General features: G+C 50.6%; 1 protein-coding gene across 3 annotated transcripts; it reads left to right on the top strand.

The window, feature by feature from the left end:
• The first annotated feature begins 23,597 nt into the window (after window positions 1–23,597).
• FBXO41 (F-box protein 41) lies at window positions 23,598–125,632 on the top strand. Of its 3 annotated transcripts, none has more exons than XM_075345953.1 (13): window positions 23,598–23,969; window positions 83,508–84,479; window positions 102,238–102,463; window positions 102,567–102,646; window positions 108,698–109,044; window positions 109,139–109,371; window positions 109,617–109,732; window positions 114,541–114,693; window positions 114,786–114,881; window positions 118,074–118,192; window positions 118,301–118,459; window positions 118,530–118,645; window positions 119,030–125,632. In XM_075345953.1, the coding sequence occupies exons 2-13, from the start codon at window positions 83,746–83,748 to the stop codon at window positions 119,090–119,092; spliced, it is 2,442 nt and encodes an 813-aa protein (XP_075202068.1). In that variant the 5' UTR covers window positions 23,598–23,969; window positions 83,508–83,745; the 3' UTR covers window positions 119,093–125,632. The 3 variants fall into 3 exon arrangements, with proteins under 3 accessions (XP_075202068.1, XP_075202077.1, XP_075202085.1); XM_075345962.1 differs by lacking the exon at window positions 23,598–23,969 and adding an exon at window positions 24,865–25,055; XM_075345970.1 differs by lacking the exon at window positions 23,598–23,969 and adding an exon at window positions 70,040–70,229.
• The last annotated feature ends 13,876 nt before the right edge of the window (window positions 125,633–139,508 follow it).

The raw sequence follows: 139,508 nt of genomic DNA, 5'->3' as shown, positions 1-139,508 counted from the left end.
TGACACCCTGCAGTGCAGGCAGCCGCGAGGCCGGAGCAGGACACACACTGCACAGACACCTGGAGGTCGCACGGAAGTGCTTCTGTGCGGCGTCCAGGGAGTGTGACGTGTGTTTACTCTGCTCCTCTTCCTGGCATAATGACATCGCTTCCGGCAAAACCGCAGGCAGCGATGGGCATTACCGCAGGTAAATCGCGGCTATTCCGGTGGTATACCGCACATCATTGCTACCTGCGGAATACCCCCGGAATACCGCAGATACCTGCGGAAATTAATGGACATGCACATTTTCTCAAGAAAGTTTCTCGAGAAAATTTTCTCAAGAAATTTTCTAGAGAAAAATCCGCACAGTGCGCACAACTATTTTTTTTTCTCATTGAATTTCATGGGAAATGTCTGCACAAAGATTGCAGACATTTCTCAAGTAATTTCCGGGGCAAATCCGCGGGTAAATCCGCGGGAAAAACGGTCTAGTGCGCATATAGCCTTAAAGTGGAAAAGGCGTCTTGGGCAGAGTCTGACCATTTAGAAAAATCCGTCCCCTTGCTTGTCATGTCAGTGAGGGGTTTTACAATTACCGAATACTTCTGAATAAATTTCCGGTAAAAATTGGTAAATCCTAGAAAGTGTTGTAACGCTTTCAGGTTTTCCGAATGATCCTAGTCAAGTATAGCATGGACCTTCTCGGGATCCATCCGAAAACCTGAAGATGACAATAGTACCCCAAAAATTGTACTTCTTGGACAGCAAAAACACACTTCTTCAGTTTGGCATACAGTTTGTTATCTCTTAACCCTAGAACGCATACCTGGGGCCTCGCAGGCCTGCTAGGTCATTTGTTTTCTATGGTAGATTGAATTGCTTGCGCGTTCTAGGGTTAAAATCTGTAATACCTGTTTCACATGAATGTCATGTGTTTCCATATTGGGTGGGTAGATCAAGATATCATCCAAATAAACCACCACAAACCTGCCCACCAAATGGTGAAAAATATAATTTACAAAATGCTGGAAAACGGCAGGGGAATTAGTGAGACCAAACGGCATGACCAGACTTTCACAATGTCCTTCAGGTGTTCTGAAAGATGTCTTCTATTCCCCTTCTCTGATTCTAACCAGATTGTAGACCCCCTTAAATCCAACTTGGAGAACCATTTACCTGCCACAATCTGGTTGATAAATCCGGAATCAGAGGGAAAGGTTAAGGATCTCGGACGGTAATCTGATTCAATTCCCATAAATCCAAACAAGGGCGGACACCCCCATCTTTCTTCTTAACGAAGAAGAACCCTGCCACTGCGGGTGAAGAGGAGGGTCTGATATGTCCTTTCTCCAGACTCTCATCAATGTAATCTTTCATGGCTTGTCTCTTTGGGACCAAAAGATTATACAGTCTGGATTTGGTAAGTTTTGCTGCAGGAAGCAGAGTAATGGGACAGTCACATACACGATGGGAAGGGAAATCCTGACACCTCCTCTCCGAAAATACATCTTCAAACTCAGACAAAAATGCAGGTAAGGTCTCCGTAGAGACCGGAGAGAGAGAAGTGTTCAAACAATTAGTGTGACGCCATGGACTAGCCAGGTAGTCACAGAGATAACAACATACACACCCCATCCCCTAGACAGTTACACCAGTCAGACACAAAACCCTTGTTGCCTCCCTCCAGGGTCTGATGTCCACACCAAGTGGGGCGGAGCCAGGCGATTGGCCCCACCCACCGAGGAGTTCACAGGTCTGGAGGCAGGAAAACAGACAGATTAGTTTTGGAGGTGAAAGTGAGAGGACAGAAACTGTCGGTGTCTTGGTAGGGGCCCAGACACAAACAGCAAGGTTGGCAGACGGTGGTGGCCGTCTGCAGGAGTTAGTGAATCTCTGCAGAGCCGTAGGACCAGGGTTGGGCGTTGGCCCGCCGGTACCGAACCGGGGAGCGGAGTGAAGCTAAGCACACAGGCAGGGTCATCGGACCCCGACCAGGCTTGGAGCCGCCGACAACGGTCAAATCCGAGTGTGACAGGAACCCCAGGGGTTTCCCAACAACCAAGACCCGACAGAAGGCAACAGTGCACACCGAGAGGATATACAGCCACCGCCACAGGCTAGAGATCCAAGGGCCAGCGCCTGCGGGCAAAACAGCCTCCTACGGCACCTGTACGCCGGGGAACGGACTACCGGTGGGCAACCACAGGAGTCAGAACATTCTAACAGGTGCAGGGAAAGACAGCCACCATCAGCCGTCCGGGGAGAGCACAAAAACACTGCAGCCGGCTGCGGGACCCGTCCATCCAGCCATTTAGTTTACCAGAGACTCTGTCATTGACTGCCTGAGTGAGTACACCAGTGCCATCCGGCACCGCGCCGCGCTGCCCCTGCAACCCTGCATCCCAGCCATCCAGCCTCCCCGTTACACCACCGGGCCCCGGGATCACCAACCCCTACCCACGGAGGGGACAACATTCTAGCTGCTCCCTACCATCCTTCCCGGGATCCCCGTCACCAGCAGCGGTGGTGCTAATAATCACCACGACCCGTGGGTGGCGTCACGAACTATCTCCCTAAACAAACCACCCCCTTTTCACTCGTGGACGAGGAGCGCTGCTCGAGTCCCCCGGTCCGGTCCACCGCTTGAGCCACCGAGCAGCAGCAGAAGCCCGGACCCGAGCGTAGCGAGCGCGTCCCCTCCGCCCGCGACATTAGCAATACAGTAGTTTCCCCACGCCACAATTTCCCTGGATTCTTAATCCACTACAGGATTATGTTTCACCAACCAGGGTAGACCCAGTAAAATGGCAGTGGGAAGGTCCTCCAGGACATAACAGGAAATTACTTCATAATTCAGGGGTCCTCCCCTCTGTTTTATACAACGCACCATCTGTGTCAGGCATGCCTGAGGAAGCGGTGCTGAGTCAATGGCATAGATGGAGATGTGGTTAGATGACATACTTCAGGTGAGTGCATGAGTTCATACAGACAGGGCATCCACCAAGCTGACTCCTGCTCTACTGTCCACAAACACAGAAACTCAGCCCTGCTCTCTAGCACCACCTCTGCTGGCAGGACAAAGCAAGAATTACATGTGAAAGACAAATGTGGCGCCCCTGACCTGGTCAGGCACCACAGAGTATTGCACCCATGCGGGGACAATGCTTCCAGGTAATTTCCAAAGGCCAGGATGAGGTGCACACACAAACATATAGTGATCAGGCCTCCCACATCACCAGAGGGGACCCTTGAGTAGCCAGAAGGAGTTAACTTTCAATTCCCAGCTAGGGGTGTGTTCAGGGGCTGGTTGCTAGGAAGCAGGGCAGAGAGAGAGAGGAAGAAGGGAGTCTGGAGGAAGAAGTTGAAGTGTGAGGAAGCAGGGCAGAGGAGCTCTAGAGTGTGAGACAGGTCCTGAGGAGTGCAGTAGCTGAAAGCGGGGGAGAAAGGAGTACCGTGGGTCGGCCTGAAAATCATCCAGAGAGAAGGGTGGCTGAGTACGGAGATCCCGGTATCCGAGCACACAAGGGGAACTAGGTCCCCAGTACAGGCAGCAGATCATCCAGAGCTGCTTAACCTACAGGTGGAGGGGGTACTTCATGCCCTCACCACGACTACACAGAGCTTGAGCCAAGCAGCAATCACCAGGCCCATAAGGGGACAGGGCCAGAAGCCATCCCACCAAGGCCACGCTGCCGGCAGACGAGCCAGAGAGAGGGGAGCAGGGTGGTAACAGCTTCCCTGGAGGGGTCCTACCACGCTTCAAGCAAAGGATCCTCCTAAAACAGAAAGAGTGCAAGGAAGGCGAGTGGACAGCTACCCTCAGAACGGCCTCCTGGAATTCCTGGTTCAACCTGGTTATCACAGTGTCGCCCGGGCATCTCACCGTGACCTCCAAACAGTGAGTAAACACGTTGAAAGACTTCTTGGACTGTGTTTGAGTCATTCTGCGACCTGTGGTCCCACACACATACACCGGGGCCTGGGGCTTGCCTCACTCTCAGGGGGCTAATATACTGACTGCACCCACCATCAGCCCCAGGCATCCCTTAATCTGCAGTGGCGGTCCCCGCTGACCGCAATACTGAGAGTGGCGTCACGACAATCCTAAAAGAAGGTTCCCTACCTGTGACCAGACTGTTCCATCCACGTGGAGTCCCTGAAGGTACTGCACCGACACATACTAGCGGGGCTTCACAACTTCTGGCGTCACGAACAGGATAAGGACTAGACCTGTTCAGACAGGTGACCGTGTGCCTCAGAGGTCCGACCGCAAAAATTGAACCGCCGCCATATTGCCATCTTCAAAAGCGCGCGCTGCAGCCCGCGCGAGGGAGAAGAGCACCGCCCACGAAGAGGTGTGGCCGCCCCAGAATCCCCACAATTCGGAGAGCGTACTGACCCCGGAAGTGGAGAGGGACCGCGCAGATTTTTGAAGAAAAATGGACGCTGCAGGAGGTAATGCCCCTGGTCAGGGCGACGCAGCCCAAGCGATGCCAGCCCCCGTCGCGCTGGACGCAGCAGCGCCTGGTGCCGGTGCCGCGGTCGCAGCCGCGCCGGCTGAAATCTCCCCCATAATGCCAGTTTCCTTGCTGTATGTCCCAGGAGCGCAATGGCTGCCCCAATACGCCGGTAAAATAGACACGCTGACCGGGTTTAAGAAGAAGATCAGCACCCTGCTAGACATGCACGCGATGACTGGTAAGCAGAGGGCCGCTGTGGTGCTGGGACAATTGACTGAGGCAGCAGAATTGGAAGCTGAGTCCTGGACCAATGATGACCGGAGCTCTGTTGAGACCATCTTTGCCAAACTAGCAGCTGCTTTTGAACACCGCACCGAGGGAGAGCTGAGAACGGACTTCTATAACTGCCGGCAGAAGCCCCAAGATAGCATAAGAGCCTATGCCCTCAGGCTGCAGGCTGCACTACGGGCTCTCAAGCTGGTGGACCCTGTCAGTGATCAGGAAGGAAACCGGATGATGAAGGAACAATTCTTGCGGGGCCTGCGCTCTCCTGAGGATGGGAAGCAGATGAAGCTGTGGTCCCTGGAACACCCTGACGTGGACTTTGCCATTCTGAAAGACAGGGCAGTGAAAGCACTCCAACCTCCTGTGGACACAGACCCCGTCGCACCAGCATGGCCTGCCAGTTCCACGGCTGCAGGAGCGGAATCCTCCTCGCAGGCCCTGGTAACTGCAAAAGGACTCAACACGCCAGCAGAGACCATAAATACGCTATCCTCCCAGGTGCAACAGCTCACTAAGGACGTCGCACAAATCCTGAAAGCAATGCAGTTGCCCTCAGAGACCAAAGTCCCTCATCGGATCCTGCTAGCTGACAACCCAGAGGACGTCCCTTGGATGCGGAGGAGAAGAGGTCCCCCAACCCGAGGCAGGAGCAGTGATCGCTATGACTCATCTGGACAACCCATCTGTCGTCGTTGCCAGGAGGCAGGACACTATGCAAGGGCCTGTCCTTTAAACGAGCCAAACCTGGGGCCGGGGGCCAGTCCTCAGGATTAAGAAGATCAGGCCCAAGTCGCTGCTGTGATCAGTACGTGGGTGGACGTCCTGTCCTGTCCATCGTCCTGGACGGGATCCCTACCCCGGCGTTATTGGACACCGGCTCTCAGGTCACCACGATCCCGTATGTCCTTTATCGGAGGTTTTGGTCGGACGACGATCTCCGACCACCGGACCCCTCCCTCACCATCTATGCTGCCAACGGACAACCTATAGACCAGATCGGGGTCAAAGAGGTAACCATAAAGGTGGGAAGGCAGGAAATGAAGGGACAAGGACTGATTGTTGTGGACACTGATATTAGAGAAAGGAACCCGCAAATGATTTTAGGCACTAATGTCATAGAAAATTGCCTAGGGGAAGTGTTGTTGTTGCTTCACCAGATTGCTGAAGGTGCTGAGGGCAGGTCGCAAAGAGCCTTGCAAAAGGAGATCCGAATCATTCTGAGGAAGCAACAGGTAAAACAGACTGGCGGTGAGATTGGTAGTGTACGGGTGATGGATGCAAACCCCATTGTGATACCCCCACGGAGTGAAATGATGATGTGGTGTAGAGCAGCGGTAGGTCTCAGAGGACAAGATTACCAGGCTGTACTAGAGCCCACTCATTCAGACCACTGGCCCACGATTCTGACAGCCAGGGGGGTAGTTGATGTACACAAGGGACGAGTGCCTGTACGAGTGTTGAACTGTGGGGAGGAGGAAGCCAGACTACCAAGGTACGCCACCATAGCCAAACTGTTTACATGCTCAGATGACGCCATAACACCTGTAGGTCCCCTGACACAAGCTGACTCAACAGAGGATGAGACCTCCCAAAAGCAGTTAGAGGACTGGTGCCAGAAACTACACGTGGGGACTGACTCTACACCCGACTACCAGAAACATGGGGTTTACAGGGTCGTGCAGGAATACGAGCAGGTCTTTAGTAAGAACCCACTAGACTTTGGTAGGATCAAAGGGGTGCAACATCACATACCCACAGGCAGTCATCCTCCCATTAAGGAAAGACATAGGCCTATTCCACCAGCCCATTACCAGCGCACAAAGGACATGCTGAAGGACATGAAGGAGGCAGGCGTCATAAGGGACAGTTGTAGCCCCTGGGCGGCTCCCCTGGTCCTGGTAAGAAAGAAGGATGGCACGATGAGGATGTGTGTGGATTACAGACGGATAAATCAGATAACACACAAGGATGCCTACCCTTTGCCAAGGATAGAGGAATCCCTCGCTGCCTTGAAAGCCTCTAACTACTTTTCTACCCTAGATCTTACTAGTGGCTACTGGCAAGTATCTGTAGCAGAAGAAGATCGGGAGAAGACGGCCTTCACCACCCCAATGGGCCTCTGTGAGTTCAACAGCATGCCATTTGGACTCTGCAATGCCCCCGGGACCTTCCAGAGGCTTATGGAATGCTGCCTAGGGCACCTCAACTTTGAAACCGTCCTGCTCTACCTGGATGATGTCATCGTGTACTCCAAGACCTACGAGGACCACCTGAAACACCTGGCTGAAGTCTTTGAAGCACTATCCCGATATGGAATGAAGCTGAAACCATCCAAGTGCCATTTACTGAAGCCAAAGGTCCAGTACCTAGGTCACGTGGTCAGTGCAGAAGGAGTAGCACCGGACCCAGAGAAGGTCACAGTCATCCAGGAATGGCCCACACCTACTACCGTCCGGGAGGTACGTCAGTTCCTTGGCTTGGTAGGCTACTACAGAAGGTTCATCAAGGGCTACACGAAAATGGCAGCGCCTTTGCAAGAGCTCCTGGTAGGCCACCCAAAGAAGAGAGGAAAGATCTCCGGCCCGCCATTTCACTGGGGAGAAGCAGAAGAACACTCCTTCAGACAAATGAAAGGGGCCTTGACGGGTGAAGAGATCCTAGCCTACCCTGACTACGGTCTGCCATTCGTACTGTACACAGATGCCAGTAATGTGGGACTGGGAGCAGTGCTTTCACAGGTGCAGGGAGGCAAAGAGCGTGTGATTGCTTACGCCAGCAGGAAGCTCAGGCCTACTGAAAGAAACCCGGAGAATTATAGCTCATTCAAGCTAGAGTTCCTGGCCATGGTATGGGCTATCACAGAGCGGTTCAAGCACTACCTGGCAGCCACCAAATTCACTGTCTTCACGGACAACAACCCCCTGACCCACTTGGATACTGCTAAATTGGGTGCCATGGAGCAGCGTTGGGTAGCCCGACTGGCGAATTATGACTTTACTGTCAAGTATCGAGCTGGCCGCAAGAACGGCAACGCAGATGCTCTGTCCAGGATGCCTCACCTAGCAGACGAGGGTGAAGATGAAGATGATCTTGAAGAGATTGAGCTGCCAGCGTTCCATCGCCATGGAGCAAAACAGTGTCGGCAGTCGCGTGCCAACCGCCAAGAGGTGACCCTGAACCCACTACCTCACTACAACTGGAAGGAGACCCAGGAAAATGATCCAGCGGTAGGCTTGGTAAAGAAACTGATCAGCCAGCCGGGCGCCAGCCTTGACAAAGGAGCCCCACCTGAGGCACAGTACCTATGGAAGGAGAGGGGTCGATTATTCATCTATCAAGACAAACTTTACAGGAGCATCATTGACCCGAGGACGCATGAGAAGGTGTGGCAAGTGATTGTACCACAGAAGGATACGAGGATGGTGCTAGAAGCCTATCACAATGGTGCAGGCCACTTTGGTTGGAAGAAACTGGAGGCCCTACTTAAAGTAAGATTCTACTGGGTGGGTATGAGATCTGCCCTAGAGAAGTGGTGTCGAAACTGCGGGCCCTGCAATCTTAGAAGAAAAGACCAGCACAGCCAGAGAGCACCACTCCAGCCAATCCAAACTAAACGGCCTCTGGAGATCGTGGCCCTGGACCATGTAAAGTTGACACCCAGCAGACAAGGCTACAACTACGCTCTCACTATGGTTGACCACTACTCCAGATTCCTGGTGGTAGTACCAGTCAAGGACTTGACAGGTCAAACTGCAGCCAAAGCTTTCCAGACACACTTCTGTCGACCACATGGCTATCCAGATCAAGTGCTCACTGACCAAGGACCAGCCTTTGAAGCTGAAGTGTTTAAGGAGTTTTGTAACCTATACGGCTGCCAGAAGATCCGTACTACGCCTTACCATCCTCAGACCAATGGCATGTGTGAGAAGATGAACCACATCATTCTCGACCTTCTGAAGACGCTCCCACTAGAAGAACGAAGTCAGTGGCCGGAAAAACTGCCCGATCTAGTGGACATGTATAACAACATCCCTGTGAGTTCCACGAACTGCACACCGGCATACCTGATGAGGGCCAGACCAGGGAGATTGCCAGTAGATCTGGAAATGGGAGTTGAGACCCCTGAAGACCATCTACAAGGTGCTGATTGGGATTCCAACCGCCAAGCCCAATACAAGAAAGTACAAGAGTGTGTGGAGCGAAGCCTGACTCAGCAGCGTGAGAAACAAGAAAAGGCCTACAATCGAAAAGCACCTGCTGTTCCTTTGATGCCAGGAGATATAGTTCTCAAAAGAAAGAGAAGACGTCATAAACTTGACAATCACTGGGAAGAAGAACCCTATACTGTGTTACCATCGACGCTTAGCAATGAAAAGACATGCCTTATCAGCAAAGATGGAGGAAAAACAACAGCTGTCGTTTCTAGAGATCGCTTAAAGAAATGTCCTGAACAACTAAGAACCCCTGAAGAAATTCCCAACCCTTTGCCAGTTCAAGAACCAAAAGAAAAGATGATCCATACTGTACTTGGAGATTTTCCAGCATGTTGGCCTCAATACAATGGAGCAGTAGTTATTCCGGTTATTACATTCCCTCAATCTGGAGAAGTAAGAGACCCAGAAGAACCTGTTCAGAACCTGGAAGAGCCAAATGTAGCTGAAGCAGAAGACCATGCACTGGTATCAATACCTAGCACACCTATTATTCACATTGAGACACATACATCGGGTGGGAGGACACAACCTCAGACAGATGACAGTATAGTACTGCGTAGATCAACCCGCAGCAACTTTGGTCAGCTCCCATTACGCTATAGAGAAAGTACAGTTTAGTTCAAAGTGACGGTATGAAAGGTAATGTTTAACCTGTTTATAGTTAAGTAACGTTTAAGCGAAATGTGCCCACAAGGACTATTGTGAGACCTCCTTAAAATGTTAGACCACTGGTTATGAACTGGCTTTAACCACAAACTTTGCATTGTAAAAAGTTACCTCCTTGGTATCAACCACAGAGTCTGCCTGTTGAGGGGCATGGCTCTGCACCAACAAGGGGGCACGCCTGTTTATGGGGCCTGCCCTCCAACACTCGGAAGCGGGTACGCCTGTTTATGGGGCCTACCTTACACCACTCCCCTCAGGAGAGGAAGATTGGAGGAAAGGTCTGGGGAATGTGATGGCCCAGCCCTGGTCACCGAAAGGACCGGCGACCTACCTCCTGGAGGTTTTTGGGTGGGGTTCGGACATGTGGGTGGTTGGTGGTGGAATGGTACCTGGCATGTTTAAATGTAAATAATTGCCCCTGCGTGGGAAAAGTTTGTATTTACCTTTTTCTCTTGTCTTTGCAGCCCGAGGACGTGCTGATGATAACTAAGGGGGAATGTGGCGCCCCTGACCTGGTCAGGCACCACAGAGTATTGCACCCATGCGGGGACAATGCTTCCAGGTAATTTCCAAAGGCCAGGATGAGGTGCACACACAAACACATAGTGACCAGGCCTCCCACATCACCAGAGGGGACCCTTGAGTAGCCAGAAGGAGTTAACTTTCAATTCCCAGCTAGGGGTGTGTTCAGGGGCTGGTTGCTAGGAAGCAGGGCAGAGAGAGAGAGGAAGAAGGGAGTCTGGAGGAAGAAGTTGAAGTGTGAGGAAGCAGGGCAGAGGAGCTCTAGAGTGTGAGACAGGTCCTGAGGAGTGCAGTAGCTGAAAGCGGGGGAGAAAGGAGTACCGTGGGTCGGCCTGAAAATCATCCAGAGAGAAGGGTGGCTGAGTACGGAGATCCCGGTATCCGAGCACACAAGGGGAACTAGGTCCCCAGTACAGGCAGCAGATCATCCAGAGCTGCTTAACCTACAGGTGGAGGGGGTACTTCATGCCCTCACCACGACTACACAGAGCTTGAGCCAAGCAGCAATCACCAGGCCCATAAGGGGACAGGGCCAGAAGCCATCCCACCAAGACCACGCTGCCGGCAGACGAGCCAGAGAGAGGGGAGCAGGGTGGTAACAGCTTCCCTGGAGGGGTCCTACCACGCTTCAAGCAAAGGATCCTCCTAAAACAGAAAGAGTGCAAGGAAGGCGAGTGGACAGCTACCCTCAGAACGGCCTCCTGGAATTCCTGGTTCAACCTGGTTATCACAGTGTCGCCCGGGCATCTCACCGTGACCTCCAAACAGTGAGTAAACACGTTGAAAGACTTCTTGGACTGTGTTTGAGTCATTCTGCGACCTGTGGTCCCACACACATACACCGGGGCCTGGGGCTTGCCTCACTCTCAGGGGGCTAATATACTGACTGCACCCACCATCAGCCCCAGGCATCCCTTAATCTGCAGTGGCGGTCCCCGCTGACCGCAATACTGAGAGTGGCGTCACGACAATCCTAAAAGAAGGTTCCCTACCTGTGACCAGACTGTTCCATCCACGTGGAGTCCCTGAAGGTACTGCACCAACACATACTAGCGGGGCTTCACACAAACATACACCCAGATTGTCCATCCCCACACCACCAAGAGTAACCTGGGTTCCAGATGTTCCTTTTTACTTAGGAATTGAGGGACAGACTTTATCACAAAAAAAAAAACCTGCCTTCTTTTTGCGGATTTTATTGGGAACATGCGAGGTAGTGGTTCCACAAACACATGAGTGATGGTTCACCCCTAGATCTCCCCCCCAACAATGGATCCCAAGAGGGTCCCAAGGGAGAATGGTCTAACCAGTTCATAAGTTCATATTGGGGGGTAAGACATGGAGGCAGGCAGTGTTGCTCATATTAGGGAGTAGGATATGGAGGCAGGCAGAGTTGCTCATACTGTGGGGTAGGATATGGAGGCAGGCAGTGCAGCTCATATTTGGGGGTAAGATATGGAGGCAGGCAGTGTTGTTCTTGTTGGGGGTTAGAATATGGAGGCAGTATTGCTCATATTTGGAGGTAGGATATAGAGGCAAGCAGCACTGCTGATATTGGGGGGTAGGATATGGAGGCAGGCAGCGCTGCTCATGTTGGAGGATAGGATTTGGAGGCAGGTAGTGTTGCATATGGGTGGTAGGATAGCAGTGATGAATATGACTGGTAGGCTATGGACTCATGTTGGGGGTTAGGATATTATTATTATTTATTATTATAGCGCCATCAATTCCATGGCGCTTTACATGTGAAAGGGGTATACATAATAGGGACAAGTACAATAATTATAAACAACACAAGACACAGACAGGTACAGGAGGATAGAGGTCCCTGCCCGCGAGGGCTCACAGTCTACAAGGGATAGGTGAGGATACAGTAGGTGAGAGTAGAGCTGATAGTGCGGCGCTGTATCAGACTGAGGGTTACGGCAGGTTGTAGGCTTGTCGGAAGAGGTGGGTCTTCAGGTTCCTTTTGAAGCTTGCCAAGGTAGGCAAAAGTCTGATGTGTTGTGGCAGAGCATTCCAGAGTATGGGGGAGGCACGGGAGAAATCTTGGATGCGATGGTGGGAAGAGGAGATGAGAGGGGAGTAGAGAAGGAGATCTTGTGAGGATCGAAGGTTACGTGCAGGTAAGTACCAGGAGACTAGGTCAGAGATGTAAGGAGGAGACAGGTTGTGGATGGCTTTGTAGGTCATGGCTAGTGTTTTGAACTTGAGTCGTTGAGCAATGGGAAGCCAGTGAAGGGATTGGCAGAGAGGAGAGGTCGGGGAGTAGCGGGGGGACAGGTGGATTAGCCGGGCAAAATAGTTTAGAATAGATTGTAGGGGTGCGAGACTGTTAGAAGGGAGGCCACAGAACAGGAGGTTGCAATAATCCAGATGGGAGATAATAAGGGCATGTACTAGGGTTTTTGCAGCTTCTTGGGAAAGGAATGTACGGATCCGGGAAATATTTTTGAGTTGGAGGCGGCAGGAGGTGAAGAGGGCTTGGATGTGTGGCTTGAAAGAGAGATCAGAGTCTAGGATTACTCCCAGGCAGCGAGCGCGTGGCACCGGGGAAAGTGAGCAGCCATTGACATTGATTGATATGTCAGGTGGGGGGGGTTTAGTGAAGAGGAGGAAAGACAATGAATTCTGTTTTGTCCATGTTCAGTTTTAGGAATCGAGCAGAAAAAAAGGATGAAATAATAGACAGACATTGTGGAATTCTGGTTAGCAGGGAGGTGATGTCAGGTCCAGAGAGGTAGATCTGCGTATCATCAGCGTAGAGATGATACTGAAAGCCGTGAGACTCTAAGAGCTGTCCCAGGCCGAAGGTGTAAATAGAGAACAGCAGGGGTCCAAGAACTGAACCTTGGGGGACCCCGACAGATAGGGGGCGAGATGAGAAAGTGGTGTGAGAGTGGGAGATGCTGAAAGTTTGGTTGGTTAAGTATGAGGAGATCCAAGATAGCGCCAAGTCTGTGATGCCCAGAAACAAGAGAATTTGTAGTAGAAGGGAGTGGTCTACTGTGTCAAAGGCAGATGACAGGTCCAGGAGGAGGAGGATAGAGTAGTGTAGAAGGCAGAGGAGAGGTCCAGGAGGAGGAGGACAGAGTAGTGTCGCTTGGCTTTTGCGGTGAGAAGGTCGTTAGTGACTTCGGTCAGGGCAGTTTCAGTGGAATGTTGGGGTAGGAAGCCAGATTGTAACCGGTCAAAGAGAGAGCAGGAAGAGAGGTGTGAGGAGAGTTCAAGATGGACATGCTGTTCCAGTAGTTTTGAGGTATAGGGGAGAAGTGATATGGGGCGATAGTTTGACACAGAGCAAGGGTCAAGGGAGGTCTTTTTGAGGATGGGTGTGATGGAGGCATGTTTAAAGCATGAAGGGAATACACCAGTTGTTAGTGATAGGTTGAAGAGATGGGTTAGGGGTGGGATGAAGACTGTGCTGAGATTGAGGATGAGGTGGGATGGGAGTGGATCAAGTAGGCAGGTTGTGAGATGCGATCTTGAGAGTAGATTGGAAAGATGATCTTCTGTCATGGTGGAGAAGCTGGATTTGAGGAAGAAGGCTGAGTAGTTGTGAGGAGTGGCTGTGGTGATTGTGGGCCAAAGCTTGCTCTGATGTTGTCAATCTTCTGCTTGAAGAAAGAGGCAAAGTCTTCAGCTGAGAGGAGAGGGAGGTGGTGCCAGGGGATGGAGGAGAGAGTTGAAAATGTGGAATAGCTGTTTAGGGTTGTGGGATAGAGAGGATATGAGGGATGAGAAGTAGGTTTGTTTTGCAGCAGTGAGTGCAGACTTGAAAGTGGTGAGAGCTTGTTTGTATGTAACAAAGTGCTCATTGGAATGAGACCTCTTCCATCTGCGCTCAGCAATTCTGGAAGCCCGTCTCAATTCTTTTGTCTGACTCGTGTGCCAGGGTTGCCTGTTGATTGTGCGGGTTTTGGTGTGTGTGAGAGGTGCAGCTGATTCAAGAGCTGCAGAGATGGTGGTGTTGTATAAAGTGGCAGCAGCATCTGCATCGTGTGAAGAAGCAATGTCTGCAAGAGGGAAAAGAGACTGAGAAAGTGAGTGTAAGTCAAGGTGATTGAGAAATGGTCAAAAAAGGCAGTGGCTGGCCCTGGAGGGCGATAAATGACAGCCAGTTGGAGGTTAAAGGGGAGTAGAGTCGTACGGAGTGCACCTCAAAAGAGGGGAGAGTAACAGAGGGTGGTAGTGGAATTGGTGTAAAGGAGCATTGGTCGGACAGGAGCAAACGAACTCCTCCACCATGCTTGTTACTGGGGCGGGGTGTGTGAGAAAGTTGGAGACCACCATAAGAAAGTGCAGCAGGAGAGGCAGTATCAGAGGGGGTGAGCCAGGTTTCTGTGATGGCGAGGAAGGAAAGTTTATTAGTAATGAAAAGATCATGGCTGTATGAAAGTTTATTGCAGACAGAGCGAGCGTTCCATAGAGCCCCTGTTAGTGGGACTGGGGGAGCGGGGGCTGGGTGAATGGGTATAAGGTTAGAAGGGTTGCGGAAATTAGTATTAGAGTGTGGATGGAAGTTAGATGTGACAATGGGGATGTGGTGAGAAGGGCCAGGATTTGGAGAGATATCCCCAGCAGTGAGGAGAAGCAGAGAGAGTGTTAGTAGGTGGGAGCAGGAAAAGCCATGAGGTGGTCGTGTGTGTCTGGGGACACAAGGTGTAAAGTGGAGGAACAGATTTGAGGAGAGGGAGAGATGGGTGGGGAGCATGGAGGGCGAGATGGGTGGGGAGGATGGAGGGAGATATGGGTGGGGAGGATGGAGGGAGATATAGGTGGGGAGGATGGAGGGAGATATGAATAGCTCATTACTGGGTGTAGGGATTAGAGGGGAAAGTAGAAAGTGAAGTATTATAGGGGTGAAAGTAAAAACACACACACAAACATTGTTTACTGTGACTATGTATCCAGTTACCCTCCAGTCCCTTCCTGACCAATTCTGGCCTAATTCATTTTCTGCACACTTATAGATCCACACTTAGTGATCCACACGCCGATAATGATATGGAGGCAGCCAGCACTGCTCATGTTAGGGATAGGTTATAGAGGCAGGCAGTATTGCTCATGTTGGAGGGTAGGATATGGAAGCAGTCAGTGTTGCTCACATTTGGGGGTAGGATATAGAGGCAGGCAGCAAACTTGATATTGGGGTTAGGATATTGAGGCAGGCAGTGTTGCTTGTTTTGGAAGGTGGGGTATGGAGGGAGGCAGCGCTGCTCATATTGGGGGGTAGGATATGGAGGGAGGCAGTGTTTCTCATAGGGGGTATAATATGGATACAGGCCACACTGCTCTTGTTGGGGGTTAGGATATAGAGGTAAGGCCGCTTTACACGCTGCGATCTCGCTAGCGAGATCGCTAGCGAGCGTACCCACCCCCATCGTTTGTGTGTCATGGGCAAATCGCTGCCCGTGGCGCACAAAATCGCTCAGACCCGTCACACTACTTACCTGCCTAGCGACGTCGCTGTGACTGGCAAACCGCCTCCTTTCTAAGGGGGCGGTTCAATCAGGCGTCATAGCGACACCACTAAGCGGCCGCCCAATGGAAGCGGAGGGGCGGAGATGAGCGGGACGTAACATCCAGCCCACCTCCTTCCTTCCTCATTGCCGCCGGCCGCATGTAAGGTGAGGTTCCTCGTTCCTACGGTGTCACATGTAGCGATGTGTGCTGCCGAATTAACGAGGAACAACATCGTACCTGCAGCAGCAACGATAATTGGTAATAGGGGAGCATGTCAAGGATTAACGATTTTGAACGATTTTGCTACCTTTTTCGATCGCACGTGTCACACGTAATGACATCACTAAAGCGGCCGAATGTGCATCACGAATTCCGTGACCCCAACGACATCGCTTTAGCGATTTCGCTGCGTGTAAAGCGGCCTGTAGTCAGTGTTACTCATGATGGGGGTAGAGTATAGAAGCAGGCAGTGTTGCTCATTTTGAGGGGTAGGATATGTAGGTGTGACGCCCTGGTAAAACCAGGTAGTCACAGAAAGAGTTAATCCTCCTTGGCAGCTACACAATCACCACACAGATGTACAGCAGCAATCAGGCCCTACTCACCCCCTCCCAAGGAAAAGGGAGGGGGCGAGGGGAGTTAAGGAAGTGACAGAGCAGAATTTAGTTCAGTTGTGCTGTAGTCAGTGGAAAGCTGACAGGGGAGGCTTGCAGCTCCCTGGAGAAAGAGGTAGCCGGGATTGGAGCCCTGGACTACCGGGCTAGGTGGCTGTGAGGGCCACAGGCGACGGAGATCCGGCATCGGGGAACCTGAGGCGACCGGGACAGGGTCCGGTGCCGGGAGAGGGACCCAATCCGGAGGCGGTTCAAACGGACTAGTCCAGACAAGAGAGAGACAGACAGAGAGTGTGGAAGGAAGGGCCCCTGGCTGTACATCTGGGTGTGGGACCCGAAGACACCCGCCAACGGTGACCGGCCATTTGGCAAGTTGGTTTACAAAGGACTCTGTGTTTTCTGACCACACACATCAGCCTAGCTTCATCCAACACCAAGACAACCAAACTGTGAGTTTCCTGCTTCCTGCAATCCCTGCCACCACCACAACTCCCAATTGGGCCCCGGGACTACAACTCCCCTACCCAAGGAGGGGATCCCACCTTGCTGCCCCACACCATCAGTCACGGGCACGGTCCCCAGAGGCATCGGCGGTGCCACCATCTCATCACCGCAACCCACGGGTGGCGTCACAGACAATCCCCCTTTACATATTCCCCTTTTGTTGTGGAGCCTGGGATCACAGACCGGGTCACGCCACCATGATACCTCTAGAAGCGACCCCATTGGCCCGGCTCTGAGTATCCCCTATCCCTGGGCGACACATAGGCAGACAGTGCTCCCCTGAAGTGGCAGCGGACCCTGAGACTTGGTTTACCTTTGTGTCAGAGTCTGCTTTGCGGCCGCATCACTACCAACACTGCCTGAGTGAGTACGCTGTCCTCCCTCTGCTTCCAACCTGCACCACGCTCCCCTACACCCCACCATCCAGAGTCCCGGGGCTTCCCCTAACCCTGGAGGGAGCGTCATCTGGCTGCCCCACTCCATCGCCCCCGGGTACTCCCATCGGAAACAGAGGTACTCCCCTTACCGCAAACCACGGGTGGCATCACGAACTCTTAAGCGGGCTTTACACACTGCGATATCGGTCCCGATATCGCTAGTGTGGGTACCCGCCCTCATCTGTTGCGCGACACGGGCAAATCGCTGCCCGTGCCGCACAACATCGCCGAGACCCGTCACACATACTTACCTGCCCGGCGATGTCGCTGTGACCGGCGAACCGCCTCCTTTCTAAGGGGGCGGTCCGTGCGGCGTCACAGCAGCGTCACTGAACCGCCGCCCAATAGCAGCGGAGGGGCGGAGATGAGCGGGACGTAACATGCCGCCCACCTCCTTCCTTCCTCATTGCGGCCGGGAGGCAGGTAAGGAGAGCTTCCTCGTTCCTACGGCGTCACACGTACCGATGTGTGCTGCCGCAGGAACGAGGAGCAACTTCGTTACTGCTGCAGTAACGATAATCGAGAATGGACCCCCATGTCACCGATGAGCGATTTTGCACGTATTTGTAACGATGCAAAATCGCTCATCGGTGTCACACGCAACGGCATCGCTAATGCAATTCCGTGACCCCAATGAGTTTGCATTAGCGATGTCGTAGCGTGTAAAGCCCCCTTTATCCCCTGTAAATACCCCCTTTTGAAGTGGCCATGAGCCCTTGGGTCCGGACACCCTCGAGCCACAACAGCACCAACCCCCGGATCCGAGCGGTTCGACCGCTGCAGGGGCGGCACACCTGAAATGTCTGGCGTCACAAACAGGATTCGGACTGGGCCCACTAACCTGGGTGACGTGCGCCTTAAAATTACAAGCTGCGGTGTCAAAATACCGTTCCCGCCATTTGCCACTATCTTTGGCGCCTACAACGCCATCTTCCCAACCAAAAGAGTGCAAAACTGAAGCTCCGCCCCTTGCCTAGAGATCGCAGCCGGAAGCTGGAGAGCTGGCTGTCGAAAACCAAGGGGGCGTAATGGGATGTAGCAGCGGAAGAGGTGCAGGGACGCCAGGACTCTGTCCATAAAGTTCCTGGACACCGCAGAGGCAAGATGGCGGCAGCAAGGGACTGGTCCCGGAGCGCGCTGCTTCCGGGACCGCGACCTGGATTGAACAAGAGACCGAGCAACTCTGCAGGAGGATGCGGACGCAGTTCCTCTACATCCTGGACCATTGGAGGGAAGAGATGAGGAGTCTGGCTATGGTGAGATGGAGGTCCCACGCGTGGAGCGGGTAAGCAGCTACCCAGTCTCAGTTGACCCGGCCTACTCAGCCGCGGGATCCGGTCTGCCCCCGGCCACCGCAAGCACTCAGCTACCGCCACCCTCGCCCTCGGTGGATGCCAAGCTGTTACCTCCAACACCGGCAGCGGAACCTCCAGTCCCAGTCTACGGAGCGCAGGCTGCAACGTCTCCAGTTTTACCACCAGCCATGAATAGTATACAACCCCAGCACTCAAAATGAAGGCAAGAGAATTTTTTTGATGCAAGTACTATTCATTGCTTTTTTTCCCCTTAAGCACCTATATTAAGTGGTTGAGCCTGAAATTCCCATTGATTTATATTACCACCAGCCAGACCAGACTAGGCCACGACGCAGCTAGCCCCAGCATCGGCCCGACCAGACCCGGCCGCATCACCGGGCCCATACCTCGGTACAGAGAACACGGACTCTGCAACCCCGGCTACGGAACAGCCGGTTTCTTTACCCACCACAGCGGAGGCAGAACCTGTGGAGATGCCAGCTCCACTGCCACCCAGCAGCTGCGGGGGCCGCAGGAGCCCACTTGCAGCCGGTACCCATAAGGGAGGTGAAGCCCAACGTCAGCGCTCATGATTGGGAAAGGAATTGGTGACGGCTGATGCGGCTGCGTGCAAAAGTGCTTGCTCGAGAGCGGCGCAGGAGGGGAATCACCGCTCACCTCAACAGAGAAGAGGAGCATGCAGGCGAGAGTACCATTTGGGTCCGGGGCCCGCAGGACTGTGGCCCGATACAGTGCTGAACCCTGGAGGGGGCGCTGGTACCGGCTGTCCCCAATTGTCTACTGCAGTAATGGTAGCGGAACCTGGCTACCCCATGTATAAAGTTAAAGTTTAAGTTTCTATGCTGCTAATGTTGATGTGCAATGTTGAAAACGTGATTGCTTACTAATGTTTGAAAAATAATACCAATTACCCAAGTAACTCATCTAATTTACAGTTTGCACCTGGTGCATGGACCTTGTTTTATCTTTTTGTTATTCAATATGGACCATGGCTGCGGGACAGGCAGCAGCCAGCACGAACGTGTGCTATTGTACATAGTTGCGCCTCGTGCGCCCACCAGAGTCGTCTTTTACACCTCCAGGATTTCAACGCCGCCACAAGAAACCGGGGGACACAGGTTGTTTGGGTGGCGGGTTGAAGGGAGAGGCACAATGGGAATGGACTGTTGCAGGAAGGGGCTGCAGCAGAGTAGGCTGAGCCACCAGCTACCGCTACAACCGGTAGAGGTCACATGGTTCTTATAAAATGTGAACTCTGAGAGTTTTTGTTATCCAACGTTTAAGTGATGTGCCTCCCCTGTGTGGGATGAGAAATTGTTCCATTAAAAATGTTACTTCTTTGTCTTTTTCAGTTAAAACAAAAATAAACCTCTGGGTGTCTTGTAGCTCGGGGACGAGCTACGTTTAACCAAGGGGGAATGTGACGCCCCTGAACTAGACAGGGTGTCACAGGGTACTGCACCCCCTTTATCTTTTGGTGCAGGACTCAACCCTCATAGTTCTGGGATCCTAACTTTTGGTATTGCTCCATCAGCATCCAAATCCTAGTCACACCTCACACCACACCCTGTCAGACACACCAGTGGGTGGTCTAGCTGGAACAGGGCCACTCGCCTAGGGGTCAGGCAGACTGGTGGGAGGGAGGAAGTGAGAGAGAGGAAGTGGAGAGCAAAGCGCAACTCTGCAGGAGGATGCAGATGCAGTTCCTCTATATCCTGGACCATTGGAGGGAAGAGATGAGGAGTCTGGCTATGGTGGTGCGGGCCCATTAGATGGAGGTCCCACGCGTGGAGCGGATAAGCAGCTACCCAGTCCCGGTTGACCTGGTCTACCCGGCCGCGGGATCTGATCTGCCCCCGGCCACCGCAAGCACTCAGCTACCGCCACCCTCGCCCTCGGCAGACGCCGAGCCGCTACCCCCAACACCGGCAACGGAACATCCAGGCCCAGTCTACAGGGCGCAGGTTGCAACGTCTCCAGCTTCACCACCGGCCAGACCAGACCCGGCCGCGACGCAGCTAGTCCCAGTGTGCCGCCCCTGCAGCGGTCGAACTGCTTGGATCCGGGGGTTGCTGTGACTCGAGGATCTCCGGACCCGAGGGTTCACGGCCACTTCAAAAGTAAAGAGGGTATATACAGGGGATAAGAGTTCGTGATGCCACTCGTGGTTCGCGGTAAGGGGAGTACCGCCGCTGCTGATGGGAGTATCCGGGGGTGATGGAGTGGGGCAGCTAGATGACATTCCCTCCACGGGTAGGGGAGGCCCCGGGACTCTGGATGATGGAGGTGTAGGGGAATGTGGTTCAGGTTGGAAGAAGGGGGAGGACAGCGTACTCACTCAGTCAGTATTGGTAGTGATGCGGCCACTAAGCAGACTCTGACACAAAGGTAAACCAAGTCTCTGGGTGCCGCTGCCCTCTTGGGGGAGCTCGTCCGGGTGTCCGTCTCCTGTGGTACTGCCGGATGGTCCGGAGCCTGCCTCCATGCACAATTTTTGGAATGTTCTGGTGGCCCGTTGGCTTAAAGCTGTCCGGGTCCCACTCCTTACTTGTTGGTATTGGAGCTGTGCACTCAGGGGCTGACGCTTGCGATTTTTGCAGGCTGCATGGATTGGAAAGCCCTATCCCCCTCATTGCGCTAGTGCCCCCGATCTCTGAGCTTCTTGGGGACAATACGTGAAGACACTATCCTCCACAGGCTAATTGCCGAGTTGCCTGAAGCTACTCCCCGACCTATAGTCCTGTACCCCACCGTGCTTTCGGTCCCAAACCGGTTATTAGGCTTGAGATACTGTCCGTCCTCCAAGACTGGGTCTAGGCACTCAGCCTCAATACCCTGCGACCGGGTCTCCGACTACTCCGGGCCCAGACCACCGTCTGTGACCCAACCAACTACATACAGTGAGCCACCACTCCATCAGCCCCTCACTTCTTGAGGGCTAACACTCTTCTGCTCACTTTCCTCCCATTAGCCTACCTGACCCCCAGGTGGGTGGCCCTATTCCAGCTAGGCAGCCCACTGCTGTGTCTGACAGGGTGTGATGTGAGGTGTGGTTGGGATTTGGATGCAGATAGAGGCAGTACCATAGGTTGGGAACCCCGAACCATAGGGGTTGAGTCCTGCACCAAAAGATAAAGAGGGTGCAGTACCCTGTGACACCCTGACTAGTTCAGGGGCGTCACAGAGGCAGGTAGTGTTGCTCATATTGGGGGGTAGGATATAGAGGCAGGCAGTGCTGCTGATATTGGGGGATAGGATATGGATGCAAGCAGTATTGGTGATATTTGGGGGGGTAGGATATGGAGGCAGGTAGTGTTGCTCATATTGGGGGGTAGGATATGGAGTCAGGTAGTGTTGCTCATATTGGGGGGTAGGATATGAAGGCAGGCAGCGCTGCTGATATTGGGGGATAGGATATGGATGCAAGCAGTATTGGTGATATTGGGGGCGGTAGGATATGGAGGCAGGCAGCGCTGCTGATATTGGGGGGTAGGATATGGAGGCAGGCAGCGCTGCTGATATTGGGGGGGTAGGATATGGAGGCAGGCAGCGCTGCTGATATTGGGGGGGTAGGATATGGAGACAGGCAGCGCTGCTCATATTGGGGGGTAGGATATGGAGGCAGGCAGCGCTGCTGATATTGGGGGGTAGGATATGGAGGCAAGCAGTGCTGCTGATATTGGGGTAGGATATGGAGGCAGGCAGTGCTGCTGATATTGGGGGGGTAGGATATGGAGACAGGCAGCGCTGCTGATATTGGGGAGTAGGATATGGAGGCAGGCAGCGCTGCTGATATTTGGGGGTAGGATATGGAGGCAGGCAGCGCTGCTGATATTGGGGGGTAGGATATGGAGGCAGGCAGTGCTGCTGATATTGGGGGGTAGGATATGGAGGCAGGCAGTGCTGCTGATATTGGGGGGTAGGATATGGAGGCAGGCAGTGCTGCTGATATTGGGGGTAGGATATGGAGGCAGGCAGCGCTGCTGATATTGGGGTGTAGGATATGGAGGCAGGCAGTGCTGCTGATATTGGGGGTAGGATATGGAGGCAGGCAGCGCTGCTGATATTGGGGGGTAGGATATGGAGGCAAGCAGTGCTGCTGATATTGGGGTAGGATATGGAGGCAGGCAGTGCTGCTGATATTGGGGGGTAGGATATGGAGGCAGGCAGCGCTGCTGATATTGGGGGGTAGGATATGGAGGCAGGCAGCGCTGCTGATATTGGGGGGTAGGATATGGAGGCAGGCAGTGCTGCTGATATTGGGGGGTAGGATATGGAGGCAGGCAGTGCTGCTGATATTGGGGGGTAGGATATGGAGGCAGGCAGTGCTGCTGATATTGGGGGGTAGGATATGGAGGCAGGCAGTGCTGCTGATATTGGGGGTAGGATATGGAGGCAGGCAGCGCTGCTGATATTGGGGGGTAGGATATGGAGGCAGGCAGTGCTGCTGATATTGGGGGGTAGGATATGGAGGCAGGCAGTGCTGCTGATATTGGGGGTAGGATATGGAGGCAGGCAGCGCTGCTGATATTGGGGGGTAGGATATGGAGGCAGGCAGTGCTGCTGATATTGGGGGGTAGGATATGGAGGCAGGCAGCGCTGCTGATATTGGGGGGTAGGATATGGAGGCAGGCAGCGCTGCTGATATTGGGGGGTAGGATATGGAGGCAGGCAGCGCTGCTGATATTGGGGGGTAGGATATGGAGGCAGGCAGTGCTGCTGATATTGGGGGGTAGGATATGGAGGCAGGCAGTGCTGCTGATATTGGGGGTAGGATATGGAGGCAGGCAGTGCTGCTGATATTGGGGGGTAGGATATGGAGGCAGGCAGTGCTGCTGATATTGGGGGGTAGGATATGGAGGCAGGCAGTGCTGCTGATATTGGGGGGGTAGGATATGGAGGCAGGCAGCGCTGCTGATATTGGGGGGTAGGATATGGAGGCAGGCAGTGCTGCTGATATTGGGGGTAGGATATGGAGGCAGGCAGTGCTGCTGATATTGGGGGTAGGATATGGAGGCAGGCAGTGCTGCTGATATTGGGGGGTAGGATATGGAGGCAGGCAGTGCTGCTGATATTGGGGGTAGGATATGGAGGCAGGCAGTGCTGCTGTATTGCTGATTTATGGGTAGATATAGAGTTGCATTCTATATCAGAATCATGAGATATAGGCAGCAGAAGAAGCATCAGTTTTAGGGATCGTCTACAAATATCCCAGTGCTGCAGTGCACGATCCCTCGTCCTCTCCCCGGCAGGTGCTTGTGATCACCGGGCCGGTATGCCGGGGGCTGCTGTCGGTGATTATGAGGCTTTTGTAATGCACTGCACTCTCTGCACCTGCGGGAATGGTCGCTTCTGCCGCTGATAGGGGAGGGTCTTTGTAGACGGTGCCTTGGTGTGCAGCACATCTGGGCAGCTCAGGAGGTCCCCACGTAAGTGGAGAAGACACTGCGGGCATCTGCAGCGAGGAGGGGACCCCGAGAATATCTGGGGGCTGCCAGAGAAGGTAAGCGGGCCTGCTGTACAGAGGAGCTGCCGGGGCTGCGGCCAGCCTGCACTGGAGAGGAGGCAGGGAGCTGCAGACATGGAGGAGCGGCATGGCACCATGTATCCTTGTGTCTCCTCTGCACTGCATTCAGTGAGGGCACCGGCCCGGCCGCACTGCTTCATGTAGGGCTGCAGCGGGCACAGGGAATGTGACACCTCCCGGTACCTGTGCACCAGGGGGATCGGTGCCTCCCGGTACCTGTGCACCAGGGGGATCGGTGCCTCCCGGTACCTGTGCACCAGGGGGATCGGTGCCTCCCGGTACCTGTGCACCAGGGGATCGGTGCCTCCCGGTACCTGTGCACCAGGGGGATCGGTGCCTCCCGGTACCTGTGCACCAGGGGGATCGGTGCCTCCCGGTACCTGTGCACCAGGGAGATCGGTGCCTCCCGGTACCTGTGCACCAGGGGGATCGGTGCCTCCCGGTACCTGTGCACCAGGCTGCTCCCTCCTCACTGCCGGGCGGGGGTCGGTGCCTCCCGGTACCTGTGCACCAGGCTTCTCCCTCCTCACTGTCGGGCGGGGGTCGGTGCCTCCCGGTACCTGTGCACCAGGCTGCTCCCTCCTCACTGCCGGGCGGGGATCGGTGCCTCCCGGTACCTGTGCACCAGGGGGATCGGTGCCTCCCGGTACCTGTGCACCAGGGAGATCGGTGCCTCCCGGTACCTGTGCACCAGGGGGATCGGTGCCTCCCGGTACCTGTGCACCAGGCTGCTCCCTCCTCACTGCCGGGCGGGGATCGGTGCCTCCCGGTACCTGTGCACCAGGGGGATCGGTGCCTCCCGGTACCTGTGCACCAGGGAGATCGGTGCCTCCCGGTACCTGTGCACCAGGGGGATCGGTGCCTCCCGGTACCTGTGCACCAGGCTGCTCCCTCCTCACTGCCGGGCGGGGGTCGGTGCCTCCCGGTACCTGTGCACCAGGCTGCTCCCTCCTCACTGTCGGGCGGGGGTCGGTGCCTCCCGGTACCTGTGCACCAAGCCGAGGTCAGCGGCGCCGATCAGTCAGCACAGGCGCCGGCACACTGCAGCATCTCATGGAAGAGGTAGGTGGCGGTGCCGGGGGGAAGGCTGCTGCAGATACCGGCAGGGAACCTGGGGCAGGAGGCATGATGGAGGCGACACATGGGGATATTTAGTGTGTACTGTGTATGTCCTGTGGGAGAGGAGGCCACACATCCATCACCACGACCCCTGTGTATATGTAATTGTATCTATGCACAGCAGCATCTCATCCTGGTCCTCCGCACCCGAGCATCACTGACCCATCGTCCACTATCACTGCTATCTACCCAGCTATCATTTTAGATGCATGGATAGAGCAGGTGACATAAGTATTGAACACGGCATCAATTCTCTAAGTAAATATATTTCTAAAGCTGCAATTGACATGGATTTCTCACCAGATGACTGTAACAACCCATCCAAGCCACACAGGCAAAGAAACCAGAGCTGTCCATAAATTATGTGTACTATGGAGAAATGACACAGGGAAAAAGTATTGAATACAAAAGGAAACAGAGGTGCAAAAAGCCCTGAAAAGTGCTGAAACCTAGCAGTAATCAGAAGGCAATCCTGCCACTTAGTGAGCAATAATATCAGCTGTATGAACTGATTAGGATCAGTGCATGATGGTCTATAAAAAGGTCTCTCATTACCAAGGTGCCACACAAGAAACATCTCATAATGGGTAGAACAAGTGAGCTGTCTGAAGACATTCACAACTTTATTGTTGCAAAACAGAGTGATGCATTGGTTTCAAAAGAATTTCTCATCTACCCAAGGATTAAGTGAGCAGTGTTGGGGCCATAATCTAGGAGTGGAAAGAACATCATTTCACCATAAACCGGCCACAAGCAGGTGCTTCCCGCACTAGACAGACAGAGGAGTGAAAAAATTACCAGAAGAGTTGTCCAAGTGCCAAGGACACCTGTAGAGAGCTATAGAAAGGCTTGGAAAACAGTAAGTAATGCACTCCCCCTCCTTGGCCTGTATGCACGCTCCTGTATGCACGCTCACCACGCAAGACTCCATGACTGAACAAAAAGCAGGTTCAAGAGCGTTTCAAGTTTGCTCAATATTATTTAGACAAGCTGGTGAAATGCTGGAGAATATAGTCTGGTCAGACGAGACCAAAATTCGACTCTTTGGATGCCATAATACAAAATTATGTTTGGAGTCCAAAGGTCAAATCACTCCATTGGAGGTGGGGACATTATGTGGGGGGATGTTATTCAGCAAATTACACTGCAAACGTCATATAATTGAAGAAAGGATGAATGGAAAAATGTACCAAGACATTCTTAATAAAATTCTGCTGCCATCTACCAGGATGATGAAGATGATGAAGATGAAAAAAGGGTGGACATTTCAGCAGACAATGATCCCAAACACACAGCCAAGGAAACTCTCAACTGTTATCAGAAAAAGAAAATAAATCTGCTGGAATGGCCGAGCCGATCACCGGAGTTTAATCCAAAGAAAATGTATGGAAGGAACAAATGCTCAGAGTTCATAGAAGGAGCTGGGACCTGCAGGATGTGAGGAGTGTGTGTGGAAGGATGGGCCAAAACCCATCTGAGCAATGCAGGCGACTAGTGTCTCCATACAGGATGTGAGGAGTGTGTGTGGAAGGATGGGGCAAAATCCACCTGAGCAATGCAGGCGACTAGTGTCTCCATACAGGATGTGAGGAGTGTGTGCGGAAGAATGGCCCAAACCCACCTGAGCAATGCAGGTGACTAGTGTCTCCATACAGGATGTGAGGAGTGTGTGCGGGGGAAGAATGAGCCAAAATCCACCTGAGCAATGCAGGCGACTAGTGTCTCCATACAGGATGTGAGGAGTGTGTGCGGAAGAATGGGCCAAAATCCACCTGAGCAATGCAGGTGACTAGTGTCTCCATACAGCATGTGAGGAGTGTGTGCGGAGGAATGGCCAAAATCCACCTGAGCAATGCAGGCGACTAGTGTCTCCATACAGGATGTGAGGAGTGTGTGCGGAAGAATGGACCAAAATCCACCTGAGCAATGCAGGTGACTAGTGTCTCCATACAGGATGTGAGGAGTGTGTGCAGAAGAATGGGGCAAAATCCACCTGAGCAATGCAGGCGACTAGTGTCTCCATACAGGATGTGAGGAGTGTGTGCGGAAGAATGGACCAAAATCCACCTGAGCAATGCAGGTGACTAGTGTCTCCATACAGGATGTGAGGAGTGTGTGCAGAAGAATGGGGCAAAATCCACCTGAGCAATGCAGGCGACTAGTGTCTCCATACAGGATGTGAGGAGTGTGTGCGGAAGAATGACCCAAACCCACCTGAGCAATGCAGATGACTAGTGTCTCCATACAGGATGTGAGGAGTGTGTGCGGAAGAATGGGCCGAAATCCACCTGAGCAATGCAGGCGACTAGTGTCTCCATACAGGATGTGAGGAGTGTGTGCGGAAGAATGGGCCAAAATCCACCTGAGCAATGCAGGCGACTAGTGTCTCCATACAGGATGTGAGGAGTGTGTGCGGAAGAATGGGCCAAAATCCACCTGAGCAATGCAGGCGACTAGTGTCTCCATACAGGATGTGAGGAGTGTGTGCGGAAGAATGGACCAAAATCCACCTGAGCAATGCAGGTGACTAGTGTCTCCATACAGGAGGTGTCTAGAAGATTCATCACCAACACAGGCTTTTGTACGAAGTATTAAACAAATGTCAGCAACGTGTTCAACACTTTTCCCCTGTGTCATTGCTCATTGTTACAGCTAACTTAATTTATGTATAATTTGATTTCCTTGTGTGGATTGGATAGGTTGTTATTGACATCTGGTGAAAAATGTACACTACAGTTCAAATGTTTGGGGGTCACCAGACAATTTTGTCTTTTCCATGAAGAATCCTACTTTTATTTATCAGATGAGCTGCATAATGAATAGAGAATATCGTCCAGACAGTGACGAGGTTAGGAATGATGATCTTTACTTGTAATTAGTGTTGAGTGGATCCGAACTGTAAAAATACGGATCCGCGCGGTTTCAGAGTCCGATCCGGGTCCGACCCGGTCGCGGGAATCCGGCTGCACGATCCGAATCCGGGATTTTTTTTTTCATCTCCCTCTCCCTCTCCCCATATCCGCTCCCCATTGACTTACATTGGCCCGCATTCCGGATCGGATTCGGACTTCTGTGACAACCCGCGACGGATCCGCCGGACCCGGATTATTAGCAATCCGCTCAACTCTACTTGTAATAATAATTTTCTCTTCACACTTGGCTGTCGGCACAGAATGCTCCTTTGCACAATTCCAGCTTTGCAGACCTTTGGCTTCTAGCTGTTAATTTGCGGAGGTAATCTGGAGATATTTCGCCCCATGCTTCCCCCCCCCCACAAGTTGGATTGGTTGATGGGCACTTTTTGGTACCATACGGTCAAGCTGCTCCCACAACAGCTCTATAGGGTTGGGATCTGGTGACTGGGCTGGCCACTCCATTACAGATAGAATACCAGCTGCCGGCTTCTTCCCTAAATAGTTCATGCATAATTTGGAGGTGGCATTGGGTCATTGTCCTGTTGTAGGATGAAATTGGCTCCAATCAAGCGCCGTCCACAGGGTATGGCATGGCGTTGTAAAATGGAGTCAAAGCCTTCTTTATTCAAAATCTCTTTTACCTTGTACAAATCTCCCAGTTTAACAGCACCAAAGCAACCCCAGACCATCACATGACCACCACCATGCTTGACAGATGGCGTAGTCTTCCAGCATCTTTTCAGTTGTTCTGCGTCTCACAAATGTTCTTCTGTTTGATCCAAACACCTCACACTTCGATTCGTCTGTCCATAACACTTTTTTCCAATCTTCCTCTGTCCAATGTCTGTGTTCTTTTGCCCATATTAATCTTTTCCTTTTATTAGCCAGTCTCAGATATGGCTTTTTCTTTGCCACTCTGCCCTGAAGGCCGCCATCCCGGAGTCACCTCTTCACTGCAGATGGTGACACTGGCGTGTTGCGGGTAGTATTTAAGGAAGCTACTAGTTGATGACCTGTGAGGCGTCGATTTCTCACACTACATACTGTAATGAACATCTATTGTTGCTCAGTTGTGCAGCGCGGCCTCCCACTTCTTTCTACTCTAGTTAGAGCCTGTTTGTGCTCTCCTCTGAAGGGAGTAGTACACACCGTTTACACACAGTTTTTTGCAATTTCTCGCATGGAATATCCTTCATTTCTAAGAACGAGAAAAGACTGTCGAGTTTCATATGAAAGTTCTCTTTTTCTGGCCGTTTTGAGAGTTTAATGGAACCAACAAATGTAATGCTCCAGATTCTCAACTAGCTCAAAGGAAGGTCAGTTTTATAGCTTCTCTAATCAGCAAAACTGTTTTCAGCTGTGCTAACATACTTGCACAGGGATTTGCAAGGGATTTCTAAAGATCCATTAGCCTTCTAACAGAGTTAGCAAACACAATGTACCATTAGACACTGGAGTGGTGGTTGTTGGAAATGGGCCTCTATAACCTATGTAGATATTGCATTCAAAACCAGAAGTTTGAAGCTGGAATAGTCATTTACCACATAACAATGTATAGAGGGGATTTCTGTTTAATTAATGTTAGCTTCATTAAAAATAAAAAAGTGCTTATATTTAAAAAATAAGGAAATATATAAGTGACCCTAAATTTTTGAACTGTAGCGTGTGTCTTACCTCCCTTTAATGTGCCTGCAGTTGTGTGACATTTATCATCAAGTTCTGAAGGGAATTTTTCACAATGAAGGGGGCATGACTCATGAGTGTGGGATGTGGCCAGAGGATGTCCACTTCTCTGCCTTTCCGTGACTCTTCCAGTCTCTCTGTGTCTCTGTACAACCTGCTGGTGACACTTTGTGATGCTCTAAGCTCAGTGATCACTTCCGTCTGAGCACCAATCTGCTTGAAGCCTTGCAATGGCGCAAAGCTGCTAATCAATTTTTAGGTGTTGTCTTGGTCTCATGATGTCAAAATGTGAACAGCATCATGAGGAGGACTGTTTAATGAAATTTATTGGGCGATTCATGGATCAAATACCTGTTGTAAATTTTGTTATTAAGGTCCTTGTTTTAGAACAGCAAGTTGTGCAAAAAGTAGTGAAACATTGAACAGTTGAACATGACCATCGAAAAGTGTAGAGAAGGTCACATTAAGTTCATCCGAAAAGGTTAGAGGGCATTGTAGGATCAACCTGAAATTTCTGATGAAAGCCGAATAACCCTAACTTTTCGTGATTAGCGTTTCGGGTGTTGCTTTGTATCCTTCATTGCACACTGTGGTGTTGATATAATGCACTAGGTATTGATTACACAGGTGTTATTATTGTGCTTTCTACTATATTTTAATGAAACGATTTTATGAAGTGACGCTCTGATCACCCGGCATCTGTCCGCCAGCAGTGAGCCCCCCGCACCGTACAGGTCCACACAGAACATGTTATATAATGTACTATACATTATATTCTGCTGAGTTCACACTTTCCATTGTGCCATGGTCTTATACTCTAAACTGTGGGGGGACAGAAGGAGGCTCTGGAGACGGTTATAGCCTCTCCTGATATGGGTGGTACTCTCAGCCGGTGCTCACATGGGGGACGGACAAGTTGTGGACTTTTTGTCCCAATTTCCCAGCTGAAAATCAGCAGCGGAATATAAATGTAGCTATTTAACAAATCTCATCCAACTGCTGCAGAGAATTGTCCAGGTGAGAACTGAGCGCGGCCTCACGATCCTCTCATATGTCCAGGTGAGAACTGAGCGCAGCCTCACCATCCTCTCACATGTCCAGGTGAGAACTGAGCGCAGCTTCACCATCCTCTCACATGTCCAGGTGAGAACTGAGCGCAGCCTCACCATCCTCTCACATGTCCAGGTGAGAACTGAGCGCAGCCTCACTATCCTCTCACATGTCCAGGTGAGAACTGAGCGCAGCTTCACCATCCTCTCACATGTCCAGGTGAGAACTGAGCGCAGTCTCACCATCCTCTCACATGTCCAGGTGAGAACTGAGCGCAGCCTCACTATCCTCTCACATGTCCAGGTGAGAACTGAGCGCAGCCTCACTATCCTCTCACATGTCCAGGTGAGAACTGAGCGCAGCCTCACCATCCTCTCACATGTCCAGGTGATAACTAAGCGCAGCCTCACGATCCTCTCATGTACAGCAGATGGAATGGTTTACACAGCAGAGAATAAAATCTGCATTAAATCAGCGAGTAACAGGCAGAGGAGCAGATCAGCGCGGAATCTGCTGTGAGATATTCAGGACTTTTTTTCTGGCTGTGGATGCAGAAATATCAGCAATAATCCATAACAATGAGGTTATAACAGGGGAACAGCGATATAATACTAACATGAGGTAATGATGTAATAAGCTTGTAGCAATGTCATAATAAGGTAGTTGTGAGGTAATAATGAGGCATTAGTAATATAATGAGGTAATAGTGAGGTATTAGTAATATAATGAGGTAATAGTGAGGTAATAATGAAGTATTAGGAATATAATTAGGTAATTAGTAAGGTATTAATAAGGTATTAGTGATATAATGAGGTAATAGTGAGGTATTAGTAATATAATGAGGTAATAATGAGGTAATAATGAAGTATTAGCAATATAATTAGGTAATAGTAAGGTATTAATAAGGTATTAGTGATATACTGAGGTAATAGTGAGGTAATAGTAATATAATGATGTAATAATGAGGCATTAGTAATATAATGAGGTAATAGTGAGGCATTAGTAATATAATGATGTAATAATGAGGTATTAGTAATATAATGAGGTAATAGTGAGGTATTAGTAATATAATGATGTAATAATGAGGTATTAGTAATATAATGAGGTAATAGTGAGGTATTAGTAATATAATGAGGTAATAGTGAGGCATTAGTAATATAATGAGGTAATAGTGAGGTAATAGTAATATAATGAGTAATATAATGAGGAAATAATGAGGTATTCATAATATAATAAGGTAATAATGAGGTAATATTAATATAATGATGTAATAATGAGGCATTAGTAATATAATGAGGTAATAATGAGGTATTAGTAATATAATGAGGTAATAATGAGGTATTAGTAATATAAATGAGGTAACAAATAAGGTATTAGTAATATAATGAGGTAATAATGAGGTAATATTAATATAATGTAATAATGAGGCATTAGTAATATAATGAGGTAATAATGAGGTATTAGTAATATAATGAGGTAATAGTGAGGTAGTAATGAGGTAATAATGAGGTATTAGTAATATAATGAGGTAATAGTGAGGTATTAGTAATATAATGAGGTAATAGTGAGGTATTAGTAATATAATGAGGTAATAGTGAGGTATTAGTAATATAATGAGGTAATAATGAGGTATTAGTAATATAATGAGGTAATAGTGAGGTATTAGTAATATAATGAGGTAATAGTGAGGTAGTAATGAGGTATTAGTAATATAATTAGGTAATACTGAGGTAATAGTGAGGTAATAATGAGGTATTAGTAATATAATGAGGTAATAGTGAGGTATTAGTAATATAATGAGGTAATAATGAGGTATTAGTAATATAATGAGGTAATAGTGAGGTAGTAATGAGGTAATAATGAGGTATTAGTAATATAATGAGGTAATAGTGAGGTATTAGTAATATAATGAGGTAATAGTGAGGTATTAGTAATATAATGAGGTAATAGTGAGGTATTAGTAATATAATGAGGTAATAGTGAGGTGTACGGCCGGAGCAGTGGTTAAGTTCGTGACGCCACCCAAGGTGAAGGTAGACACCACCTCTGCAGTTACGGGGCACCCGGGGGAGATGTTTATGTAGCAAGATGTTAACCCCTCCGTGGGCAGGGATGATGGTCCCGGGACCCGTTGGGTGTTGTGTGGTTGGGCGGTGCAGCGAGGTGCGCGGCCGGAGGGCACTGTTGTACTCACGATTAGTAACACACACAAGTCTCTGGTGAAACAAGTTGATGGTGGTCGGTGCCCGCAGCCGGCTGAGTCAAGTCCCCCACCCGGTTGGTAGTCTCCGCCTTTCTCCTGCACCGTGTTGTGTATTTGGGCTGCCTGCTCTTCAGCGACGGGAGTCCGCTCCCCGGCTTTGTGTATGTCGGGAGAGCCCTTTTGCCCGCAGACGCTGGCCCGTGGGATCTCTCTGCCTGTACGGTGGCTTTCTATCCCTCTCGTTGGGCTGTTGTCTTCAGTCGGGACTTTGGGTGGGAAAGGACCTATAGTTCAGACCGCAATCAGTTAATTAACTCGGTCCAGTGGCTTCTGGACCTTGTTTCAGGGTCTGAGTACCCCTCTTTGTGCTCCAGTTTCCGAGTCGGTTCGCCGGGTCGGTACCGGCGGGCCACTACCCTGTCCCAGTCCAACCCGGTTCCACCGAGCCGTCTTCCCGGCTCCTGCAGGCTGAGGCCACCGCTTGCCTCCTAGCCAAAGGTGCCCGGGGTCCAACCCTGGCACCTGTCAGATTTCTGCAAACCTGACACACAGGCCTGCTTCCATCTAACTTCACCTCCTGAACTAATCGGCAACTCAACTAAACTTTCTCCCGCCTCAGGCTCTCTGAACTCCTTGGTGGGCGTGACCAACCGCCTGGCTCCGCCCCCTGGTGTGAACATCAAGCCCTGAGAGAGCTGACTAGGGTTTTACTGGTTGGCTGCTGACACCTTATTAGGGGACAGGTGTTATGCGGGGCCTATCTGTGACTACCTGGCTAGTTCAGGGTGTCACATAATAATGATGTAGCAGTGATATAATGAGGTGGTAGAGAGGTAAAATGAGGTAATGAGGTTATAGTAATATAATCATGTAGAACTGATATACTGAGGTATAGTGAGGTATTAATGAGGCAGTTGTGATGTAATGCTGAGGTATGAATGAGGTAGTAGTGAGGTAATAATGAGGTAGTAGTGATGTAGTAATGAGGTAGTTGTGAGGTGATTAGATAATGTAGTAGTGAGGTAATGATAAGGTAGTGATGTAATAATGAGGGCTTGAGATAATAATGAGGTAGTGGTAATATAATAAGGTAGCAGTGAGATAATTATGATTAATAATGAGGTAGCAGTAATAATAAGAGTCTGTGCTCATGTAGCCGTTTTTCCGCATTTATGCCACGTTTTTTTTTTTGCGCAGATTTTTCACAATACCTGAAGGATTTCTTAGTGCCAGCAGAATGTCTGTGATCCCTGAAGCCTCGTGCATGTGATTCCTGCAGCCTCGTGCATGTGATCCCTGCAGCCTCGTGCATGTGATTCCTGCAGCCTCGTGCATGTGATTCCTGCAGCCTCATGCATGTGATTCCTGCAGCCTCGTGCATGTGATTCCTGCAGCCTCGTGCATGTGATTCATGCAGCCTCGCGCTTCTGATTAGTGCAGCCTCGTGCATGTGATCCCTGCAGCCTCATGCATGTGATCCCTGCAGCCTCGTGCATGTGATTCCTGCAGCCTCGTGCATGTGATCCCTGCAGCCTCATGCATGTGATCCCTGCAGCCTCGTGCATGTGATTCCTGCAGCCTCGTGCATGTGATTCCTGCAGCCTCGTGCATGTGATTCCTGCAGCCTCGTGCATGTGATCCCTGCAGCCTCGTGCATGTGATCCATGCAGCCTCGTGCATGTGATCCCTGCAGCCTCGTGCATGTGATTCCTGCAGCCTCGTGCATGTGATTCCTGCAGCCTCGTGCATGTGATTCCTGCAGCCTCGTGCATGTGATCCCTGCAGCCTCGTGCATGTGATTCCTGCAGCCTCGTGCATGTGATCCCTGCAGCCTCGTGCATGTGATCCCTGCAACCTCGTGCATGTGATCCCTGCAACCTCGTGCATGTGATTCCTGCAGCCTCGTGCATGTGATCCCCGCAGCCTCGTGCATGTGATCCCCGCAGCCTCGAACATGTGATTCCTGCAGCCTCGTGCATGTGATTCCTGCAGCCTCGAACATGTGATTCCTGCAGCCTCGTGCATGTGATCCCTGCAGCCTCGTGCATGTGATCCATGCAGCCTCGTGCATGTGATTCCTGCAGCCTCGTGCATGTGATTCCTGCAGCCTCGTGCATGTGATTCCTGCAGCCTCGTGCATGTGATCCCTGCAGCCTCGTGCATGTGATCCCTGCAGCCTCGTGCATGTGATTCCTGCAGCCTCGTGCATGTGATCCCTGCAGCCTCGTGCATGTGATCCCTGCAACCTCGTGCATGTGATTCCTGCAGCCTCGTGCATGTGATCCCCGCAGCCTCGAACATGTGATTCCTGCAGCCTCGTGCATGTGATTCCTGCAGCCTCGAACATGTGATTCCTGCAGCCTCGTGCATGTGATTCCTGCAGCCTCGAACATGTGATTCCTGCAGCCTCGTGCACATGTTGCTTCTTATTTCCTTGCAGATTTGTAGCAGATTTAGCAGCACGTCAGCTCTTTCCACATTGTTACTGCAGATTTCACCCGTTCTAATGACTGGTTAAGAATGTGCGCCAAACACACAAGTAATAATGCATCAAACACGCTCCTGTTTTAGGCCTTGTTCACACCTCTGTGTCTCCAGTTCACGTGTACCTGAGACACGTTCGCATGTATACTAATTACAATCATTGGGGATCTTCACACCTCCGTGTTTGCACATGGACAATGTGTTGTGTGATTCACACGGAGACGTGTCCGTTTTTTTCCAGCAGCACAGGTCAAATATGGACGACATACGGATAGTATTTGTGTGACACGTACCAAAAAAAACAGAAGATACTGAAATGAATGGTTATGTCTAAAAGATGTACAGAAATAGATAAATGGTAGATAGAGAGAGAGATTGCATGTACAGCTATTTGGCAGATTTTATAACTAATTTAGAAAAGAAAATGATTTAGGGTCCCCCCTAATTTTCATAAGCAGCACAGGTAAAGCAGCAGCTGCGGACGGCAACCCCCAAATGTCTGCTTTACCTTGGCTGGTTGTGAAAATTAGAGGGGATCCCACACTGTTTTTTTTTTTAAATTATTTAAATAAATAATCTTAAAAATGGGCTCGGGGACCCCCTCATTTTTAATATCCAGCCAAGGTACAGCTAACAGCTAGGGGCTGGTATTATCAGGCTGGGAAGGTTCTTAGATAGTGGCCCTTCCTAACCTAAAAATAGCAGTCCGCAGCCGCCCCAGAAGTGGTGTATCTATTAGATGCACCAATTCTGGTGCTGTACTCTTCTTGTTTATGGGGTTGAAAGCAGCTGTGAATTAACAGCTGACATCGAGCCCTGGTGTTAGTAATGGGTGGACATCTATCAGACACCCCCATTACTATCCCAGTAGATATAAATAGAAAATAGAAAATATATTTTATTTCAACAAACACCCCCAGACTTGAGCCCTCATTCACCAATTTATTTAAAAAGTCTTGAAGTTCAGCCATAGCCATGTCTCACAATGTTCCATAAAAGTGAACTTGAAAGACATACAAGAATTAGTAAAGAAATAAAGACAAGACACACCCTCATTCACCAATATATTCCCCATCAAAATCCCCAGCAGGACCATCGTAATCTATATGGAGGTCCCACAACGTTCCCAGGCTCAGTGGCCCCAGCCTATGAAGAACATTCAGAGAATGAACCCCATAGTTTGGGACAGCAGCCACTGCCAACTCTCATGCAGTGCTATGCGAGAACCGGTGTTGGTAGTGACCTGTGGTAACCATATAAGGTCACCGCAGGTCACAGCAAGTGGGTGACACAGTAGCGTGTGTACCGCTGGTGGCTGTGACGAGTGGTGACATCATGATTTCACTAGAGTTCAGTGCCATGGTTCTCACACAAAGTATCTCAAGAGCCACCGACACTGATCTGCATGACCTTATGACGTCACATCAAGTTGGTCACACAGTAGCGTGAAAAGCACGACGGCTGTGAAGAGCGGTGACGCCATGAGTATACTGCAGTTCAGTGTTGTCATCTCCCGCGATACTTTGTGTAAGAACCCATGATGGCACTGTTCATCACAGCTGCTGGCGGTTCTCACGTTACTGTGTCATCCACTTGCTGTGACCTGCGATGACCTCATGAGGTGACCGCAGCTCACTCCCGGGTCCGTTTCTCACATAGCGCAGCGTGAAAGTTGACAGTGGCTGCTGTCCCAGCCTATGGGGTTCATTCTATGAATATTCTTCTAAGGCTTGAGCAGTGAGTCTGTGAACGTTATGGGCCCTCCAAGTGGAGTACGATGACCTACTGGGGATTTTGATGGGGAATAAATTGGTGAATGAGAGTGTCTCTTGTCTTTTTTTCTTTAATAATTCTCTATGTCTTTCAGGGGCACTTTTGTGGAATGTCGTGAGACCTCCTTGTGGATTATGGCGGAACATCAAAGTTTTTTTTATTTTTTATAGTAAATTGGTGAATGGGGGTTGGTATCGGGGGGGTGTTTTTATAAATAAAATATTTTTGTGTGTTTTCTTTTCTATTTACATCTACTGGGTTAGTAATAGGGGTGTCTGTTAGACATCCACCCATTACTACTACCATGGCTTGATGCTAGCTGTCATTTACAGCTGGCATCAAGCCCATATATTTTCCTTGTTTGTCACTTCACCAGGGCAACGGGAAGAGTTGCGCGACGTGCCCAAATTGGTGCATCTAATGAATGCGCCACTTCTAGGGCGGCTCCAGACGCTATATTAATTCTGGGAAGGGACCAATAAACATGGCCCTTCCCACCCTGAAAGTAACAGACCCCAGCTGTCAGTTTCACCTTGGCCGTGCACAACATGTGCGTTTTTTACACGGATGTGTGAATGAGGCCTTTCGCAGTGTTTTTTATGATTACAGATTCAGAAAAGGTGCAAAAATTTGTGCAGGAATTTATTAACATACCCCAAGGTAGCAGTGATGTAATAATGAGGTAGCAGTGATGTCATAACAAGGTAGTAATGAGGTAATAACGAGGTAATAATGAGGTAGTAGTGATGTCATAACAAGGTAGTAATGAGGTAATAACGAGGTAATAATGAGGTAGTAGTGATGTCATAACAAGGTAGTAATGAGGTAATAACGAGGTAATAATGAGGTAGTAGTGATGTCATAACAAGGTAGTAATGAGGTAATAATGAGGTAGTAGTGATAGGGCCGATTCATCACAGCTTTTATGGCAGTATTCTGTCGTAAAATGCTTTAAAAAGTGGCAAAATTACGAGACTCGAGGCTACACTAACATTTTGCGCCTTTTCCCATTTTCGGCAAAACAGATGAGCTGATGGGAAATGGGGCATAACACTCACCAAATTCATGGCTAGCCGCAGTGTTTATACTCCAGCAGGGCCCCGGAATGAATTTTATTTATTTTCCTCACTTATATGGCACCATTAATTCCGCCAGTGTACAGACGTCATCATTACTGTCCCCATTGAAGGGAATGTGTCTCCAGGTTTTTGCTTCCTCATCTGAGAGCAGCATAATGTAGGGACAGAGACCCTGATTCCAGCGGTGTCACTTACTGAGCTATTTGCTGTCATTTTGATAAAATCAGTGTTTTCCCTGCTACAGATCTAGCAGTTATACAGAGCGCATGATTATACTGCAGCACGCCAAGTAGTCCTGTACTGATAATCTACTGCTGATTAAACAGCGATTTTATCAAAACTACATTAAGCAGCCCAGTAAGTGACACATCGCTGGAATCAGGGTTTCTGCCCCTACATTATGGTGTGCTCTCAGATTAGGTGGTAAAAACCTGGTGATAGATTCCCTTTCAGGCTCACAATCTACAATCCCTATCTGTACGGAGTGTGGGAGGAAAGTAAAGAACCATGAGAAAACCCACGCAAACACGGGGAGAACAGACAAACTCCTCGCCAATGTTGTCCTTGGTGGGATTTGTACCTAAGGCCTTCAGCACTGAAAGCAAACATTGCTAACCACTGAGCCACCACGCCAACTGAATCAGGCTTGTGTGAGTCCAGCACGCCTCCTCATCAAGACCAGCGTGTACAATGCCAGTCTTGAAGAATGAGGGCTTGTGCACAAACCCTGATGGAAAAACAAATTGCTTTGCATGTTTATTCTTCTGAGATTCTTTTACCCACTTTGGTCCTTGTAAGAGGTGAAGCGGTTAAAGAAGCGACCTGACAGCTCTTCAGGCGGTTTGCTCACTGTTTTATACATGAATAAAAAAAACCCTGGCGACAAAGCTGCCACAAAGACGGCCTCCAAGACACCAAAAAAGACACCAGAAAAACACCATCTTTTGCTTGAAATACAAGGTGTATGAAGGGGCGTCATGTGCACATACCCTTGTCTTCATAGCTCTCATCTACTCCTTTGGTTCTGCTCCTTCTTTGCCTGCTTGGTTATTGTTCTGACCTCGGCTCGATTACTGATGATTCCTCTGACTTGCGATTTTGCCTCTTGTTTATCCTTCTGGTTACCTGACCATTCCTGCCAGCCCGCCTCGCTGGCCAGCGGCTGCTCTGATAACTCAACATAGTGTCCTTGTGAAAGTTCACATCCCCTATTCAGGGGTTAAAAGCTGAAGGTCAGGGCTCTCCTGGGAGCTGATAGTGAGGTAATAGGAAGTAATGATTTAGTAGTGAGGTAATAATTAGACACAAATTATGTAATGGTAAGGTAGTGAGATAATAATCAGGTAATAGTGTGATAATGAGGTTGTAAGAGGGCAGTAGTGGTGTGATAGTCAGATAATAGCAACAATATAAAAATGAAGCAGTGTTATTACTATTAAACAGCCTTCAGCTCGCTCTCGAGACATGGATACTTAATGGATGATCTGTAGGAAGATCTATTTTGTGCAGCCTAGATAGGTCCACCAAGGTCTTCTCAGCCTAGATAGGTCCACCAGGGTCTTCTCAGCCTAGATATGTCCACCAGGGTCCTCTCCACCTAGATAGATCCACCAAGGTCTTCTCTACCTAGATAAGTCCACCATCATCTTGTCTGCCCAGATAGGTCCACCAGGGTCTTCTCAGCCCAGATAGGTCCACCAGGGTCTTCTCTGCCTAGATAGGTCCACCAGCGTCTTGTCTGCCCAGATATGTCCGCCAGGGCCTTCTCCGCCTAGATAGGTCCACCAGGGTCTTCTCAGCCTAGATAGGTCCACTAGCGTCTTCTCAGCCTAGATAGGTCCACCAGGGTTTTTTCAGCGTAGATAGGTCCACCAAGGTCTTCTCCACCTAGATAAGTCCACCAGGGTCTTCTCCGCAGTTATCTTGATAGTATCAATCTATTGTGTTGCTGGTTTTCCTCTTCGACTTGTTCCTTCTATTCTTCCAACCATGATGTCCTTCTCCATTGTTTGCTCTCTTCGTGTGATGTGTTCATAGTAGGCAAGTCATTGCTTGGTGTTTCTTTGATTTGAGTGACATGTCTGGCTGGATTTGTTCCAGAATTGATTTGTTTGTTCTTCTTGCCGTCCATATTATTGACAACTTCCTTCTCTATTTCGAAGGCTTTGATACTTGTTCCTTTATCGTCCAGGTTTCGCATCTATATGTTACTACAGAAATGACCAGACTGTGTACGAGAAGTGTCTTCATTGTCAGCGAAATGTTCCTCGGATTTGAGGATCTTGTCCAGTTAAGCAGTAATGAGGCAATAAGGAGGCAGCGAGGTGATAATCGGGCACTACTGATGTCATAGTGAGATATTAGATCATATACACTGGATCTAAAAAGTCTACACGCCCCTGTTAAAATGCCAGGTTTTTGTCGTGTAAAGTAAATCCTACCATGAAGAATCATTTCAGAACTTATTCCACCTTTTCGAGATTTTCCAGGACGATTTTTTTGTAACTATTGGCTTAAAAACCAACAGGCAGGTAGTTGCTATCTACCCGGCGGTGGCTCAGAAGTCACTGGAACGGCCGAGGCTGAGTCCAATGGAAAATGTGTGGTGGCCTGAAGAGGGCGCTGTACACAGGAGACGCCCCCACAATCTGACAGGGAGGTGCGGGCACAGATGGCCAATTCAAGGTGTGATAGACCCGACCCAAAAAGACTGAACGTGCCAGTCACCCGACACTTCACCAAAATACTAACGTAACAGCCTGTGCACACGTTGCGGTTTTGTTGCGTTTTTTTCTGCATGCCCATACTATTGAGGGGCAAAAATCTGCACCAAAAATGCAAAGCAAATGAGGCAAAAAAGTGTGTATTTTCCGCTGATTTTTTTTTTCCCTCCAAGAGATGCAGAAATGTTGCCGGAATTTCTGTACCAAACACTTAATGTCCGGACATACGGTGTGCAGATTTATGCAACAACATTATTTTGGTTCTTTCATTTTCTTTTTCCATCTAAATCAATGTCAGGTTATATTTCATGCACTTGTACAGATTATGGGCGACAGTAAAGGGAGAAAAAAAATTACCAAATGCTTCTTCTTGGTATCATTTATTTTTACATTAGAAAAACCTGGCATTAAAACAGGGGTGTGTAAACTTTCTTTATCCACTGTATCTATGAGGCATGCTGTCCTAATGCTGTGATCAATAGTTAAATGGAATTGTCTGGAAGTAATGAGACATTGTCACGCAGTAGTGAGGAGTGGTTGTCAGGAGGAAGTGAGGCATTGTCAGGAGGAAGTGAGGCGTTGTCAGGAGGAAGTGAGGCGTTGTCAGGAGGAAGTGAGGCGTTGTCAGAAGGAAGTGAGGCGTTGTCAGGAGGAAGTGAGGCATTGTCAGGAGGAAGTGAGGCGTTGTCAGGAGGAAGTGAGGCATTGTCAGGAGGAAGTGAGGCGTTGTCAGAAGGAAGTGAGGCGTTGTCAGGAGGAAGTGAGGCATTGTCAGGAGGAAGTGAGGCGTTGTCAGAAGGAAGTGAGGCGTTGTCAGGAGGAAGTGAGGCATTGTCAGGAGGAAGTGAGACGTAAGGAGGAAGTGAGGCGTTGTCAGGAGGAAGTAAGGCATTGTCAGGAGGAAGTGAGACGTAAGGAGGAAGTGAGGTGTTGTAAGGAGGAAGTGAAGCTGTGTAAGGAAGAAGTGAGGCATTCTCAGAAGGAAGTGAGGCATTGTCAGGAGGAAGTGAGGCGTTGTCAGGAGGAAGTGAGGCATTCTCAGGAAGAAGTGAGGCATTGTCAGGAGGAAGTGAGACGTTGTAAGGAGGAAGTGAAGCGATGTAAGGAGGAAGTGAGGCATTCTCAGAAGGAAGTGAGGCATTGTCAGGAGGAAGTGAGGCGTTGTCAGGAGGAAGTGAGGCATTCTCAGGAAGAAGTGAAGCATTGTCAGGAGGAAGTGAGACGTTGTAAGGAGGAAGTGAAGCGTTGTAAGGAGGAAGTGAGGCATTCTCAGAAGGAAGTGAAGCGTTGTCAGGAGGAAGTGAGACGTTGTAAGGAGGGCGTGAGGCGTTGTAACGAGGAAGTGAAGCGTTGTGAGGAAGAAGTGAAGCGTTGTGAGGAAGAAGTGAGGCATTCTCAGAAGGAAGTGAGGCATTGTCAGGAGGAAGTTAGACGTTGTAAGGAGGGTGTGAGGCGTTGTAACGAGGCAGTGAGGCATTCTCAGAAGGAAGTGAGGCGTTGTCAGGAGGAAGTTATACGTTGTAAGGAGGTCGTGAGGCGTTGTAACGAGGCAGTGAGGCATTCTCAGGGGGAAGTGAGGTGTTGTCAGGAGGAAGTGAGGCGTTGTAAGGCGGAAGTGAAGCGTTGTAAGGAAGAATTGAGACATTCTCAGAAGGAAGTGAGGCGTTGTCAGGAGGAAATGAGACGTTGTAACGAGGAAGTGAGGCATTGTCAGGAAGAAGTGAGGCCTTGTATGGAGGAAGTGAGACTTTTTTTAGGAGGAAGTGAGTGAGGCATTGTCAGGGGGAAGTGAGGCCTTGTATGGAGATAATAAAGTATTGTCACGGTAATAATTTGTTGTCACAAGGAAATATTGTGTTGTGGGGAGGTAATGTGTCATGATAATGATGTATTGTCAGAAGGTAATATGGATTTGTCAGGAGAGAGGTGTTGTCAGAAGGTAGTGATGTGTTGTTGGGTAGTACTGAGGTGTTGTCACGAGGTAACAATGTTTTGTCAGTAGATAAAAAGGTGTTGTCAGGAAGTAATGAAGTGTTGTATGGAGGTAATGAGGTGTTGTATGAAGGTAATGAGGTGTTGCATGAAGGTAATGAGGTATCTGAAGGTAATGGGTTGTCTGTAAGTAATGATATGTTGTCAGGAAGTAATGAAGCATTGTGTACAGGTAATGAGGTGTTGTATAGAGAGAGATAGTGAGGTGTTGTCATTAGATAGTGAGGAGTTGTCAGTAAGTATTAAAGTGTTATCAGAAGGTACAGAGGTGTTGTCAGTAAGTAGTAAGATATTGTCGGATGGTAGGGAGGTGTTGTCAGGAGGTGGAGAGGTGTTGTCAGTAAGTATTGAGGAGTTAGGACATAGTGAGGTGTTGTCGGTAATTTTTGGGGTGTTGTCAAGAGATACTAAGGTGTTGTCAGGCGATAGTGAGGAGTTGTCAGTAACTAGTAAGGTGTTATCAGAAGGTATGGAGGAGTTGTCAGTAATTAGTGAGATGTTGTCAGGTAAGGAGTTGTCAGGAGATCGTGAGGAGTTGACAGTAAGTAGTGAGGTGTTGTCAAGAGGTAGTGAGGGGTTGTCAGTAAGTAGGAAGGTGTTGTCAGGAGATGGTGAGGGATTGTCAGGAGATAGTGAGGGATTGTCAGGAGGTGGTGAGGGATTGTCAGGAGGTGGTGAGGGATTGTCAGGAGGTGGTGAGGGATTGTCAGGAGATAGCGAGGGATTGTCAGGAGGTAGCGAGGGATTGTCAGGAGGTAGCGAGGGATTGTCAGGAGGTAGCGAGGGATTGTCAGGAGGTGGCGAGGGATTGTCAGGAGGTGGCGAGGGATTGTCATGAGGTGGCGAGGGATTGTCATGAGGTGGCGAGGGATTGTCATGAGGTGGCGAGGGATTGTCAGGAGGTGGCGAGGGATTGTCAGGAGGTGGCGAGGGATTGTCAGGAGGTGGCGAGGGATTGTCAGGAGGTGGCGAGGGATTGTCAGGAGGTGGCGAGGGATTGTCAGGAGGTGGTGAGGGATTGTCAGGAGGTGGTGAGGGATTGTCAGGAAGTGGTAAGAGATTGTCAGGAGGTGGTAAGAGATTATCAGGAGGTGGTGAGGTGTTGTCAAGCCATAGTGAGGGGTAGTCAGGAGATAAGGAGGGGTTGTAAGGAGGTGGCAATAAACTTATCGAGTCAGTGGCTGTTCACACTGGAGTGGTGGTCTTTGGCATTACTAGTCGGTTTTGCCTCCTTTGTGCTGTTGGTACATTTCTTTTGCACATGGTGCCACCCTGTGGTGAGAGGTGCCGAGAGCTCAATATCCCCATAGTAGATGACACAGTGGGGCCCCAGCTTTGATGCTGTCCCCCCACATGTGCTGTCAGGAGCAGCATTGTCTCCACACATTGCGGGTCTTTACCACAAATTCCTAAAATCAGACAGATATGTGAATTCTGGGGGTCTATAGAGTATTTGGCCGAGGCCTGAGCTGCGGTCCTGGTGCTTTTTACTGGCCACGCTTCAGGTACCACCACAGCAATGATCCCAACAGAGGCCGACCACATAACTGCCAGTGTGACAGCTCGTAAGCCCTGATCTTATGCACAAATCCCAGTCACGAGCCTCAATGATCACATACTAAAAATATCCGTTCTGCTGCTGACTGCACACAACAGACAACATGATCAAGTGATCAAGAGGTGTCTGACAGCCGGCAAGATGGCGGATCACCAGTCACGGGGGGATGACGGCTCCCACACCCCCGTATTCTGTATGATGCCTCACACTGAGGACACAGGGCTATGGTCCCACATACGGGATTTCTTCTGTTCTCCAGGGTTGTTATTTGGGGTTGGTTATATTTGAAGTGATGTGATGTCATCATGAGGTCATGACATCACAAAAACTGAATCAGGAGAGGACGGCCATGCGCAGTGTACAGGACCCCTAGACTTCACCCATCAGGAAGGGTAGATTAGCCGCTGACTGAGGAGTGTGGAGGAGAACGCTCTCTGGGCGTTCATGTATATGGGGGAGTCAGGAGAGATGGTGGTCCGCTAAAGGACAGTTCAGCCAACAGTTATCTCATGTATATGGACGGGAGACTGAGAGCCGGGATCGGCCGAGCACTCCCCCCGCCATTCTAGTGATTGGGGTCTCACTGAAGTGTGAGGAGTGGAGGTTCCTCCCGGGTGATATATACAGTACATTACCTGCCAGGTCTACACAATGCCAGGTGTCACCCGGAGTGATGTAAAGCTGCAGTTTCAGTTGGGATACTGTTCGTGGTTGGGTTCCTGTAAAGGAACATGTCTCTATTACCCCAGCAGCCTCTCCAGAGGAGTGCAGGCGGCTCAGCTCCATATTAATACCCATAGTGTATGATTTCCGCACATCTGGCAGCGACACTCGGGGCTGCACAGACTTTTGGCAGTGACATTTTTTATATCAGAAAGGTTCTTTCCTCCTGGGAGTATTGAGGAGCAGCGACAGCGAGCCGCAGGCAGAGAACTCCGAGGCACAGGTGGACACCAGAGCGAGCCGCAGGCAGAGAACTCAGAGGCACAGGTGGACAGCAGAGCGAGCCGCAGGCAGAGAACTCAGAGGCACAGGTGGACAGCAGAGCGAGCCGCAGGCAGAGAACTCAGAGGCACAGGTGGACAGCAGAGTGAGCCGCAGGCAGAGAACTCAGAGGCACAGGTGGACAGCAGAGCGAGCCGCAGGCAGAGAACTCAGAGGCACAGGTGGACAGCAGAGCGAGCCGCAGGCAGAGAACTCAGAGGCACAGGTGGACAGCAGAGCAAGCCGCAGGCAGAGAACTCAGAGGCACAGGTGGACACCAGAGCGAGCCGCAGGCAGAGAACTCCGAGGCACAGGTGGACAGCAGAGCGAGCCGCAGGCAGAGAACTCCGAGGCACAGGTGGACACCAGAGCGAGCCGCAGGCAGAGAACTCCGAGGCACAGGTGGACAGCAGAGCGAGCCGCAGGCAGAGAACTCCGAGGCACAGGTGGACACCAGAGCGAGCCGCAGGCAGAGAACTCAGAGGCACAGGTGGACACCAGAGCGAGCCGCAGGCAGAGAACTCCGAGGCACAGGTGGACACCAGAGCGAGCCGCAGGCAGAGAACTCAGAGGCACAGGTGGACAGCAGAGCGAGCCGCAGGCAGAGAACTCCGAGGCACAGGTGGACACCAGAGCGAGCCGCAGGCAGAGAACTCAGAGGCACAGGTGGACAGCAGAGCGAGCCGCAGGCAGAGAACTCCGAGGCACAGGTGGACACCAGAGCGAGCCGCAGGCAGAGAACTCAGAGGCACAGGTGGACAGCAGAGCGAGCCGCAGGCAGAGAACTCAGAGGCACAGGTGGACAGCAGAGCGAGCCGCAGGCAGAGAACTCAGAGGCACAGGTGGACACCAGAGCGAGCCGCAGGCAGAGAACTCCGAGGCACAGGTGGACAGCAGAGCGAGCCGCAGGCAGAGAACTCCGAGGCACAGGTGGACACCAGAGCGAGCCGCAGGCAGAGAACTCCGAGGCACAGGTGGACAGCAGAGCAAGCCGCAGGCAGAGAACTCAGAGGCACAGGTGGACACCAGAGCGAGCCGCAGGCAGAGAACTCCGAGGCACAGGTGGACAGCAGAGTGAGCCGCAGGCAGTGAACTCCGAGGCACAGGTGGACACCAGAGCGAGCCGCAGGCAGAGAATTCAGAGGCACAGGTGGACAGCAGAGTGAGCCGCAGGCAGAGAACTCAGAGGCACAGGTGGACACCAGAGCGAGCCGCAGGCAGAGAACTCAGAGGCACAGGTGGACAGCAGAGCGAGCCGCAGGCAGAGAACTCCGAGGCACAGGTGGACACCAGAGCGAGCCGCAGGCAGAGAACTCAGAGGCACAGGTGGACAGCAGAGTGAGCCGCAGGCAGAGAACTCAGAGGCACAGGTGGACAGCAGAGCGAGCCGCAGGCAGAGAACTCAGAGGCACAGGTGGACAGCAGAGCGAGCCGCAGGCAGAGAACTCCGAGGCACAGGTGGACAGCAGAGCGAGCCGCAGGCAGAGAACTCAGAGGCACAGGTGGACAGCAGAGCGAGCCGCAGGCAGAGAACTCAGAGGCACAGGTGGACAGCAGAGCGAGCCGCAGGCAGAGAACTCAGAGGCACAGGTGGACAGCAGAGCGAGCCGCAGGCAGAGAACTCAGAGGCACAGGTGGACAGCAGAGCGAGCCGCAGGCAGAGAACTCAGAGGCACAGGTGGACAGCAGAGCGAGCCGCAGGCAGAGAACTCAGAGGCACAGGTGGACACCAGAGCGAGCGCTCGCTGCATCTAGTGCGGAGCTCGTGTGTGTGCTGACAGCTGTCTCATCCGCCACTTGCCGCTCCATGTAACTATGCCTGACAGAGACTTCTCCTCTATGTGAGATGTGCACGGGAAGTGCGGGGTCCTCCTGCAGCTCCTATCTGCACCCTATACACACAGTGACTGCACCAGCAGCAGAATGAGGCCTGTGGAGTCGGAGTCGTGGAGTCGGTCTTCATTTTGGTGGAGTCGGAGTCGGTATAAAATGAACCGACTCCTAAAATCTATAATAAATTGGGTCCAGCCTGTGCTGAATATGTTTTCATAGGAATTTGGGAAAGTTATGAAATGTCCTATAAATGGCTGTTCTATTCCTGATCTAAGGCTACAGTCACACACAGTGTTTTTGCTGCATTTTTTGAGGATACGTTTTTCAGCTGCAAAAGCAGATCAGCTTTTTAAAAAAAACCGTATCACCGGAAAGGTTTTTGATCTCAGATAAAGTTTTCAATAGCCAAAGCAGATTAGAAAAACGCCACAAACTTGTGAGGATCCGTTTTTGTGCCCAAAAATGGATTCTCACAAAACAATGCTTCAGGCCTGAAACACACTTCCGTTAAAAACACGCACACACGACACATATTTACCCTGCGTGTTGCGTGTGGTAAGTACGAGTCTCGGGTACGTGCGGTCCACGTGTGTTCTACGTGTGCTATCTGCGATAGCACACGTAGAACCGGTAATTTGCATACTCACGTGGTCCTTCCTGCTGTCCGCGCTGCTGTCCGTGGTGCTGATCTTCGGTCTCCAGCCCTGCCGTCTCCCCGCTGCTGCTGCTGCCGGCCGCAGTGAAGTGAATATTAAATGAGCATAATGAGTGGCGGTCGGCAGCAAGTGGCAGCAGCGGCAGACACAGGAGGGCTGGAGAAGATGAGTAAATGTTTTGTTTTTTTTCCACTGACACATGTGTTTTCTCCGGCGCGTGTCACACGGGACCGCATCCACACTACATCCGTATGGTACGGGTGCGGGCCGTGTAACACCCGTGCTGCCGGAGAAAACGTGGACATGTCAGTGTGTAGAAAAACGCACACACGTACAAACGCACACGGACACACGTTCCGTGTGGTTTTACGTGTGTGTGCCTGCTACAATAGGGTAGCATTGCTGAACGTGTCTCCGTGCCGCCGGTACGTGCAAAAAATGACAAACACGTGCCGGCGGCACGGATGTGTGTCGGAGGCCTCAGACATAATAAGTAGAATTAAACTGATGAATGAGAGTAATGAACAACAGCTAGAAGAAAGTTTAGGATTCAGTATGTTTGAGATGGAGCCATAGCGCTGTTAATGTAACTGAGGAACAAGCAGATATTACAACAGAAGAACAGCAAAATGATACTTTAGAATTAGATGATCTTGTTGAAGCTGCTTCAAAACACTTTCATATTCATGACATGCGCTGTGTTGTGCACACGCTGCAACTGGCAATAAGAGACTGCAAGAGGGACATGCTGGAAATCTGATTGGAAAAGTGAGGAAATTGGTTATTGCCGCCAGAACCCCTAAAATTGGTTCCGTCTTGAAGAGACATGCTGGGAAAGGGGCAATTGTCGATCCAGCCACTCGGTGAGGCAGCACTTATTTAACGATTGAGCAATTGCTTGAACTAAAACCATTTATTTTAGATATGGCGAACCCTCAGGTAACCCTAAATGAAGGTCAATGGACACAGGTGGCTGAATTGAAGGCATTGCTTAATCACTAGTGATGAGCGAGTACTAAAAAGCTCGGGTGCTCGAGGCTCGGGCCGAGCATCCCAAGATACTCGTGTACTCGGCCCGAGCACCGAGCCCAATGTTATCCTATGGGAGACCCGAGTATTATTCTGAAATGACCACCGGCAGCATGTAGAAACCATAAAACTGTAAATTAAAAAAAAAAATGTGCGTGTGTGTGTAAGCGTGCATATATATATACACGCGGAGTGGAGTGCGGGAGGGGCCGTAGCCGAGCGGGGAAGTGTCGGGCTAAAGGCACGGTCATGCTGTGAGTGCCAGCCAATCCCTGCATAAGGGCTGGCTCTAAAAAGAGCGCCAACATGAAGACCACGAGTACAGCACGAGTATTGCGAGATTACTCGGTCCCCGCCGAGTAGCCCGAGTACAGTGATACTCGTGCGAGTACCGAGTAGTAACAAGCATACTCGCTCATCACTATTAATCACCCATTTACCGTGACTAAAAAATTCTAAGCTGAGGATTTAACTCCTAAACAATAGGATAAAGAGTTGCCCACCAGTCACAATGTATAGGGGAATAATGAAAAGCAGAACTGCTATGTGAATACTAGACTGAAAAATACAATGGACTATCTGAAAAAAGTGAAAAACATGAAAATTGAATGTGCATAATTGCTATGAATAATAGGAATGAGAGATGTTTAGCCATTGTATTGATCAATGCAAAGGAGCCCCAAACCCAAACGCCAAGGTAATCTCTATTTTTGGGGTCCCTAACCTACGTGTAACCTCACCAGCAGTTAAAAAACTTGCTCTGTATGGGAAGCAAAGGACCAAGCTATATATGTGAAATAAGACACATGGTAATGGGTGGGGCAGGTGAGGTTACACGTAGGTTAGGGACCCCAAAAATAGAGATTACCTTGGTGTTTGGTTATGCACATACCATTTTCATGTTTTTCACTTTTTTCAGATAGTCATTGTATTTTTCAGTCTAGTGTTCCCATAGCAGTTCTGCTTTTCTTTATTCCCCTATACATTGTGACTGGTGTGCAACTCTTTCTCCTATTGTTTAGTTGTATATTTTTGAGTCTTGCACCTTGTTCACACCATGGTGTTCCAGACGTACATTCTTTAATGAGGATTTAACTCCTGGCATTTCATAAAGGAGTGGAAGAACTTGCTATTTTGCCTGTCCCAAAGAGGAGCTTTAATCGCAGATGGCATTTCTGCTTCAATGAAATGGAGAGAGACACAGCTACTGGAAAATAAAATTCTTCTGGCAGCTGTTTATGTGGACCCAAGTCAGCGTATACTGCTTGATGATCAACAGCTTACTAAAGGAAAAGAAGTTTTGAGTGAGGTAGCAGTTAGGATGAGTGGCTACAGGACTGCCAGGGGCAAGACGACTTGGGGCCTGACAGTGCTACTGCTGCCATATCTTCATCCTCATCAGATGAGGAGTATAACTTTGACAAGTATTTGGATGACATGGAGCAGCAAAGTGTTGCCGCAAGGAAAAAGATTTCACTCCGTCTCCTATAGCAGAAGATTGACCAGATTTCAGCAAAACCTTTCACTTGCTCTCAAATAAAAGAAAAATTCTACCGTTCATCAAAACTGACTGTGCATGAGGCAATTCCTTTATACCCGGAAATTGTTAAAGATGTTCCCACGTGGTTACAGCTTTGCCTCCAACCCAAGTTACTGTAGAGAGGTGTTCTCTAGCCTTAACATTATTAGGTTAGATTTGAGGTCATCTGCGAAGGAGGATCTGATGGAGGCAATTATACGGTAGTTCTTAGATGTCTGATGGTCACATTGTACTGCAATAAATTTTTCACTTAAATATAAGCAATATATGTGAGAGTCGTGGAGTCGTGGAGTCGGAGTCGATGCAAGAGAAATTGTGGAGTTGGAGTCACAGATTTGGCTTACCGCGCCTCAGCCCTGAGCAGAATAGTGAGTGCAGCTCTGGAGTATAATACAGGATGTAACTCAGGATCAGTAATGTAATGTATATGTGTCGCCCAGGGTTATGGGGTACTCGGTCTAGGGCTGTGCATAACTGTGGAATGTCACTTGCCAATTGCGGGATGTTCCTTGCGCATGCGCAGGACGTCTTCCGGGATGCCTGCGGAAGTGGATGATGCGGCCTCCGCCGTGTGGCGCGCGCCGCAAAATGGACATCAGGTGGGCCCCTTGGTATATATGAGTGACCCCACGGCTACCCCAGCACCTCCTGACGAAGCGAGAGGCGCTGGGCGCTGTGGTCAGCCGTCTGGGTCTGCATTATAACGGTCCCTGATACCTACTAGCTATAACGGAAGCCTTTTCTTCCTGACATTAGGTTGATATACATATCCTATGCATGCTGTGATAATCTCTATAAATGATGTATTGCCTTAGATGTTAAAATATTGTTAATTTTATGACTGCTGTCTCATATGCTTATTGGGCTGTATATCTGGCTGTTATTTGAGATGTGTGTTTCAGGTGGAATGTACACCCGCTGAGTTGTACTTGCACTTTACCCTAGCTGTGTTAGGTTATCAGGTCTGCGTATATTTACTGATACCCAGGAATTTATACATGTGTATGAAATTCGATACTTTGGCTGTTCCACATTGCACCAGTTTGTTTTTTGCATGATTTTATGGGGTAGGGTTCTTTTAATCTTTTGTGAGTACCAGCATTAAATAAATTTGTAATGTAAATATGATGAAATAAAATATGATATATTTTCTAACCACAATGGACGCTCTACTAATTATTGATTGGTTATACCTGCAGAATACCCCTCTTTTCGGTTATATTTATGGGGTACTCGGTCTAGGGCGGTGTATAACTGGGGAATGTCACTTTGGTGGCCGTTGCCCGGTCCCTGGGTGCTTTTTGAAAAGGGGATATATTTACAGGGGATTGTTGAATAAAGTTTATACGTGACGCCACTTGCGGTGTTGCGGCTAAGTGTAGGGAGCCGCCGCTGCACAATGTTCACTACTGGGGCTGGTGTTAGTGGCAGCCTGGATGTTAGGCCCTCCGCAAGCAGGGCCAGGCCCCAGAGGATAGGTGTTGCAGGTGGGTGTTGAAAGAAGGTAGTCCACAACGGGACTTTGGTGTAACTGGTTCTTTTTACTCACTGCAAGCTAGTAGCTGGTCACCTGAGGCTGGCTGGTCGTAATCGCAGGTCTCCTTTCTTCCAGTCCCGGTTTAGTGATCTGGTGGCTTCTTCCCCTGCACCTGTCTTTGGTTGGTGAGTCCCCCTCGCGTAGAGCAGCTGGGGGTCCCCTCCTGGTTGTCTTCTTCAGCAGTCCATATGACGGTAGCATGAACCCTGTGGGGATGGAGTCTCTGGTCCTGTCCCCGATTCTCCCTTTGCTACTGAGTCCCAAACTTCAAGGTCAGTGAGGTCCTTGATGGTCCCCTCACTGTGCAGATTTTTTTAGGTCTGGCTGGAGCTTTTGCCTGACCTAGGGTTCTGTACCCCGTTGGTGCGTAGTTCCAGGAGTACTCCACAGTACCCCACCGGCAACCAACCGCCTGGGCCCTCAGGTCACTGTTCACTCCGGTCAGTCCGTCTGCTCACTTTCACTGTCTCTCCTCCACTTCCACCATGAGGCTATGTGCACACGTGTGCGTAATTCATGCAGTTACGCTGCGCTTTGTAGCGCAGCGTAACTGCATGCGTCCTGCGTCCCCTGCACAGTCTATGGAGATTGTGCAGGGGCCGTGCGCACGTGGCGTCTTAGAGCGCAGCGCTTCGGCTGCTGCCCGAAGCGCTGCGTTCAAGAAGTGACATGTCACTTCTTCCGTGCACTTTGCCGGCAGCTCCCGCTCTGTCTATGGCAGGAGCTGCAGGCAGAGCCCATGGAATCGGCTTTTTTTTTTTTTTTCTACGGACATTTTCTGCAGCGATTTGAAATGCACGTGTGCTCTTCAGATTGCTGCAGAAATTTCTGCAGTGACAGTACGCAACGTGCGCACATAGCCTTACTGTGTCTCTCCTCTCCACTGTCTCTTCTGTCTCTTCACATTGTCTGCCCCTCCCACCTGGTCATCTAGTGGACTGGAGTGGCTCCACCTCTAGGCGGCCATCCTTTGGTCTGACCCTAGCCTTGTACCATTCTATGGGGGATGATTGGGGAAAACAGGGATTACCTGGAGTGTTTGTGTGTTACCGACACTGGTCTTCTGGGTCCCTAGGGGGTAGGCCCTGCACACTGGTGAGGATGCAGTACCTTGTAGCTCCCTGATGGCTTCAGAGGTGCTACATATGTACATACTGACTGCACCAGCAGAATAGTGAGTGCAGCTCTGGAGTATAATCCAGGAGGTAACTCAGGATCAGTAATGTAATGTATGTGACTCGCCCACCCCAGGGCTATGGGACACCCGGTGCCGGGCCGGACTAGTCCGGTGGTAGTCAGTGGTGGCTGGGCCCGGCTCCGTGGCCCTGGTGGGTGTCAGTAGAATATGTGGCTTGATGAATAAAGTTTGTGTTCGTGACGCCACCTGTGGTCTGCGGCTATTAAGCCGCCGCTGCTGTGTGAGGCCTCCGGGGTGATGATATAGCAGCAATGGTGGTACTGCTCCCCACAGGTGGAGCGGAGCCCCGGGGACACTGTTAGTGCTCGTGAAAGTCTATGGTGTTGTGTGGCTAACACGGTGCAGGGCCGACAGGCAATGAAAGAACCAGGCACAAACAACAGTCTCTTTACCTTTTCCTCTTTTACTTTGGGAACAGTCCAGTCCTGGGAGACCGTTACAGGTGGTGATGGGGACCTGGTCGGCCTGGAAGTACTTGGGGGGATCTTTCTGGCCAGCTGAGTATGAGGCTTACTCCTGTGCTTTTCTTTGTTATGATAGGACCCTGCTTCTCTGAATCCAGCAATGGCCCTCTTTGCTGCGGGGACCGATGGTACGTCCCTTTCCCTCTGTAGCAGGCTGCGCAGGCCCTCTCTGGTGCTTCTCTGCTGGAGTCCACACCGGGCCCTGATTCTGCAGCTGTACCTTCGGGCTGTTTATGGGCCATGTGCTTGCAGCTCTCCTGCCCTTCGGATTCGGCTACCAGGGAGTATGTTAAGCCCTGGTGGCCACAGACTCCGATGTCCGAGTCTCTTCTCTGCCTCTCTGCTACTCCTGCTTCTCTGGGCCAAGCTACTCTAGCTCTAGGCCCCAGATCCACAGGACAGCACACTCTACGTCTGTTCACTGTCACTTCTCTCTACAGACTGAACACTACTTCCTCCCTCAGGTCAGACTTGAGGAAGGCTCCCTGGAATTCCAGGTTCAGAGCTCCCCCTGCTGGCCGGAGGGAGAACTGCGGTGGATGTTAAACTTGCTGGCCAATGGACCTCCCCATTACCTCCAGGCTCAGCATTAACACTTTGGAAGGGCAATGCTGTTGTGGCGACCAGGTCCTGGGGCGCCACACTCCCCCTTAGTTGAATTCAGTACTCCCGGACTGTAGAAAACAAAACAAGACATACATGTTACAACCTTAAACAACTTTAAGAGTCCAGTGTGGCTCCCAGCCGGGTGTCCATTACACTGCTCCATGGGGGACCTGCCGCGATAAAACCCCCAACGTAGGCTCTGGGCGTGCGTCAGAGCATTGATGATCCCACTCTATGCACGCCGGACGGGTTTTTCTTCAGGGGTGCTGAGCACACTGGTGCTAACTATGTACAGCTAGGTGTTGGCCACCCATAGTCCAGTGGCCCAATTGTCCATTTTCTCAATCAAAAAAGAAAAACATTTTGTACACAACATTACAGACATTTCACATAACTATTTACATTCTAATAAGTACTCTTTCTTTTTACTCTCTATACCTTGGAGGGGGCTGTCCCCGAGTGCTGCGTTGAGACCTGCGTAGCTCTGGTGTTTGTCCCTGACTACTTGGTGTGTCTTCTACCTCAGCACTACAGGTAGGCCTAACCCCGATAGGTAAGCGTGATGATTGCCTATGTGGTCTAAGAGTCGCCAAGGGTATGACAGGTTCACCACTGACAGGGGGTTGATTCTCCTGTTCCACTGCTGGCGTGTCATCTCGTGTTGGAGCGGACGGTTCTTTAGGTGGATCTGGAACCTCTTCTGTTTCTGGCTCGACCAACTGCGGGAACGTCAACACTGGTACCACTATGGCATTGTTTATTCGGGTCCAAGTTTTGGGGAATTTTCCAAGGATTGTTTGGATCATCTCTTCCTCTTTTTCTGGACTTTGGGGACTTTCTTGTACTTCTTCTACTTCTTTTTGGATTCTGCACCTGTTTAACTGCTTTCAGGGCCTCCTGCAAGTTTAAGGCATAGTCCCGTATGCTGTCTGCCGCCCGTTGTTTGCACCCAAAGAATCTCATCTTTATTTCTGCTGCGGTGCGGGTGTCAAAAACTCTTTAGCTTGGCCAGTATCTGGGTTGCTGTCCCTTTATCTGTATCAGGCCAGGACTTTACTTCATGCTGGGCCGCGCCGGCTAGCTGCCCCATTAATATGCCCACCTTCTGGCTCTCAGTCAGCGGATACACCCGGAACAAGCTGTGCAGACTTTCTCTGAAGTCGCCCAAGGTATGGGACTCCCCGGAGTACTGCGGCAGCCATTCCGCTCCCGGGATGTACGGCATTGTGATCGGCATTACCGGCGCTACAGCGGGGGCTGGGGCGACGGCGACTGGGATTGCTTCGGCTGGTGCCGCGGCGTCTCGGGCTATGGCAGCCACCTGCCCTTCCTCCGAGTCGGACATCTTCCTCCCCCTTAGTGAACCTTACCAGGCTCCGCTTTCTTGTTACAATCTCTTCCGGGTAGCGTGGGGTTAACGGCGCTCTGCTCTGATGGCGCGCTCCCTTCGCGCTTTTTGTCAGGCACGCCCCCCTTCTTCCTGCGCTCGGCGAGGCTAATGGCGGCGGCAGTTTGCAAACAGTAACACAGTCTTTTAGGCACAGTTTCTGCAGGCGCACAGTACCCGGTGGGACCGGGCACTTATCCTGTTCGTGACGCCAAGGTTGACTCGCCCACCCCAGGGCTATGGGACACCCGGTGCCGGGCCGGACTAGTCCGGTGGTAGTCAGTGGTGGCTGGGCCCGGCTCCGTGGCCCTGGTGGGTGTCAGTAGAGTATGTGGCTTGATGAATACAGTTTGTGTTCGTGACGCCACCTGTGGTTTGCGGCTATTAAGCCGCCGCTGCTGTGGGAGGCCTCCGGGGTGATGATATAGCAGCAATGGTGGTACTGCTCCCCACAGGTGGAGCGGAGCCCCGGGGACACTGTTAGTGCTCGTGAAAGTCTATGGTGTTGTGTGGCTAACACGGTGCAGGGCCGACAGGCAATGAAAGAACCAGGCACAAACAACAGTCTCTTTACCTTTTCCTCTTTTACTTTGGGAACAGTCCAGTCCTGGGAGACCGTTACAGGTGGTGATGGGGACCCGGTCGGCCTGGAAGTACTTGGGGGGATCTTTCTGGCCAGCTGAGTATGAGGCCTACTCCTGTGCTTTTCTTTGTTATGATAGGACCCTGCTTCTCTGAATCCAGCAATGGCCCTCTTTGCTGCGGGGACCGATGGTACGTCCCTTTCCCTCTGTAGCAGGCTGCGCAGGTCCTCTCTGGTGCTTCTCTGCTGGAGTCCACACCGGGCCCTGATGATGCAGCTGTACCTTCGGGCTGTTTATGGGCCAGGTGCTTGCAGCTCTCCTGCGCTTCGGATTCGGCTACCAGGGAGTATGTTAAGCTCTGGTGGCCACAGACTCCGATGTCCGAGTCTCTTCTCTGCCTCTCTGCTACTCCTGCTTCTCTGGGCCAAGCTACTCTAGCTCTAGGCCCCAGATCCACAGGACAGCACACTCTACGTCTGTTCACTGTCACTTCTCTCTACAGACTGAACACTACTTCCTCCCTCAGGTCAGACTTGAGGAAGGCTCCCTGGAATTCCAGGTTCAGAGCTTCCCCTGCTGGCCGAAGGGAGAACTGCGGTGGATGTTAAACTTGCTGGCCAATGGACCTCCCCATTACCTCTAGGCTCAGCATTAACCCTTTGGAAGGGCAATGCTGTTGTGGCGACCAGGTCCTGGGGCGCTACATATGTTCACAGTGACTGCACCAGCAGAATAGTGAGTGCAGCTCTGGAGTATAATACAGGATGTAACTCAGGATCAGTAATGTAATGTATGTTCACAGTGACTGCACCAGCAGAATAGTGAGAGCAGCTCTGGAGTATAATCCAGGAGGTAACTCAGGATCAGTAATGTAATGTATGTTCACAGTGACTGCACCAGCAGAATAGTGAGAGCAGCTCTGGAGTATAATACAGGAGGTAACTCAGGATCAATAATGTATGTACACAGTGACTGCAAAAGCAGAATAGTGAGTGCAGCTCTAGAGTATAATACAGGAGGTAACTCAGGATCAGTAATGTATGTACACAGTGACTGCACCAGCAGAATAGCGAGTGCAGCTCTGGAGTATAATACAGGAGGGAACTCAGGATCAGTAATGTAATGTATGTGTGCCACCCCCGCGATAGCCAACGGGCTGCTTGGACCCGGATCCGCAGTGGCTCGAGGGGTCTCCGGACCCGAGGCGGGGTCGCGCGGCCTCTTGAAATAAAAAGGGGGTGTTTTTGGTGTTTTGGATAGTGTTCGTGATGCCACCCACGGTGTGTGGTAACGTGAGGGACCACTGCTGCCGGTTTGGTGAGCCCGGGGATGCTGGTGCGTGGCAGCTGAAGTTGTTAACCCCTCCGTGGGCAGGGGAGTGGTGTCCCGGGCCCGGTGATGGATGGCGTGGGGAACCGTCCGGTGCAAGGGGGGTGATGTGCACACAGTCCAAAGTCACTGACACCAGGTAAACCAAACTCTTAAGCACTCTGTGGTCCTTAGACGGGCACGCTGGGTCCGTGTCCTCTTGGTGTTGCAAGTTGACCTTAAGCCTTGTCCCTTGGCACTGTGTGTCCTACGTGTGGATCCCTTACACGTTTCGGGTCCCGCTCACCTGCTAGCAGGGTGAGCTTGCTCTCAGGGTTCACACTTAGTAATTTCTGGATGGTTGTGGGAAGTCCTATCCCCCTCGTTGCGCTAGTACCCCGATTCTGGAGCGGGTGGGGAATGGTTCCTGAAGATTCCGTTCCCGTTGGGGGAATTACTGGGCTGCGTGAAGCTACTTCCCAGCCTAGGGTCCGCGCACCCCGTCGTGCCCTTGTCCCTGCCCGGTTGTAGCACAGGGCAGCCGGCCTGCTCTCTGAAGTGGCACCGTGCTCCCTGCCACTACCCCCTGCGACTGGGGTTCCAGCTCCTTCTGGCCAGGCCAACGTCTGGCACCTGAGACGGGTACAGAAGCCCAGCTCCACAGCGTGACCTGCACTGTCACCACTGTCTCTCCTTCCACCTCCACTCTCAACAACTCGCTAACTGCACTGACACTTCTCCCCTCCTTCTACCAGCCCTCCATCTGGGTGGCCCTATTCAGGCTGCCCAATGGGTGTCTGGTGGGTGGGGTGCAGAGTGTTCCCCAGGATTTGTGTGCACCTGCTGGTGGCAACACCAAAGTGACAGGACCCGTAACCAAGGAGGAGCGGGTACCATGCAGAAGGGCAGATTGCACAGCACCCTGTGACGACCTGATAGGCCAGGGCGTCACATATGTACACAGTGCAGCTGTTACATGTAGTGTATGTGTGGCGTCTTGGCCTAGCCAGGTCGTCACAGATAACCTACAAACACCCCCACCCCCATTAGACAGTGACACCAGCCAAACAAAAACCCTTGTTGCCTCCCTCCAGTGTCTGATGTCCATACCACGTGGGGCGGAGCCAAGCGGTTGGCCCCACCCACCGAGGAGTTCACAGGCCTGGAGGCGGGAAAAGTGACAGTTTAGTCCAGGAGGTGGAAGAGAGAGGAGTGAGCACTTGGGTGTCTGGGTTTGTGGCCCAGGCACTGACAGCAAGGTTGGCAGACGGTGGTGGCCGTCTGCAGGAGTGGTGGAGCAACGCGGAACCGTAGGACCGGGGACGGGCGACGGCCCGCCGGTACCGACCGGGGAGCGAAGTGAAGCCAGCACACACAGGCAGGGCCATTGGACCCCGACCAGGTTTGGAGCCGCCGACAATAGTCAGATCCGAATGTGACTGGAACCCCAGGGGTTTCATAACAGCAAAAGTCCCGATTGAAGGCAACCACCCACACCGTGAGAGTATACAGCTACCGCCTAAGGCTAGAGACCCAAGGGCCAGCGTCTGCGGGCAAACGGGCTCCTCCGGTACCCATACACCGGGGAGCGGGTTACCGTTGGGAATCCATAGTAGTCAGAAGGAGAACATCAAGGTGCAGGGAAAGACAGCCGCCATCACCTGTCCGGGGAGAGGCACTGCAGCCGGCTGCGGGTCCCGTCCATCCAGCCGTTTGGTTTACCGAGGACTTTGTACCTTTCTTGCTGAGTGAGTACACCTGTGCCATCCGGCACCGCGCCGTGCTGTCCCTGCAACCCTGCACCTCACCAACCCTGCCTCCCTGTCACATCACCGGGCCCCGGGACCACCGACCCCTACCCACGGAGGGGGAAAACAACATCCCAGCTGCTCCCCACCATCGCTCCCGGGATCCCCGTCACCAGCAGCGGTGGTGCCCATCTTCACCACGACCCGTGGGTGGCGTCACGGACTAAATCCCCCAAACCAACCACCCCTTTCACTCACCGGCGAGGAGCGCCGCTCGAGTCCCCGGATCCGGCCCACCGCTCGAGCCACCGAGCAGCAGCAGCGCCGGACCCGAGCGTTAGCGAGAGCGCAGCAGCGATGGCGTCCTCCCCGCCCGCGACATATGTGAACCCCATTATGAGTTTTGGAGGTGTTTGGAGCCTGTCAGTGGGTTTCCTCTGTAGTCAGTAGGACACGGGTGTGTAGATTGTGGAGGATAACACTGGGTGGGGTGTTGGTGGCTTTTCTGTGAGATCGGGGCTGTGGAGCTGTAGTGTCTGCGAGTCCTTAGTTTATTTTTATGCACTGGAGAGGAGAGTGTTAATCCGTGTAAATATGGCAGAGTACAATCGTTACCATGGCAGCGGCGGAGCTGGAACCCGGCGAGATCTTAAAAGCTCCCCGAGTTTTCTGGAGTTTGCATTGTGTTGGCAGATGCCGCGGCCGCGGTGCTCTCTACAGGCAGTGCCCTAATGGCAGCACGGAGCCCCCCAACACTGAGCCTCTCCCCCTCTGTATATCCAGACCCCGATACCTCACTGAGCCGGTCTCCCTCTGTATATCCACACCCAGATACCTCACTGAACCGGTCTCCCTCTGTATATCCAGACCCCGATACTTCACTGAACCGGTCTCCCTCTGTATATCCAGACCCCGATACCTCACTGAACCGGTCTCCCTCTGTATATCCACACCCCGATACCTCACTGAACCGGTCGCCCTCTGTTTATCTGGACCCCGGTACTTCACTGAGCCGATCCCCCTCTGTATATCCACACCCAGATACCTCACTGAACCGGTCTCCCTCTGTATATCCAGACCCCGATACCTCACTGAACCGGTCTCCCTCTGTATATCCAGACCCCGATACCTCACTGAACCGGTCGCCCTCTGTTTATCTGGACCCCGATACCTCACTGAACCGGTCTGCCTCTGTATATCCGCACCCCGATACCTCACTGAGCCGATCCCCCTCTGTATATCCGCACCCCGATACCTCACTGAGCCGATCCCCCTCTGTATATCCGCACCCCTATACTTCACTGAGCCGATCCCCCTCTGTATATCCGCACCCTGATACCTCACTGAGCCGATCCCCCTCTGTATATCCGCACCCCTATACTTCACTGAGCCGGTCCCCCTCTGTATATCCGCACCCCTATACCTCACTGAACTGATCCCCCTCTGTATATCCGGACCCCGATACCTCACTGAGCCGATCCCCCTCTGTATATCCGCACCCCGATACCTCACTGAGCCGATCCCCCTCTGTATATCCGCACCCTGATACCTCACTAAGCCGATCCCCCTCTGTATATCCGCACCCCTATACTTCACTGAGCCGGTCCCCCTTTGTATATCCGCACCCCGATACCTCACTGAACCGGTCTGCCTCTGTATATCCGCACCCCGATACCTCACTGAGCCGATCCCCCTCTGTATATCCGCACCCCTATACCTCACTGAACTGATCCCCCTCTGTATATCCGGACCCCGATACCTCACTGAGCCGATCCCCCTCTGTATATCCGCACCCTGATACCTCACTGAGCCGATCCCCCTCTGTATATCCGCACCCCTATACTTCACTGAGCCGGTCCCCCTCTGCATATCCGCACCCCTATACCTCACTGAACTGATCCCCCTCTGTATATCCGGACCCCGATACCTCACTGAGCCGATCCCCCTCTGTATATCCGCACCCCGATACCTCACTGAGCCGATCCCCCTCTGTATATCCGCACCCTGATACCTCACTGAGCCGATCCCCCTCTGTATATCCGCACCCCGATACCTCACTGAACCGGTCGCCCTCTGTTTATCCGAACCCCGATACCTTACTGAGCCGGTCTCCCTCTGTATATCCGCACCCCTATACTTCACTGAGCCGGTCCCCCTCTGTATATCTGCACCCTGATACCTCACTAAGCCGGTCCACTTCTGTATATCCAGACCCTGATACCTCACTGAGCCGATACCCCTTTGTATATCCGCATCCCGATACCTCACTGAGCCGATCCCCCTCTGCATATCCGCACCCCGATACCTCACTGAGCCGGTTCCCCTCTGTATATCCAGACCCTGATACCTCACTGAGCCGATCCCCCTCTGCATATCCGCACCCCGATACCTCACTGAGCCGGTTCCCCTCTGTATATCCAGACCCTGATACCTCACTGAGCCGATCCCCCTCTGTATATCCGCACCCCGATACCTCACTGAGCCGATCCCCCTCTGTATATCCAGACCCTGATACCTCACTGAGCCGATCCCCCTCTGTATATCTGCACCCCTATACCTCACTGAACTGATCCCCCTCTGTATATCCGGACCCCGATACCTCACTGAGCCGATCCCCCTCTGTATATCCGCACCCCTATACTTCACTGAGCCGGTCCCCCTCTGTATATCCGCACCCCTATACCTCACTGAACTGATCCCCCTCTGTATATCCGGACCCCGATACCTGACTGAGCCGATCCCCCTCTGTATATCCGCACCCCGATACCTCACTGAGCTGATCCCCCTCTGTATATCCGCACCCTGATACCTCACTGAGCCGATCCCCCTCTGTATATCCGCACCCCGATACCTCACTGAACCGGTCGCCCTCTGTTTATCCGAACCCCCGATACCTTACTGAGCCGGTCTCCCTCTGTATATCCGCACCCCTATACTTCACTGAGCCGGTCCCCCTCTGTATATCCGCACCCCTATACTTCACTGAGCCGGTCCCCCTCTGTATATCCGCACCCCGATACCTCACTGAGCCGGTCCACTTCTGTATATCCGCACCCCGATACCTCACTGAGCCGATCCCCCTCTGCATATCCGCACCCCGATACCTCACTGAGCCGGTTGCCCTCTGTATATCTAGACCCTGATACCTCACTGAGCCGATCCCCCTCTGTATATCCGCACCCCGATACCTCACTGAGCCGATCCCCCTCTGTATATCCAGACCCTGATACCTCACTGAGCCGATTCCCCCTCTGTATATCCGCACCCCGATACCTCACTGAACCGATCCCCCTCTGTATATCTGGACCCCGATACCTCACTGAGCCGGTTCCCCTCTGTATATCCGCACCCCGATACCTCACTGAGCCGATCCCCCTCTGTATATCCGCACCCCGATACCTCACTGAGCCGATTCCCCCTCTGTATATCCGCACCCCGATACCTCACTGAACCGATCCCCCTCTGTATATCTGGACCCCGATACCTCACTGAGCCGGTTCCCCTCTGTATATCCGGACTCCGATACCTTCCATATAGTGGCAGTAGGACCATACAGATTACTGCCTCCACCATATCCCATATTGGCTTCATGACCCTGCGTGGTGCACTGGCCGCCCCTATGATGGAACAAGACCTCTCCGCTTCCCCAGGTGACCCCACCATACCCCATATTGGCTTCATGACCCTGTATGGTCCACAGGCCACCCCTATAATGGGGCATGACTTCTCCGTTTCCCCAGGTGACCCCACCATACCCCATATTGGCTTCATGACCCTGTATGGTGCACTGGCCACCCCTATAATGGGGCATGACTTCTCGGTTTCCCCAGGTGACCTCCGTATCAGGGCACTGAGCATATACAGAGCGTGCTTGTCATATACCGTGCTCCGCACACATCACATGAGGGTGCAGCTTGTATAATCATCACATTGAGCCCACACATTCCTCTTGTATAAGATTAGGCCGTGCCATTACGCTGTATGGAGTGTATTGATTCCTGGATGGATGAATGGATGACGCAGCTACACCACTGACCCCCGAGAAGATGTCGCCGGATTCTTCATAGTGTGCATTAGAAAGACTTCCAGGGCTGATCACTGCCATCTTATTACAGCAGAGCGCCGCTTATCTCCGGAGGAAATCATCGCTCCAAGGCAAGGAGTCTGTGCGGGTTTCTGCCCCGTTTGTGCCGGTGCGGGTTTCTGCCCCGTTTGGGCTGGTGCTAGTGTCTTCCCCGTTTGTGCCGGTGCTGGTGTCTTCCCCGTTTGTGCCGGTGTCTTCCCCGTTTGTGCCGGTGCCGGTGTCTGCCTTGTATGTGTCGTGCCGGTGTCTTCCCCGTTTGTGTCGGTGCCGGTGTCTTCCCCGTTTGTGTCGGTGTCTTCCCCGTTTGTGTCGGTGCCGGTGTCTTCCCCGTTTGTGTCGGTGCCGGTGTCTTCCCCGTTTGTGTCGGTGCCGGTGTCTTCCCCGTTTGTGTCGGTGCCGGTGTCTTCCCTGTTTGTGTCGGTGCCGGTGTCTTCCCCGTTTGTGCCGGTGCCGGTGTCTTCCCCGTTTGTGCCGGTGCCGGTGTCTTCCCCGTTTGTGCCGGTGCCGGTGTCTTCCCCGTTTGTGCCGGTGCCGGTGTCTGCCTTGTATGTGTCAGTGCCGGTGTCTTCCCCGTTTACGCCGGAGAGTTTGATTCCTTATTTACATAAAGTTTCCTCATCAGACCAGGCTCAGCAGTCAGGATCACGGAGCGTTCCCGGTGCGGGGGGTTGTGGAGATTTTAGAGTTTTTAATTAGAAGGTAGAAATGCAGAACATATTCACACACCGCCGTCCTCCTTCTGAGACCTCAAGAACCTATAGGCACACCATGTGGCGCCTACATGCAGCATTGAAACATAGAGCTAACTCCTGTCGTTGGTGGGATTTGAACCTGGGACCCCAGCACTGCAAGAGTTAACCACTGAGCCACTATGCTGCCCCATATATAGTACAGATCTAACCACTGAGCCACCGTGCTGCCCCATATATAGTACAGATCTAACCACTGAGCCACCGTGCTGCCCTACAGTGGGTATGGAAAGTATTCAGACCCCTTTAAATTTTTCACTGGTGTCCAGTGTTAGTACATGTATGTGTGGTGACTCGTAGTATAATATGTGTATCCCTGGTGTGTAGTGGTGAGTAGATCACATCCCTGGTGTGTAGTGGTGAGTAGATCACATCCCTGGTGTCTAGTGGTTTATTACTTGTATCCCTGGTGTGTAGTGGTTAGTAGATCACATCCCTGGTGTCCAGTGGGTTATTACTTGTATCCCTGGTGTGTAGTGGTTATTACGTGTATCCCTGGTGTGTAGTGGTTAGCAGATCACATCCCTGGTGTGTAGTGGTGAGTAGATCACATCCCTGGTGTGTAGTGGGGAGTAGATCACATCCCTGGTGTGTAGTGGTGAGTAGATCACATCCCTGGTGTGTAGTGGTGAGTAGATCACATCTCTGGTGTCTAGTGGTTTATTACTTGTATTCCTGGTGTGTAGTGGTTAGCAGATCACATCCCTGGTGCCTAGTGGGTTATTCCTTGTATCCCTGGTGTGTAGTGGTTAGCAGATCACATCCCTGGTGTCTAGTGGGTTATTACGTGTATCCCTGGTGTGTAGTAGTTAGTAAATCACATCCCTGGTGTCCAGTGGGTTATTACTTGTATCCCTGGTGTGTAGTGGTTATTACTTGTATCCCTGGTGTGTAGTGGTTATTCCTTGTATTCCTGGTGTGTAGTGGTCAGCAGATCACATCCCTGGGGTCTAGTGGGTTATTCCTTGTATCCCTGGTGTGTAGTAGTTAGTAGATCACATCCCTGGTGTCCAGTGGGTTATTACTTGTATCCCTGGTGTGTAGTGGTTATTACTTGTATCCCTGGTGTGTAGTGGTTATTCCTTGTATTCCTGGTGTGTAGTGGTTAGCAGATCCCATCCCTGGTGTCTAGTGGTTTATTACTTGTATCCCTGGTGTGTAGTGGTTATTCCTTGTATTCCTGGTGCGTAGTGGTTAGCAGATCACATCCCTGGTGTCTAGTGGTTATTACTTGTATCCCTGGTGTGTAGTGGTTATTCCTTGTATTCCTGGTGCGTAGTGGTTAGCAGATCACATCCCTGGTGTCTAGTGGTTTATTACTTGTATCCCTGGTGTGTAGTGGTTAGCAGATCACATCCCTGGTGTCTAGTGGTTATTACTTGTATCCCTGGTGTGTAGTGGTTATTACTTGTATCCCTGGTGTGTAGTGGTTATTCCTTGTATTCCTGGTGCGTAGTGGTTAGCAGATCACATCCCTGGTGTCTAGTGGTTTATTACTTGTATCCCTGGTGTGTAGTGGTTAGCAGATCACATCCCTGGTGTCTAGTGGTTTATTACTTGTATTCCTGGTGTGTAGTGGTTAGCAGATCACATCCCTGGTGTCTAGTGGTTATTACTTGTATCCCTGGTGTGTAGTGGTTAGCAGATCACATCCCTGGTGTCTAGTGGTTATTACTTGTATCCCTGGTGTGTAGTGGTTAGCAGATCACATCCCTGGTGTCTAGTGGTTTATTACTTATATACAGTTAGGTCCAGAAATCTTTGGCCAGTGACACAATTTTGGCGAGTTGGGCTCTGCATGCCACCACATTGGATTTGAAATGAAACCTCTACAACAGAATTCAAGTGCAGATTGTAACGTTTAATTTGAAGGTTTGAACAAAAATATCTGATAGAAATTGTAGGAATTGTCACATTTCTTTACAAACACTCCACATTTTAGGAGGTCAAAAGTAATTGGACAAATAAACCAAACCCAAACAAAATATTTTTATTTTCAATATTTTGTTGCGAATCCTTTGGAGGCAATCACTGCCTTAAGTCTGGAACCCATGGACATCACCAAACGCTGGTTTTCCTCCTTCTTAATGCTTTGCCAGGCCTTTACAGCCGCAGCCTTCAGGTCTTGCTTGTTTGTGGGTCTTTCCGTCTTAAGTCTGGATTTGAGCAAGTGAAATGCATGCTCAATTGGGTTAAGATCTGGTGATTGACTTGGCCATTGCAGAATGTTCCACTTTTTAGCACTCATGAACTCCTGGGTAGCTTTGGCTGTATGCTTGGGGTCATTGTCCATCTGTACTATGAAGCGCCGTCCGATCAACTTTGCGGCATTTGGCTGAATCTGGGCTGAAAGTATATCCCGGTACACTTCAGAATTCATCCGGCTACTCTTGTCTGCTGTTATGTCATCAATAAACACAAGTGACCCAGTGCCATTGAAAGCCATGCATGCCCATGCCATCACGTTGCCTCCACCATGTTTTACAGAGGATGTGGTGTGCCTTGGATCATGTGCCGTTCCCTTTCTTCTCCAAACTTTTTTCTTCCCATCATTCTGGTACAGGTTGATCTTGGTCTCATCTGTCCATAGAATACTTTTCCAGAACTGAGCTGGCTTCATGAGGTGTTTTTCAGCAAATGTAACTCTGGCCTGTCTATTTTTGGAATTGATGAATGGTTTGCATCTAGATGTGAACCCTTTGTATTTACTTTCATGGAGTCTTCTCTTTACTGGTGACTTAGAGACAGATACACCTACTTCACTGAGAGTGTTCTGGACTTCAGTTGATGTTGTGAACGGGTTCTTCTTCACCAAAGAAAGTATGCGGCGATCATCCACCACTGTTGTCATCCGTGGACGCCCAGGCCTTTTTGAGTTCCCAAGCTCACCAGTCAATTCCTTTTTTCTCAGAATGTACCCGACTGTTGATTTTGCTACTCCAAGCATGTCTGCTATCTCTCTGATGGATTTTTTCTTTTTTTTCAGCCTCAGGATGTTCTGCTTCACCTCAATTGAGAGTTCCTTAGACCGCATGTTGTCTGGTCACAGCAACAGCTTCCAAATGCAAAACCACACACCTGTAATCAACCCCAGACCTTTTAACTACTTCATTGATTACAGGTTAACGAGGGAGACGCCTTCAGAGTTAATTGCAGCCCTTAGAGTCCCTTGTCCAATTACTTTTGGTCCCTTTAAAAAGAGGAGGCTATGCATTACAGAGCTATGATTCCTAAACCCTTTCTCCGATTTGGATGTGAAAACTCTCATATTGCAGCTGGGAGTGTGCACTTTCAGCCCATATTATATATATATATATAATTGTATTTCTGAACATGTTTTTGTAAACAGCTAAAATAACATAACTTGTGTCACTGTCCAAATATTTCTGGACCTAACTGTATCTGGTGTGTAGTGGTTAGCAGATCACATCCCTGGTGTCTAGTGGTTTATTACTTGTAACCCTGGTGTGTAGTGGTTAGCAGATCACATCCCTGGTGTCTAGTGGGTTATTACTTGTATCCCTGGTGTGTAGTGGTTAGCAGATCCCATCCCTGGTGTCTAGTGGTTTATTACGTATATCCCTGGTGCGTAGTGGTTAGCAGATCACATCCCTGGTGTCTAGTGGTTTATTACTTGTATCTCTGGTGTGTAGTGGTCAGCAGATCACATCCCTGGTGTCTAGTGGGTTATTACTTGTATCCCTGGTGTGTAGTGGTTAGCAGATCACATGCCTGGTGTCTAGTGGGTTATTACTTGTATCCCTGGTGTGTAGAGGTTAGCAGATCCCATCCCTGGTGTCTAGTGGTTTATTACGTATATCCCTGGTGCGTAGTGGTTAGCAGATCACATCCCTGGTGTCTAGTGGTTTATTACTTGTATCCCTGGTGTGTAGTGGTTAGCAGATCACATCCCTGGTGTCTAGTGGGTTATTACTTGTATCCCTGGTGTGTAGTGGTTAGCAGATCATATCCCTGGTGTCTAGTGGTTTATTATTTGTATCCCTGGTGTGTAGTGGTTAGCAGATCACATCCCTGGTGTCTAGTGGTTTATTACTTGTATCCCTGGTGTGTAGTGGTTAGCAGATCGTATCCCTGGTGTGTAGTGGGTTATTACTTGTATCCCTGGTGTGTAGTGGTTAGCAGATGACATCCCTGGTGGCTAGTGGGTTATTACTTGTATCCCTGGTGTGTAGTGGTTAGCAGATCACATCCCTGGTGCGTAGTGGTTAGCAGATCACATCCCTGGTGTCTAGTGGTTTATTACTTGTATCTCTGGTGTGTAGTGGTCAGCAGATCACATCCCTGGTGTCTAGTGGGTTATTACTTGTATCCCTGGTGTGTAGTGGTTAGCAGATCATATCCCTGGTGTCTACTGGTTTATTATTTGTATCCCTGGTGTGTAGTGGTGAGTAGATCACATCCCTGGTGTCTAGTGGTAATTACTTGTATCCCTTGTGTGTAGTGGTTAGCAGATCACATCCCTGGTGTCTAGTGGGTTATTTCTTGTATCTCTGGTGTGTAGTGGTTAGCAGATCACATCCCTGGTATCTAGTGGGTTATTATTTGTATCTCTGGTGTGTAGTGGTTAGCAGATCACATCCCTTATTACTTATATCTCTGGTGTGTAGGGGTTAGCAGATCACATCCCTGGTGTCTAGTGGTTATTACTTGTATCCCTGGTGTGTAGTGTTGAGTAGATCACATCCCTGGTGTCTAGTGGTTTATTACTTGTATCCCTGGTGTGTAGTGGTTAGCAGATCACATCCCTGGTGTCTAGTGGGTTATTACTTGTATCCCTGGTGTGTAGTGGTGAGTAGATCACATCCCTGGTGTCTAGTGGGTTATTACTTGTATCCCTGGTGTGTAGTGGTTAGCAGATCACATCCCCGGTGTCTAGTGGTTTATTACTTGTATCCCTGGTGTGTAGTGGTTAGCAGTAACATCCCTGGTGTCTAGTGGGTTATTACTTGTATCCCTGGTGTGTAGTGGTTAGCAGATCTAATCCCTGGTGTCTAGTGGTTTATTACTTGTATCCCTGGTGTGTAGTGGTTAGCAGATCACATCCCTGGTGTCTAGTGGGTTATTACTTGTATCCCTGGTGTGTAGAGGTTAGCAGATCTAATCCCTGGTGTCTAGTGGGTTATTACTTGTATCCCTGGTGTGTAGTGGTTAGCAGATCACATCCCTGGTGTCTAGTGGGTTATTACTTGTATCCCTGGTGTGTAGAGGTTAGCAGATCTAATCCCTGGTGTCTAGTGGGTTATTACTTGTATCCCTGGTGTGTAGTGGTTAGCAGATCACATCCCTGGTGTCTAGTGGGTTATTACTTGTATCCCTGGTGTTTGGTGGTTAGTAGATCACATCCCTGGTGTGTAGTGGTTAGTAGATCACATCCCTGTGGTGTAGTGGTTAGTAGATCACAGTCGGTGCTGATTACAGCTGGAGGTTACTGTGATCGTCCTGGTGGGCTGTGTCAGGGATCTTCACTAATATCCAGGTCTCCTATAAATAAGTAAGACGTGTTAATGGCTGCCATATGTCTTGATTTTGCAGTGATGTGGACACTGACACGGCCGGGCATGTGTGGAGATGATACAGCACAGCTGACCCTTTGTTGCAGTGCTCTGGTGGAGACGGGCACTGTGTGAGTGGCTGCACACACTGACCGCCGCTGTGCACCATGGCGAGCTCTGGCCGAGGCTCCTGACATCTGCTGCGCCAGGGTCCTCCGAGCTCTGCGCTCACATCACACTCCACCTCTATATTTAGCAAATTATTGCAGACACTTTGTGTTCTCTACTTGTGAGCTAAAACAAGTGTGTGCAGCTTGGAGAGGCAGTCTCCTGTACAGCAGATCGGAGTCCTTGTGATCACTTCTGTGTGCGATGGTAGTCAGCCAGATAAGAAGCCACTAGCCCACCCTTCACCATACCATTGGAAGCCTATGCAGGTACAGTTCTATTCTGCTTTTTGGGGTAGCAGTAATGTGAGCCCAGCTGGGCTGGAGTCTGCGAGTGTCATGATCACCTGCAATGACAGCCGGGGTCTTGGTTAATGTCTTGCCTTGGCCGGGGTCTTGTTGTAGTGAGGATGGCAGTCTGGTCAATCGTTGGGTTGGTGGCTTGTCTGGTTGGTTGTAGTCCGTTTTATATCTGGTTGGTTGGCTCTCCACTTAATTGTATGAGTAGTTATCTGGTTGGCTCGGTGGTTGATGGGTTGTAGAAACTCAACTCGGCATCTATGTACATCGCCATGTCTACAACCACCAGCTTCTGTTTAATTACAATCACCAGTGCTCTCTAGTCAGTCATCCATGCTCTCTAGTCACAGTCATCCGAGCTCTCTAGTCACATTAGTCACAGTCGTCCGTGTAATTTAGGCACAGTCATCCGAGCTCTCTAGTCACATTAGTCACAGTCGTCCGTGTAATTTAGTCACAGTCGTCCATGCTCTCTAGGCACAGTCGTCCGTGCTCTCTAGGCACAGTCGTCCGTGCTCTCTAGTCACAGTCATCCGAGCTCTCTAGTCACATTAGTCACAGTCGTCCGTGCTCTCTAGGCACAGTCGTCCGTGCTCTCTAGTCACAGTCGTCCGTGCTCTCTAGTCACAGTCGTCCGTGCTCTCTAGTCACAGTCGTCCGTGCTCTCTAGGCACAGTCGTCCATGCTCTCTAGGCACAGTCGTCCGTGCTCTCTAGGCACAGTCGTCCGTGCTCTCTAGGCACAGTCGTCCATGCTCTCTAGTCACGGTCGTCCATGCTCTCTAGTCACGGTCGTCCGTGCTCTCTAGGCACATCATCCGTGCTCTCTAGGCACAGTCATCCGTGCTCTCTAGGCACATCATCCGTGCTCTCTAGGCACAGTCATCCGTGCTCTCTAGGCACATCATCCGTGCTCTCTAGGCACAGTCATCTGTGCTCTCTAGTCACAGTCGTCCGTGCTGTCTAGTCACAGTCGTCCGTGCTCTCTAGTCACAGTCGTCCGTGCTCTCTAGTCACAGTCGTCCATGCTCTCTAGGCACAGTCGTCCGTGCTCTCTAGGCACAGTCGTCCATGCTCTCTAGTCACGGTCATCCGTGCTCTCTAGTCACGGTCGTCCGTGCTCTCTAGTCACGGTCGTCCGTGCTCTCTAGTCACGGTCATCTGTGCTCTCTAGTCACGGTCGCCCGTGCTCTCTAGGCACAGTCGTCCGTGCTCTCTAGGCACAGTCGTCCGTGCTCTCTAGTCACGGTCGTCCGTGCTCTCTAGTCACGGTCGTCCGTGCTCTCTAGTCACGGTCGTCCGTGCTCTCTAGTCACGGTCGTCCGTGCTCTCTAGTCACGGACGTCCGTGCTGTCTAGTCACGGTCGCCCGTGCTCTCTAGGCACGGTCGTCCGTGCTCTCTAGGCACGGTCGTCCGTGCTCTCTAGGCACGGTCGTCCGTGCTCTCTAGGCACGGTCGTCCGTGCTCTCTAGTCACGGTCGTCCGTGCTCTCTAGGCACGGTCGTCCGTGCTCTCTAGGCACGGTCGTCCGTGCTCTCTAGGCACGGTCGTCCGTGCTCTCTAGTCACGGTCGTCCGTGCTCTCTAGGCACGGTCGTCCGTGCTCTCTAGGCACGGTCGTCCGTGCTCTCTAGTCACGGTCGTCCGTGCTCTCTAGTCACGGTCGTCCGTGCTCTCTAGTCACGGTCGTCCGTGCTGTCAAGTCACGGTCGTCCGTGCTCTCTAGGCACGGTCGTCCGTGCTCTCTAGGCACGGTCGTCCGTGCTCTCTAGGCACGGTCGTCCGTGCTCTCTAGTCACGGTCGTCCGTGCTCTCTAGTCACGGTCGTCCGTGCTCTCTAGTCACGGTCGTCCGTGCTCTCTAGTCACGGTCGTCCGTGCTCTCTAGTCACGGTCGTCCGTGCTCTCTAGTCACGGTCGTCCGTGCTCTCTAGTCACGGTCGTCCGTGCTCTCTAGTCACGGTCGTCCGTGCTCTCTGGGCACAGGCACCAGCCCCCGTGACTTTGTTCCCAGTCTCCTCCATGTTGATGGTTTCCTGCTGCTGTTTTCTGCCTTGTTGTTCTGTTTATTTTTACACTGATGGAAGATGAAACGGAGCCTTAATGAGGAAAGAGCCTGAAAAATACATGTGAAGGAATCACTGAAGACATCATGAAGTATTGATCACCATGGGAACGGGTAATAATAAGAAAAGTGTGTCAGCCCGATCACATCAGCGAATCCGAGGAGCAATGGTCGTCTTCATAACCAGGGACACGTGTTATATAGAGCGGTCACGTCACGTAGTCAGGAGCGGTAACTCCATATACGTGATATTGTATATCTGCGTCATGTGCAGGAGCGCGGATAAGTGTTATCACTCAACAAAATGCAAGATTAAGAAATGTAAATCACCTTGGTCTCCTCCGTCCACAGTATTCAGTCACCGCCCGTCTCCTCCGTCCTCAGTATTCAGTGACCGCCCGTCTCCTCCGTCCTCAGTATTCAGTGACCGCCCGTCTCCTCCGTCCTCAGTATTCAGTGATCGCCCGTCTCCTCCGTCCACAGTATTCAGTCACCGCCCGTCTCCTCCGTCCACAGTATTCAGTCACCGCCCGTCTCCTCCATCCTCAGTATTCAGTCACCGCCCGTCTCCTCCGTCCACAGTATTCAGTCACTGCCCGTCTCCTCCGTCCTCAGTATTCAGTGATCGCCCGTCTCCTCCGTCCACAGTATTCAGTCACCGCCCGTCTCCTCCTTCCTCAGTATTCAGTGACCGCCCGTCTCCTCCGTCCTCAGTATTCAGTCACCGCCCGTCTCCTCCATCCTCAGCATTCAGTCACCGCCCGTGTCCTCCGTCCTCAGTATTCAGTGACCGCCCGTCTCTTCCGTTCTCAGTATTCAGTCACCGCCCGTCTCCTCCGTCCTCAGTATTCAGTGGCCGCCCGTCTCCTCCGTCCTCAGTATTCAGTGACCGCCCGTCACCTCCGTTCTCAGTATTCAGTGACCGCCCGTCACCTCCGTTCTCAGTATTCAGTGACCGCCCGTCACCTCCGTTCTCAGTATTCGGTGATCGCCCGTCTCCTCCATCTTCAGTATTCAGTGATCGCCCGTCTCCTCCATCCTCAGTATTCAGTGACTGCCCGTCTCCTCCATCCTCAGTATTCAGTGACTGCCCGTCTCCTCCATCCTCAGTATTCAGTGACTGCCCGTCTCCTCCATCCTCAGTATTCAGTGACCGCCCGTCTCCTCCGTCTTCAGTATTCAGTGACCGCCCGTCTCCTCCATCCTCAGTATTCAGTGATCGCCCGTCTCCTCCATCCTCAGTATTCAGTGACCGCCCGTCACCTCCGTCTTCAGTATTCAGTGACCGCCCGTCTCCTCCATCCTCAGTATTCAGTGACCGCCCGTCTCCTCCATCCTCAGTATTCAGTTACCGCCCGTCTCCTCCATCCTCAGTATTCAGTGACCGCCCGTCACCTCCGTCTTCAGTATTCAGTGACCGCCCGTCTCCTCCATCCTCAGTATTCAGTGACCGCCCGTCTCCTCCGTCCTCAGTATTCAGTGGACGCCCGTCTCCTCCGTCCTCAGTATTCAGTGACCGCCCGTCACCTCCGTTCTCAGTATTCAGTGACCGCCCGTCACCTCCGTTCTCAGTATTCGGTGATCGCCCGTCTCCTCCATCTTCAGTATTCAGTGACCGCCCGTCACCTCCGTTCTCAGTATTCGGTGATCGCCCATCTCCTCCATCCTCAGTATTCAGTGACCGCCCGTCTCCTCCATCCTCAGTATTCAGTGACTGCCCGTCTCCTCCATCCTCAGTATTCAGTGACCGCCCGTCTCCTCCATCCTCAGTATTCAGTGATCGCCCGTCTCCTCCATCCTCAGTATTCAGTGACCGCCCGTCTCCTCCATCCTCAGTATTCAGTGATCGCCTGTCTCCTCCATCCTCAGTATTCAGTGACCGCCCGTCACCTCCGTCTTCAGTATTCAGTGACCGCCCGTCTCCTCCATCCTCAGTATTCAGTGATCGCCCGTCTCCTCCATCCTCAGTATTCAGTGACCGCCCGTCACCTCCGTCTTCAGTATTCAGTGACCGCCCGTCTCCTCCATCCTCAGTATTCAGTGACCGCCCGTCTCCTCCATCCTCAGTATTCAGTGACCGCCCGTCACCTCCGTCTTCAGTATTCAGTGACCGCCCGTCTCCTCCATCCTCAGTATTCAGTGACCGCCCGTCTCCTCCATCCACATTATTCAGTGACCGCCCGTCTCCTCTGTCCTCTGGTAACTGCCGTCAGTGCCCCTCATGTAACGGATCCAATATGTTTTTTTTTTTCAATGATGGAACAGCAAAAAAAAAAAAAAAGAAAAAAGAACTGATTGCTGCAGATGTTGTGTCTGCAGTTGCTGTGTGGTTTCTGTGGTTGCTTTGTGGTGTCTGCAGTGGCTGTGCGGTTGCTGTGCGGTGGGGGCTGCGGTTGCTGTGCGGTGTGTGCGGTTGCTGTGCGGTGTTTGCGGTTGCTGTGCGGTGTTTGCGGTTGCTGTGCGGTGTTTGCGGTTCCTGTGCGGTGTGTGCGGTTGCTGTGCGGTGTTTGCGGTTGCTGTGCGGTGTTTGCGGTTGCTGTGCGGTGTTTGCGGTTGCTGTGCGGTGTGGGCTGCGGTTGCTGTGCGGTGTGGGCTGCGGTTGCTGTGCGGTGTGGGCTGCGGTTGCTGTGCGGTGTGGACTGCGGTTGCTGTGCGGTGTGGGCTGTGGTTGCTGTGCGGTTGCTGTGCGGTGTGGTCTGCGGTTGCTGTGCGGTGTGGTCTGCGGTTGCTGTGCGGTGTGGGCTGCGGTTGCTGTGCGGTGTGGTCTGCGGTTGCTGTGCGGTGTGGGCTGCGGTTGCTGTGCGGTGTGGGCTGCGGTTGCTGTGCGGTTGCTGTGTGGTCTGCGGTTGCTGTGCGGTGTGGTCTGCGGTTGCTGTGCGGTGTGGGCTGCGGTTGCTGTGCGGTGTGTGTGGTGGCTGCAGTTGCTGTGCGGTGGGGGCTGCGGTTGCTGTGCGGTGTGGTCTGCGGTTGCTGTGCGGTGTGGTCTGCGGTTGCTGTGCGGTGGGGGCTGCGGTTGCTGTGTGGTGTGGTCTGCGGTTGCTGTGCGGTGTGGTCTGCGGTTGCTGTGCGGTGGGGGCTGCGGTTGCTGTGCGGTGGGGGCTGCGGTTGCTGTGCGGTGTGGTCTGCGGTTGCTGTGCGGTGTGGTCTGCGGTTGCTGTGCGGTGGGGGCTGCGGTTGCTGTGCGGTGTGGTCTGCGGTTGCTGTGCGGTGTGGGCTGCGGTTGCTGTGCGGTGTGTGTGGTGGGGGCTGCGCTCGCTGCTCTCCTGCCTCAGTATCTGGGGTAATTTCTGTGAATATGCCGTCACCCTGATGCCTTTGATGGTGTCACCTGTAAATTGGACATTTGCATTAACTATAAATAACATGAAAGCTGCCGCCATCCAGTGCTGAGATCCTCCACAAAGCCGCTCTAATTCCTTCATCATGCCGCTCACACACAGCTGCGGGCGGGGAGCGGAGAAGGGACTTTTTTTTACTTTTTTTCTTGAGTTTACTTCAACTTTTTTTTTTTTACAGCTGTGACCGCAGATGTTTTTGGGGTGTTAAGTGGGTGGGGGGTCACGGTGAATGGTCCGGAAACGAGGCAGGATTTACACCATGCTGGACTCTCCAATAGGAACTGAGACTAATCTGGAGTCGTTCATCACGTCTGTGGCTCAATAGAGCCAGGCTGTGGTGTAAAGCATGGCGGACGGATATGTGTGTGTGTATATATATATATTCGGCCCCCTTGAACATTTCAACCTTTTCCCACATTTCAGGCTTCAAATATAAAGATAAAAGTTTTGTAAAAAATAAATAACTGAAAATTGGTGCGTGCAATATTATTCATCCCCTTTACTTTCAGTGCAGGAAACTCACTCCAGAAGGTGATTGAGGATCTCTGAATGATCCAATGTTGTCCTAAATGACTGATGATGATAAATATAAGCCCCTGTGTGTAATCAAGTCTCCGTATAATGCCCCTGCTCTGTGATAGTCTCAGGGTTCTGTGTAAAGCACAGAGAACATCATGAAGACCAAGGAACACAACAGCCAGGTCCGTGATACTGTTGTGGAGAAGGTTAAAGCCGGATTTGGTTACAAAAAGATTTCCACAACTTTAAACATCCCAAGAAGCCCTGTGCAAGCGATCATATCGTAATGGAAGGATCATACCACTGCAAATCTACCAAGACCCGGCCGTCCATCCAAACTGTCACCTCACACAAGGAGAAGACTGATCAGAGATGCAGCCAAGAGGCCCGTGATCCCTCTGGATGATCTGCAGAGATCTACAGCTGAGGTGGGAGAGTCTGTCCATAGCACAACAATCAGTCTACACTGCACAAATCTGGCCTTTATGGAAGAGTGGCAAGAAGAAAGACATTTCTCAAAGATATCCAGAAAAAGTGTTGTTTAAAGTTTGCCACAAGCCACCTGGAGACACCAAACATGTGGAAGAAGGTGCTCTGCTCAGATGGAACCGAAATCACACTATGTGGGCACAATGCCAAACGATATGTTTGGTGTAAAAGCAACACAGCTCATCACCCTGAACACACCATCCCCACTGTCAAACATGGTGGTGGCAGCATCATAGTTTGGGCCTGCTTTTCTTCAGCAGGGACAGGGAAGATGGTTAAAATTGATGGGAAGATGGATGGAGCCAAATACAGGACCATTCTTGAAGAAAACCTGTTGGAGTCTGCAAAAGACCTGAGACTGGGACGGAGATTTATCTTCCAACAAGACAATGATCCCAAACATAAAGCAATATCTACAATGGAATGGTTCACAAATAACCGTATCCAGGTGTTAGAATGGCCAAGTCACAGTCCAGACCTGAACCCAATCAAGAACCTGTGGAAAGAGCTGAAAACTGCTGTTCACAAACGCCTCCATCCAACCTCACTCAGCTCCAGCTGTTTACAAAGAATGGGCGAGAATTTCACCTCTCCATGTGCAAAACTGATAGACACATCCCCCAAGAGACTGTGCTGTAATCGCAGCAAAAGGGGGCGCTACAACGGATTCACTTACAGGGGATGAATAATATTGCACACCCCAAGTTTCAGGTATTTATTTTTTTATAAAAGTTTAAAATAAGCAATAAATTTCCTTCCTCTTCACAATTGTGTCACTTGTTGTAGATTCTTCACCAGAACATTCACATTTTTATCTTTATGTTTGAAGCCTGAAATGTGGGAAAAGGTTGAAAAATTCAAGGCGCTGAATACTTTCGCAAGGCACATATATGTGTGTGTATATATATATATATATATATATATATATATATATATATATATATATAGTATATATAATTTTTTTTATATATATATATTATTTTTTTTTATATATACAATATATATAAATTTTTTTATATATATATTATTTTTTTATATATATATATATATATATTTTATATATAGATTTATATATTTTTAAAAAAATATATATAAAAAAAAATTATATATATAAAAAATGTTTTTATATATATTAGTTTTTTTTTTTATGTATATATATATATATATATATGTATGTATATATATATATATATATATATATATATATATATTTATGTGTATATATGTATAACTAAAATAAACTACAAAATAAAGTAAACAGGGTGTACATAAATAATGTCTCCAAGGTGTGACAGTGTGGGAGTCTCACGTAGGGAGAACTGAGCCAGTGCAAACAAATGAGTTTTTGACTGATTTCATTGGGTAAAAAAATGCTGCAAAAGCGCAGATAGAATTGACGCTGCGGATTATTTTCTGCGCCAGATCTGCAAGTCACCAATAACGGCGCTGACACTTCGGGATCCTCACTGACTGCTGGCGTCAGGATTCCCTTCAGATTGGGACAAATCTGCACTCAAAAATGCATCATAAAATGATATAAAGCTGCATTGTGTGCACAGAGCCTAAGGCAGGAGGTGAGTAGGTGCAGACATTGCTGGCTTGGTGTTCTCAGCCGGGTGCCGTCATGGTGGGGGTTGGGATTGCTGTGACAGGAGCCCCCTGTGGTGGCTGCGGGGAGAGGGCACAGACGTTGCGGCTGTCACCCAGCATCTCGTCTCCCTGAAGCCACCGCGTCACCCCGCGCCCGCCACTCAGCAAAGATTATCCCTATAAATATCCTCTACACCGGTCCTGACACCCATAATATCTGCCACAAGCCCCCTCTGCTCCTGCTGCCCCCACATCCACAGTCCTGGGATGTCACTGGCTGAGATTCAGGCGTCGTTCTGCCGTGTGACTGTAAAGAGGCGGCCATGTGAACAGCGGCGTAGACGGCAATGCGCACAGGTTGTGTCTGTGCAATGCTCGGATAAAGCCCGGACTGCAGACGTCTGAGCGAGCCCTCCGGACAAAGTGAGGCTTTTATAGGACAGGATTGCTGAGATACGGCCGAAGAAAGTGACCCGTCATCACCAGTCCATCAGCCGCATGGACACCGCGGTCACCGGGAGCCGGCCGCTAATAACAGACATGGCTGCCCCGGGCGCCGGGGGGAGATTCTGCAGCTGCCGGAAGCAAATTCTCATCATTGAATGGGGTTACTCAAGAAGAAGCAACGCAGTGCTGTGAGTCTGGGCTGACCATGAGCTCAGATTATACAGTATGTCACAAAAATGAGTACACCCCTCACATTTTAGTAAATATTATATATTTAATGGGACAGCACTGCAGATCTGACCCTGTGATACAATGTGCAGTGTCAGTGCGCAGCTTGTATAACAGTGTAAATAACTCATCACAGCCATTAATGTCTAAACCACTGGCAACAAAAGTGAGTAGACCCCGAAGTGAAAATGGCCAAATTATGCCTAGTATCCCTCCCCAATGTCATGTGACTCATTAGTGTTATGAGGTCTCAGGTGTAACTGAAGGAGCAGGGGTGTTACATTCGGGGTTATCGCAGTCACATACCCTCTCGTACTGATCACTGGAAGATCATCATGGCTCCTCGTGGCAAAGAATTCTCTGAGGATCTGAAGAAAAGAGAGTTGTTGCTCTACATGAAGATGGCCGAGGCTATAAGAAGATTGTCAGCACCCTGAGCTGCAGCACGGTGGCCAAGACTATACAGCGGTATAACAAGACAGGATCCACTCAGAACAGAACTCATCATGGCCGACCACACAAGCTGAGTGCACGTTCTCAGCGTCATATCCAGAGATTGACTTCTCAGAATACACGTATGAGTGCTGCCAGCATTGCTGCAGAGGTTACAGGGGTGGGGGGTCCGCCTGTCAGTGCTCAGACCATATGTCACACACTACAGAGGTTACAGGGGTGTGGGGGTCCGCCTGTCAGTGCTCAGACCATACGTCACACACTACAGAGGTTACAGGGGTGGGGATCCGCCTGTCAGTGCTCAGACCATACACTGCAGAGGTTACAGGGGTAGGGGGTCCGCCTGTCAGTGCTCAGACTATACACTGCAGAGGTTACAGGGGTGGGGGGTCTGCCTGTCAGTCCTCATACCATACACCGCAGACTGCAGAGGTTACAGGGGTGGGGATCCGCCTGTCAGTGCTCCGACCACACGTCACACACTGCAGAGGTTACAGGGGGGGGGCACCTGTCAGTGCTCAGACCATACACCGCACACTGCAGAGGTTACAGGGGTGGGGGGTCCGCCTGTCAGTGCTCAGACCACACGTCACACACTGCAGAGGTTACAGGGTTGGGGGGTCCGCCTGTCAGTGCTCAGACCATACACCACACACTAACAATAAGGAATAACGTTTGGAACACCATTCTAAGTCTGAACTGGGTGCAAAAACCTAAAAAAACATCACTATGGGGAGATAAGGTATGCACACCAGTGACTATGGAAGGGGAATACATGGAATAGCAGAAACTGCTGTGTGAATACTGACATGAAAAATCCAATAGCTATATGTAAGAGTGAATATGTGAAAAATGGAATCTGCATTACTGCCATGAACATATGAATCAAGAGAAATTTAGCTACTGAATTGATCAATGCAATAGAGCCCCAACACTACGCCAAAGTATTTCTCTACGTTGGGGTCCCTAGCTTGTGTGTGTCCTCTCATGCAGTTAAAAAAACTTTTGCACCCAGTTCAGACTTAGAATGGTGTTCCAAACGTTATTCCTTATTGTTAGTAGTTTTTCGTTTGTGAACCCTCCCCACTCACACCTATTGCCAATCCATATCATACGCATAAATAGCCGGGGTCTCAGCCTCCCATACACGGTAAGTTTTTTAACTGCATGAGAGGACACACACAAGCTAGGGACCCCAACGTAGAGAAATACTTTGGCGTAGTGTTGGGGCTCTATTGCATTGATCAATTCAGTAGCTAAATTTCTCTTGATTCATATGTTCATGGCAGTAATGCAGATTCCATTTTTCACATTTTCACTCTTACATATAGCTATTGGATTTTTCAAGTTAGTATTCACACAGCAGTTTCTGCTATTCCATGTATTCCCCTTACATAGTCACTGGTGTGCATATCATACACCACACACTGACAGGGGTGAAAGGTCCGCCTGTCAGTGATCAGAGGTTACAGGGGTGGGGGGGTCTGCCTGTCAGTGCTCAGACCATGCGCCGCATACTTCAGAGATCATTTAGAAATTCTTATGAAGCCAATGCCATTGGTATATTTTACAACAATAAGGTTGTAAATATCTTCAGACAGCTCCCTGGTTTTACCCATCATCAGTTGTTTCTTGTGTGGCTCCTTGGTAATGAGACGCCTTTTTATCGGCCATCAGTTCCAGCTGATATTGTTTTTCACTTAGTGGCCGGATTGCTTTCTAATTACTGATTGATTTCAGCAGGTGTCAGGACTTTCCAGCGCTTTGAATCCATTTTTATGTATTCAATACTTTTCCCCTGGGTCTTTTCTCATCATTACAAACAATTTATGGACCTCTATGGTGATTTCTTTGCCTGTGTGGATTGGATGGGTTGTTACCGACATTTGGTGAGAAATTCATGTCAATAGCAGCTTTAGAAATATATTTACTTATAAAATGTATTTCACCCACTGTATATAGTGTCCATCACATTGTACTGCCATATACTGATACTGAAAATTACACACCTATAGGGGCCTAATAATATACAGTATACACAACTGTCATATAGTGACACCATATAGTGTCCAGAGTGATATAGAGGACAGCTAATAATGCCATACACCTAAATCAAACTTTCTGCTGTGGTGTATGACGCCATTGTCTGCCGTGTTATGTGATGTCATCGCCCGCCGTGGTGTATGACGCCATTGTCTGCCGTGTTATGTGATGTCATCGCCTGCCGTGGTGTATGACGCCATTGTCTGCCGTGTTATGTGGCCTCATCGCCCGCCGTGGTGTGTGACGCCATTGTCTGCCGTGTTATGTGATGTCATCGCCCGCCGTGGTGTATGACGCCATTGTCTGCCGTGTTATGTGATGTCATCGCCTGCCGTGGTGTATGACGCCATTGTCTGCCGTGTTATGTGGCCTCATCGCCTGCCATGGTGTATGACGCCATTCTCTGCCGTGTTATGTGGCCTCATCGCCCGCCGTGGTGTGTGACGCCATTGTCTGCCGTGTTATGTGGCCTCATCGCCCGCCGTGGTGTGTGACACTATTGTCTGCCGTGTTATGTGATGTCATCGCCTGCCATGGTGTATGACGCCATTGTCTGCTGTGTTATGTGGCCTCATCGCCCGCCGTGGTGTGTGACGCCATTGTCTGCCGTGTTATGTGGCCTCATCGCCCGCCGTGGTGTGTGACGCCATTGTCTGCCGTGTTATGTGATGTCATCGCCTGCCATGGTGTATGACGCCATTGTCTGCCGTGTTATGTGGCCTCATCGCCCGCCGTGGTGTGTGACACTATTGTCTGCCGTGTTATGTGATGTCATCGCCCGCCGTGGTGTGTGACGCCATTGTCTGCCGTGTTATGTGGCCTCATCGCCCGCCGTGGTGTGTGACGCCATTGTCTGCCGTGTTATGTGATGTCATCGCCTGCCGTGGTGTGTGACGCCATTGTCTGCCGTGTTATGTGGCCTCATCGCCCGCCGTGGTGTGTGACGCCATTGTCTGCCGTGTTATGTGATGTCATCGCCTGCCATGGTGTATGACGCCATTGTCTGCTGTGTTATGTGGCCTCATCGCCCGCCGTGGTGTGTGACGCCATTGTCTGCCGTGTTATGTGATGTCATCGCCTGCCGTGGTGTATGACGCCATTGTCTGCCGTGTTATGTGGCCTCATCGCCTGCCGTGGTGTGTGACGCCATTGTCTGCCGTGTTATGTGATGTCATCGCCCGCCGTGGTGTGTGACGCCATTGTCTCCCGTGTTATGTGATGTCATCGCCTGCCGTGGTGTATGACGCCATTGTCTGCCGTGTTATGTGGCCTCATCGCCCGCCGTGGTGTGTGACGCCATTGTCTGCCGTATTATGTGGCATCATCGCCCGCTGTGGTGTGTGACGTTATTGTTTTCTCTGGTGTGTGATGTCATCACCTGCTCTTGTGTGTGTCATGTTATTGCCGTTATGTGTGATGTCATCGTCTGCTGTGGTGTGTGATGTCACTGTCCATCGTGTTATGTGATGTCATCATCTGCTGTGGGGTGTGATGTCACTGTCCATCGTGTTATGTGATGTCATCGTCTGCTGTGGGGTGTGATGTCACTGTCCATCGTGTTATGTGATGTCATCATCTGCTGTGGGGTGTGATGTCACTGTCCATCGTGTTATGTGATGTCATCATCTGCTGTGGGGTGTGATGTCACTGTCCATCGTGTTATGTGATGTCATCGTCTGCCGTGGTGTGTGATGTCACTGTCCATCGTGTTATGTGATGTCATCATCTGCTGTGGGGTGTGATGTCACTGTCCATCGTGTTATGTGATGTCATCGTCTGCCGTGGTGTGTGATGTCACTGTCCATCGTGTTATGTGATGTCATCATCTGCTGTGGGGTGTGATGTCACTGTCCATCGTGTTATGTGATGTCATCGTCTGCCGTGGCATGTGATGTCACTGTCCATCGTGTTATGTGATGTCATCGGCGGCCGTGGTGTGTGAGTCTCCTTCGCTTTGTGCAATAATGTTGGCTGATTCGGGGCTGTGGTCTCCTTCGCAGTTGGAGAACTTCTCAGCGCTCTCCTGGTGCTCGGAGCAGACGTGTATCTTATTTCCTCTCTCTCCTCTCTCTCTACAGGCCGATGTGGCAGATCCCGTTTTGTACGAGTGATCCACTGACGTGACAGCTCCCCGGTGCTATCGCTTCCATCACCCCACCCTCTGACTACAGAGATGAGCCCTTCTTGGCACAGACTGTTAAAGTCTTGCTCTCCCCGTAGTGTTGACCCATCCAGAGTCCCCGGCACACCATGACCCTCCGCGCCATCCCGCTGGGTTTAGGGCTGACGGACCAGCACTCTCCTCTGAGCTGAGGCATGGCCTCTTTGGATCTGCCCTATCGGTGTCCAAGGTGCGGAGAACACAAACGTTTCCGGAGCCTGTCCTCCCTGAGGGCCCACCTGGAATATAACCACACCTACGAGACCCTCTATGTCTTATCAAAGACCAACAGCATCTGTGACGCCGCCGTCTTCCCCTTGACCAGCGAGACGGCCTTGCTGACCCCTGCCCATCGTAGGGAGGTCTTTGAGAGTACGTCTTTCCAGGGCAAGGAGCAAAGGTTTACACGGGAATTAGTCCAAGCCGAAGACTGTAGCCAAACATCAACGTGTCTCACCCAAGAGGTGGAGAGCCCACTCGGTGAGATTTTTACCAAGACGACCATGGCATCCCACTCCCCTCCCCCGGCCGCAGTGGCAGCAGCTGCGGCAGCTTCTGCAGCTGTGGACGCCGCCTATGAGGAAGGTTTGGCCAGATTGAAAGTCAGGGCATTCGAGAAACTGGAAGTGGACAAGCGCCTGGAGAAGCTGACCGAGGAGGTAGAGCAGAAAATCGCTACTCAGGTGGGACGGCTGCAGGTGGAGCTGGAGAGGAAGAGCTCGGAGCTGGAGAAGGCCAAGCAGGAGAGCGTACGGCTGGGGCAGGAGAAGCAGGAGCTGGAGGACCGTGCCTCGGAGCTGACCCGGCAGGTGGACGTCAGTGTGGAGATGCTGGCCTCTCTAAAACAGGACCTGGTGCAGAAGGAGCAGGAGCTAACCAAGAAGCAGCAGTAAGTCCACCACCTACTCATAAAAGGGTCCTCTGCTAGGTGCGGGGAATACTGGGGGTGAACGGTGCAAACACACACATAATAATAATAATAATAATAATAATAATAAAAAAATGTTTATATTTATAGCGCCAACATATTCTACAGCGCTTTACAATTCAGAGGGAACTTGTACAGACAAAGACATTACAGAGTAACGCAACTCAACAGATACCAAGAGGAGTGAGGGCCCAGCTCACAAGCTACAATCAATGAGAAGTGATGGGCAAACCCGAGCTGTAAAGTGCGAGGTCCGTACCAGACACCTAGTGTCTGTATACAGACCCCAAACACGGACTTCTCAGGGTAGTCAGTGTTACTATTCAGGTTCGGCCACCCCTATTAAAATAAATTTTTAAAAAAGGAAGTACAATGGCAATTAAAGCAGGACAATTCTACTTACCGAGTTTTGGCACGGCTGTCACGCTGCTTCCAAGTCTGCTCATTAATCTTATGAATATTCACTGGTTCCCCCTCCCACCCTCTGTGATTGGTTGCAGTCATACTGCACCCTCCCCCTCTATGCCGGCTTCTGTAATTGGTTGCCCTCACACTATCTGTCTGGGTTCCCGAAGTGGAGTGCAAAAATAAATAAAAAGTTGGAAAAAATGGCGTAGGGTCCCCCATATTTGGATACCCAGCTCAGATATAACAGACAACTGGAGGCTGCCGCCCCCAGCTGTGTGTTATATTGGCTGTGTATCAAAATATGATGGACTCCACACAATTTTTTTTTTTTTTAAATTATTTAAATAAATAAATAATAAAAAAAGTTGTGCGATCTCCTCCAATTTTGATACAATTTAGGATAAAACAGACAGCTGGGGGCTTGTATTCTCAGGCTGGGGTGGCCCATGGGTTTTGGGCCCTCCTCAACCTAAAAATAGCAGCCCGCAGCTGTGAGGTAAATCCGGAGATATGACGATAAATCATGATATTCAAGTTATGTCAGGAAGCCCTCTCCTGGTGTCACCCCCCTTTCCTTCACACAACTCCTTCAATCAGAAAATTTACCATAGGGATAAACGGTTTGTTTAGCAGATAGGTGTCAAAGGAACTGGTCTGTGTTCCACTTACACCTCCAACAGCCATCTCCTCTGATATGGAGATTAGTGTTCTCTCAGGCCTCTAAAACAAAGAGAGAGAGGAAGAGCCCCTGGGAGCTGTGTCCGCTCATCAAAGAAAGTGGACAGTGACCTGGCAAAACCAAAAGGGAGCTAGTCACCACAGGAGAGCATACTGCTGGCTCCGTAATATCATACCCAGTTATGATATTACCGTGCGTCTCAGCCATACACCCCCTACATCGTTAGAATCGGGACTTCGAGCCGAATCTGTGCATATCCTCGGAGTGTATATGGCACCCTGGGGCGGCGAGATATAGAGAACTGCTAGTAGGAGTCCGGTAAATGAGTCGTGCTTGGACTCAAAATGCAGAGGGGACCCGGGCGGATCTGATGGCACCAGAACCGTCCCGATCGGACCTCCCAGTCCGGAGTTGCAGGTAATAGCCCCTTCTGGGATATTACTCTGACTCCATGCAGGGGGAGTGGCAGTGCTTCCCTGTGAGGTCACTAAGGTAGGAGGGGACCTGGATTTGCCCAGGTTGATAACCCTACTTCGGCCATTTTCCAGTGTTCTTTTGCTCGGGGGCCTGGTTGGGAAAGACCTGTGAGGGAGATCCTGGAAACCTGGTCCACGGCGCCCCCCTGTGGCCAGACGCACAAGGTAACTGCTGGAACTGTGTATGCCTGTTTGTAAACCATGCTTTATCTGTAACTGTACTCTGACATAACTGTATTTTCTGTAGATTCCCTATTGTATATATTGTAGTTTCTAGTGTGCTTTAGGCTGATTAAATTATATAATTAATCTTGGGCTGTTCTGTTATCTCGATCTTGAATCCCACGTCTGTGTGTTCGGCTAATAGTTACCGTGAAGCGGTTGGTGGCAGCGAGTTTGTGCCAAGGATTATTGTGGGGAGGCCAGTGAGATTCGGGGAGATTTTATATATTCCGCCCGCGGAGGTCGGGGGAATATATACCCTACTCTCACCGGGGACCCTTCAATAATCGGCATAAGTAGTATAGCGGCCTCCTTGCTTATTGTCGGGCAATTCCATAATTGGCCTGACTATAAGAGGGGCGCTAGAGAGCGCATCACGTGCTCTGTCTGTCGGTCGGGAGGTATAAAGGAGGGGTGACCCCCACTTGTTACCCCCCGATTGTGACGTACTGGTAGCCAGCGCGGGGGATTTCTGAGTGACCCCCCCGGTGGTTCGTGACATATTGGTGGCAGCGGTGGGATCGCAGCCAACCCAGAATTGGCGCAACCATTAGATCCGCCAATCCTGGCACTTGCCTGGCTCATCCCAATTGCCCTAGCTAAGTGGCAATCAGGGTAATATAAGGGGTTAATGATAGGTGTGATTTGTCAAAAAAATCACAGCTGTCATCAAGCCCGAGGTTAGTAATGAATTAACACAAAACAGAGAAAAATTATTTTTAAAAAGCAAAAAATCACAAACCCTACCCTCTTTGGTCAATTTATTAACCTTCAAAACACCGCTGATGTAATTCACACCATGACGTCCCATGATGATCCTGGCACTGCTACATCCTGAGGTCACATTAGAAAATGTGATTTATCACTGCGGCGTCCTGGACATACTGACGAAGCAGCAGTTATGAGAGCGGTGATATCAGTGAGTTCACCTAAAGTCACAGCTGTCAGTTCCCACGGTACCCCAGCGGTGACCTTAGGTGAATTGACCTCTAGTTAACTCATTGAACTCAATGCTGGATTAGGCTGTGTGCATATTGAGTATTTGGTTACACACATTTCTGCACCAAATCTGCATCTCCTGGCAGAAAAACGCTCCAAAAATGTGATATTTTTTGACGCATTTTTGATGCGTTTTTCTGTCAGGAGATGTAGAAATTTCTACAACCATATACTCAAACTGCACAAATAGCCTAATCTAGCATTGAGTTCAATAAGATCACCCGAGGTGAGTTCACTGAGGTCAATAAGTTCACCTCAGGTGAGTTCACCTGAGATCACAGCTTGGGTACTGTGGAAACAGGCGATTGTGACCTCAGGTGAACTCACTGACATCACCACTCTCACAGCTGCGGTTCCGTCATTGTTTCCCACCGGCCACAGTGATCGGTCACATTTTTTAATGTGACCGCGAACTGCGATTTTAGGATGTAGCAGGTCCGGGATCGTTGTTGGACTTTGTGGTGGGAATTACGTTGGACCTTGGCGTGTTCATAAATTGGAGAAAGAGGGTGTTTTTATTTGTTTTTTAGATAAATGATTTTTATTTATGTGTTGTGTTTATTTTGTTTTTACTTACACGATTAGTAATGGGGGTCTCAGAGACCCCAACCCATTACTAATCCACGGCATCGTGGCAGCTGTGAATTTTTTTACAAATCCCAGCTGTTATTAACCCCTTATTTCACCCCGATTGCCACCCCAGCAGGGTAAACGGGATGAGCTGGGTCAGTGCCAGGATTGGCACATCTAATGGATGAGTCAATTCTGGGGTGGCTGTCGGCTGCTCTTTTTAGACTGGGGAGGGCCCAATATCCATGTGCCTCCCCAGCCTGAGAATACCATCCTCCAGGTGTCCGTTTTATCTTGGCTGAGTATCAAAATTGGAGGGCAACCCACATTGTTTTTTCAAATTTATTTATTGAAGTAATTAAAACAAATGGGGTCCTTCATATTTTGATATACAGCCAAGATAAAGCACACGGCCTCTATCCATCCGCTTATATGCATTGGCTATCAAAATATGGGAGACCCTGAACTATTTTTTTCCAATTACAGTGCCTTGAGAAAGTATTCAGCCCCTGTGAATTTTTCAACCTTTTCACACATACAGATAAAAAGATAAAATGTTAATGTTCTGGTGAAGAATCAGCAACAAGTGACACAATTGTAAAGCTGAAGGAAATTTATTGCTTATTTTAAACTTTTTTAAAAAATAAATAACTGAAAATTGGGGAGTGCAATATTATTCATCCCCTGTAAGTGAATCCTTTGTAGCGCCCCCTTTTGCTGCGAGTACAGCGGCAGTCTCTTGGGGTATGTGTCTATCAGTTTTGCACATGGAGGGGTGAAATTCTCGCCCATTCTTTGTAAACAGCTGGAGCTGAGTGAGGTTGGATGGAGGCGTTTGTGAACAGCAGTTTTCAGCTCTTTCCATAGATTCTCGATTGGGTTCAGGTCTGGACTGTGACTTGGCCATTCTAACACCTGGATACGTTTATTTGTGAACCATTCCATTGTAGATTGTGCTTTATGTTTGGGATCATTGTCTTGTTGGAAGACAAATCTCCGTCCCCGTCTCAGGTCTTTTGCAGACTCCAACAGGTTTTCTTCAAGAATAGTCCTGTATTTGGCTCCATCCATCTTCCCATCAATTTTATCCATCTTCCTGTCTCTGCTGAAGAAAAGCAGGCCCAAACCATGATGCTGCCACCACCATGTTTGACAGTGGGGATGGTGTGTTCAGGGTGATGAGCTGTGTTGCTTTTATCGTTTGGCATTGTGCCCACATAGTTTGATTTCGGTTTCATCTGAGCAGAGCCCCTTCTTCCACATGTTTGGTGTCTCCCAGGTGGCTTGTGGCAAACTTTAAACCACACTTTTTATGGATATCTTTGAGAAATGGCTTTCTTCTTGACACTCTTCCATACAGGCCCGATTTGTGCAGTGTACGACTGATTGTTGTCCTATGGACAGACTCTCCCACCTCAGCTGTAGATCTCTGCAGATCATCCGGAGGGATCATGGGCCTCTTGGCTGCATCTCTGATCAGTCTTCTCCTTGTGTGAGATGACAGTTTGGATGGACGGCCGGGTCTTGGTAGATTTGCAGTGGTATGATGCTCCTTCCATTGCAATATGATCGCTTGCACAGTGCTCCTTAGGATGTGTAAAGTTGTGGAAATCGTTTTGTAACCAAATCCGGCTTTAACCTTCTCCACAACAGTATCACGGACCTGCCTGTTGTGTTCCTTGGTCTTCATGATGTTCTCTGCGCTTTACACAGAACCCTGAGACTATCACAGAGCAGGGGCATTATACGGAGACTTGATCACACACAGGGGCTTATATTTATCATCATCAGTTAATTAGGACAACATTGGATCATTCACAGATCCTCAATCAGCTTCTGGAGGGAGTTTCCTGCACTGAAAGTAAAGGGGATGAATAATATTGCACGCCCCAATTTTCAGTTTATTATTTTTTACAAAAGTTTAAAATAAGCAATAAATTTCCTTCCTCTTCACAATTGTGTCACTTGTTGTTGATTCTTCACCATAAAATTTAAAATTTTTATATTAATGTTTGAAGCCTGAAATGTGGGAAAAGGTTGAAAAATTCAAGGGGCTGAATACTTTCGCAAGGCACTGTATGAGGCTATAAGGGAATCACATCCAGTTTCATGTCCAGCCTTAGACTGGACACTGCTGAGGGTTTGTTACAGTAGTATACACTACAGATAATCCTCTGTGAGCGGCAGGGCTCTCTCGCCGGAGCTGACAGTCTGTTACAGTGTATCAGTCTACGCTGCCGTGTAGCTCACACAGAATTTTCTATGCCGCATACAATTGTTACAGTCCCTAAGCTGTAAGAAGTTTACGGCTCTGGGATGTAAATAAGAATGTTCCCATTCACTGACAGCAAGCAGACATGATATTCTGAATGTTTTTTCTATGGTAACACATTATTTTCAGACAATTATTAATAGAAGAGATATCGCACTAGTTATAGGACATAAGTGACTATATCGGGGGTTAATTATAGACCCCCGTATCTGGCGGAGCCGGCGCTACCACCACGGTCAGGACAATGGCCGCCTCAGAGGGACACAGAGACCATTATACTGTATACACTGGAGATGAAACTTAGAGAACAACACACAATTTCCTAAATGTTGCGGTCATTGTGTCGTCCTATGTGATTATCTCCTCACATGAGGAAACTCGCAGGATTTTCCACTTATTTCATAAAGTGAATTTATTGTAAAGCAAATAATAAAAATGTAAACGAGATAAATGTAAGAGACACAGATCACAATTAGAGAACACTTTCAGCTCCTGCAAGATATTGGTGTTAATCAGCACCAGGTGCTAAGTACCTTCATTATCTGACAATCCCTATGTAACCGGCGCCTAACTTTCCAGTTTACACTGACTTTGCCGTTCCAAAGGGACTGAAACCCTCCGGCAGCAGGTTGTGCAGATGAAGGCCAAAGGGGCGACCCTATCAGCCATAGCAAGAGAAGTTGGTCATTCCAAGTCTGTGATTTTGAGAATATTCCATCTTTACAACATCACAAACTCTTTCAAGACCCCCAAGAAGGCTGATCACCCTCAAAGTACAAATGTAAAAGAGGACAGGAAAATGTGCAGAATCTCCATGGGTAATCATTTCACCACTGCAGCTGGAATTGCTGCCAGTTCAGCACTCAGCAGGGTAAGGATCTGTCTCATCATACAGTGTCACGACGTGTAAGAGCATTTGGATTGAAAGCCGACTCTGCAGTGACCAAACCTCTCATTAGCAGAAAGAATCACAAGGCTAGACTCACCTTTGGTGAGGAGCATGTTGTGTGGACAGAGGAGAAGTGGCCATAGGTCATTTTACTGATGAAAACAAGTGTAAGTTATTTGGATCTGATGGGAAACATTGGGTTCAGCAACAAATTGGGGAAAGACTGAACCAAAAGTGTGTTAATAAGTCAGTGAGCAGCGGTGGAGGAAGGGTCATGGTTTGGGGACTGTTTTCTACAGCAGAAGTTGGATCTCTCACACAGGTACATGGCAGAGCGAATACAAGTGTGGATCAGAACCTTTTTCACTACACGTGGTTCCTTACTTGTGTCCATCACTCAATCAGCAGCAGTTGTCATGCAGGACAATGCTCCCTGTCACACAGCAAAACGGAAAAAACGTGGAAAGCAGATCCTGAATACAATGAAATGGCCACAGCCCAGAGTCCTGATCTAAACCCAAAAGAAAACCTTCGGAAAATCCTTGGTGACAAAGTTATGGCCAAGAAACCCACAACAGTCAAAGAACTGTGGAAGAGCCTGGAAGAAAAGTGGGCCAAAATCCCCCCAGAGCAGTGTGTGAGACTAGTGATGTCTTGTGGAAGAGACTGGAAGAAATATGGGCAAAAATCCCCCAGAGCAGTGTGAAAGACTAGTGATGTCCTGTGGAGGAGACTGGAAGAAGAGTGGACCAAAATCCCCCCAGAGCACTGTGAGAGACTAGTGATGTCCTGTGGAAGAGACTGGAAGAAGAGTGGACAAAATCCCCTCAGAGCAGTGTGAGAGACTAGTGATGTCCTGTGGAAGAAACTGGAAGAAGAGTGGGCCATAATCCCCCCAGAGCAGTATGAGAGGCTAGTGATGTTCTGTGGAAGAGACTGGAGGAAGAGTGGACCAAAATCCCCCCAGAGCAGTGTGAGAGACTAGTGATGTCCTGTGAAAGAGACTGGAAGAAGAGTGGACCAAAATCCCACCAGAGAAGTGTGAGAGACTAGTGATGTCCGATGAAAGAGACTGGAAGAAGAGTGGGCCAAAATCCCACCAGAGCAGTGTGAGAGACTAGTGATGTCCTGTGGAAGAGACTGGAAGAAGAGTGGACCAAAATCCCCCCAGAGCAGTGTGAGAGACTAGTGATGTCCTGTGGAAGAGACTGGAAGAAGAATGGGCCAAAATCCTGCCAGAGCAGTGTGAGGGACTAGCGATGTTCTGTTGAAAAGACTGGAAGAAGAGTGGACAAAATCCCCCCAGAGCAGTGTGTGAGACTAGTGATGTCTTGTGGAAGATACTGGAAGAAATATGGGCAAAAATCCCCCAGAGCAGTGTGAAAGACTAGTGATGTCCTGTGGAAGAGACTGGAAGAAGAGTGGACAAAATCCCCCCAGAGCAGTGTGAGAGACTAGTGATGTCCTGTGGAAAGAGACTGGAAGAAGAATGGGCCAAAATCCCCCCAGAGCAGTGTGAGGGACTAGCGATGTTCTGTGGAAGAGACTGGAAGAAAAGTGGACAAAATCCCCCCAGAGCAGTGTGTGAGACTAGTGATGTCTTGTGGAAGAGACTGGAAGAAATATGGGCAAAAATCCCCCAGAGCAGTGTGAAAGACTAGTGATGTCCTGTGGAGGAGACTGGAAGAAGAGTGGACCAAAATCCCCCCAGAGCAGTGTGAGAGACTAGTGATGTCCTGTGGAAGAGACTGGAAGAAGAGTGGACAAAATCCCCCCAGAGCAGTGTGAGAGACTAGTGATGTCCTGTGGAAAGAGACTGGAAGAAGAGTAGGCCAAAATCCCCCCAGAGCAGTGTGAGAGACTAGTGATGTCCTGTGGAAGAGACTGGAAGAAGAGTGGGCCAAAATCCCCCCAGAGCAGTGTGAGAGACTAGTGATGTCCTGTGGAAGAGACTGGAAGAAGAGTGGGCCAAAATCCTACCAGAGCAGTGTGAGAGATTAGTAATGTCCTGTGGAAGACACTGGAAGAAGAGTGGGCCAAAATTCCCCCAGAGCAGTGTGAGACACTAGTGATGTCCTGTGGAAGAGACTGGAAGAAGAGTGGGCCAAAATCTCCACAGAGCAGTGTGAAAGACTAGTGATGTCCTGTGGAAGCGACTGGAAGAAGAGTGGACAAAATCCACCCAGAGCAGTGTGAGAGACTAGTGATGTCCTGTGGAAGAGACTGGAAGAAGAATGGGCCAAAATCCTGCCAGAGCAGTGTGAGGGACTAGCGATGTTCTGTGGAAGAGACTGGAAGAAGAGTGGACAAAATCCCCCCAGAGCAGTGTGTGAGACTAGTGATGTCTTGTGGAAGAGACTGGAAGAAATATGGGCAAAAATCCCCCAGAGCAGTGTGAAAGACTAGTGATGTCCTGTGGAAGAGACTGAAAGAAGAGTGGACAAAATCCCCCCAGAGCAGTGTGAGAGACTAGTGATGTCCTGTGGAAAGAGACTGGAAGAAGAGTAGGCCAAACTCTCCCCAGAGCAGTGTGAGAGACTAGTGATGTCCTGTGGAAGAGACTGGAAGAAGAGTGGACAAAATCCCCCCAGAGCAGCGTGAGGGACTAGTGATGTCCTGTGGAAGAGACTGGAAGAAGAGTGGACAAAGTCCCCCCCAGAGCAGTGTGAGAGATTAGTGATGTCCTGTGGAAGAGACTGGAAGAAGAGTGGACTAAATCCCCCTAGAGCAGTGTGAGAGATTAGTGATGTCCTGTAGAAGATACTGGAAGAAGAGTGGGCCAAAATCCCCCCAGAGCAGTGTGAGAGACTAGTAATGTCCTGTGGAAGAGACTGGAAGAAGAGTGGGCCAAAATCCCCCCAGAGCAGTGTGAGGGACTAGTGATGTCCTGTGGAAGAGACTGGAAGAAGAGTGGGCCAAAATCCCCCCAGAGCAGTGTGAGAGACTAGTGATGTCCTGTGGAAGAGACTGGAAGAAGAGTGGACCAAAGCCCCCCCAGAGCAGTGTGAGAGACTAGTGATGTCCTGTGGAAGAGACTGGAAGAAGAGTGGATCAAAGTCCCCCCAGAGCAGTGTGAGAGACTAGTGATGTCCTGTGGAAGAGACTGGAAGAAGATTGGGACAAAATCCCACCAGAGCAGTGTGAGAGACTAGTGATGTCCTGTGGAAGAGACTGGAAGAAGAGTGGACAAAATCCCCCCAGAGCAGTGTGAGGGACTAGTGATGTCCTGTGGAAGAGACTGGAAGAAGAGTGGACTAAATCCCCCTAGAGCAGTGTGAGAGATTAGTGATGTCCTGTAGAAGATACTGGAAGAAGAGTGGGCCAAAATCCCCCCAGAGCAGTGTGAGAGACTAGTAATGTCCTGTGGAAGAGACTGGAAGAAGAGTGGGACAAAATCCCCCGAGAGCAGTGTGAGGGACTAGTGATGTCCTGTGGAAGAGACTGGAAGAAGAGTGGACCAAAATCCCCCCAGAGCAGTGTGAGAGATTAGTGATGTCCTGTGGAAGAGACTGGAGGAAGAGTGGGCCAAAATCCCCCCAGAGCAGTGTGAGAGACTAGTGATGTCCTCTGGAAGAGACTGGAAGAAGAGTGGACCAAAGTCCCCCCAGAGCAGTGTGAGAGACTAGTGATGTCCTGTGGAAGAGACTGGAAGAAGAGTGGACCAAAATCCTCCCAGAGCAGTGTGAGAGACTAGTGATGTCCTGTGGAAGAGACTGGAAGAAGAGTGGGCCAAAACCACACCAGAGCAGTGTGAGAGACTAGTGATGTCCTGTGGAAGAGACTGGAAGAAGAGTGGGACAAAATCCCCCCAGAGCAGTGTGAGGGACTAGTGATGTCCTGTGGAAGAGACTGGAAGAAGAGTGGACCAAAATCCCCCCAGAGCAGTGTGAGAGATTAGTGATGTCCTGTGGAAGAGACTGGAGGAAGAGTGGGCCAAAATCCCCCCAGAGCAGTGTGAGAGACTAGTGATGTCCTGTGGAAGAGACTGTAAGAAGAGTGGACCAAAGTCCCCCCAGAGCAGTGTGAGAGACTAGTGATGTCCTGTGGAAGAGACTGGAAGAAGAGTGGACCAAAATCCTCCCAGAGCAGTGTGAGAGACTAGTGATGTCCTGTGGAAGAGACTGGAAGAAGAGTGGGCCAAAACCACACCAGAGCAGTGTGAGAGACTAGTGATGTCCTGTGGAAGAGACTGGAAGAAGAGTGGGACAAAATCCCCCCCAGAGCAGTGTGAGGGACTAGTGATGTCCTGTGGAAGAGACTGGAAGAAGAGTGGACCAAAATCCCCCCAGAGCAGTGTGAGAGATTAGTGATGTCCTGTGGAAGAGACTGGAGGAAGAGTGGGCCAAAATCCCCCCAGAGCAGTGTGAGAGACTAGTGATGTCCTGTGGAAGAGACTGTAAGAAGAGTGGACCAAAGTCCCCCCAGAGCAGTGTGAGAGACTAGTGATGTCCTGTGGAAGAGACTGGAAGAAGAGTGGACCAAAATCCCCCCAGAGCAGTGTGAGAGACTAGTAATGTCCTGTGGAAGAGACTGGAAGAAGAGTGGGCCAAAATCCCCCCAGAGCAGTGTGAGAGACTAGTGATGTCCTGTGGAAGAGACTGGAAGAAGATTGGGACAAAATCCCACCAGAGCAGTGTGAGAGACTAGTGATGTCCTGTAGAAGATACTGGAAGAAGAGTGGGCCAAAATCCCCCCCGAGCTGTGTGAGAGACTAGTAATGTCCTGTGGAAGAGACTGGAAGAAGAGTGGGCCAAAATCCCCCCAGAGCAGTGTGAGAGACTAGTGATGTCCTGTGGAGAGACTGGAAGAAGAGTGGGCCAAAATCCCCCCCAGAGCAGTGTGAGAGACTAGTGATGTCCTGTGGAAGAGACTGGAAGAAGAGTGGGCCAAAATCCCCCCAGAGCAGTGTGAGAGACTAGTGATGTCCTGTGGAGAGACTGGAAGAGGAGTGGGCCAAAATCCCCCCAGAGCAGTGTGAGAGACTAGTGATGTCCTGTGGAAGAGACTGGAAGAAGAGTGGACCAAAATCCTCCCAGAGCAGTGTGAGAGACTAGTGATGTCCTGTGGAAGAGACTGGAAGAAGAGTGGGCCAAAACCACACCAGAGCAGTGAGAGAGACTAGTGATGTCCTGTGGAAGAGACTGGAAGAAGAGTGGGACAAAATCCCCCCAGAGCAGTGTGAGAGACTAGTGATGTCCTGTGGAAGAGACTGGAAGAAGAGTGGGCCAAAACCACACCAGAGCAGTGAGAGAGACTAGTGATGTCCTGTGGAAGAGACTGGAAGAAGAGTGGGACAAAATCCCCCCAGAGCAGTGTGAGAGGCTAGTGATGTCCTGTGGAAGAAACTGGAAGAAGAGTGGGCCAAAACCACACCAGAGCAGTGTGAGGGACTAGTGATGTCCTGTGGAAGAGACTGGAAGAAGAGTGGACCAAAATCCCCCCAGAGCAGTGTGAGAGATTAGTGATGTCCTGTGGAAGAGACTGGAGGAAGAGTGGGCCAAAATCCCCCCAGAGCAGTGTGAGAGACTAGTGATGTCCTGTGGAAGAGACTGGAAGAAGAGTGGGCCAAAATCCCCCCAGAGCAGTGTGAGAGACTAGTAATGTCCTGTGGAAGAGACTGGAAGAAGAGTGGGCCAAAATCCCCCCAGAGCAGTGTGAGAGACTAGTGATGTCCTGTGGAGAGACTGGAAGAGGAGTGGGCCAAAATCCCCCCAGAGCAGTGTGAGAGACTAGTGATGTCCTGTGGAAGAGACTGGAAGAAGAGTGGACCAAAATCCTCCCAGAGCAGTGTGAGAGATTAGTGATGTCCTGTGGAAGAGACTGGAAGAAGAGTGGGCCAAAATCCCCCCAGAGCAGTGTGAGAGATTAGTGATGTCCTGTGGAAGAGACTGGAAGAAGAGTGGGCCAAAACCACACCAGAGCAGTGTGAGAGACTAGTGATGTCCTGTGGAAGAGACTGGAAGAAGAGTGGGACAAAATCCCCCCAGAGCAGTGTGAGGGACTAGTGATGTCCTGTGGAAGAGACTGGAAGAAGAGTGGACCAAAATCCCCCAGAGCAGTGTGAGAGATTAGTGATGTCCTGTGGAAGAGACTGGAGGAAGAGTGGGCCAAAATCCCCCCAGAGCAGTGTGAGAGACTAGTGATGTCCTGTGGAAGAGACTGGAAGAAGAGTGGCCCAAAATCCCCCCAGAGCAGTGTGAGAGACTAGTGAGGTCCTGTGGAAGAGACTGGAAGAAGAGTGGACCAAAATCCCCCCCAGAGCAGTGTGAGAGACTAGTGATGTCCTGTGGAAGAGACTGGAAGAAGAGTGGGCCAAAATCCCCCCAGAGCAGTGTGAGAGACTAGTGATGTCCTGTGGAAGAGACTGGAAGAAGAATGGGCCAAAATCCCCCCCAGAGCAGTGTGAGAGACTAGTGATGTCCTGTGGAGGAGACTGGAGGAAGAGTGGGCCAAAATCCCCCCAGAGCAGTGTGAGAGACTAGTGATGTCCTGTGGAAGAGACTGGAAGAAGAGTGGACCAAAATCCCCCCAGAGCAGTGTGAGAGGCTAGTGATGTCCTGTGGAAGAGACTGGAAGAAGAGTGGACCAAAATCCCCCCAGAGCAGTGTGAGAGACTAGTGATGTCCTGTGGAAGAGACTGGAAGAAGAGTGGGCCAAAATCCCCCCAGAGCAGTGTGAGGGACTAGTGATGTCCTGTGGCTGCAGATGTGCTGGAGTCATTCTCAGCGACGACCGGTGACGTCCTACTGATTGTGACTGTTGTTACCTGCAGAACATTTACTGATCGTCTCTCTAATTATCAACATCGCTAATGGGGAAAATAAAGGTTTAATGTTGATAAATTTTGGATCTTTTGTAAAACCCTGCTCTAGTGGCGTGGTGCACCCCTTACCCTTCTCTAGTGGCATGGTGCGCCCCTTACTCTGTTCTAATGGTATGGTGCACCCCTTACCCTGCTCTAGTGGCATGGTGCCCCCCTTACCCTGTTCTAGTGGCATGGTGCCCCCCTTACCCTGTTCTAGTGGCATGGTGCACCCCTTACCCTGCTCTAGTTGCATGGTGCCCCCCTTACCCTGCTCTAGTGGCATGGTGCGCCCCTTACCCTGCTCTAGTGGCATGGTGCGCCCCTTACCCAGCTCTAGTGGCACAGTGCCCCCTTACCCTGCTCTAGTGGCATGGTGCCCCCCTTACCCTGTTCTAGTGGCACAGTGGCCCCTTACCCTGCTCTAGTGGCATGGTGCCCCCCTTACCCTGTTCTAGTGGCACAGTGCCCCCTTACCCTGTTCTAGTGGCACAGTGCCCCCTTACCCTGTTCTAGTGGCACAGTGCCCCCTTACCCTGCTCTAGTGGCATGGTGCCCCCTTACCCTGCTCTAGTGGCATGGTGCACCCCTTACCCTGCTCTAGTGGCATGGTGCGCCCCTTACCCTGCTCTAGTGGCATGGTGCCCCCCTTACCCTGCTCTAGTGGCATGGTGCCCCCCTTACCCTGTTCTAGTAGCATGGTGCCCCCCTTACCCTGCTCTAGTGGCATGGTGTGCCCCTTACCCTTCTCTAGTGGCATGGTGCGCGCCTTACCCAGCTCTAGTGGCATGGTGCGCCCCTTACCCTGCTCTAGTGGCACAGTGCCCCCTTACCCTGCTCTAGTGGCATGGTGCCCCCCTTACCCTGTTCTAGTGGCATGGTGCGCCCCTTACCCTGCTCTAGTGGCATGGTGCGCCCCTTACCCAGCTCTAGTGGCATGGTGCACCCCTTACCCTGTTCTAGTGGCATGGTGCGCCCCTTACCCTGTTCTAGTGGCATGGTGCCCCCCTTACCCTGTTCTAGTGGCATGGTGCACCCCTTACCCTGTTCTAGTGGCATGGTGCGCCCCTTACCCTGTTCTAGTGGCATGGTGCCCCCCTTACCCTGTTCTAGTGGCATGGTGCCCCCCTTACCCTGTTCTAGTGGCATGGTGCGCCCCTTACCCTGTTCTAGTGGCATGGTGCGCCCCTTACCCTGCTCTAGTGGCATGGTGCACCCCTTACCCTGCTCTAGTGGCATGGTGCACCCCTTACCCTTCTCTAGTGGCATGGTGCGCCCCTTACTCTGTTCTAATGGTATGGTGCCCCCCTTACCCTGCTCTAGTGGCATGGTGCACCCCTTACCCTGCTCTAGTGGCACGGTGCACCCCTTACTCTGCTCTAGTGGCATGGTGCGCGCCTTACCCTGCTCTAGTGGCATGGTGCCCCTTTACCCTGCTCTAGTGGCATGGTGCCCCCCTTACCCTGTTCTAGTGGCACAGTGCCCCCTTACCCTGCTCTAGTGGCATGGTGCCCCCCTTACCCTGTTCTAGTGGCATGGTGCGCCCCTTACCCTGTTCTAGTGGCATGGTGCGCCCCTTACCCTGTTCTAGTGGCATGGTGCGCCCCTTACCCAGCTCTAGTGGCATGGTGCGCCCCTTACCCTGCTCTAGTGGCATGGTGCGCCCCTTACCCTGTTCTAGTGGCATGGTGCGCCCCTTACCCTGCTCTAGTGGCATGGTGCACCCCTTAACCAGCTCTAGTGGCATGGTGCGCCCCTTACCCAGCTCTAGTGGCATGGTACGCCCCTTACCCAGCTCTAGTGGCATTGTGCACCCCTTACCCAGTTCTAGTGGCATGGTGCGCCCCTTACCCAGTTCTAGTGGCATGGTGCGCCCCTTACCCAGCTCTAGTGGCATGGTGCGCCCCTTACCCTGCTCTAGTGGCATGGTGCGCCCCTTACCCAGCTCTAGTGGCATGGTGCGCCCCTTACCCAGCTCTAGTGGCATGGTGCGCCCCTTACCCTGCTCTAGTGGCATGGTGCACCCCTTACCCAGCTCTAGTGGCATGGTGCGCCCCTTACCCAGTTCTAGTGGCATGGTGCGCCCCTTACCCTGCTCTAGTGGCATGGTGCGCCCCTTACCCAGCTCTAGTGGCATGGTGCACCCCTTACCCAGCTCTAGTGGCATGGTGCACCCCTTACCCAGCTCTAGTGGCATGGTGCACCCCTTACCCAGCTCTAGTGGCATGGTGCGCCCCTTACCCAGCTCTAGTGGCATGGTGCGCCCCTTACACAAAACCTGCAAATGTTCGTCAATGGAGATTACATTATTTCTGAATTTAGCGAGTGATCAGCCTTCTGTAATGCTCATCTCCAGTGTATGCGGCGGTGAGCGGCGGTGAGGCCGAGTATACATCACCACCGGAGCTCTGTGCACACAACTATCCAGCCATGCACTGTCCTCCACACTGACATGGAGCAATGGTGCCCTCCAGTGGGGAGAAGTCAGTACTGCACAATATATCAATGAGTGATGCAAAATGACATGGGCACAATCAGTGCTGGCCTCAGTGGTGTGCGACCTGTGCAGGTGTCACTACTGAACCGAAGGGCTCAGGGCTTGTACCCTGGATGCTACAGAAGACCCCCAGGTACTGACACCCCCCACTTTCCTGTATGAGGACCCCTGGTACTGACACCCCCATAACCTCCTGTATGTGGACCCCTGGTACTGACACCCCCATAACCTCCTGTATGTGGACCCCTGGTACTGACACACCCACACGCTCCTGTATGTGGACCCCTGGTACTGACACCCCCATAACCTCCTGTATGTGGACCCCTGGTACTGACACACCCATAACCTCCTGTATGTGGACCCCTGGTACTGACACACCCACACCCTCCTGTATGATGACCCCCGGTACTGACACCGCCACACCCTCCTGTATGCGATCCCCCGGTACTGACACCGCCACACCCTCCTGTATACGATCCCCCGGTACTGACACCGCCACACCCTCCTGTATGCGATCCCCCGGTACTGACACCGCCACACCCTCCTGTATGCGGATCCCCAGTATTGACACCGCCACACCCTCCTGTATGCGATCCCCCGGTACTGACACCGCCACACCCTCCTGTATGCAATCCTCTGGTACTTACACCGCCACACCCTCCTGTATGCGATCCCCCGGTACTGACACTGCCAAACCCTCATGTATGCGATCCTCTGGTACTGAGACCGCCACACCCTCCTGTATGCGATCCCCCGGTACTGATACCGCCACACCCTCCTGTATGCGATCCCCCGGTACTGATACCGCCACACCCTCCTGTATGCGATCCTCTGGTACTGACACCGCCACACCCTCCTGTATGCGATCCTCCGGTACTGACACCGCCACACCCTCCTGTATGCGATCCCCCGGTACTGACACCGCCACACCCTCCTGTATGCGATCCTCCGGTACTGACACCGCCACACCCTCCTGTATGCGGACCCCCGGTACTGACACCGCCACACCCTCCTGTATGCGATTCCCCGGTACTGACACCGCCACACCCTCCTGTATGCGATTCCCCGGTACTGACAAAGCCACACCCTCCTGTATGCGATCCCCCGGTACTGACACCGCCACACCCTCCTGTATGCGATCCTCCGGTACTGACACCGCCACACCCTCCTGTATGCGATCCTCCGGTACTGACACCGCCACACCCTCCTGTATGCGATCCTCCGGTACTGAAACCGCCACACCCTCCTGTATGCGATCCTCTGGTACTGACAACGCCACACCCTCCTGTATGCGATCCTCCGGTACTGACACCGCCACACCCTCCTGTATGATGACCCCCAGTACTGACACCGCCACACCCTCCTGTATGCGATCCCCCAGTACTGACACCCACACCCTCCTGTATGCGGACCCCCAGCAATGACACCCCCACACCCTCCTATATGAGTACCCCTGGTACTTAAAACCCCCACATTCTCCTGTATGCGGACCCCTGGTACTGACACCCCCACAGCCTGGGTAGTTAGGTAGGAGGAGGCCGCAGGACCGTATTTTAGGGCTAGTCTTTCTTTGTAGACGCTCCTCGCTTCTTCTATAACCCTCATGTTCGGGGCCCTGGGGGCCACATTCTCCATCTGCAGGTAACGCGGTAACTATGAGGTCACATGACTGCACCCCCCGTATTCAGCATGCCGCCTCATCATGTAGGAGGTGCGAGCTCACCCCGCTGCTCAGCACTGTCAGTGCCGGGGAGAGGGATATAAATAACCGTAAGGATTAACCCCTCTCTGCCGGGTTCAGGGTGTACGCGGTGTCTCACATTCTTAGCATTGTCAGTGCCTCCGCTTGCTGTCAGTGAATGGATGTCGTCCTGCATTGTCTCTACTCTACACTTTATCTTACAGAGAAGTGGTGGAGATCGACTTATTCCTGAAGGAGACGGCCAGCCGAGAAGCCAACGCCAAGGTGCGCCTTCAGCAGTTCATAGAGGAGCTTCTGGACCGGGCGGACCGGGCCGAGAAGCAGCTGCAGATCATCAGCAGCTGCGGCACCACCCCCAACGGCAGCCTGAGTCGCTGCAGCATCCCCGGGTACAAGGTGACGGACGCCCGGGTACAGGGCTCCAGGCAGGTAGGTGCCACAGCGCTGAGGTGCTGGAGGGGCAGGACACCTCTGATGGGGGGATTATCTATAGATGCCCTCTGTACATTACACCCCTTCCTCTCTCTTGTAGAGGTCAGACAGGCACCAGGGGCCCGGCTCCTCTACGCACGGATCATACCCGGTGAACCAGCGCTCCTCCTCCTGCACCGGGTGAGTACTCACCTCTCTGCTCCAGGACGCTCCTCGTATAACACCCCATCATATCCTGTGCCTATACTGCCCCCCTGACGTCTCAGTCCACCTGCAGCTATTGCAGTGTAAACTCTCTATAGTCAGGCGGTTCTGTGTGGGACTTATGATGTCAGGACATGGTCCTAACAGGATCGCCAGGTAGCACTCTCTCCCTAATTCTGCTAACACCTGGGCAGGCAGTGCTGCACGTATCACCTTCATCTCCATACAGCATTGTCCTATACGGCTCAGAATCTAGAGGATTATTACATAGGGGAGCAGTAATGGTCGTCTCAGCCGCGCTCACCTTCCCCCATTACTCCCAGCGTCGAATGGTAGAATTGGAAGGGACCTCAAGGGCCATCTGGTCCAACCCCCTGCGAGTGCAGGTTTTCCTAAATCTTCCCGGCTATATGTTTATCCAGCTTCCTCTTGATTTCCATTGATGGAGAACTCACTGCCTCCCGTGGCCACCTAATCCACTCTCTGACTGCCCTTACTGCCTCCCGTGGCCGCCTAATCCATTGTCTGGCTGCCCTCACTGCCTCCTGTGGCTGCTTGTTCCACTGTCAGACCGCCCTCACTGCCTCCTGTGGAGGCCTGTTCCACCCTCAGGCATCCCTCACTGACTTCCATTGCCACCTATTCCACTTTCAGGCTGCCCTCACTGCCTCCCGTGGATGCCTGTTAAACTCTAAGACTGCTTTCACTGTCTCCCTTGGTAGCTTGTTCCACTCTCTGGCTGCCCTCACTGCCTCCCGTGGTCGCCTGTTCCACTCTAAGACTGACTTCACTTTCTCTTGTGGTTGCCTGTTCCACTCTCTGACTGCCCTCACTGCTTCATGTGGCTGCCTGTTCCACTCTCTGGCTGCCTTCACTACCTCCCGTGGCCGCCTGTTTCAATCTGGCTGCCCTCACTGCCTACTGTAGCCACCTGTTCCACATTCTGACTGCCCTCACTGTCAGAAAGTTGTTCCTAATGTCTAATCTGAATCTTCTTTTTAGTTTCCTTCCATTGCTTCTTGTACTTCCTTGTGCTAATGAGAATAGGGTGGTTCCCCCTGTGACGACCTCTCAGATATTTGCAGACAGCTAAGTCTCCTCTCAGCCTTCTCTTTAGTCTCCTCTCAGCCTTCTCTTTAGTCTCCTCTCAGCCTTCTCTTTAGTCTCCTCTCAGCCTTCTCTTTAGTCTCCTCTCAGCCTTCTCTTTAGTCTCCTCTCAGCCTTCTCTTTAGTCTCCTCTCAGCCTTCTCTTTAGTCTCCTCTCAGCCTTCTCTTTTAGTCTCCGCTTGGCCGTCTCTATAGTCTCCTCTCAGCCTTCTGTTTGGTCTCCTCTCGGCCTTCTCTTTTGTCTCTTCTCGGCTGTTTATTTAGTCTCCTCTCTGTCTTCTCTTTAGTCTTCTCTTAGCCTTCTCTTTAGTCTCCTCTTGACCATCTAGTCTCCTCTTAACCGTCTCTATAGTCTCGTCTCGGCCTTCTCTTTAGTCTCCTCTTGGGCTCCTATTTAGTCTCCTCTGGTTGTTCTCTTTAGTTTACTCTCGGCTGTCTCTTTACTCTACTCTCGGCCTTCTCTTTAGTCTCCTCTTGGGCATGTTTTAGTCTCCTCTCGGGCTTTTCTTTAGTCTCCTCTCGGGCTTTTCTTTAGTCTCCTCTCGGGCTTTTCTTTAGTCTCCTCTCGGGCTTTTCTTTAGTCTCCTCTCGGGCTTTTCTTTAGTCTCCTCTCGGTCTTCTCTAGTCTCCTCTCTGCCTTCTCTTTAGTCTCCTCTCTGCCTTCTCTTTAGTCTCCTCTCTGCCTTCTCTTTAGTCTTCTCTCTGCCTTCTCTTTAGTATCCTCTGGGCCTTCTCTTTAGTCTCCTCTGGGCCTTCTCTTTAGTCTTTTCTCGGCCGTCTCTTTAGTCTCTTTTCAGCCTTCTCTTTAGTCTCCTCTCGGCCTTCTATTTAGTCTCATCTCAGCCTTCTCTTTAGTCTCCTCTGGGGCTTCTCTTTAGGTCCCCTGGGCCTTCTGTTTGGTCTCCTTTCAGCTTTCTCTTTGGTCTCCTCTTGGGTTTCTCTTTAGTCTCCTCTTGGGTTTCTCTTTAGTCTCCTCTTGGGTTTCTCTTTAGTCTCCTCTTGGGTTTCTCTTTAGTCTCCTCTTGGGTTTCTCTTTAGTCTCCTCTCTGCCTTCTCTTTAGTCTCCTCTCTGCCTTCTTTCTAGTCTCCTCTCGGCCTTCTTTTTAGTCTCCTCTCGGCTTTCTTTTTAGTCTCCTCTCGTCCTTCTTTTTAGTCTCCTCTCGGCCTTCTCTTTAGTCTCCTCTCTGCCTTCTCTTTAGTCTCCTCTCTGCCTTCTCTTTAGTCTCCTCTCTGCCTTCTCTTTAGTCTCCTCTCTGCCTTCTCTTTAGTCTCCTCTCTGCCTTCTCTTTAGTCTCCTCTCTGCCTTCTCTTTAGTCTCCTCTCTGCCTTCTCTTTAGTCTCCTCTCGGCCTTCTCTTTAGTCTCCTCTGGGCCTACTCTTTAGTCTCTTCTCGGCCTTGCTTTTAGTCTCTTCTCGGCCTTCTTTTTAGTCTCCTCTCGGCCTTCTCTTTAGTCTCCTCTCGGCCTTCTCTTTAGTCTCCTCTCTGCCTTCTCTTTAGTCTCCTCTCTGCCTTCTCTTTACTCTCCTCTCTGCCTTCTCTTTAGTCTCCTCTCTGCCTTCTCTTTAGTCTCCTCTCTGCCTTCTCTTTACTCTCCTCTCTGCCTTCTCTTTAGTCTCCTCTCTGCCTTCTCTTTAGTCTCCTCTCTGCCTTCTCTTTAGTCTCCTCTCTGCCTTCTCTTTAGTCTCCTCTCTGCCTTCTCTTTAGTCTCCTCTCGGCCTTCTCTTTAGTCTCCTCTCGGCCTTCTCTTTAGTCTCCTCTCGACCTTCTCTTTAGTCTCCTCTCGGCCTTCTCTTTAGTCTCCTCTCTGCCTTCTTTTTAGTCTCCTCTCGGCCTTCTCTTTAGTCTCCTCTCGGCCTTCTTTTTAGTCTCCTCTCGGCCTTCTCTTTAGTCTCCTCTCGGCCTTCTCTTTAGTCTCCTCTCGGCCTTCTCTTTAGTCTCCTCTCTGCCTTCTCTTTACTCTCCTCTCTGCCTTCTCTTTAGTCTCCTCTCTGCCTTCTCTTTAGTCTCCTCTCTGCCTTCTCTTTAGTCTCCTCTCTGCCATCTCTTTAGTCTCCTCTCTGCCTTCTCTTTAGTCTCCTCTCGGCCTTCTCTTTAGTCTCCTCTCGGCCTTCTCTTTAGTCTCCTCTCTGCCTTCTCTTTAGTCTCCTCTCGGCCTTCTCTTTAGTCTCCTCTCGGCCTTCTCTTTAGTCTCCTCTCGGCCTTCTCTTTAGTCTCCTCTCGGCCTTCTCTTTAGTCTCCTCTCTGCCTTCTTTTTAGTCTCCTCTCGGCCTTCTCTTTAGTCTCCTCTCGGCCTTCTCTTTAGTCTCCTCTCTGCCTTCTCTTTAGTCTCCTCTCTGCCTTCTCTTTAGTCTCCTCTCTGCCTTCTCTTTAGTCTCCTCTCTGCCTTCTCTTTAGTCTCCTCTCGGCCTTCTCTTTAGTCTCCTCTCGGCCTTCTCTTTAGTCTCCTCTCGGCCTTCTCTTTAGTCTCCTCTCGGCCTTCTCTTTAGTCTCCTCTCGGCCTTCTTTTTAGTCTCCTCTCGGCCTTCTTTTTAGTCTCCTCTCGGCCTTCTTTTTAGTCTCCTCTCGGCCTTCTTTTTAGTCTCCTCTCGGCCTTCTTTTTAGTCTCCTGTCGGCTTTCTTTTTAGTCTCCTCTCGGCCTTCTTTTTAGTCTCCTCTCGGCCTTCTCTTTAGTCTCCTCTCTGCCTTCTCTTTAGTCTCCTCTCTGCCTTCTCTTTAGTCTCCTCTCTGCCTTCTCTTTAGTCTCCTCTCTGCCTTCTCTTTAGTCTCCTCTCTGCCTTCTCTTTAGTCTCCTCTCTGCCTTCTCTTTAGTCTCCTCTCTGCCTTCTCTTTAGTCTCCTCTCTGCCTTCTCTTTAGTCTCCTCTCGGCCTTCTCTTTAGTCTCCTCTTGGGCTTCTATTTAGACTCCTCGCGGCCGTCTCTTTATTCTACTCTCGGACGTCTCTTTAGTCTCTTCTCAGCCTTCTCTAGAAGTCTCCTCTTGGGCTTCTATATAGTCTAATCTCGGCCTTCTCTTCAGTCTCTTGTTGGTCTTCTCTTTAGTCTCCTCTTGGGCTTGTTTTTAGTCTCATCTAGGGCTTCTCTTTAGTCTCCTCTCAGCCTTCTCTTTAGTCTCCTGTGGGCCTTCTCTTTAGGTCCCCTGGGCCTTCTGTTTGGTCTCCTTTCAGCTTTCTCTTTGGTCTCCTCTTGGTTTTCTCTTTAGTCTCCTCTCGGCCTTCTCTTTAGTCTCCTCTCTGCCTTCTCTTTACTCTCCTCTCTGCCTTCTCTTTAGTCTCCTCTCTGCCTTCTCTTTAGTCTCCTCTCTGCCTTCTCTTTAGTCTCCTCTCGGCCTTCTCTTTAGTCTCCTCTCGGCCTTCTCTTTAGTCTCCTCTCGGCCTTCTCTTTAGTCTCCTCTCTGCCTTCTCTTTAGTCTCCTCTCTGCCTTCTTTTTAGTCTCCTCTCGGCCTTCTTTTTAGTCTCCTCTCGGCTTTCTTTTTAGTCTCCTCTCGGCCTTCTTTTTAGTCTCCTCTCGGCCTTCTCTTTAGTCTCCTCTCTGCCTTCTCTTTAGTCTCCTCTCTGCCTTCTCTTTAGTCTCCTCTCTGCCTTCTCTTTACTCTCCTCTCTGCCTTTTCTTTAGTCTCCTCTCTGCCTTCTCTTTAGTCTCCTCTCTGCCTTCTCTTTATTCTCCTCTCTGCCTTCTCTTTAGTCTCCTCTCTGCCTTCTCTTTAGTCTCCTCTCTGCCTTCTCTTTAGTCTTCTCTCGGCCTTCTCTTTAGTCTCCTCTCGGCCTTCTCTTTAGTCTCCTCTCTGCCTTCTCTTTAGTCTCCTCTCTGCCTTCTCTTTAGTCTCCTCTCTGCCTTATCTTTAGTCTCCTCTCGGCCTTCTCTTTAGTCTCCTCTCGGCCTTCTCTTTAGTCTCCTCTCGGCCTTCTTTTTAGTCTCCTCTCGGCCTTCTTTTTAGTCTCCTCTCGGCCTTCTTTTTAGTCTCCTCTCGGCCTTCTTTTTAGTCTCCTCTCGACTTTCTTTTTAGTCTCCTCTCGGCCTTCTTTTTAGTCTCCTCTCGGCCTTCTCTTTAGTCTCCTCTCTGCCTTCTCTTTAGTCTCCTCTCTGCCTTCTCTTTAGTCTCCTCTCTGCCTTCACTTTAGTCTCCTCTCTGCCTTCTCTTTAGTCTCCTCTCTGCCTTCTCTTTAGTCTCCTCTCTGCCTTCTCTTTAGTCTCCTCTCTGCCTTCTCTTTAGTCTCCTCTCGGCCTTCTCTTTAGTCTCCTCTTGGGCTTCTATTTAGACTCCTCGCGGCCGTCTCTTTATTCTACTCTCGGACGTCTCTTTAGTCTCTTCTCAGCCTTCTCTAGAAGTCTCCTCTTGGGCTTCTATATAGTCTAATCTCGGCCTTCTCTTCAGTCTCTTGTTGGTCTTCTCTTTAGTCTCCTCTTGGGCTTGTCTTTAGTCTCATCTAGGGCTTCTCTTTAGTCTCCTCTTAGCCTTCTCTTTAGTCTCCTCTGGGCCTTCTCTTTAGTCTCCTCTGGGCCTTCTCTTTAGTCTCCTCTGGGCCTTCTCTTTAGTCTCCTCTGGGCCTTCTCTTTAGTCTCCTCTGGGCCTACTCTTTAGTCTCTTCTCGGCCTTGCTTTTAGTCTCTTCTCGGCCTTGCTTTTAGTCTCCTCTCGGCCTTGTCATTAGGTCGTCTTCATAGGACATGGTTTGTAGACCTTCTACCATCTTGGTTGCTCTTCGATGTCTTTCTTGTACGCAGTACTCCAAGTGGGGTCTGACCAGGGCCGAACATAGGGGAATAATCACCTCTCGTGATGTAGAGTCAGTGCTTGTCTTGATACATCCCAGAGTTGTGTTGACCTTTTTAGCCGCAGCTCCGCACTGTTGGCTCATGTTGACTCTGTTGTCCACTCTTCTGCCCATGATGATGACCTTGGTGTCACGCTCTTCTCTCAGGGTCTCGGGCCGGGTGAAGACCGTCTCTCAGAGCTCGGGCTGTTACGACAGTGATGGTGCTGAGCAGATCCTGGTGGATGATGGTCTGGAGGATCACCACTACTCTGGAAACAGTAATGTCGCTGACAGCAGCTTCGAGAGGAACAACAGCCGTAGCTCCGGTCTCCGCAGGCAGGCCATCCACAACTGGCACCGCCGGCCGTACAGGAACAGCGAGGGAGACGAGGGGGACATTTCTGATGTGGGATCTAGGACCACCGAGTCTGAGGCTGAAGTCTGGGAGCAGGAGAGCATCGGCTCTGCGGACCTCAACACCAATCGCTCCTCGGGGGCCTGCCGGCCAAAGGGTGGGTCCTACCTGCGGGGGCTGCTGTAATATGGCAGAAGCTGATGGAGTATATTGATCACCTCCGTTCACCATCTTCCCCCCCCCCCCTCCAGGCCGCTGTGATGGAAGGATGCTGAGGCCGGAGAAGGGCAGCCCGTCCCGAACCAATGAAGTCATCAGCCCTGAAATCCTGAAGATGCGAGCGGCGCTATTTTGTATATTCACCTACCTCGATACCAAGACTCTGCTGCGGGTGGCTGAGGTCAGCAGGGACTGGAAGTTTGTGGCTCGCCATCCGGCAGTGTGGACTCGGGTTTTCCTAGAGAACGCCAGGGTGACCCCCAAGGTGAGTGATGGGGGACAGATATTCATTAGACAGATTTTATTGGGTGTCTGTGGTACCGAGTCACCAGATCCAGCATGGCCGCTCCTCTCATTAGTCAGTGGTATTGCTTTACTGGCGTCATCTCTGTCACTGTATGTAATTGTCACCTACTGCTGTAACCCGCACTAATGTGCTCTGTATACAGCGCTAATCACTGTACACACGACCCGTGAGATGGTCACTCTCATTATACTATTCTCCTGCAGTTCCTGGTCACCCTCTCACAGTGGTGCACACAGACCCACTCCCTGACCCTGCAGAACCTCAAACCCCGGCAGAGAGGAAAGAAGGAAACCAAGGAGGAATACATGAAAAGCACAAGGTGAGAAATCTATGCGTACTCACTGCTATGAGTGAATTATAGTACCAGCCCCTATGTACAGGAATATAACTTCTATAATACTGCCCTCTATGTACAAGAATATAACTACTATAATACTACTCCTATGTACAAGAATATAACTACTATAATACTACTCCTATGTACAAGAATATAACTACTATAATACTACTCCTATGTACAAGAATATAACTACTATAATACTGCCCTCTATGTACAAGAATATAACTACTATAATACTACTCCTATGTACAAGAATATAACTACTATAATACTACTCCTATGTACAAGAATATAACTACTATAATACTGCCCCCTATGTACAAGAATATAACTACTATAATACTGCCTCTATATACAAGAATACAACTACTATAATACTGCCCCTATGTACAAGAATATAACTACTATAATACTGCCCCCTATATACAAGAATATAACTGCTATAATACTGCCTCTATGTACAGGAATATAACGGCTATAATACTGCCCCCTATGTACAGGAATATAACGGCTATAATACTGCCTCTATGTACAAGAATATAACTACTATAATACTGCCTCTATGTACAGGAATATAACTAATATAATACTGCCCCTATGTACAAGAATATAACTGCTATAATACTGCCCCCTATGTACAAGAATATAACTACTATAATACTGCCTCTATATACAAGAATATAACTACTATAATACTGCCCCTATATACAAGAATATAACTACTATAATACTGCCTCTATGTACAGGAATATAACTACTATAATACTGCCCCCTATGTACAAGAATATAACTACTATAATACTGCCCCTATATACAAGAATATAACTACTATAATACTGCCCCTATATACAAGAATATAACTACTATAATACTGCCCCCTATGTACAAGAATATAACTACTATAATACTGCCTCTATATACAAGAATATAACTACTATAATACTGCCCCTATGTACAAGAATATAACTACTATAATACTGCCTCCTATGTACAAGAATATAACTACTATAATACTGCCTCCTATGTACAAGAATATAACTACTATAATACTGCCCCCTATGTACAAGAATATAACTACTATAATACTGCCCCTATATACAAGAATATAACTACTATAATACTGCCCCTATATACAAGAATATAACTACTATAATACTGCCCCCTATGTACAAGAATATAACTACTATAATACTGCCTCTATATACAAGAATATAACTACTATAATACTGCCCCTATGTACAAGAATATAACTACTATAATACTGCCTCCTATGTACAAGAATATAACTACTATGATACTGCCTCCTATGTACAAGAATATAACTACTATAATACTGCCTCTATATACAAGAATATAACTACTATAATACTGCCCCTATGTACAAGAATATAACTACTATAATACTGCCTCCTATATACAAGAATATAACTACTATAATACTGCCCCTATGTACAAGAATATAACTACTATAATACTGCCCCCTATGTACAAGAATATAACTACTATAATACTGCCCCTATATACAAGAATATAACTACTATAATACTGCCCCTATATACAAGAATATAACTACTATAATACTGCCCCCTATGTACAAGAATATAACTACTATAATACTGCCTCTATATACAAGAATATAACTACTATAATACTGCCCCTATGTACAAGAATATAACTACTATAATACTGCCTCCTATGTACAAGAATATAACTACTATAATACTGCCTCCTATGTACAAGAATATAACTACTATAATACTGCGCCTATGTACAAGAATATAACTACTATAATTGTTATGATCCGGAACCATGGAAGACCACCATAACTCAATGGTAAAAGGTGACAAGAGCATTGGCAACTAATCTGGCCGCCATCCCCTTACTAACCATCAACACTAGATGTAGCCGAGGGGTGAACTAACATCCTGTGCACCGCGAACCCAGCCGGAGAGCTAGCTATCCTAAAGGAAGGAAAGATGACCAACTCTCTGCCTCAGAAAACAGATAAAGAATAGCAAGCCCCCCACATTCAATGACTGTGGTGATACAGGAAAACACAATACACAGATAGATGATAGGATTAGCAAAAGGTGAGGCCCTCAATGACTAAAATACGAAAGGACAGGAAAGGGGCTGATTGTGGCCAGAGAAAAACCCTGCAAAATTCCAAATTCCTGATAGTACAAAAAGGCCCTCAGATCGCACGATCTGAACTCTGTCCTATACCAGGCGCTCTTGTCATACCAATGAACAGAAAACAAGAATCATTACAAATTCAAAAAGCCACAAACACATGGACTTATAGGAGCTATACTCCAAACAAAACTGCAGGGAGCTTCCCAGCTAAGCAACTGAGGGGGAAAATATCTGCATGCAAATAAACTGACAATAACCACAGCAAATGACAAACCCAGATAAGCGTAAAAGAACCAAACAACAAATAAAGAGCAAAGCACTTATCTGGGGTAAATGTGGTGTGGAGCAGAATGATGCAGGCTGGTGAACAAAGAGCAACTGACATCCGGCAACAGCCTGCAATCAGACCAGGATTTAAATAAGCAGAGAATTAGCAAAGGAAACGCCCATTGCTCAACACACCTGGTCTATGTCCAAACCATTCCTGGCCACAAGAGGGAGCCTCACAGCAGCCAAAACATAACTAACATTCACAACATATAATACTGCCTTTATGTACAGGAATATAACGGCTATAATACTGCCCCCTATGTACAAGAATATAACTACTATAATACTGCTCCTATGTACAAGAATATAACTACTACAATACTGCCCCTATATACAAGAATATAACTACTATAATACTGCTCCTATGTACAGGAATATAACGGCTATAATACTGCCCCCTATGTACAAGAATTTAACTACTATAATACTGCCCCTATGTACAAGAATATAACTACTATAATACTGCCCCTATGTACAAGAATATAACTACTATAATACTGCCCCTATGTACAAGAATATAACTACTATAATACTGCCCCAATGTACAAGAATATAACTACTATAATACTGCCCCTATGTACAAGAATATAACTACTATAATACTGCCCCTATGTACAAGAATATAACTACTATAATACTGCCCCCTATGTACAAGAATATAACTACTATAATACTGCTCCCTATGTACAAGAATATAACTACTATAATACTGCCCCCTATGTACAAGAATATAACTACTATAATACTGCCCCCTATGTACAAGAATATAACTACTATAATACTGCTCCTATGTACAAGAATATATCTACTATAATACTGCCCCCTATGTACAGGAATATATCTACTATAATACTGCTCCCTATGTACAAGAATATAACTACTATAATACTGCCCCCTATGTACAAGAATATAACTACTATAATACTGCCCCCTATGTACAAGAATATAACTACTATAATACTGCTACTATGTACAAGAATATAACTACTATAATACTGCTCCTATGTACAAGAATATATCTACTATAACACTGCCCCCTATGTACAGGAATATAACTACTATAATACTGCCGCCTATGTACAGGAATTTAACTACTATAATACTGCTCCTATGTACAAGAATATATCTACTATAATACTGCCCCCTATGTACAGGAATATAACTACTATAATACTGCTACTATGTACAAGAATATAACTACTATAATACTGCTCCTATGTACAAGAATATATCTACTATAACACTGCCCCTATGTACAGGAATATAACTACTATAATACTGCCCCCTATGTACAGGAATATAGCTACTATAATACTGCTACTATGTACAAGAATATAACTACTATAATACTGCTCCTATGTACAAGAATATAACTACTATAATACTGCCCCTATATACAAGAATATAACTACTATAATACTGCCCCTATGTACAAGAATATATCTACTATAATACTGCTCCCTATGTACAAGAATATAACTACTATAATTCTGTCCCTATGTACAAGAATATAACTGCTATAATACTGCTCCTATGTACAGGAATATAACTACTATAATACTGCCCCCTATGTACAAGAATATAACTACAATAATACTGCTCCCTTTGTACAAGAACATAACTACTATAATACTGCTCCTATGTACAAGAATATAACTACTATAATACTGCCCCCTTTATACAAGAATATATCTACTATAATACTGCTACTATGTGCAAGAATGTAACTACTAGAACACTGCCCCCTATGTACAGGAATATAACTACTATAATTCTGCCCCCTATGTACAGGAATATAACTACTATAATACTGCTACTATGTACAAGAATATAACTACTATAATACTGCTCCTATGTACAAGAATATAACTACTATAATACTGCCCCCTATGTACAGGAATATAACTACTATAATACTGCTCCTATGTACAAGAATATAACTACTATAATACTGCTCCTATGTACAAGAATATAACTACTATAATACTGCCCCTATATACAGGAATATAACTACTATAATACTGTCCCTTATGTACAAGAATATAACTACAATAATACTGCTCCCTTTGTACAAGAACATAACTACTATAATACTGCTCCTATGTACAAGAATATAACTACTATAATACTGCCCCCTATGTACAAGAATATAACTACTATAATACTGCCTCTATGTACAAGAATATAACTACTATAATACTGCCCCTATGTACAAGAATATAACTACTATAATACTGCCCCTATGTACAGGAATTTATCTTCTGTGCTATATCGCTCTGGATCTGCTGTCTCTGTATACTTTACGTCTCCGCCATTATTAGGGGCTGTCTTGAATCCGGTTTGGAATCTCTTCTGAAAGCAACAGGTGGGAACTTGTTAATCTTGCGGATCTCCCACTGTGCGAACATCCTGACGGACCGGTCGCTGTGGCTGGCGAGCTGCTACTGTCGGGCGCTGCAGGCTGTGACGTACAGGTGCTGGTGCGGTGTGTTCGGAGTCAGACATAAGTGGTGCACGCTGGTTGTATATTTGCTGTCTTCTCTCTGTATTGTTTCCTCCATTTTAGAAGCGGCACAGATCCTGTAGGACATGAAGTAATTTGGGCTTTGGGCGCAGGGTGTAGAGACATCATTTCCCTCCAAGTGGCGCCATTGCATCCATGGTGAGTCAGCAATATACAGTACGTCCCTACGGCCGTCCGTACAAAGAGCAGACATCTCCCCTCACTGACGGCTCCACATCTCCCCTCACTGACGGCTCCACATCTCCCCTCACTGACGGCTCCACATCTCCCCTCACTGACGAATCCACATCTCCCCTCACTGACGGCTCTACATCTCCCCTCACTGACGGCTCCACATCTCCCCTCACTGACGGCTCCACATTTCCCCTCACTGACGGCTCCACATCTCCCCTCACTGACGGCTCCACATCTCCCCTCACTGACGAATCCACATCTCCCCTCACTGACGGCTCTACATCTCCCCTCACTGACGGCTCCACATCTCCCCTCACTGACGGCTCCACATCTCCCCTCACTGACGAATCCACATCTCCCCTCACTGACGGCTCTACATCTCCCCTCACTGACGGCTCCACATCTCCCCTCACTGACGAATCCACATCTCCCCTCACTGACGGCTCTACATCTCCCCTCACTGACGGCTCCACATCTCCCCTCACTGATGACTCCACATCTCCCCTCACTGATGGCTCCACATCTCCCCTCACTGACGAATCCACATCTCCCCTCACTGACGGCTCTACATCTCCCCTCACTGACGGCTCCACATCTCCCCTCACTGACGGCTCCACATCTCCCCTCACTGACGGCTCCACATCTCCCCTCACTGACGAATCCACATCTCCCCTCACTGACGACTCTACATCTCCCCTCACTGACGGCTCCACAGCTCCCCTCACTGACGGCTCCACATCTCCCCTCACTGACGGCTCCACATCTCCCCTCACTGACGGCTCCACATCTCCCCTCACTGACGGCTCCACATCTCCCCTCACTGACGACTCCACATCTCCCCTCACTGACGGCTCCACATCTCCCCTCACTGATGGCTCCACATCTCCCCTCACTGACGAATCCACATCTCCCCTCACTGATGGCTCTACATCTCCCCTCACTGACGGCTCCACATTTCCCCTCACTGACGGCTCCACATCTCTCCTCACTGACGGCTCCACATCTCCCCTCACTGACGGCTCCACATCTCCCCTCACTGACGACTCCACATCTCCCCTCACTGACGGCTCCACATCTCCCCTCACTGACGGCTCCACATCTCCCCTCACTGACGGCTCCACATCTCTCCTCACTGACGACTCCACATCTCCCCTCACTGACGACTCCACATCTCCCCTCACTGACGGCTCCACATCTCCCCTCACTGACGGCTCCACATCTCTCCTCACTGACGGCTCCACATCTCCCCTCACTGACGGCTCCACATCTCCCCTCACTGACGGCTCCACATCTCTCCTCACTGACGGCTCCACATCTCCCCTCACTGACGGCTCCACATCTCTCCTCACTGACGGCTCCACATCTCTCCTCACTGACGAATCCACATCTCCCCTCACTGATGGCTCTACATCTCCCCTCACTGACGGCTCCACATCTCCCCTCACTGATGGCTCCACATCTCCCCTCACTGACGGCTCCACATCTCCCCTCACTGATGGCTCCACATCTCTCCTCACTGACGGCTCCACATCTCCCCTCACTAATGGCTCCACATCTCCCCTCACTGACGGCTCCACATCTCCCCTCACTGACGGCTCCACATCTCCCCTCACTGACGGCTCCACATCTCCCCTCACTGACGACTCCACATCTCCCCTCACTGACGGCTCCACATCTCTCCTCACTGACGACTCCACATCTCCCCTCACTGACGGCTCCACATCTCTCCTCACTGACGGCTCCACATCTCCCCTCACTGACGGCTCCACATCTCCCCTCACTGACGGCTCCACATCTCTCCTCACTGACGGCTCCACATCTCCCCTCACTGACGGCTCCACATCTCTCCTCACTGACGGCTCCACATCTCTCCTCACTGACGACTCCACATCTCCCCTCACTGACGGCTCCACATCTCTCCTCACTGACGGCTCCACATCTCCCCTCACTGACGGCTCCACATCTCTCCTCACTGACGGCTCCACATCTCTCCTCACTGACGGCTCCACATCTCTCCTCACTGACGGCTCCACATCTCCCCTCACTGACGGCTCCACATCTCCCCTCACTGACGGCTCCACATCTCTCCTCACTGACGGCTCCACATCTCTCCTCACTGACAGCTCCACATCTCCCCTCACTGACGGCTCCACATCTCCCCTCACTGGCGACTCCACATCTCCCCTCACTGACGACTCCACATCTCCCCTCACTGACGACTCCACATCTCCCCTCACTGAGGGCTCCACATCTCCCCTCACTGACGGCTCCACATCTCCCCTCACTGACGGCTCCACATCTCCCCTCACTGACGGCTCCACATCTCTCCTCACTGACGGCTCCACATCTCCCCTCACTGACGGCTCCACATCTCTCTTCACTGACGACTCCACATCTCCCCTCACTGACGGCTCCACATCTCCCCTCACTGACGGCTCCACATCTCCCCTCACTGACGGCTCCACATCTCCCCTCACTGACGGCTCCACATCTCCCCTCACTGACGGCTCCACATCTCCCCTCACTGACGGCTCCACATCTCCCCTCACTGACGGCTCCACATCTCTCCTCACTGATGGCTCCACATCTCTCCTCACTGATGGCTCCACATCTCCCCTCACTGATGGCTCCACATCTCCCCTCACTGACGGCTCCACATCTCCCCTCACTGACGGCTCCACATCTCCCCTCACTGACGGCTCCACATCTCCCCTCACTGATGGCTCCACATCTCCTCTCACTGACGGCTCCACATCTCCCCTCACTGACGGCTCCACGTTGCCGATTGTTGGACTGACTACGGATTTTCAGACTGACCGCACTCTCCGGACTGACCGCACTCTCCGGACTGACTGCAGGTCTCCGAACCCGAACTCACAACCTAAAAAAAAACCCCTGTGAGTGTTGTGTTGCGGGGAGTGCGGTCTGCGTGTGGACGGTGAGATTCGCCCGTCCTCCTGAGTGATTGTTATAGATATCTGCAGTGTTCTCACTCCAGACTGATGCATTGTCACATCTGTGAGGACAACATGAGGGCAGTAATGTGCTCCGCTCACATAGGCTGGCCTGCACCTGATACATTGGAGCAGCCTCCCAGCTGTGAGCCGCTCTGCAGCTTCTCCGCCTCTCACCCGCTTCTTTCTGTTTTCTCCGCAGCCAGCAGCCCACGCGTTTCAGTAACCGCTGCCTGCAGATGATTGGACGATGCTGGCCGCACCTCCGCGCGCTGGGTGTCGGGGGAGCCGGCTGTGGGGTGCAGGGGCTCTCCTCGCTAGGTACGGGGCTGCTGATATCATCATTACATTGTCCCCCAATAGAAGGGCATTCTCCGTCTCGTGCCTGGTCATCCTCCAGTCGCCTTATCTTGTTTCCCTTCTCCACAGCCCGGAACTGCATGCGTCTGCAGGTGCTGGAGTTGGACCACGTCACAGAGATCAACCAGGAGGTGGCGGCAGAGGTCTGCCGGGAGGGTCTGAAGGGGCTGGAGATGCTGGTCCTCACCTCAACCCCGGTCACTCCAAAGGCTCTGCTGCACTTCAACAGTGAGTATGGCTCCCACGCGGTGCAGTCCGGGGGAGTGATGGCGTCTGTCACTGACCTGCTTCTCTCTAGGTGTGTGCCGCAATCTGAAGTCCATCGTGGTGCAGGTTGGGATCGCTGATTACTTTAAGGACCCAAGTAGCCCCGAAGCCCAGAAACTATTCGAGGAGATGGTGAACAAGCTGCAGGTGACTCCAACCTCCATAGTGTGCGGCCTCCATAGTGTGCAGCCTCCATAGGGTGCCGCCCTGTGACCTGCGATGCTGGAGGTGACTCCGGCCTCCATAGTGTGTGGCCCTGTGACCTGCGGTGCTGGAGGTGACTCCTGCCTCCATAGGGTGCCGCCCTGTGACCTGCGGTGCTGGAGGTGACTCCTACCTCCATAGGGTGCCGCCCTGTGACCTGTGATGCTGGAGGTGACTCCTGCCTCCATAGTGTGTGGCCCTGTGACCTGCGGTGCTGGAGGTGGCCCTATTTACCCTTTCACCACAGTCAATCTTTGCATGACCCCATTATGTCCAGGTACGGCCATATTTAGGGTCCTTGATCCCCTGACCTTTCTTATTTTGCAGGCTCTTAAGAAGAGGCCGGGATTCTCCAAGATCTTACACATTAAGGTGGAGGAGGGCTGCTAACCCCTGCGGAGCAGATGCCTTATGATCAGATGTACCCGCGCCGTCTCGCCATGGGAAGGGCCGCACACGCCTATTGCCAAATATCCGTACCCGAGAGTGTTTGTGGAAGGCCCTGAAGATGCAGGCGCAGAGCAGGGAAGCCGTCAGGACCAGGTCCGTCTACCCGGACTCCTCCTCCTGTCCCTCCTCATCCTTCCATGTGAGTTCATTGCGACAGCCAAGAAGCCCCCGGGGGTCTGCCACATGGCCCCAGAGGACGGGGAGCGGCCCCGATGTCTGTGTGATCTTCTTCTTTGTGTTTCGAGTCCAGTGAGATATAATATAGATCTGTATATTATATATATATCCATATTTTATTCAGAAATATATCTATACTGTTATTTATGAGGCGCAGAGGACGTCCCCCGAGGAGCTAAAGACTGGATCCTCCTGTCCTCCCCGGGACAAGTCATGAGGAAGGCAATAATGCACATTTATCAGGAGACAACGGCCTCCATCAAGGCCACCAAGAGCCAACGGCCTCCATCAAGGCCACCAAGAGCCAACGGCCTCCATCAAGGCCACCAAGAGCCAACGGCCTCCATCAAGGCCACCAAGAGCTAACGGCCTCTATTAGGGCCACCAAGAGCTAACGGCCTCTATTAGGGCCACGACCAACGTATCACTGACTGCACCATGGTGGAGCATGTGTCCTCTGCACCATGGACCAGCGTTTCCTCGCCCATTCCAGGTGCTGCGAGAGGCTTCAGCGCCGCTGACATCTTTACCTCATACGTTACATTCACTCCATAGGGTCTTTACGGGGAAGCAGTTTATGTACGAGGGGCTCAGATCCAGGCACAAGGTGTCCCCAATATCTACCACCACTGATCATGGGCCGACAGGACCCGGCTCGAGCCTTTTCTTCCCTGAAAGGGTCAGTCTAGTTCTCTGCAGATAAATCTGGACACTTTTCTAATAGACGTTCACAGTATCCGCTCCTGATCTACAGCTCTGCTTGCTGTCAGTGATTTGACCTTTGAGTTCTTATCTGTTCAGGATTTCCGATTTACAGATCCTATCTACACTGATACATGGTAACAAACCTTCAGCTGTGAGAGCAGAACCAGATCAAAGAGGGGTCTCAGCCACAAAATATGAACAGAAATGCTTCAATTTACTGACAGCATGCAGAGGTATTATTAGTGGTATGGAGAACAGCTGACCTGAAAGAGGCAACAGAGACGTGGAGACTATGGAGCTCCAGCTGCAGTACCGAGGGACACAGAGAGTTGTCAGCAGCCCACAGGAGCACAGAGAGTTGTCAGCAGCCCACAGGAGCACAGAGAGTTGTCAGCAGCCCACAGGAGCACAGAGAGTTGTCAGCAGCCCACAGGAGCACAGAGAGTTGTCAGCAGCCCACAGGAGCACAGAGAGTTGTCAGCAGCCACAAGAGCACAGAGAGTTGTCAGCAGCCCACAGGAGTATAGAGTTGTCAGCAAACTACAGGAATATAGAGGGTTGTCAGCAGCTCGCTGTGTGCAGCCGTTTGTCAGCCGTTTTGTGCTGCCGCCGTCCCTTGGTGACACTTTTTTCTTGTGTAGCAGACACTCTGTGTCGTCCGCTCTTTTAGGAGCCGCAGTTGTTGCCGTCAGCTCCATGTGAAATCGGTTTCTGATGGTGTCTGTTCCTCTGGAGATGTCATTAGTATTAGTGGCCACTGGGGGGAGCTGTAGAGTCGGAGCTGCCATCTCTTGCAGAGTGTATCTGCTCAGGTCTCAGGATCTTTCCTTGCTTGTGCAGTCACTGTCCTGTGACGTTCTTACCCAAATTTATTTTGGCTTCTTTTGCTTCCACGCTCGGCCAGTGATTGGCTCGGCCTGTGGTCGGCTCGGCGCGTGATCGGCTCGGCCAGTGATCTGCCCGGTCTGTGATCAGCTCGGCGTGTGATCGGTCCTGTCTATGTTCGGCCCAGCCAGTGATCGGCTTGGTCATTGGTGATCGGCTCGGCGTGTGATCGGCCTGGCCAGCGATCGGCCCAGTCGGTCATTGGTGATTGGCCAGGCCAGTGATCGGCTTGGTATCTGATCGGTTCGGCCTGTGGTCAGCTCGGTATCTGATCGGCCCGGTCAGTGGTAGGCTCAGTCACGGCCCAGCCTGTGGTCAGCTCGGTATATGATCGTCTCGGCCTGTGGTTGGCCCGGCCAGTGACTGGCGTAGCCAGCGTTCAGTTTGGTATCTGATCGGCTTGGCCTGTGATCGGCTCGGTCATTGGTGATCGGCTCGGCGTGTGATCGGCTCGGCGTGTGATCGGCCCGGCCAGTGATCGGCCCGGTCTGTGATCAGCTCGGCGTGTGATCGGTCCTGTCTATGTTCGGCCCAGCCAGTGATCGGCCCGGTCATTGGTGATCGGCCTGGCCAGTGATCGGCTTGGTATCTGATCGTCTCGGCGTGTGGTCAGCTCGGTATCTGATCGGCCCGGTCAGTGGTCGGCTCAGTCACGGCCCAGCCTGTGGTCAGCTCGGTATATGATCGTCTCGGCCTGTGGTTGGCCTGGCCAGTGACTGGCTTAGCCAGCGATCAGTTCGGTATCTGATCGGCTTGGCCTGTGATCGGCTCGGCGTGTGATCGGCCCGGCCAGTGATCGGCCCGGTCATTGGTGATCGGCCTAGCCAGTGATCGGCTTGGTATCTGATCGTCTCGGCGTGTGGTCGGCCTGGCCAGTGATTGGCTTTGCCAGCGATCGGCTCGGTATCTGATCGGCCCGGTCAGTGGTCGGCTCGGTCACGGCCCAGCCTGTGGTCAGTGGTCGGCTCACGCTGGATGCGGCTTTGCACCTTTAGACGCTTTCATCCATCTTCTCACATTTCTTGCCTTACTTTACAATTAGCTTTCCTGAGTCGTCACCCGCACCCTAGAAACCCCTTCCCAATTTCCTTAAGGTGCAAATATATAAGTGTAAAACAAAATGCGAAGATTAGAAACAAATAGTTGCTGTATTTTGTGCAAAAGTGTAAGCACAAGCATCAGTCCATCTGCCCCGTGTGTGCCCCCGAGGGATGTGGGACAGGACACTGCCCGGCTGAGTGTGTTCTGAGAGGGGCGTATGAGAGGTGGGCCTCAGGACAAGGCAGGACGGCTCCCACCATGGGGGCCGCAGACTGCACCATAGCAGCGGGGCAATCACACGAGCGCTCTATATATTGCCCCAGTGAGGCAGACTATGGAAAGCAGGGGCCGACATTAAGAAACTGGGAAAATGGAAAAAATTGGTGCCAATTACCCGTCTGCCATCTTACACCTTCTGTGCCATGAAAGCCTCTGTCTAGTGCCTGGGAAAGAGACGCGGGAGGAGTGGGCTTCACGTTGAGATACAGTCTGGGGTCTACATGGCAGATTAGAGCTCGTCCTCCTGCCACATCTGAGCAGTAATGTGCGCGGTTTGGAAAAAAAAAGTATTGTCCCCCACTCCAATATCACTGAACTCAACCCCCTGCCCCAGAGCAGAGACTGTGAGCCCGGCCTCTCCCCAACATCAGTGTTTGATGAAGGGGCAAGAAATCCTAACGCCTCCAAAATCTTGTAGAAATCCTTCCTGGAAGAGCGGAGCGACTCCATATTGATATCCATGGATGTAGATGGAGCATAGAGAAGCCCCCAGAGGTGGATGGGGGGTGGCACAAACTTTTCTTCTTAAGGATGTACAGTGCCTACAAGTAGTCTTCAACCCCCTGCAGATTTAGCAGGTTTGATAAGATGCAAATAAGTTAGAGCCTGCAAACTTCAAACAAGAGCAGGATTTATTAACAGATGCATAAATCTTACAAACCAACAAGTTTTGTTGCTCAGTTAAATTTTAATAAATTTTCAACATAAAAGTGTGGGTCAATTATTATTCAACCCCTAGGTTTAATATTTTGTGGAATAACCCTTGTTTGCAATTACAGCTAATAATCGTCTTTTATAAGACCTGATCAGGCCGGCACAGGTCTCTGGAGTTATCTTGGCCCACTCCTCCATGCAGATCTTCTCCAAGTTATCTAGGCTCTTTGGGTGTCTCATGTGGACTTTAATCTTGAGCTCCTTCCACAAGTTTTCAATTGGGTTAAGGTCAAGAGACTGACTAGGCCACCGCAACACCTTGATTTTTTCCCTCTTGAACCAGGCCTTTGTTTTCTTGGCTGTGTGCTTTGGGTCGTTGTCTTGTTGGAAGATGAAATGACGACCCATCTTAAGATCCTTGATGGAGGAGCGGAGGTTCTTGGCCAAAATCTCCAGGTAGGCCGTGCTCTCCATCTTCCCATGGATGCGGACCAGATGGCCAGGCCCCTTGGCTGAGAAACAGCCCCACAGCATGATGCTGCCACCACCATGCTTGACTGTAGGGATGGTATTCTTGGGGTCGTATGCAGTGCCATCCAGTCTCCAAACGTCACGTGTGTGGTTGGCACCAAAGATCCCGATATTGGTCTCATCAGACCAGAGAACCTTGAACCAGTCTGTCTCAGAGTCCTCCAAGTGATCATGAGCAAACTGTAGACGAGCCTTGACATGACGCTTTGAAAGTAAAGGTACCTTACGGGCTCGTCTGGAACGGAGACCATTGCGGTGGAGTACGTTACTTATGGTATTGACTGAAACCAATGTCCCCACTGCCATGAGATCTTCCCGGAGCTCCTTCCTTGTTGTCCTTGGGTTAGCCTTGACTCTTCGGACAAGCCTGGCCTCGGCACGGGTGGAAACTTTCAAAGGCTGTCCAGGCCGTGGAAGGCTAACAGTAGTTCCATAAGCCTTCCACTTCCGGATGATGCTCCCAACAGTGGAGACAGGTAAGCTCAACTCCTTGGAAAGGGTTTTGTACCCCTTGCCAGTCTTGTGACCCTCCACGATCTTGTCTCTGATGGCCTTGGAATGCTCCTTTGTCTTTCCCATGTTGACCATGTATGAGTGCTGTTCACAAGTTTGGGGAGGGTCTTAATTAGTCAGAAAAGGCTGGAAAAAGAGATAATTAATCCAAACATGTGAAGCTCATTGTTCTTTGTGCCTGAAATACTTCTTAATACTTTAGGGGAACCAAACAGAATTCTTGTGGTTTGAGGGGTTGAATAATAAATTACCCTCTGAATAAACTTTTCTCAATTTAAAAAAAAAAAAAAAAAAAGAAATAACATTCATTTTTGCTGCATTTCACACTTCCAGGCTGATCTACAGTCCAATGTCACAATGCGAAGGTAATTCCGAATGTGTAAACCTGCTAAATCTGCAGGGGGTTGAAGACTACTTGTAGGCACTGTAGGTGAAGGACAGGAAAGCCCCCGGAGGTGGATGGGGGCACATACTTTTTTCGTGCAGTGTATAGCTGCAGTAGAGGGCTGACAACCCTAGCACAGTATGGTGCCTGTTGTCAGCGGTCAGTAGGACCAGGACGGTCTGTTGGTTGGTGGCCCACGTCCTGCATTCGGGCCAGGGCCGCTTTCCGCCATGTCCAATCCTGCCTTCGGGGCCCGGCCACATTCCGCCATGTCCGATCCTGCCTTCGAGGCCCGGCTGCTTTCCGCCATGTCCGATCCTGCCTTCGGGGCCCGGCTGCTTTCCGCCATGTCCGATCCTGCCTTCGGGGCCCGGCCGCATTCTGCCATGTCCGATCCTACCTTCGAGGCCCGGCTGCTTTCCGCCATGTCCGATCCTGCCTTCGGGGCCCGGCCGCATTCTGCCATGTCCGATCCTACCTTCGAGGCCCGGCTGCTTTCCGCCATGTCCGATCCTGCCTTCGGGGCTCGGCCGCTTTCCGCCATGTCCGATCCTGCTTTCAGGACCCGGCTGCTTTCCACAATGTCCGTGTGTCTCATTACTGCGCCCCCTCCCCCGCAGCTCCTCACCAGTAGCCGTACGCTTTATAGAATAGTCGTTATATAGAGAGAAGTCGTGGAGTCTTTATTTTTATATAGAGGTTTCTATGTTGGAGTCAGATATTTACGATGTGTGGTCTCCGAGGGTCACACCTTCTGGGAGGCCACAAAAGGGATCCACTCATTTCTGCACAAGGGACTATAATAAATCTCTGATCTCAGGGGATTGGGCACAGATCAGTAGCCCCCAACGATGGCCCCCCCACCCCTACAGGACTGGCAGCGTCCTGCTCCCGAGTCCTCCCGCTCAGCCCACAGATGGCCTCCTCCCGGCCCCTCTCTGGCCTTTTGTAGACTGAGAGGGAGAATCAAGCAGGTCTGTGCAGCTTGGAGAGGCAGTCTACTGTATAGTAAGAAAAATGACTGTAGATTCATCAGTATTACACAGAGGGATGGTCTGGACCCCTCTGACCATCATTAATAGAGGGGGCAGGCGCCATGTCATTCATTTGCACTATTATTTGCCATGGTTTCCTCCATCGTCTTCACGTGGACTATGAAGTGACCCTGTGATTCCAGCTGAAGAATCGATGAGTAAATGTGAGATTATTGCCCGAGTTCTTGTCTCTACGACCTTTATCTTTTGATCGTCCCTCTGATATGAGAAAAACAAGATTTCTTGAATTTAATAAAAGTTGATAATTTCTGTTCATCTCAGTGGCTGCAACACATGAATGACTGTCTGTGACCGGCCACGTTCCCTCGGCCACGTTACACGTGCGAATACTTTTTTTCTTCTCAGACACAGAACCCAGAGTTTCATTTAGCCCTTCACACATCAGTCTCAATAATGGGTCAGTGAGAGTCAGAGCGGGTCCGGCCCTCCTGCGAGGTGCGGGTCCGGCCCTCCTGCGAGGTGCGGGTCCGTCCCTCCTGCGAGGTGCGGGTCCGTCTCTCCTGCGAGGTGCGGGTCCGGCCCTCCTGCGAGGTGCGGGTCCGGCCCTCCTGCGAGGTGCGGGTCCGGCCCTCCTGCGAGGTGCGGGTCCAACTCTAATCCATGTCCATCCGAGAATAATCTACTTATTACTGATGCATTCGAAAGTATCAACGGATAATAGTGAACGTGCAGGTTATACCAGGTCCACGAAAGTGGGAGATTGTGCAGAAAAGAAGCCTAAGGCCGCGTGAACACACTGAGTATTTGGTGAGGTTTTGGTTTCGACTACAAAAACTGACCGAAAACTCCTGAGCACGTGGCCCAATGCAATCCGTGGCAGGATGATTGTTGTGTATGGGGATGATGTACCTTCTTACTACCAAGTAACGTTTACGGCCAAGGAGTTTAAATTTGGCTGGGAATCAATTGAAGATGTCCTGTCGAAGGCCTGTCGAAGCACCTCCAAAAGGAAACGTGCCGTAAAGTGGAGGCCATGATATGGGCAGATACAGTCACGTCAGTGTTATAGCTAATAAATTAGCCATGTTATGTTATTCGCACGGTGTTGATTGTGTCACATGTCAGTTAGCGGTGGGTATCACACATGAAGACTCCTGAATATGAAAGATGGCACCAGAAATCTACAGTGCCTTGTGAAAGTACTCAACCCTTTGGCCTTTTACCAATTTTGTTACTTTACAACCTGTGGTTAAATACTTTTGTAATCTTCTTTGTGTGTGATACATCAATACTAAATGAGAAAAATATAGGCAAAATTACAGTTAAGGGATTAAATAAAAATTGCCATGTGCAAATGTATTCACCCCTTTTGGAATGAAGCCCCTAAAAATTTATGACTCAAGCAATTCCCTTCGTAAGTCACATGCTTAGTGGCAGGAAGTCTACCTGTGTGTAAGCTAAGTGTCCTGGGTCTGTCAGTATATACACACCTTTACTGAGAGGCCACAAAAGCTGCAATACCATGAAGACCAAGGAGACCTCCAAACTAGACCGTAAAGACCAAGAAAACCTCCACACTACACCATAAACAGACTAGACCATAAAGACCCAGGAGACCTCTAAACAACACCATGAAGTCCAAGGAGATCACCAAACACCATGAAGAGCAAGAGGAGACCACCAAACTAAACCCTAAAAGACCAAGGAGATCTCCCAACTACAGCATAAGACCAGGGAAATTTCCAAACTACACTATAAAGACCAAGGAGATCTCCAAACTACAGCATGAAGAGCAAACTACACTATGAAGAGCAAGGAGATCTTCAAACTACACCATGAAAAGCAATGAGATCTACAAACTACAGCATGAAGAGCAAGGAGATCTCCAAACTACACCATGAAAAGCAAGGAGATCACCAAACAACACCATGAAGACCAAGGGGATCACCACATTACATCATGAAGACCAAGGAGATCTCCAAAGCAATGACAAACGTTTTGAGAAAAACAGATCAGGGTTGGGTTCTATAAAATATCCCCATCTCTAATGATCACCTGTAGCACTAGAAAATCCATTATCATTAAATGGAAAGAACATGGTACTACAATAAACCTGCCAAGAGAGGGCCAACTGCCAAAACTCTTAAGGGGGCTTTACACACTACAATATAGTTAATGTTTTATCGTCAGGGTCACGTCGTTAGTGACGCACATCCGGCGTCATTAACAATATCGCAGTGTGCGACACTTATGTGCGACCTAAAACGATCGCAAAATCGGCCAAAATTGTTTGTCGCGGAGAAGTCGTCCTAAAACAAAAAATTGTTTACCTCTCATTAGCGATGTTGTTCCTCGTTCCTGCGGCAGCACACATCGCTGTGTGTGACACTGCAGGAGCGACGAACAACTCCTTACCTGCCTCTACCGGCTATGCGGAAGGAAGGAGGTGGGCGGGATGTTACGTCCCGCTCATCTTCGCCCCTATTGGACGCCTGTCGTGTGACGTCGCTGTGACACCAAACGACCAGCCCCCTTAGAAAGAAGGCGGATCGCCGGCCAGAGCGACATCGCAGGGCAGGTAAGTCGTGTGACGGGGGAGCGCGATTTTGTGTGTGACGGGCAGCGATATGCCCGTGTCGCACAAACGATGGGGGCGGGTATGCACGCTAGCGATATCGGTACCGATATCGCTAGCGTGTAAAGCCCCCTTTAGCCCGGGCAAGGATGGCTTTAATCAGAGAGGCAGCACAGAGACCGATGGTATCCCTGAAGTATCTCCAGAGTTCCCAAGTAGATACTAGAGTCTCTGTCCATACAACCACAATAGGCGTACACACCATAGAGACTGCCTTTTGTGGAAGAGTGCCTAGAAGAAATCCTTTACTTACAGTCAAAATTTGGAAGGCTCATGTTTACCGAAAAGACGGGGGAGACTCCCCAAATGTCTGGAGGTACATGCTGTGGTCAGATGAGACCAAAACTGAACTTTTTTGCCACAAAGGTAAATGCCATGTCTTGTGCCAAACCAACAGCTCATCGCCCAAGAACACCATTCCCACAATGAAGCATGGTGGAGGCAGCATCATGCCAGAAGGAGGGTGGGGGTGGATTCAGCAGCAGGGACAGGGAAATGGTCTTAGTCGAGGGGGAATATGGATGGTGCGAAACACAGGGATATTCTTAAGCAAAACCTGTTCCAGTCTGTCAGTGATGTGAGAGTGGGATGGAGGTTCACCTTCCAACAAGACAATGACCCAAAACTATGGCTAAAGCAACACTCGAGGGCTGTAAGAGAAAACGTGTGAATGTATTGGAGCGGCCGAGTCACAGCCCAGAGTTTAATCCAACGGAGAATCTGTGGTCAGAGAGAAGATTGCTGGTCACCAGAGGAAACATCTCACTGGAAGGAGCTGCAGCACTTTTTCCTTGAGGAATGGGCAAAAATCCTTCACAATAAAATGAAAACCAAATGTTCAGTTGTAGACATGTTGTGTAGATGAACTGATGTAAACCCCAAAAAACAACCAGTGAAATTCCAACTTGTGAGGTAGCAAAGCACACAAAATGCCAAGGGGGATGAATACTTTCGCAATGCACTTTAGACAGACTTAAGGGTGCCTTACACGCTGCGACATCGCTAACGATATATCGTCGGGGTCACGTCGTTAGTGACGCACATCCGACTCCGTTGGCGACATCGCAGCGTGACACCTAGGAGCGACGATCAACGAGCGCAAAAATGTGAAAAATCGTTGCTCCTTTCTTGCAATGAGGAAGGAAGGAGGTGGGCGGCATGTTCCAGCCACTGATCTCCACCCCTCCTCTGCTATTGGACGGCTGCCGTGTGACGTCGATGTGACGCCGCACGAACCGCCCCCTTAGAAAGGAGGCGGATCGCCGGCCAGGGCGACGTCGCAGGGAAGGTAAGTCCATGTGACGGGTGTTGGCGATGTTGTGCGCCACGGGCAGTGATTTGCCCGTGACGCACAACTGACGGGGGCGGGTACGCTCGGTAGCGATATCGGTACTGATATCGCACATGTAAAGTACCCTTTAGAGAAAGTCCAGGAAACTTCTATTCTCAAATTATTATGGGTTATGAAACAAGGGTGCACCACCATGGTCCTGATACCAAATAAGAGTCCATGGAAGCACGAGGGGCCGCCAACTCCAAAGAAAGGTGTCCCGCAGGCAGCTGGAAAGATCGGGGCAATAGTTACAGAAGGCGTATTATCTAGAATTCATGGCACACAAGACAATTACTGGGGGACCCTATGCCCAACAATGAAGGCATTACATGAGGCAATAAACGCTGTGGGAAGTTGTCGGCAGGTGTGTGGTGCTTCACGACAATCCACCGGCCCACAAGCTACCATCAGAAAAAAGGGCTTCATGGAGCTTATCACCAGACCTGCAGTCCAGACACGGCTCCTGAGGTTCCGTCAGAAGTAAAACATCTCCTATTCGGAAGGAACCCCATCACTGGAGGTATGGGGGAATACGGGTGTTGAAGTCGAGGGGGATTACATTTTGTTTTCATATTCAGGTAGGTAAATGACTGAATCCGCCATAGTAGTGTAGTGTGAAACCTCCATAGTAATGTGGTGTGAAGCCCCCCCTTAGTAGTGTCGTGTGAAGGTCCTTTATGAATGTGGCGCCTTGACCGCTGCTCTATGGGAGCGTGGCCGGACATGAGCACTGTGACGACATGGACTCTGTCAGTGCCTAGCATGGGTTAAATTTCTTAAAATTCAGCCAGACATGAAGATAGTTTGTTTATAGAGGGGGATAAGCCCCTCATTGTTTATTCAAGACTCTTGTTGACTCATGTAATTACCTTCATAATGAAGGTCAGACACCCAGATAAATCAATTATGCAAACTTCCCACCATATTACCTCCAGACTCCCGTGCTGGACTAACTCAGTACACCACAGAAGCCCCAAAAAGACAAAGGTTTACCAACTGGGCCGGTGACTTGTCTAACCCACGGCGCTGTTATACATGTGGGCGCCTTGGACACATGACCAAAGAGTGTCTTCAAAGTCTGGGCGCCATTCCTGGAGCCCGTCGGCCAGTCCAACCAGTCAACATATGCCGAGATGAACCAACGAGACCTGAGGAATGCTACGTCCGAGAAACACCAATAGCTGAGGAAGTGGTTTACCCAGTCCACACCCTACGGCAGGCTGGACACCGTACACCAGCCAACCTCCATCGCCACATCCAGATGGTCAAGGTGGGTAATATACAGGCTCAGTGACTTCGAGACACTGGATCTTCCATCACCCTGGTCAGCCCAGATATTGTTCCCACAGAACATCATTTACCTGGCCGCCAAGTAACCATCTCCCTTGCTGGGGGCCAGCGCTCGAACATCCCTTTGGCAAGAGTGCAGTTGGATTGGGGAACTGACCAAGGAGAGGTTGAAGTGGGGGCTCATGGATGGCCTCCCCACCCCTGTTATTTTGGGAAATGACCTAGGACAAGGACTATCCAACCAGTTTGTCACTGCCGTCACCCGCAGCCAAGCCAAACACCATCCTGGTGCAGGTCTTTCTACAAACCCATCTGACGAGAACCCTCCTCCTCAATCTTTAGCCTCCTCCTCAGAGCCAACTGTGACGCCCTGGCCTTTCAGGTCGTAGCAGAGTATTGTGCAATCTGCTCTTCTGCACAGTATCCACTCCTCCTTGGTTACAGATCCTGGTCCTTTGGTGTTGCTAACAGCTTAGCCAGTCAAAATCCTAGGAACACTTTGCACCGAACCCACCAGACACACCATTGGGGGGCCTGAAGGGAATAGGGCCGCCCACATGGGGGTTGGTGGGGGAAAGTGAGAAAGTGACAGAGAAGTGAAACGGGAGTGGAAGGAGTAGGAGGTGGATGGTGACTCTCTGAGAGGGAGAGGTCACCGGTCCGGAGCAGGGCTCCTGAAGTTTAGTAGGTGGCAGACATTGGTCCCGGCCTGGTAGGAGCTGGAACCCCGGTCGCAGGGGATCGCGTCAAGGGTCACGGACTGCCGAGGAGGGCAGCCGGCGGCCTTGGGCCATCACCGGGCAGGGGCCAGGCACGACGGGGTACATGGACCCTAGGCCGGGAAGTAGCTTCACGCGTCCCAGTAATTTTTCCCGACGGGGGTGAAGACTTCAAGATTCATCCCCAACCCGTTCCAAAATCGGGGTACTAGCGCACCGATGGGATAGGACTTTCCCAAATTACAGTCCAAAGAAATCCTACGCGTGAACCCTGAGAGCAAGCTCACTCCGTTAGCCATACGGGTGAGCGGGACCCGAAAAGTTTCAAGCTTGAGGGTCCAACTAGTGAGAAGGTTCCACGGAAAAGGCCACAGGCTAACAGAAACACCAAGGGCACAGATCCACATGTACTCCTTCCATGCTGCAGTGGTGCTCAGAATTCTGGTTTACAAGCTGTCGGAGTTGTTATTCTTGGACTGAGTGAGTACGCTGAAAAGCCCCTTTTCCTCTACCCAACGGCACCCCAATCACCAACACTTAACGGGCCCTGGGGCACAAACCCCCTACCCACGGAGGGGTTAAACATCCTGCTGCTACACCATCGCCACCGGGCTCCCCAACAGCAGCGGTGGTCTACATTACCACGCACCGTGGGTGGCATCACGAACTTACACATCCTCTGTACACCTCGAAAAACCTGGCGTCACGAACAGAATATGAACAGGACCCACTTACCTGGGTGACGTGCGCCTTGAAACCCGAAGACTGCAGGCCTAGAGTCCTTTTCCCGCCAATTCCGCCATTGTCCGCCATCTTTTCGCGACAAAACGCTGTCATCGAGAAAGTGCGCAAAACCTAAGTCCCGCCCTTTGTCTTCCTTGTGAGGCCGAAACCGGAAGTTCCCAGAGGGCCATGGTCAGCGAGAGAGTGCTGCGAAAAGACCGAGGGGGCGGGCCAGAATGTGTTACTAGCGGAAGTGGAGCAGGGATGCCAGGACTCTGCGACAACATTCCTGGAAGACGCAGTAGCAAGACGGCGGAGCGAGACTGGTCCCCAGAGCGTGCTGTGCCTGGGACCGCGACATGGATAGAGGAGGAAACAGAGCAGCTGTGCAGGAGAATGCGGATGCAGTTCCTGTTCATTCTGCATCACTGGAGGGAAGAGATGAGGAGCCTGGCGGAGATTGAAATCCCACATGAAGAGAAGGTAAGCGGTTACCCAGTCCATATTGATTGCCCAAATCCAGCCAAAGCGGATGAGGGATCTGGACCATCCCCGCTCGCGGTTAGCGCGCCACCATGAACTACCCCGTCCTCGGTGGGTGCCAAGCTGCCCACACTAACCCTGGCAGCGTAACCTTCAGTGCATTTACTAGAAGCTCCAGCTGCACAGAGCCAGACCACGACCCTCATTCCAGTCACGGCAGCGGTCATCCAGACACCGGCCAGACCAGACCCGGCCGCATCACCGGGCCCATTCTCAGAGGCGGAGCACCTGGACCTTGCAACCCCGGCTGCAGAGCAGTCGGTTCATCAGTTTGCACCTGCGGGAGCGGAACCAAGATGTCCACCCGTTCCGCTACCGCGCAGCATCCTGACGGCTGTTGAGGCTGCCAAAGTCCAAGTAAAGCCAGAGCCAGATAGGGAGCTGAGGCCGGACGCTGATGCCCCTTACTGGGAATGACAACAGTACCAACTGCAGAGATTGCAACCCGAGACCGGCGACGAAGGGAGCTTGCCACCCGTGATCGGGCAGAGAAGGAGCAGATAAGTAGCGCTGCTTCTTGAGTGAAAGGGCCACGGTGCCGTGGCCTTGTGGAGCAGTTTGACCCCAAGCAAAGAGGGGGGTTTATCCGCGAAGCGGGCCTCACAGCAGGGGTGTATGTGTCCCGACGAGATGTGGCACAGTACCTTCCTTGGGGCCACAGAGCATAATCTTCAGCCGGAAGAGATGGTTACCTATACCCGGCATTGCGGAAAGTGGGGCTGGTATGCCCTGGAAGTAACTAAGTATGTGATGTTTGAGGAAGGGTATATGTCGGCGTCAGTAGCACGTAGTTGCAATGAAGCGTGGCTGCGGGACCCGACAGTCTACTACTAGAAAAATGTTACAGTACCAGTAGTTGCAATGCCATACAATTGTTAGGTATCGGTGCTTTCGTTTATTTTTCATACTTTGTTATTTTCCATATAGAAAATGTTAGTGAATAAGTGCCTAATCAACCAGTTTTAATAAAAAAGAGTGAAAGTTACAAGATTTGCAAGCAAATTGTTAAAAAATGTACAACGACTTAGTTTAAGTTTTTATACATAAGTAAAAATGGACCACGGTCACAGGACAGGCGTGACCAACACGAACTTGTGTTTTGTATAATAGTTGCACCTCCTGTGCCAACCAGAGTCATCTAAAAGACAACACCCGGGACCTTAACCTGGTCAAGGACCCACCATAGGTTTCCAGGGGGAACAGGTTGTTTGGGTGGCGGGTTATTGGGATCCAGGACGTTGGGACTGGAATGTCGCAGGAAGGGCTGCAATGGAGTAGGTTGAGCCTCCGTTACCATAGAAACCGGTAACGTCCCACCGTTGGGCGACAAACTCTTAATATTAGGTACGTTTAAGTGAAGTGCCTCCCCTGTGAGGGATGGAACCCATTAATAAAATGTGTTAACCTTTTATATTTCTCTTTTGCAGTTAAAAAAATAAATAAACCTCTGGGTGTCCTGTAGCTCGGGGACGAGCTACATTTAACCAAGGGGGAATGTGACACCCTGGCCTATCAGGTCGTCGCAGGGTATTGTGCAATCTGCCCTTCTGCACAGTATCCACTCCTCCTTGGTTACGGATCCTGGTCCTTTGTTGTTGCCAAGAACAAGCCAATCACCATCCTGGTGCAGGTCTTTCTACCAACCCAGCCAAGGAGAACCCTCCTCCTCAATCTTTAGCCTTCTCCTCAGAGCCAACTGTGACACCCTGGCCTTTCAGGTCGTCGCAGGGTATTGTGCAATCTGCCCTTCTGCACAGTATCCAGTATTGGTGGTGCTAACAGCTTAGCCAGTCAAAATCCTAGGAACACTATGCACCGAAACCAGCAGACACACCATTGGGGGGCCTGAAGAGAATAGGGCCGCCCACATGGATGTTGGTGGGGGAAAGTGAGAAAGTGACAGAGAAGGGAAACTGGAGTGGAAGGAGTAGGAGGTGGACGGTGACTCAGAGGGAGAGGTCACCGGTCCGGGGCAGGGCTCCTGAAGTTTACTAGGTGTCAGACGTTTGTCTGGGCCTGGTAGGAGCTGGAACCCCGGTCGCAGGGGGATCGCGTCAAGGGGCACGGACTGCCGAGGAGGGCGGCCGGCGGCCTTGAGCCATCACCGGGCAGGGGCCAGGGCACGTGGACCCTAGGCCGGGAAGTAGCTTCACGTGTCCCGGTAATTTACCCGACGGGGGTGAAGACTTCAAGATTCATCCCCAACCCGCTCCAAAATCGGGGTACTAGCGCACCGATGGGATGGGACTTTCCCAAATTACAGTCCAAAGAAATCCTACGCGTGAACCCTGAGAGCAAGCTCACTCCGTTAGCCATACAGGTGAGCGGGACCTGAAAAGTTTCAAGCTTGAGGGTCAAACTAGTGAGAAGGTGCCACGGAAAAGGCCACAGGCTAACAGAAACATCAAGGGCACGGATCCACACGTACTCCCTCCCTGCTGCAGTTTTGCTCAGAATTCTGGTTTACAAGCTGTCGGAGTTGTTATTCTTTTCCTCTAGCCCCTTTTCCTCTACCCAACGGCACCCCAAACACCAACACCCAACGGGCCCTGGGACACAATTCCCCCTACCCATGGAGGGGTTAAACATCCTGCTGCTGCACCATTTCCACCGGGCTCTTTACATTACCATGCGCCGTGGGTGGCGTCACGAACTTACACATCCCATGTACATACTTATCTCCCTCTTTTTTTAATTAGAGTGTCCGCGCGAACCCCCTGGGTCTGGAAACCTCTCGAGGCACTGCGGCTCCGGATCAGAGCGGCTCGGCCGCTGGCACAGGGGCGGTACACAACGAATGTGAGTACCTCAGACCCAACTGTGGCCATTGACTGGGGGGGGGGGGGGTTAGAGATAGATCGTAATGAATTCGGGGAAGCCCAACTGACAGACCCCACCCTGGAGCTTATCCATAGTGTGGCTGGCCAATCTGGGGGAGGAAATCAGGGGGAGGTATATAGATGGGAAAAAGGCCTCTTATATCGGGAAAAGCCCGTATTCTGCCCTGAAAAACCCTGGACCCATGTACATCAGCATACGGTACCCCAGCAATACCGACCCCAACTATTGCGTTTAGGTCATGATGTTCCTGCAGCTGGGCACATGGGGCCAAAAAGACCCCGGGCCCGCCTGTTGCGCAGTTTTTTCTGGCCAAAGGTCACTCAAGAAGTGCAAAAATACAGAGCCTCTTGCCCAGAGTGTCAACTAATGGGGGCAGTCCCATGTCGTGCCCCACTCCAACCCATGCCCTTGATAGATCCATTCCAGAAAGTTGCAATTGATGTAGTAGGCCCCTTAGCCATCCCCATCCGCAGTGGAAAAAGATTCATCCTCACCCTGGTAGACTTTGCCACTAGCTACCCAGAAGCCGTTCCCTTATCCTTCATAGATGCAGAGCATGTGGCTCAAGCTCTACTGGACATCTTTAGCCGGGTAGGGTTTCCACAGGAAGTATTGACTGACCAGGGAACACAGTTCCAGAGTGAACGGATTCAGACCCTGTGGGAGAAACATGGAGTCCGCCCCATGCGCTCAACCCCCTACCATCCCGAAACAAATGGATCGTGTGAGATCTTCAACGGAACGCTTAAGCAGCTCATTAGCCATTATGTAGCATCCGAGGGGGGGCAATGGGAGAAATACCTGCAGCAGCTTTTTGCTTACCGGGAGGTGCCGCCGGACTCCACTGGGTTCTCCCCCTTCGAATTGCTGTAGGGCCGAAAAGTGAAAGGGGCCCCTAGAGCTGGTACGAGAGAGTTGGGAGGGCACCTTCCCCACAGAAGAGGGTCCCATACTGGATTATGTTCAAAAGTTTAGGGAAAGGATGAGGCACCTCATGGCGTTAGGCCACGGGAATTTAGAAGTGACTCAGGAAAGGCAAAAACGATGTTACAACTGCACTGGCCGACCCCAAGAATTTGCCTGTCGAGAGAAGGTCCTAGTACTAGTACGGAAAAACAAGCTGCAAGCTATGTGGGCAGGTCCATTTACCATGACCAAGAAACGTGGCAATACTGACTACAGCATGGCCCTGGATCAAGCAGGTGTTCGTGAGCGTACCTACCACATCAACAGGCTAAAAGCTATGAGGAACGAGAGGTCACCAATTTAGGTTTGTTGTCCAGAGTTAGATGACCCAGAGTTGGACCAGATCCCAGACCTCTTAGTGGACTCCAAAAGGGAAATGGGGTAAAAGATGTATCACTAGGGGAGCAGCTTTGTCCATCACAGAAGCGACAGATATCAGACATACTCGGAACAAATGAATATCTGTTCACGAGTCAGCCTGGTAGAACCCCCCTGGTCCAGCATCATGTCAATACAGGGGCAGCCAACCCACTAAGACAACCCGCCTACCGGGTGACCCCTCCTGTGTTGGCAATGATGAAGGCCGAGGTGGATAACATGTTAAATATGGGAGTCATAGTCCCCTCCCATAGCCCATGGGCTGCCAGTGTGGTGTTGGTGCCAAAAAAGGACAAGAGTACTCGTTTCTGTGTGGACTATAGACGGCTCAATGAGGTCACGATTACAGATGCTTACCCCATGCCCCGGGTGGATGAACTACTAGATAGGTTAGGGGGGGTCTCTGTTTATATCTACCCTCGATTTTAGCAAAGGATACTGGAAGATCCCACTCATAAAAGACGCTCAAGAGAAATCAGCCTTCATAACCACCTTTGGCCTATTTGAGTTTACCAGCATGCCTTTTGGGATGAAGAACACCCTGGCTACCTTCCAGAGGATGGTAGAACATTTACTGGAGGGATGTCAGCGGTATGCCCAGGCCTATTTGCATGACATTGCTATCTTCAGTGACACTCGGGAAAAGCATCTTCAGCACGTGTCCCAGGTGCTGCAGAGGGTAGCCAAAGCCCAGCTCACCATCCGACCTGACAAATGCCAAAATGGGGATGGCCAAAGTGCTATACCTGGGACATTGGGTGGGAAGTGCATGCATTCGTCCCGAACCTGCAAAAGTAGAAGGCATTACCCAGTGGCCACGCCCGTTCAACCAAAAACAGGTCCGCACAGTCCTAGGAACCACAAACTATTGTCGAAAGTTTATCCATAATTACAGAACCGTAGCAAAACCGCTCACTGACCTCACAACCAAAAGATATGTCCGTAACCTTATCTGGACCCCAGAATGTGAAACTGCGTTCCTCCAATTGAAAGACCGGCTGGCCCAAAGCCCAGTCCTGACTGCTCCTGACTTCCGTCGCAGATTCATTGTCCAAACAGACGCATCGGACACAGGACTAGGAGCTGTACTTAGCCAAGTGGGGGACAACGGTGAGGAACATCCGATAGCTTACCTCTCCCGGAAAATGTTGGACCAAGAAAGGGCTTATGCCACCATAGAAAAAGAATGCCTGGCCATAGTCTGGGCCCTGAAAATATTGCAGCCCTACCTCTATGTCAATGAGTTCACAGTCCTCACTGACCACAATCCATTGAGTTGGCTAAATCGCACTGCCTGGGACAATGGACGCTTGCTCAGCTGTAGTCTGGCATTACAATCCTACAATTTTTCTATCTCCCATAAACAAGGCAAGAACCATGGAAAAGCGGATGGGCTTTCCCGACAAGAGGAGAAGGATGATCGGAAGCCTATCATGTCTGGCTAATATTGAGAAGGGGGAGGATTGTGACGACATGGACTTTGTCAGTGCCTAGCATGGGTTAAATTTTTTAAACTATCTTCATGTCTGGCTGAATTTTATGTATAGAGGAGGGGGGGTGGGGAGGTTATAGATAAGCCCCTCATTGTTTCTACAAGACTCTTGTTGACTTATGTAATTCCCTTGGCTACTGACTACTGAAGGTCAGACACTCAGATCAATTATGCAACTTCAGCATGGAATGCAAAGATTCGGATGAGATAAAGGACTACCTAAAGGCCCCGTCACACTAAAGGTCCAGTCACACTAAGCAACATCGCTAGCAACATCGCTGCTAACGAACAACTTTTGTGACGTTGCTAGTGATGTTGCTGTGTGACATCCAGCAACAACCTGGCCCCTGCTGTGAGGTCGTTGGTTGTTGCTGAATGTCCTGGGCCATTTTTTAGTTGTTGCTGTCCCGCTGTGAAGCACAGATCGCTGTGTGTGACAGCGAGACAGCAACAACTAAATGTGCAGGCAGCAGGAGCCGGCATCTGCGGAGGCTGGTAACCAATGTAAACATCGGGTAACCAAGAAGCCCTGTCCTTGGTTACCCGATATTTACCTTTGTTACCAGCGTCCGCCGCTCTCACTGTCAGTGCCGGCTCCTGCTCTGTGCACATGTAGCTGCAGGACACATCGGGTTAATTAACCCGATGTGTGCCGTAGCTAGGAGAGCAGGGAGCCAGCGCTAAGCATTGTGCGCTGCTCCCTGCTCTGTGCACATTTAGCTGCAGCACACATCGGGTAATTAACCCGATGTGTGCTGTAACTAGGAGAGCAGGGAGCCAGCGCTCAGTGTGCGCTGCTCCCTGCACATTTAGCTCCGTGCACTGGTAACCAAGGTAAATATCGGGTTGGTTACCCGATATTTACCTTAGTTACCAAGCGCAGCATCTTCCACGCGGCGCTGGGGGCTTGTCACTGGTTGCTGGTGAGCTCACCAGCAACTCGTGTAGCGACGCTCCAGCGATCCCTGCCAGGTCAGGTTGCTGGTGGGATCACTGGAGCGTTGCAGTGTGACATCTCACCAGCAACCTCCTAGCAACTTACCAGCGATCCCTATCGTTGTTGGGATCGCTGGTAAGTTGCTTAGTGTGACTGGACCTTAAGAAAGGAATCCAGCCTGGGGCAATCCAGTCACCTTACTACAGGCCTTGCAGACCTCAGCCAGCTTCCTAAATCTGGCGTTATTCCATTCTCGGTGGTTGCCCGCCGAAAGCGGGGTGCTGCTGGATTGGAGTAAGTAGCCCTGGAAGCTCTGAGACACGGACATTCTAAT

This window comes from Anomaloglossus baeobatrachus, chromosome 1 (genome assembly GCF_048569485.1).
Source record: "Anomaloglossus baeobatrachus isolate aAnoBae1 chromosome 1, aAnoBae1.hap1, whole genome shotgun sequence".
In the NCBI taxonomy this organism is placed as follows: Eukaryota; Metazoa; Chordata; class Amphibia; order Anura; family Aromobatidae; genus Anomaloglossus; species Anomaloglossus baeobatrachus.
The sequence above is the reverse complement of the archived record's forward strand: the minus strand, read 5'-3'. Positions and strand labels throughout refer to the sequence as shown.

What these genes read in the sequence shown, in the direction of transcription:
- FBXO41 (XM_075345953.1), top strand. Translation starts at nt 83,746, where the DNA reads ATGGCCTCTTTGGATCTGCCCTATCGGTGTCCAAGGTGCGGAGAACAC. An exon ending in CGCTCCTCCTCCTGCACCGG is followed by an intron (nt 102,647 to 108,697) that starts GTGAGTACTCAC and finishes CTCTTCTCTCAG; the next exon opens with GGTCTCGGGCCGGGTGAAGA. An exon ending in GCAGGGGCTCTCCTCGCTAG is followed by an intron (nt 118,193 to 118,300) that starts GTACGGGGCTGC and finishes CCTTCTCCACAG; the next exon opens with CCCGGAACTGCATGCGTCTG.